At 46.2% G+C, this 144,179-nt stretch overlaps 1 protein-coding gene across 8 annotated transcripts; it reads left to right on the top strand.

Annotated features, from left to right (window-relative positions):
* Positions 1–40,957: 40,957 nt before the first annotated feature.
* MASP1 (mannan binding lectin serine peptidase 1) lies at positions 40,958–143,478 on the top strand. 8 transcript variants are annotated; one of them, XM_036754976.1, is made up of 17 exons: positions 40,998–41,218; positions 50,051–50,282; positions 80,088–80,265; positions 80,429–80,560; positions 84,754–84,950; positions 87,317–87,464; positions 91,915–92,033; positions 92,982–93,060; positions 104,640–104,777; positions 106,030–106,104; positions 120,955–121,089; positions 129,345–129,458; positions 131,668–131,853; positions 134,700–134,767; positions 136,660–136,759; positions 138,306–138,375; positions 143,157–143,478. In XM_036754976.1, exons 1-17 carry the CDS (start codon positions 41,214–41,216, stop codon positions 143,194–143,196), a joined length of 2,016 nt encoding a protein of 671 aa, XP_036610871.1. In that variant the 5' UTR covers positions 40,998–41,213; the 3' UTR covers positions 143,197–143,478. The 8 variants fall into 8 exon arrangements, with proteins under 8 accessions (XP_036610875.1, XP_036610871.1, XP_036610870.1 ...); XM_036754975.1 differs by lacking the exon at positions 143,157–143,478 and adding an exon at positions 139,753–141,325; XM_036754978.1 differs by lacking the exon at positions 138,306–138,375.
* Positions 143,479–144,179: the final 701 nt, after the last annotated feature.

Here is a 144,179-nt window from a genome sequence, read left to right as displayed (position 1 = left end):
AGGGCAGGAAGATGAAAAGAGGCCAATTTGTGCATCCATGCCAATGGAGCTCATATGTGCAGCTGGGTGATGAGATCTCATTAGCAAATTAAGCATCAGCTTGTTAAGGAATAAATATTGGATGATGATTGATCTTCAGTCAAAGGGAGAAAACAAATCTTTAATCAATGCCACTGTCTCCCTGCCTTTCCCAGCCCTGCCCCCAGTTGAAAGCAATTTTCATGAAACTATTAGGCAAGCATTCTTTTCAGCAGAATGGAACATTAGAAGGTATTCATTGGTTATTTCGATGTGGTGTTTATATTTTTCTACCTACATATTCTCAGAGAAGACAGAGAAATAGAGAGAGTCTGTCTTCAAAATACTAAATCATCAATTCTTCTTCCTCCTCCTTCTTCTTCATCTCAGTCTCTATCACTCTCTTTGTCTCTGTCTCTCTTCCTCTGTCTGTCTCTGTATGTCTATCTCTGCATCTCAGGTTCTATCTTTGTCTCTCTATTGTCTCTCTGTCTCTTTCTATGTCTCTCTCTCTCATCTCTGTTTCTCCCTTTTTATCTCTATGTGTGTCCCTGCCTTTCTCATTGTCTCTTTCTGTATGTCTCCCTCTGTCTATTTTTACTCTCTGTGGGTGTCTCTCTGTCTCTGTGTGTCTCTCTCTTTCTCTGTCTCTCTCTCTCTCTCTGTCTCTTTTCTATCTATCTATCTATCTATCTATCTATCTATCTATCTACCTCTTCTCTCTCTCTGCCCCAGTCTTCCTCGATCATTAGTCTACATAGCCTGATTCTTGAAGGGGATGATTTCTTTTCTTCCATAGAAATGGAGATTTTGAGAGACATAGTCCCAGCCCTATCAAGCTAAGACACCAGCACTAGGATGTATATGAAATTCCTATTTGTCTCCTTCCACAGCTTAATGCATTCTCAAACCGAGATGGTGAGAAAGGCTTCTACATGAATGTGATTCAGAGGTACTTCTGCATATATCCCAGGGAGATTTGATGAGAAAGCTCTGCATTTATTTCCAGGCAATTTCTGGTTATCCAGAATTGGAATTATTTGACTGGTGTATCATCTGCATAGTAAGCCCTTGATAAATGTTTGTTGTATTGGATAGAATTGGATCTAGTCCATTTGGCTTCCTCTTCTCCTACCTCAGGGCTTGTTCATCCCTCATCAGCCCTTCTCTGTGAGAGCAAACAGAAGTGAGGAACAATTCAAACTCAGATTATCAAGTCTGGCTCCTTGCTAGATTTCAGATCTAATCACATTACTCTACCCTTCAAAAATCTTAAGTGCTAGATTTAGCCCTAGAAGGGATCTCAGAGTGCATCTTGTGCAATCCTCTTTTTTACAGGTGAAGAAACTGAGACCAAAGAGAGGTTAAGCAGCTTTCACCAGCACATGTACATGTTTTCTCCCCAAGCACAATATAAGCTCTTGGAGGGCAAGAATCTTCATTTCTCGATTAGTATCCTCACCCCCTAGCAAAGTGCCTGGCACATAGTAATTCCTGAATAAATGCTAGCTGTTTAATTAATCAGCCCAAGATCATACCAGAGCTGTGTAACAGCAATGGGATTTGAACCTGGGTCCTCTGACTCTGAGACAAGAACTCTCTATTAAGCCATGGTCTTTGGCTCTTTGTTGCCACTAGAATCCCCAACAACCTTTCCTGAATGAGCTCCCTCCACCTCTCCCACGCGAGTACACAGAAAGCGTTCCACTCACTCCCCATCCACGATCCATCCCCGATATCTGTGTCCTTTCCTGGACTGTCCCTTCTTCTTGGAAGGCACCCCTTCCTCAGCTCCATCTAGAGAAGGCTTAGCTTTCTTCTGAAGACAGGTCAGGTACTGCCTTACTTATAACGTCACTTTTCCCTGCCTTCTCAGTTGTCAGCATTCTGTATTTCTTGAATTGACTTTGTATTAATTTGCATTTTGTGTTTACTAATCTTGTACATGTGTTCCTACAGCAAAATGTAGCCTTCTTGAGGACAAGAAGTGTTTTATTTTGGTCTTTGGATGTCTAATGCCTGGACACATGCCAACGTGTACTTAAGTACAAGTACTTAATGTTTGTTGTGACAAGTACATAGTAGGTGCTTAGTACATGTTGTCAACAAGTGCATAGTGGGTACTTAATGAATGTCAAACTGAATCAATAGCTAATAGATCTGATAAAAGATGGCAACAATAGGACCTCACATTTCTAGAGCACTTTGAGACTGGAAAAGTGATTTCCTCTCGAAGTCCAAGAACTTATGAACCCGGTGAGGTTGATAGTACAATGTTATTGTCCCAATTTTACAAAGAAAGAAACTGAGCTTCTGAGATCTCAGTGGTTTAGTTAGGATCAACTAGTCATCATCTGAATCAGGATTCTATCCTACCCCCCTGGCTGTAAGTCATTACTTGATCATATTGGGATTTGAAGCCAATGGCTAGAAATCAGTTTGGGGACTGATGGCATTCAGAGACCTCTGATGAGAGTAGAAATAGGACCAGGGACAGAGGACTTGATTCAAATGCAAATTTTGCTAATTACTATATTATCTTGGACAAATCACCATCTTCCCTGGGACCCAGTATCTTCATCTATAGAATAAGGTGATTAGAGAAGGTCATAGCTGGTAAGCATCAATTCTAAGTATTAGAAATTCCCAGAATATCAGGTATGGAGATGGAGACATAGATATCTAGATAGAGATAGTGATTTCTCCCTCTCTCTCTCTCTCTCTCTCTCTCTCTCTCTCTCTCTCTCTGTGTCTTTCTCTCTCTCTCTACATATATATATATATATATATATATATACACACATATACATACACATATACATATACATACACATATACATATACATACACACATACATATACATATACACATACATATACATATACACATACACATACATATACACATACACACACATATACATATACATATACATATACATATACATATACATATACATATACATATACATATACATATACATATACATATACATATACATATACATATACATATATGTCTATGTGTCTGATCTCATTGGCATGGTAACTCCCACCAATCCAGATCACAACTTATCTCCACCTGACTGTCTTAGGCCTGAATCTCAGAGACGTCGAGTAAATTTCCCAAGGTTCCACAGCTAGTAAGTATCTAAGGCAAGCCTTGAACCCTAGCTCCCATCCACTAGAACCCAGTATTGTTCTTAATTTCAGACTTACCTGTATTCAAATATAAGGAGAAAAGCCTATTTCAAAGCCCAATGCAGAGGATGTTTAGCTAGGTCCTGTTTCATTCTTAACTTTTTTGAGCATTTGGCCAAACTCCCAACCACAAATTCAGAATGAGATGAACACGGCCAGTCCTAAGTAAGCAGAGACAACACATTTGTGCCTTCTTGTCATCAGGTTGGAACATTGTTCACAAACGATTGTGGGTGAGGCAAGTCCATTTTGCCAGTCATATAATGTAAGTAGTAACTGTGTGCCAAGCACCATAGTAAGCTCTAGGGGTACAAATACAAAATGATCTGAAGGAGTTTACATTCTAATAAAGGAAGACAGCTTATGAAAAGGAGCCATGACCGGCAGGCGCCATTTTGGTCTGGGGAATCAGAGCAGTGAGGAGTGGAGCTATGGGATAACTGATAGACACAGTCTTCTCAGGAATAATTGTGTTAACTTGGTTATGGCTTCCAGAGGTAGAGGTGGGAAGACTGGGGATAGGAGAAGAAGGGAGAAAGGGGATATGGGTATTTGGATGTGGAAAAAATGGCAGGAGAGCAGCAGCCTTGGTTGTGGGTATGAGATGGGCCAGTTATGCAGGGCTCTCTCCAATCAGAAGCAAAGGGCTCCAGGCTGGGAGCCAGAAGACATAGCTCAAGCATGGCCACTGAGAGTTAACTCAAGAGGGATGAGACTCTCAGAAATGAAGTCTGGGTGATGCATGATAGATTCCAATGGAAAGGGAAATAAGGAGGTGTCTGGGTGCCTGCATAGAGAATTCATCACTGAAAGCAGATTTGAAGAGGACCTTTTCCATCGGTGATCTGTAGCAGACTGTACAACATCAACAAGATTTCAGAAAACACAAAGGGTAAGAGAAGGATCAGAAGGATAACTGACATTTCTGAAATATTTTAAAGTTCGCCAAACATTCTGTGTAGATTCTCATAGGCCTCACGAGTAACCCTCCTGTGAGACAGATCCTCCTGGTCTTATTTCTCCCATCTTGCAGATGAGGAAAAAGAGGTGCCTAGAAGCTAAATGGTTTGCCTCATTAATAAGTTTCAGAGACACCACTTGAACCCAAGTCTTCCTGGTTCCAAATCCAAGGCTCTATGTTTCATGCTATGCTGTTTCAACATGGAATAGAATGTACTAGAATGGAATGGAATGGAAAACCATTTAGTGAGGTCTGATTATGTACCAAACATTGTGCTAAACTCTGAAGATACAAAAGGATAAGCAAAATCAATTAATAAACATTTATCTAGCGCCTGTGTAGTGCCAGGCACTGTGCTAAGTTCTGGGGATTCAAAAAGAGGCAAAAGATAGTCCCTGCCCTCAAGGAGTTCACAATCTAATGGAGAAGATTATACATAGAGAGGGTTTGGCTGCAAGGTGGATGAAAAAGTCCATGGAGACTTGAGATGTTGCAGCAGGGAAGTGCTAAGTCCTAGGAAGCATTTCTGTGTTACTTCCCAACCTGACTAGTCCAAAAGTGCTGATTGTGAGCACAGTAAAGCTAGCAGTTTGGCTCTGCAGAAGGGAAAGGAAGGTAGCAGCTGAAGGTAATTAATAACCCTGTGGAGCAAGCACCCTGGCACACCCAGAACGGCCTACTAGCACAGGTTCTTTGATCTGCTTTCCTAAAGGAAAGACAGCTTCAAAGGGGTTAATAATCTTATTTTAAACATATATGTATATATATATATATACATATATATATGTATGTATGTATGTATATGTATATATATATATATATATATATATACACATAAGCAAAGAAGGTAAAGGTCATTCACTAGTTCAGGGGAAAGGTCAGCACCCTGAACATGGAGAAAATACAAGCAGAGAGAAATTAGCACAGAGATCCAATAGATGTGGCTCCAACTGTCTAAACAAAGTAATAGATACACAGTCACCAGATGAGGGAGCTCCAATGTCTGGGTTCACAAAGCCCAGGGGGCTCCTTAATAATGGCTACCCAGAGTCTGGTCTGGCCAGGTCACAAAGACCTCAGACAAACATTCTTCCCAAGAGTGAGCCCCAAAGCAAAATCTCACCTCAGAATATATATATACACTTTTGGCTAATAAGCTCAGAGCCAGAAGGCATCACAACCTTCTGTGAGTCAGTGACTAATTAGCTTAGTACCAAAAGGTGTGAAAGCCTTCCTGCAAGCAAGCCTCCCATTAAGCAAGCTTTCCCTTAGGCAAGTTCCTCCCCAATGGGCTCTATGTGACTTAGGATGTGTTATAGCTATGAACTGGGCCAGAGCTCAAAGCAGCAAGACATCCGTGGTTGAAATACCTGTGTACCTTTAGACCTGGGAACACGGATCCTGTTCAAAGGAAAAAAGGGAACACATGTGGTACTGTAGGCCTCTTAATGGACAGGTAAGATCTTCTATTCCATTAACCCTACAGGCACTGGCCTCTCTTCCATGACGATTCTGCTCTCAAGATAGATGGTAGACCTTAGCAGTCAGCCATAGGTTATCAGTGATGACCTTGGCAATAAATGACTTCAAGCCGTCATTAAGAACATCTAGAGTGAGAGGATGAGGCAGGCCGGCCATGCAGAGCAAGGATGCATAGAATGGAAGCTCTAGGAGGACAAGGCCTATTTTATTTCTGCGTCTATATCCTCAATGCCTAATGTTTGGCACATAGTAGGTGCTTAACAAATGCTTATTGAATGATTTAATGAATGAGAAATAGAAAATGAACAGGCCAAGTGGTAAATAGGCATAGCAAAAATAGCTTTAAAGGCCAGGAGATGTCCACCAGCATATTTGGTGGGTTCTTTAGGCTAGATTTTTGAAAAAATAAAACCATGGGATAGAAACCTTGGAGAGTTTGCAGTCTGTATAAAGGAAAGGAGTATCCAAATTGTTGAGATAATATAATAATCTAAAAAGACGAAGTGATTTGCCAGTATCCTACAACTAATACATGCCAGAAGCAGGATTTGAACCCAGGACTGAATGCATGACCAGCACTTTCTCCAGGCCACCATACTGTCTTTCTAGGGCAAATAAAGTGAGAGAAGTGGCATGTAGGAGACCTTGTCCAGGAACCCTTCAGCACTGGGTGGATGTTTGCCTAGCAGCCCATAGGATGACCCTCACTCTCTATTCTCCTACTCTGAATGCCACCAGCCCTTTGAGTGTGCTAGAGAACATTAATTAATTCTGTAGTGACTTGTCTAGTTTTCCATCATTTTACCAGTGTCAATCTTGTCTCCCCAAGAAGGCCACAGCGGCTCTCTGAGGACCAGGATCATGCATGTACCAGGCCCTGAGCACATAACTTGTGATTGAGTCTGAGCTTGAGAAGAGGGCCCGCCACAGCCTGGTATCCCAAGAAGCTGTGCCAAGTAGCCTGACTTCATGAGAATTGTCTCCAATAGTTTTCTATAGGGTGAAGTACATACAGTACAATGTCTGTCCATGTTTAATGAGGTATAAAGTTATCTAGTTCATTCAAACAAAGAAGAATCCTGCAAACAGCCCAACCTGTCCTTTGTGTGTCTTCTGGATACTCCAGGCATTAGGCTTTTGAGAGACGTTACAGATGATACTAGAGAGACAACATGTCTAGTGGAAAGAATGCTGGGAATAAAGAAGATCCAGGTTCAAATCCCACCCTTGGACATTTCTTGGCTGGTGACCCTGGATAAGGTGATAAATCTCGGCATGCCCTGACACCTCTCTGATCTTTATCTACTAAGTCATTTTTCCCATACTGCTTCCAGGACAGCCGGATCATGCTTCAACCCCACTTCACTTGGTCCAGGCAGAGGTAGCCAGGAAAGAGAAGTCACTGAAAACAGGCCTTTAACAAACAAACAGCCAGCTCTCCTGCTCTGGGCCTCCATCATTGTCTTGTCATCTCCCCACTGATTCGTGCTCTGCCCAGTCCCCTTGTCAGCTCCAGAGCCTCCATTTTCCTGATGTGCCTCAGCTTAGAGCTACAGGAGTGCCAGAGTCCCATAGCGTCCATTCCTGGGAAATTTGAACCTTCCATTTTCTTTAATACATTTGCAACATTGGGCCCTTTGGCTTCTTGCTAAGAGCCCTGCAAGCAATCATTCATCTTCATTTGTAGATAAGAGCCCAGACTCATCACTGCACAAAAGCAAGGCTTGTGAACAGAAACTGACTCTGGGTCTCCAATGTACCAAGAACACTGAGTCTACTGGAGCCATAAGGGAGCCCTGAAGCAGGCCTGGGACCCACAGCAAAGGCTCAGGAAAGGAAGGCTAACAAGTAGGAGGTAGTGAACAGCCTGCTCTGAAGAAGAGCTTCTAGTGCCATCTGGTGGCATTGGTAACTCATTGCACCTTCTGACCTACGCACAAATGGAGGTTTTGAAGGTTTGCTTCTACAACTTGTAGTAAGTAGTAGTCTGGGCAATGATAAGAGCCTTAGCTGATTCTGCCTGTAATTCCAGCCAATCAAACTACTTGGGAATACTAGTTCTGTCATCCAGATAAGCCCTCCCGATTTCTTGTCATCAGGAAATGTAATAAGCATTCCAGTACACCTTTATCCAAGTCATTGATAAACGGCATTAAACGGAACATTGCCAATGAAGGGAGCTCGGGGAGCAGCTAGCCCAAGCCCTTCACTTTACAGTTAAAACAATGAGGCTCAGAAGCAGATCTGAATTTAATTAGACTACATAATAGCTATGTAAGTACAGAAGGATAGGGCTTTCAAAGTAAAATCTGCTTGGATCAAGTTAGGGAACTGAAAAAAGTCTAGATCATGAGTTCGACCTAAGAGTTGGCTGGGTAGCTTGTGTCTTCTCCATGGTCAAAGATTGAATCCCTCTTATTTTCTGTCTCACAAATATGTGGTATTGGACAAAACAGGGATAGAGAGACCAGCTATGGATGCAGCATTGCCAAAACATTCCCACCAGTGAGAAAACACCTCATTGAATCACAACATCCCAAAGTCATAAGGAATGTCTAAGGTCATCTTGTCTAACCATGGCCAGAATGGGAATCTCCTTTACTATATACTAAATGAGTGGATATCCAATATGTTCTAAAGACCTTCAGTAAGGTGGCCACCTTTCCTCCCTGCTCCCAGAGGTGATCCATTCTGCTTTGAGAAAGTTCTAATTCTAACAAATTTCTTTTTCTTACCAAGACAAAACCTGACTCTCTTCGACTGCCACCCACTGATCTTTGTACTGTCTGGGTCTCCTGCTTGGGTCTCTTTCCTTTTTCAAATTACTGCCACATAATTATTTTAATATAGTCGTCCCCTTCTGTGTGCCCTTCTGCAGGCTAAACATCTCCAGTTCTTTTGGCTGATCTATTTATAGCATACTGTTTGGTCCCTTCACCATTCTAGTCACCATTCACTGCGTATACTTCAATTTGTCAGGTCCTTCCTAAAATTTGTCACCTTCTGACCAAAGCAAAATGAACTCAGACTATTGCCTCTTTTGTTCTAGACAGCATACTTCTCAATACAGGCTGAGATCACATTTGATTTTGGAACCACCATGATGGTGGTCAATAAACCCCCTTCCATAGCCTTGCCCCTCTCAACACTCAATACCCAATTATCAGAGAATAACAGAATGTCAGCATTGGATGGGACCTCGAGAGGTACCTAATAATCCCACTCTGGCTGACCAAGAATCTCTTCCCCAACATTTGTCCAGCATTCCAGCACAGGAGAAGCCCTTCCCAAATTGCTAGGAACATGTGAAGTTTTGTTTCCTTAGACAAATCTCCCTTTTTGCATCTTGCATCCCATGTCTCAGATAATCATGCCTCATCCACCTATGTCTTCTCTTCTTCAATCTCAACAACTCCACACTCTCTATGATAAGCTTTCCACTCCTCTCATCCCCCAATACAGGCATTGGAAGCATTCCTCCAATTCATGAGGCTAATGGCCTTTATTGTGAAAAAGGAAGTGAGATTAGTCTGGTTCTTTCAGATCACTGTTTCTCTTTCTAAATTTCCATAAACCTTCTATTTAATTTTATGTCACAGAACTTTCCCAGGAATCTAAAGCAAGTTTGCTGGTCTAATAGCTAAGGAATCTACCCCCTTCCATTGTTTGGAAGAGGGCAATGTTTTTGTTTTCCATTACATTCTTTTCAGACATCTGTCAGGTTACAAAGGGAGCTGAAAAGCTTCATCTAGCTAAATCATGTTTGGTACAATATTAGCATCTTACAATTCTCATAGGGTGTTTTCATCTTAATGAAGGACTCCTGGAGAAACAAAGCCTTAGCCCAAAGGCATGAATTGACACTAATTAGACTGTGTTGAGAGAGATCTATTATGTTCTGCCCAGTTCTGACCAGTCTGAAATATTGTGCTTTGTTCTCCATGCCGTGGTTTAGGAAAGACAATGGAAAGTTGAAGAACCTTTGGAGGGGGGTATCCAGCATAATGAAAAGCCTTCAAGTCAGGTCATGTTAGGGTCAGCTGGAAGAATAAGGGATGTTTAGTCTAGAGAAGATAAAACTGGGGGAGGGGGGAGGGAACATGAAAGCTAGCTTCACGTATTTGAAGAGATGTTTTACGAGAGGAAGATAAGATTTACTGGCCTTACTTGGAGAAATAACTCAACAGTGGGTGAAAGTCACAGAGAGGCAAATGTAGGCTTGGTATCAAGAAAAATGTCCAAACAATGAGGGCTATCCAAACATGGAATGGGCTGGCTAGCTGAGGAGTGCGTTTGCTCTACCAAGGGATCTTTGCTGGCTGGTCAACTGCTAACCACCTTGGGGGCACACCACATTTCAAAGGGCATTCTTGGTAGGGTAGAGGTGGGGCAAGATGACCTCTGAAGCCTCTGCCAATTCTGAAATTCTATGATTTGATAGTAAGCCCAGGCTGAGGCTGCTGATGGAACTGACCCAGGTTCAAAGCCAAGAATTCCAAACTTGGAGGATACCGGGATGGGGAGCAAACACACGCCAAGGACACATCCATCAAAGAGCAACCCATAGCTTCAGCAACTGGTGATTCTTCTTTGTTGCCCCAGACCACAGCCAACATGAGCTCTTTGGCTCTAGGACCCCTTGCTTCTCTGTAGCTCTTTGAGCCAAGACCTCATTTCCTGATCTCTCTCCTCCTCTTCCAGATGCCCTCAGAAGCCTGAAGAGTGTTGTACAACTTCCAAAGTGTGGGTGGGGTGAATTCCTATAGCATGACATAAAGAGGAGGAGTTTCCAAGGGATAATGGGCCACCACCATCATGGCTCTCCTTCCATTCCTCTGACTTGCACCAAGGACAGGTTACCCCATAAGCCACAGTTCCCAGCAAAGGCAGTCCACATGCCAGTCCCTTCTTTCTCTGGAAGAATCAGGATAGCTTTACTGGGAACAATCTGCTACCTGAGGGAGGAGACAGACAGATAGACACAGAGAAAAGGAAGGAAAAGGGGGAAGGAGAGAGGAATGAATAAAAGGGAGAGGAGAGAAGGAAAGAAAGAGAACAAGAACAAAAGAAAGAATGAAAGAAAGGAAGGAAGGAGGGAGGGAGGGAGGGAGGAAGGAAGGAAGAGGAAAGAAGGAAAGAAATTGAAAGAAAGAAAAAAGGAAGGAAGAAAAAGAAAGAGTAGAGAAGAAAAGAAAGCTAAAGAAAGAAAGAAGAGAGAAAGAGCAAGAGAGAAAGAAAGAAAGAAAGAAAGAAAGAAAGAAAGAAAGAAAAGCATCGCAGACGTCAAATAGTTCTTACACAACAGTAACATCTTGACTAGCCGCGTGTAAATAAACCAGGCCCATATGGAATAAATTTCCCCAAATGTACCCAGGAATTTAATAAGTCCAGGCTGGGGTGGGGGAAGGGAGGATCCTGCCACTCATCATTTAAAGCTATGGTAGAAAAGGAAACTCTTAAAAGCTATCATCCCCACCCCCAGTGCCTTCATCCCCTGAAACTGTCCCACTCTGGCCCATGTCATTGAATCCTCCACCAGCTTAGATCCCTGCTAATTTCCAAGGACAGAACAAATCAGATTTCCACATGGGATCAGGAAACTCACTAACCCTTCCCCACTCTTTGAATCCTAGTCACTTCAGGGGGAATCAAAGCCCACTGTCTCTTGAGTTCATAACTCTTTTTTCAAGAATTTCAGTTGAGTATCATTTCCCCAGAAGACCTCTGGAGAATGGCAGATGTTTCTGGAAAGAACAAACAGAACTGGACAGCGTAGATGGCAGGGAGCCTTCTGCCTTTCTCCTAGCCCAAATTTTTATGGAGAGGAGGAGAAAATAATGTTTCTCACACACACACACATACACACACACTACAAACTTTCTTCTCTCTGTCTCTCTCTGTGTCCCTCTCTGTGTCTCCCTGTCTCCCTGTCTCTCTCTCTCCACTCCCAGCCCCTCAGAGGTGCTCACAGGACTTTCCTTGTGTGGGAAGGAAGCTGGAGCATCAACAGGACTTGCCTATTTGGGGTTGAACAACATTCACTGAGCAGACCAAGTAAAGTCCTGTGAAGTGAAATCCCGGAGGTGGAGGGGAGAGGGAGTAGGGAGTAGAGTCTCGAGGGCATGTTAAAAATGCTGCTGCACCTACTGACAGTGGAAGTCCAAAAGCTGCTGGACAAAGGTATCTAGCATCTGCCCATCCTGAGCCCAGGAAATTGAAGGGCAGAAGCCTTGCCTCTCTCACCCCAACCCATTTTCCAGTTCATTCTGTAGGTTTTCCTTTACAGGAAGACCAGCATTGTCTGTAGGCAGAGTCAAGAGACCCTAAGGTAATTAATGATCCGTCCATTGCCAAATCTAATGACATTTTCTGAGTGCTAATTGGTGCTGAACTCTCTGAAGCATCTGACACTGTTGACAACTCTTCCTCCTGGATCATCTCATTTCTCTGAGTTAATTTCTCATGCTTCTCTTAGTTACCCAGCCATTCTTTCTACATCTCCTTTGCTGGCTCATTAGCTACATTAATGTGCCCCACCAGTGAGTGTACCCCAAGTCTCTGCCCTTGGCTCTGTCCTCTCTCTACCCTCTCTACCTCACTAACTCAAATGGGCTTAAATACCAAGTCTGAGCCGATGACTCACAAATCCCTAAATTCAGCCCCAGTCCCTGCCCTGCCCACAGGAATCCCCAGAAGTTGGTTGTATTCATCCAGTTTGGTAACGTTTTTATTGCTAGTAAGAGCACCAGAATCGAGTGAGATCTCTTGGTTCTAAGTCCAAAGTTGTTACTTACCCTTCACCAACCTTCCTTTCTAAAACAAAACAAAACATAAAACAAAGAGGGTTTGACAAAAACTAAAATAGTACAATCTAAAATCCCCTCAGATACTGAATTTAAGAGAGACAGAGCAAAAAGAAAGTGGTCACTGGGGCCTGCGTGGAGATGAGAAGGGTTTGCATGGGGTGGACAGAGAGGAGAGAGTGAGCCCCAGATCAGCTGGATCTCTTGTATAACACTTGCTTAGGACTGAGGAGCCCTGCCCTCCCCTGACACAGTGGCAAAACAGAAATACAGCCAATTCTATCCAACCCTGGCATGTTAGGCACTTAAAAGAGGAAGGAATTATTTTCTTACTGTCAACATCGAAATTCTCACCCGAATTAATGGCCAACACCAAGATTGTCAGAGACCAAGGGTTTGGCTGGTGTGCAGAGCTGTGCTTTTGGTTCAAGCTGCCAAAGAGTTAACATTTTCATCCTGTTCTGAATAAGATGTTGGGCATCAATGCAACCAATGTATTCTTGTTACTCATTCTACAACTATTGTGGAGCAAAACCATGGTTTTAAAAGAAATTTCGTTTAAGTTTCAAACATGCCCAGTAGCAAATATCTGTTTCATAAATAATTGTTGCTCCAAACTCAAAGTTGTTGCAGAAACATTGTGGTCCTTTTCCCCCACAGACTCCACTTAATGGAGCCATTGTCCCACTGTCATGAAACCTTGGAAAAACTTTTGATTTATTGCACAAGAACATGATGGGTTGGGCTTTTATTTTGAAACCACCAACTAAGGCACCAAAGCTAGATTCATATGAATGATTTTTGTCCCATTTGGGTTGGTAATAGCCAGGCACTGTAGAAAGACTATTAGAAAGCCATGGATCTAGAGTGTTAGGGTCAGATGCCTACCCAGAAGACACCTGTATTACCTGAAGGACTTTTTCCTGAGAGGCTTGTGTAGTTCTTAGAGTACTTATGGAATGATTACTCTGGAATAATTATGGGATGATTGTCTGGAGGGATAGGCTTTTTTTTACAGTTATACAGAAGGAACTAGACTTTAAGCTCAGGTCATAAGATGAAGACATTAGAAGACATTGATTTGTTTCAAGAACAAGAGCATAGTGACTCAGTTACTCATTAGACTCTCGTCCCCATTGGTCTCTCCTAAACCCAAAGACACTACAACAGTTAATATGAAAGTTCAATGGCCTTTCCAGGAGACAGAAAGGAAGAAGTGGCCAAAACCCACTGATCTTAGGATTTATCAAACATTGGAGAGACCTACATACTTCTGAAAGCATCAGCACCAACAGATATTGATAGGGGGCCCAATGCTTGGCATGGTGGAGCAAGCATCCTAGAGTATTCCATTATGTAATAGAATGGGTTTCACTAATAGGTTGCTTCTATCTTACATCATTAAATTCACTATCCAATTCCTCAGTATTTGAAGCTAATGGAAAGAAGCCATAATGCAGATGGAATTCTAACCCAGATCCAGAAATAGGTTGGTATTTACTAAGTATAAGGACGATCTTCCTTATACTTCCTTCCTCCCCCCACCCCGCCCGGCCCAGGAGTCATCTTCATGATATTTTCTTGTGTGTGTCATTCTCTTGTGTGCCAACCTCTACTTCCAATAGATGCTCCAGCTCCCTGGGCTCCCAACTGGTGAAATTCTCCATACCTAGATCATTGTCACTGCTGCCACCCACCCCAATCTGGCTCCCCACTTCTTGCTCTGGGGATAATCCAGCCAACAGATCAATGCTACCATTTCCAGAAAGGACATGTCAATCAACAGCCTTATCACTCCATTGCTCCATTTATCACTCCAGTGCAATATCCAGGTTCTAGAGCTGGATTCCCAAAGACCTGAGTTCAAATCCAGCCACAGATACTTAATAGACCCTAAGTCTCCTAAAATCTCTCAGCCTAAAACATCAATGAAAACAAAAGGAGTTAACATGTAAAGTTCTTTGCAAACCTTAAAAGTTTATATCAGTTGTTTTCCTTTCATTTTGTTGTGTCTTCTCTGACCAAGACAATTCTCCCTGGCTACTGCCATTCCCTATATGATCTGCCTTCACATATTAGGATGTAACTTCTTGAGAGCAGCTACAATCTTGCTTTTTATATTTACATCCCCAAAGTACTTGCAGTAAGTGCATAATACGTGCATTTTTCCTCACTCGGTCATTCACCATCCCATTTCCCCCATATTCCCCTGAATTTTCCTTTGCCAATGGAAACATTCTTTCTGGGTCCTGCCTCCCTAAAATCCTTCCCTCCTAGATAACCCATTTAGCACCCAGGATGATGGGAGAGCTGTCAGATGTGAGTAAAATGCTCCTTAGAGCAGAAATCTTCATTTTTCCCCTTTTGTAGTCCCCAGACTTCACACATCATCTTGCACCTAATAAGTAATTTATATGTATTTGTTGGTTTGGATGAAGGATTAGCTTTTTAATATATTATTTATTTTGGTACTTACCATTTTGTTGAGTGTTTCAAATAAACTGTTAGTTGAAATATGTTGCTTCAACCTTGCGCCCAGGTGTAATCTTATTAGCCAACTATTATAGATTTATGCATCTCTAGTTTTCCCATGTAAATCACTTACACTTTAAGAGTATTTGTTCTGTCAATACTCAACTGTCTAGGCTCTGGGAAGTGGGAACAGTCTTGCCACAAGCAAGAGCCTAGTCCCCTGTAGGGTAAGTTGGCAAGCCTATAGATCTGCTCCATAAAAAGAGTACTTAACAGAAGGGCTCTGAAAAGTCCCTGGGAAATCCCATAATTACATACCCATTGTCATGTTTGCCTAGGGACTGAACAGGCAGCCTCCTCCAGGTTCATGGCTTCATTAGCACCTCAGGGAAAGAGGGTCATGAACCAGCTGCTTCCTGAGCCTACAAAGAACCAGCAGTAAAGCTGTGTCTTGCTCCCTGGAAATATAGACCACCTTTCTTTGGCTCTGAGGGCCTCCAATATGTGTGTGTCTGTGTGTCTGTGTGTGTGTATCTGTGTCTGTGTGTCTGTTGTGTGGTGTGAGTGTGTGTGTGCACACATGCTCGCACATGAACCCACATAAACCCAGATGAAAAAAAGTCCTGTAGCATCCTGCCTTGGCTAAGAGTGGATTTTCAATTCACTTTAAGATACTGAATTGTAGTCATAATAAATCTGAGTGGGACCAGGCTCCTTCCTGCATAGCAGACAGACTTATATAACCAGGGGTCAAAACTTCCCATGGGAGAGTGGGGGCAGGGGAGAAGCGAGTGCTGGGCTCCACCTTGGGGACAGCACAAAGGTTTGGCTGATGCTCTCATCCAGAAACATGGAAAGATCTCCATGACCCATGCTCATCTGCCCAGGAGGTTGGTACCGATTCCTTACTTAAGGATCACAGTATCTGAGAAGAATATGTTAATGCATAAAGAAAATCCAAAACTGATGACCAAGGAAACTGTGGCTCCAAGACTCCCACAACAAATTCTCTATTTCCACCCAGACCAAGAAGGAGAGATTCTGCCGGCAGGGACTTCTTAGCATCTCTGAGGCCACCAGTGCTGAGGCTCCTTGCTGCTCCCTTCAAGGAGTCTCTTCCTGTGTCCTGACTTCCTTTTACTGCAGAAATGACCTTTCTGTATTCTCTGGTATCAAACTCACTTCCCATAAAACTCCTAAGTGCTACCTGAACCAAATTGAAATGTAATTGGGAATGTTTAACAAAATAAATACAAATAAAAGAAAATGCAGATGATGTTAGTTTGTGGTTTTCTAAGTCAATATTCAGCCTACAGGGATCTGTTTCTGTTTGAGGTTGGCACCACTGTCCTGCTTCACCCAATTAGACTAGTTTACCTGTTCCATGAAAGCTTCCCTTGGCTGCCACCAGCTCCTGATTTCAGAGGAACACAGGAGCATACACTTAAGCAGGCAGGGAACCACTGAGCCCAGGATTTCCAAACTGACTCCAGCCAAGCTTCAAGTTGTCCCATGGCCATCTTATTACTGGTTGCCTTTTCTCCTGACACAGAGACCAGGCTTTAGATGATTTAACCCTTTCACTTCTGGACCACCAGCCCTATGGTCCCACTGTCCCAACTGGTGAAGACTTCACATGACCATCTGCATCTAGGATGGCCCCACATGCTCCAAGTGATTCCCTGAACATCAGTTTGACCAGCTGCCTTATAATAGCCCCTCCACTATTCTCCAGACCTGGAACCACCAGGCAATTAGAAGTTTACTGTCCATCTCAATGGAGTTCATTGCAGTAAACATTTATTAAATTTTTATTTCTAACCTTCTGTACATGTGGTGACAGCAACAATGGAAGCTTTGAGAGCTCTCAGCCCAGAAACAATGATGGGGTTGGAAAACTTCTCAGAAAGACATTACAAGGGACCCTTTGCTAACACTGGGTACACCTGGTGCTGATTGGCAACTCTATTGCCCACATGCAGTTCTAGGTTGCAGATCCAGGGTGAAAATGAGCTCAGGAGGTCAGTCACAAGGGAGCAGGGCTGTAATGTTAATGAGGGGGGGAAGGGGGGGAGGGTAAGATCTTCCCCACCCATCAGTAGGCCTCATGTGGAGCCCATTAAGGTAAGCTTGCTTGCTTATAGGACAGCCACAAAAAAGCCTCAAAAAATACTAACTGGACCCAAGCCCAACAAGACTTCCTGGAAGAGTTAAAGAAAGAGATAAGAGTGGTAGAGGAAAAATCAAGAAAAGAAATGAGAGGGATGCAAAAAAAAATTATAAAAAGAGAATTAACAGCTTGGTGAAGGAGGCACAAAAATACTGAAGAAAATAACACCTTTAAAAAATGGAATCAGCCTAATGGTAGAATAGGCATAAAGATTCACTGAAGAAATGAACTCCTTAAAAAACATAATTGGCCAAATGGAAAAAGAGGTACAAAATCTCACTGAAGAAAATAAATCCTTAAAATTTAGAATTGAGCAAGTGCAAGCTGATGACTCCATGAAACATCAAGAAACAATAAAACAAAGTTAAAAGAATGAAAAATAGAATAAAATGTGAAATATCTCACTGGAAAAAAACAACTGACTTGGAAAACAGATCAAGGAGAGATAATTTTAAAATTATTGCACTACCTGGAAGCCATCATCAAAAAAAGAGTCGAGACATTATATTTCAAGAAATTATCACAGAAAACTGTTCTGCTATCCTAGAACCACGGGGTAAAACAGAAATTGAAAGAATCCACCAATCGCCTCCTAAAAGAAATCCCAAAATGAGAACTCCCAAGAATAATTATAGATAAATTCCAGAGTTCTCAGGTCAAAGAGAAAATACTTCAAGCAACCAAAAAGAAAAAAAAAAAAATAAAATATTGCAGAGCCACAACCAAGATCACACAAGATTTAGTGACGTCTACATTCAAGAATTCAAGGGCTTGGAATATGATACTACAGAAGGGAAAGAAGCTAGGATAGCAACGAAGAATCACCTACCCAAAAAAACTGAGCGTAATCTTTCAAGGAAAAAAATAGATATTTAATGAAATGGAGGAGAGAAGATTCTGGGAAGATGGTGGAGTAGGTCAGAAAATTCCCAGCTCTCAAGATTTTTCCCCACAAAAGAGTTAAAGTAGCACCTTAGGGTGAACAAAGTGTGGGTGGAGACAAAGAAGGACAGGGGCACAACCAGGCTCTTCCTGGGACAATTTGAGAAAAATCTCAGTACCGGGTTTGGTCCCCGCAAGGAGTAAACACCTCCAGGCTTTGTTCTGTTTTAACAACAAGCTGCAAGTCCTGGGGTTAGTTGGTCTGAGAGGCTGCCTCCGCCCCAGCTACTGGAACTTTTCACCGGGGATAGAGAGGGGAGTCGTGCATTTGAGCCCAGGAAGATTGAGGGAACCTCTGCTGATAAGGAACACCAGATCCAGCTGTGCTGCGAGGAGCAGTGGGGGCGAGAAGGAACCAGCACATGCCGGTGAGTGCCGAAGCAGTGGGGTAGAAAGCCCGTGGCTGTGGGCACTTGTAGAAGGTTGAAGTTTGGCTTTGGTTCCAGGCTAGAGAAGAAAACTAAAGATCAGGGGCAAGAGGCACCATTTCCCATACCCCAGGGCTAGAGGTGATTACAAAAATCAAGTTATTACCACAAAAATAAATTGCACAGGCAAAGGAGAAAGAATCCAACCATAGAAACCTATTACAGGAATAGAGAAGACCGGGGTTCATCTTCAGAGGAGGACAATTGAGTAAAGAAACCCCCAAAGTGCAATGTCAAATGGTCACTTGCCCAAAAAGAATTTATAGAAGATCTTAAAAAAGACTTTAAATATCAAATGACAGAGATGGAGGAAAAACCAAAAAGTAAAAATAAAAATAATCCAAGAAAAACAAGAAGATTATGAAAGGAAAGTCAACCAATTAGAAAAGGAGATCCAGAATCTCAAGGAGGAAAATGACACCTTGAAAACTAGAATTGGGCAGAGTGAAGCCAGTGAAATTATAAGAGATCCAGAAATAATTAAACAAAATGTGAATAATAAAAAATAGAAGAGAAAGTGAAACATCTCACAAGAAAAACACCAGATTTGGAGACTAGATCAAGAGAAAATATAAAAATAATTGGAGTAACTGAAAGTCAGGATCAAAAAAGAATCTTGATCCAATAATACAAGAAATAATGAAAGAAAATTGTCCAGAAGCATCAGAACAAGGCAGAGAAGTAGAAATATAGAAAATCCATCACATACCACTTAAAAGAGATGCTATGAGGAAAACTCACAGGAATATCATAGTCAGATTCCCAAAATCCCCAGATGAAGGGTAAAATATTAAAAGCATCAAGATTAAAACAATTTAAATATGATGGTGCCACAACTAGAATTACACAAGACCTAGCCCCAGAGACATCAAAGGACCTCAGGTCTTGGAACACAGTATATCTATATCGAAGAGCAAAAGGCCTGGGGCTCCAACCAAAAATACCCTTCAAATTTAAGTATTATCTTGAATGAAAAAATGGACATTTAACAAACCCTCAGACTTTCGAGATTTTGTTTAAAAAAATCCTCAACTTAATAGGAGATTCAACATACAAGAACCAAGAGAAACATAAGGTACATACCAAAAACTGACTATAAAGGATTCATAGTGACAGACTGTTTACCTTTTATATAACATAAAATGTCAAATGTATGTCTGAGATTCTTATTAATAATTGTTGAGCTCATAAGAAGGAGGAAGATAAACCTAACTATGATATGAATTTAAAAAGTAAAACCATTTAGACATATCTTTAAAAAGAGTAACTATTTTATACAAAAGAGATGCAAGAGGAAAAAAAGGATATAGAGGATTTAGATGGGGGAGGAAGTCTGGTAGTTCTGGTAACCTACTTTCATTGGGAATGGGTTTAAGAGGGGACAATACATATATGTATTTAGAAGAGTATAAAAGTCTTCTAAATTAGAAGAAATAAAATGGTAAGGGTATAGTGAGGGGTGAGAAGACAAGGGAGGGGTTAGGATAAGGGAGACATTTTTAGAGGGGAGAATGAAGGAATAGGTAAAGGGAGTTTAGATTAATTGGAATGGGAGAAAAGGGAGGGATACTTAGAGGAGGGAAGGCAAGTAATAGGAAGGTGGTGTAGCAGGTAGAAGTAAGGTAGAGGAGGCAAGAGGGCTAGGAAACAAAAGATGTACAAACATAAAAAAACAAAGATCTGGAGTAGAGTATGTTTGGGAAAGTATAAGTCTATATACGCATGTATGTATGTACGAGTGTATCTATATACCTGTATGTGTATGTATATATAAAGAAACATCTAAATTATGTCGTAGCCTTCTGCGGGGGGGGGGGTGGAGGGAGGGACAAAAGAACAAAGTTTAAAAGTGCACAGCACAGAACAAAAGAAAACACAAGGAAGCAAAGAAAAGATGGACAATTCTTAACACAAGGTGTATTATTTATCATACAGGCTTTCTTGAAATGAAAACTTATTGTTACATATTTTGAATCTTCTCCTATGTTCTGCTATGCACATGCCATGCTTTTTTCTCTCTTATTTCATATTAAAGTTTCAATATTTAAGTTTATGATATGTTTTTGTTTCTTTTCTCTATTTTGTATTTGCCTTCTGGTAAAATGAAATTAAAAACCATTTAAAAAAAGAAAAAAATGAAATGGAGGACTTTCAAGAATTCTTGATAAAAAGGACAGAATGGAATAGAAAAATTGACATTCAAACAGAAGACTCAAGAGAAGGATAAAAATGTACACATGAAAGAGTAATCATAAAAGATTCAATAAAGTCAAATTGTTTATATTTCTATATAGGAAGATGATGTCTATAACTCCTAAGAACTTAATCAGTATTAATCATTATTATTATTGAAAGGATTTTCAACAGAGGGCATGTGTGTGTTTGATTATGTTGGAATTATCTTCAAAAGTATGAAGGGAGTAGAAAAAGGGATACACTGGAAGAAGGAGGAAGGGAAAAGTAGAATGGGGGAAATTTCACACATAAAAGATGTTTACAAGAAAAACTTTTACAATGGAAGGGAAAATGGAGGCGGCAGGCAATGCTTCAACCTCTGTTACAGCCGAGTTAGAGCCGAGCCCTGCCCTCCTCGGACCTCCACGCCCAGGGGCCTGCTGAGGTAAACTCAGGCCTCTGAGATATGGGTGGAGCCAGGAGGAGGGGTCTCGCCTTTGTTGCCTCCCTAGCAATTCCAGGTCTTTGCCTGGACCTGCCTGAGCACATGGAACTTCCGGCTCTCTGTCTGGGCTTGCCAAAACACATGGAACTTCCGGTTCTTTGCCTGGACTGCCTGCCCACAGGGAAGAGAAGGGGAGGAGAGTAGGCAGAGTCGGGGTGGCGCTAGTATCCAGGTGTCTTGATTTTTACCTGTCCTTCACCCACATAACCAAAGAATGAACCTACGTCACTAAAGATATAAAAATGCTGCTTGCTGAAATAATAAACGGAGTCATTCACCATCTTTCGGCTCCCGCCCCATTCATTCTCCATGAGATCAGGCATTTTGCTAGGCAAAGGCCTGGGTCTTGGAGGGAACCCCGAGAAAGTTGCGAGGCCAGGGGCCTGCAACAAACCTCTCTCTTACCAAAACTGGTTCAAAGAAGAAAGACTATATATACATAGTTGTGAATAGAAATGTAACTTACCCAGCAGGGAAAGAAGAGGGGAAGAAAACAGGAGAAAGAAGGGCATGATAAAGGGGAGGTCAGAGTAAAGGAGGCAGTGGTAAGAAACAAAACAGGCTCTTGAGAAGGGAGAGAGAGGGGGGGGGAGAGAGAGAGAGAGAGAGAGAGGGAGAGAGAGAGAGAGAGAGAGAGAGAGAAAAGATAATGGAATGGGATGGAGGGAAAAAAACAGTAATCATAACTGTGAGTGTGAATGGGATGCACTCACCCTTAAAATGGAAGCAGAAATGTTGTTTGCAAGAGACACGCTTGAGACAGAAAGATATATGGAGTTAAAATAAAGGGCTGGAGCAGAATCTAATATGTTTCAAGTGAAGTTAAAAAAAAAAGACAGGGGTAGCACTCATGATCTCAAACAAAACAAAAGCAAAAATAGACCTAATTAAAAGAGATAATCAAGGAAACTACATTTCACTTAAAAAAAAGGCACCATAGACAATAAAGTAATATAAAAAATTTTGCTAAATTTCTCTTATAAAGATGTCATTTCTCAAATATATATCAAATATAGAACTGAGTCAGACTTATAAAAATAAAGAGCTATTTCCAATTGATAAATGGTCAAAGAATATGTACAGGCAGTTTTCAGAAGAAGAAATCAAAGCTATTTATAATCATATAAACATGCTTTAAATCACATTGATTAGAGAAATTAAAATTAAAAGAGCTCTACCACCTCACACCTATCAGGAATGACAAGTGTTGGAGGGAATGAGGGAAAAATAAGTAAAGTAACTAACTGTTGGTGGAGTTGGGAACTGTTCCAACCATTCTGGATGACAGTTTGGAACTACATCCAAAGGGCTATAAAACTGTGCATACCCTTTGACCCAGCAATGGCATTAATAGGTCTGTATCCCAAAGAAATCAAAGAAAAGGACCTATATGGATAAAAATATTAACAGTAGCTCTTTTGTGATGGCAAAGAATTGGAAATTGAGGGGATGTTCATCAATTGGGGAATAACTGAACAAGTTGTGGCATGTGATGGTGATGCTGTACTATTTTTCTAAAAGAAAGGACAAGATGGGTGGTTTCAGAAAAACATGGCAAGACCTCTATGAACCAGTTCCCTAGAAGACACTTTAGAGTCCACGGAGTCCAGCTGCCTCATTTTACAGGTGAGGAATCTGAGGGGAGTGGAGGTTAAGTGATATACCCAGAGTCACACATCTCCTAAGTGTCTGAAGTAGGATTTGAAGTAAGACCTCAGGTCTTCTGGACCTCAGATTCATCCAGCAACACCTCTGAGAGCCTTGTGTGTTCCTCAGCATGGTGTTCCTTTTTATGCTTTTGGTCCAATCCAGCCACTGTTCCTGACTTTATCTTCTTGGGTGCCATTTCTACTTCCTATTATAGCATAGAATGCTTATGATAACAACAATAGATAACGTTTCTAAAGTGCTTCCAAGTTTGCAAAGTGTTTACATATATTAACTCATCTGACCATCACCACAGCCTGGGGAGTTGGATGGCACTGTTATTACATATCATTATTATTTTACAGATGAGAAAACCGAGACCTAGGAAAATTAAGTAAACGTCTAAAGTCACACATATGTTGTGTTTGAGATGGGATTGGAACCCAGGTCTTCCTGATTCAAAGTCAAGTGTCCTATCCATTAGACCATGCTAGCTACTCTTCTGTCCACGCTACGTAGCTTAAAGGAGGTAGGTGTTTAATGAATTTCTGTTGCTATGTAGGGTCACGCAGCTAAAAATATCTAAGGTGCTATTTGAACCCAGGTCTTCTCAACCCCACGTTCAGTTTCCTATCCACACCTAGAGGCCGCTGTGGGGCACAGGGGGTAGTGTCAGACCTGAAGTCAAGAAGGCCTGAGTTCAAATCCAGCCTCAGATACTTATTACCTGTGTGACCCCAGGCAAGTCCCTTAACCTGTGCCTCAGTCAGCCCCCACCTCCCCAGTGGATTGTGAAGATGAAATAAGATCATATTTGCAAAGTGCTTTGCCTACTTTAAAGTGCTGTACAAATGCTAGCTATTATTATGACAACCAAATACCCCAAAATATCAAAGAATATGCTGGTTTGGCTTAGAGGATCTTGCCCAGTTCTTAGTAGGATTTATCGATCCTTTCATGCTCTGCAACCGCTCTTGGCATGTGCCTTCCCATGATCTTCCTGGTGATCTTACACTCACCATGAGTCCCACAAAGGTGACAGGGCCCAGAGGCTCATGAAACGATATTCCCAGTTGGCTTCAGGGGTGTGATGATAACAAATTCTCAAATTCATTTACCAGCTCCTACAAGGGGCCCCTGTGAGTCAGCCTTCTAATCGCCTGCATCTTCTTTAATTCTTCCAGTTTCACAAATAGAAAGAAGGCCAATGAACTTCCTAGGCCTCATAGGTTGTTCCAACTCATTAGTCACTGGACAAAGTTCTCATTTATAGAGGACCAAGAGTTGGTTCTACTATATGCAGGCTCATTCTGTAATGCTCACAGAAAAACTGGAAAAAAGTAATTGTTCCAATATCCATTACTGAAATCCATTCGATTGAGTCTTTGCATTTCAATAATATTATCAATAATTGATAACTGATATTATTGATTATATACACTACTATTTTATACAGTGCTTAGAAGAATACAAAACCAAAATGAATAGAGTTGTCCTTGGAGAAAGGAAGACCTGGGCTCAAGTCTGCCTAGCATACTTTGTCGATGTGACCATGAATAAGTGACTTCACGTCTCACTGCCTGCAGACAACTTTCTAATGGTCTAAGGCATTGGACCCAGGTCTTCTGACTCCAAATCTCTCCACCATACCACATTGTCTCTAATAATTGCTCTGTAAGTATTTTTGAGTGCTCCCTTGCTGGTCTCCTGAAATAGCGGATAGAGTTCTGGATGAGGAAGCATATAGACTTGAATTCAAATCTCACTTCTGACATTTGTTAGTCGTGTGACAATGGGCAAATCCCCTAGCCTCTCTGAGCTGCCCTTCTCTCCTCTGTAAAATGAGGATAATAATGCCAGGAGATGCCACCACGCTGTGAGTCTCTAACAAGGCAAAATTAGTCAACAATCAAGGTGCTACAGACAAGTCAGCTCTGGCTCTTCTTCCTGTATATGCTATGATGGTCATGTTTGCCTTCCATGCCAGCAGCAGCAATGGGTAAGGCTGGGGGTCCAAGAGCCCATCATTCGGTCCACATTTTCTATCAATGGAAAGTATCACCATGCAAAGTCTCCCTAAAATGCTATCACCAAGTCTGAGGAATGTGGTTTGTTTAGAGAAGTCATGCCTAGGGCCTGCATCAGTAGGTTTGCCACATCATAAGAAACAAATCAAGTCTGAGTCCTTGTCTGGGGCTGGGGCCAGAAGACAGAGAGGAAGCTTGAAGGATCCTGGATTCAAAGCTGGAAGGGAAACTTAGAAGTCATGAAGTCCAACACTTCATTTTACAGATGAGGAAACTGAGATCCAGACAAGGAAGTGATGGACCCAAGGTCATCTTTCCATTGCTCCATGCTCCACCTACTCTTTCCATTGCTCCAGGCTTCATCTCACTGCTTGGGGTTTTTGGTGAGCCATGTGCTTCCATCAGGACAAGAGTCAGAGGGGTTCTGAGACAGGAGTTGAGTTCTCTTCTGGAGTTAGGTTTCAGTCTTCTGAAGACTAGACCCTCCATCTCTCAGCTCCAGGCCTTTTCTCCAGCTGATCCTTATGCCTGGAATGGCACCTTCCTCCTCCACAAAGCCTTGCCCAACCCTTCTTAATTTCATTGCCTTCCCTCTGTACATTCCAATTTATCCTACAGAGCTTGTGTATATATATATGTGTGTGTGTGTGTGTGTGTGTGTGTGTGTGTGTGTGTGTACATATATAATTGTCGGCTTGTGTTCTCCACCATCAGATTGTGAGCTCCTTGACAGTAGACTCTTTTTGTGTCCCTAGCACTTAGCACAGTGCCTGGCATTTGTTGACACTTTATAAATGTTTATTGATTAATTAATTGGTAGAAGTGGCTTCTGGCATCTCCCCATCCTTGCTTCTCCCCCTGGGCTTCCCAACTCTTCTGTCTTTCCTTGTCTCAAGCAGGGTGGTCTGGACTGATTTCCACCTGTTGAGAAGAGCAATGGACCAACTAATGAGCATGTGCTGATAAAGTGCTTATCATAAATCCTGGGCACCAGGGATGCAAAGGCAAAAAATGCCCTCTGGGAGTTCATGTTCTAAAAAGAAGAGATAGCAAGTACACAGAATCATAAGGTGGAGGGGGGCAATTCCCTCCAGGTCCATGTGTTCATCCCTCTGCGAGTGGGTAGGACATGGCATTTGGCCTAAGCTTCGAAGCCAACTAGGAGTGACAACGGCCATCCTACGGAGCGTCTGGGAATAGGCCTGGGCTTGGACCATTTCTGGGGATACTGGCCAAGGTGTTGCCCATGGAATGCCAATCCTGGGCCCCATCTGCTTCTGAGGATGCATGTGCTCAGTGTTTCGAGATTTCTTGCTTTGGTACAACACAGAAATACTTGAGGGGTCCTTTAGTCCTTCCTCTCCCCTCACCTCTCAGTGGCTATGGAGGTGAGGAGGATATAGGGAGGAAGTTGTTTAAAAGCTGGGTCAAAGTGATATGGCCACTGAGCTAAAAGTTCACACACTCAGTAAACTTTAAAAAGAGTAACTCCAACCTGTGACTCTGTTTTCCAACATTCAAGAGAATGGGACAAATAATCCTCTCTCTCTCTCTCCCCCTCTTTTTCTCCCCCTCTCTCTCCCTCTCTCCCGCTCTCTCTCTCTCTCTCCCTCTCTCTCTCTCTCTGTCTCTCTCTCTCTCTCTGTCTCTCTCTCTCTCTCTGTCTCTCTCTCTCTCCCCCTCTGTCTCTCTCCCCTTCTCTTCCTCTCTTTCCTTCCCTTCCTCTCTCTTCCTTTCCTCCTTCCCTCCCCTTGCTCTCCTTACCTCTCCAATATCCAATATCCAAGGAAGGTTGGCAAGAGTGGTCCTCTCCCCCATTCCAGTAGAAATGGTCATTGTTTATGCATGGACACATAGAGTACAGTTTTACCTAGATGGCCTTAGGCTGGACCTTTGACTGCCTCTTCTGCTTTGTGTTTCTTTGTGATTCTTTGGTCACTTGAGCACAAGCTTCTTGGAGAAGATAACCACTAGCAGAGGGATGAGCCCAAGCCATAGTTTGGACCTAGAGGGAATAATTTAAACAGTGTGCAATTGAATCAAAGGCAAAAAGTTCATTCAATCATTTTGCAAAATGTTTCCTGCTTTGATGGTTTAAGTATCAATCTGACAAAGGTTAGAACATTAATTATAGATTACTGCTTCATGTTTACATTTTTTTTCTGTGCACATTCCTGGTTTTAGCATTTCTTTTGTATGGAGGGAGGAAATAAATAGCTGTCCTATATCTGATCTATAGTGTCCACTGAATGCCTTTATAGTCCCCTTTAAGGAGATTCTGGACTTGAGCCAAATCTTTTGCTTTAAATGATTCTCCCCAGGGCCTGGGGAGGGGTTATAAAGAGCCAGAGAATGGGGGGAAGAAACCTGACCTCTCTCTTCAGGCAACAGACTGTTCCAAGACTGATTCAGTCTACTGTGTATCAGGACAGAGGTCATGGCTCCCTTAGAGGGAGAGGGCAAACACCCTAGCCTCCCTAGGTACAGCAGCATTCTGCATTTTCACATAGGGGTTCTAAGAAGTTCCCAATTCTTCTGTATTTTCTCAGTCACCGCCTTTATTCTTCCTTTTCTTATTTACACTTCATCTCCTGTATTGATATCTTTATTAGACATATGGTTAAAATCTTCAAAATCTCTTTTTAAAATGATCAGTCCTCATGTTTTGGGAAGATCCTTTGTATTCAACAAACTTCGCAGGGGACTAAAAAAGTATCATATAAAGACCCAGAAGACTTGGCTTCAAAGACTGCTGCTGACATATACCAGCTGTGTTACTCTGTGGAAGCCACTGAATCCCTTTGAGCCTCAGTCTCCTCACCTGTAAACAGGACACAGCTTGAACTCCCTGCCCCAAGGAACAGTCACGAGAAAAGAGCTTGAAGTGCTCTGGTAATGTGGACTATTTGTTGCTTCCCGCAATGACTTTCTGATCTGCATGATGGATAGATGAAAAGGCTTTACTCCTTGTCTACAAAGGGTGAAAATTCAGTTGTCACCATCTAAGCACTGAAGAGCATCAGCGTTTTATTTTCAATAAAGAACACAATGGATGTTATTAGAGGGTGTAGCTTGAGGTTTTGGCCTAGCTTGTTGCTGGAAAATCTCATGCAGAATACCAATCTCAAAATGGAATAATGAAAACCAGGCATAGGCAGTCCTATGGAACATACAGTGAATAGAAGTCAGCTTAGGTCAGGAATCCAGACAAGAAAAGCAATGGGGAGATATGCAAAGAAAAGAATTAGCCCAAGAAATTAGGATGGACATGGGGCATAGGGTCCCAGAAAAGAGTGTTAATAGCAGACACATCTAATACTGAGACAAGGTTCAAGAGACCTGCTTAGATCAGTCAGACTCCTGAGTCATAGAAAGCTGCTTGGACTCTATCGTAGTGTGTTTGCCCAGTTATTGGCCATAGTAAGTGAAAATATTATGGCAATGTTGTGTTATAGTCCTAGGTCTCAGGCAGGAGAGGCTGGGAATTGACCCCAGAGTATAAACAACCCCAAGTTTTCAGGTAAGTAAAACTAGCTAGATGGAGATCTTCCAAGGATTCTTGGGGGGGAGGCAGTGAATAAGACGTGGAAATTGTGTGTAAATTATAATAGCCATCCCTCCACACACTTGATCAGAAAGTATCTTTAGCATTATATCATAAATAGAAGGAGATTACCTGGTCCAATTTGTGCGGACCTAAACAAGAATATTCTCTGTCTTCAAGAGCTCCAACAAGTCATCATCCAACCTTTGCTTAAAAATTCATGTTAGAAAGTCTGGGGCCAAGAGTGTGATTTACCAGCCTTTCTTGTCATCCCTCTTGTCTCTTTTTTCTCTATCCTCCTCCTACTCTTTCTTCTTCTTCTTCTTCTTCTTCTTCTTCTTCTTCTTCTTCTTCTTCTTCTTCTTCTTCTTCTTCTTCTTCTTCTTCTTCTTCTTCTTCTTCTTCTTCTTCTCCCCAATGAACATAAACTCCTAGAGAGGAAATACTTCCACTTTTTTCTTTATTTCCAGGACTGAACTCAATGTCAGGTTTACAGTGATTATTTCATGAATGCTTGTTGAGTGAGTGAATGAAATGTTTCTTGGGCTCACCAATCTTCATCTTTTTGTTTTGACACTCTCCTCACTGGGGCTCCCACATGCACATCCTGTTTCCACAGGACAACAGTTTTCAGTGGCTACCTTTAGAGATTCCAGATTTTTGCCAGGCGTAACAGAGCCAAAGGAGCAGGAATATCAGTGACAGACACTACAACTTTGTTCTTTGTTTCTTTCCAGTCATCAAGAAAAGGCATTTATTAAGTGCCACTTATTAAGTGCCAGGCACTGGACTAAACACCGGCGATAACAAAGAAAGGCAGAAGCCATTCCTATTCTCTAGGAACTCACAGACAACATGCTAACAACTATGTGCAGATAAGATATATAAAGGATAAATTGGAGATAATCTCAGAAGGAAGGCAATAGCATCAAGAGGGTCAGGAAAAGTTTTTTGTAGATGATTGGATTTTAGTGGGAACCCAAAAGAAGCCAGGGAAACCAGAGATGATAATGGAGATCATTCCAGGCATGGGAGATGGCCAGTAAAATACATGGAGTCAGGAGATGGAACATCCTATGGGAAGAACAGTGAGGAGGTGAGAGTCATAAGATCAGCAGTACTGTGGAGAAGAGCAAAATTTAAGGAAAATTGCAAAGGAAAGAAGCAAGGCAAGGAGACCAGTAAGAAGGCTATAACAATAGGCCAGGTACAATAGACTAGATGAGCACCTGTGGCAGGGGCAGGGGGGGGGGGGGGGGCAATGTCAGAGAGTGGGAAGGGATTGCAGGTGTTATGAAGGCAAAATCAACAGGCAACAGATTGGATATGGAGGGTGAGAGAGACACCTTCCAGTGATTTTAGCTATATCTCTGAGCTTCAAGGCAATTCGCATAACCTGGTATTTTATGGGAGGAGGTGGAGGAATGAGAGAGAGAAGGGAGAGTGAGAGGAGAAAGGTAAATAGCAAGAGGTGTGATTTTCCCTTGCCCCCAAACACACAGCAAGACATGTTGACCAAGTCTGGGGGCATGGTGAGTGAGCTGTGAGTCAGGGAAGAAGTGAACAGAACGTTATCACCTTGCCTCCGCCAGGAGAGAGCACCATAATCAGACCTCTGGTTGAGAAGGGGGATTCTCAAGGTCTTGACAGATGAGCAAGTGGCCTCTTCACATACCAGCAGGTGGGGCTGTAAGCTTGACTATCATTGGAGCGATGCATGTTGACTAATCCTGAGGTATGTCAGTCATCCTAGGATGTCTCATTCCAAAAGAGCTGTGATGTTTCCCTGAGGAATTGGCCAAAATAAGAAGCACTTGGCAGCAACAGAGATACAATATAGCCACAGCAGTGTCATTGCCAAATCTTGGCCAGACAAAGTGGCAAAGGGAATGGTTTCCGAATCACTGTGGGAGGCAAAGCAGAACAATGAGGCAGAGACATGATTTGGAGGAGTAAACCAGAACCTTGCCTTTCACTGGTACTGACTTCATGTGGACTGCATAGGACCTCAAGGAAGGTGGGACCTGCCAGAAGGAAGGGCTGCTGGACCAGCATCTCAAGGGACTGTGTATGCCACTGGTGGAAGGCTAGACTCACCAAAGGAGAAAGTTTTCTTGACAGTCGCCTGGCTTGGGGATGAGTCATTGTATAATCTTTGTTTTCTGTAATGGACTTATTCTCTACTTCATACCTTACTAACCTGATGCTGGCAGGGGAATTGAAGACACCCAACCAAGAGTGAAAAATGCACTGATGTCAGTCAGTCAATAAAATTATAAGCAGCTACTGCTTATAACGTGCTTGACAAGCACGTTGCCAAGTGCTAGAGATACAAAAAGACACAAAGGACAGTCCCTGCCCTCAAGGAGCTCACAATCTAATAGAGGAGACAACAAGCAAACAAACCTTTATAAACAAGCTATGTCTATAATAAATGGGAAATAATTAAAAGACAGAAGACATAGGTGTTAATAGAGGAATACCTCCCTGATAAAGCTTGGTTGTTGCTCTGTCCTCAGTTAACAAGCAGTTTACACAAGTTTCCATGCTCTTCACCCACCACCTGCTTCCATAATATTTGTATTTGTATCCCCAGCGCCCAGCACTCCTTAGTTTCATCTTTGTTCTCCCACAGCACAGTGGAGTTTCCAAAAGAAAAATTTCATTAATAATAAAAGGAAATAAGACACATTCTTATATGCTTACTGAACTAAGAATCTTCCATTTGCAGAACCCCTAGAAGCCCAAGATAGCCTTCCTGTAAACTTCTTAGGCTACAAGCCCCATCATGTGGCCTTTGGGACAGGATTTGATGTGGGTTTCTTCCCAAACTGTTCCCCACACCTCTGTGGCTCATGTTCCTCCAACCAGGCCATCTCCAGTCATCATGATCTATATCTTGACACTGGACCCAGATGGCTCCAGAGGAGAGAGTGAGGCTGGTGGTTTTGCACAGCTCTGCCTCACAAATCCAATTCACTTTCAAGTCATGAGATCACTTTCCTGATGTTATGGTCCTCTTTGAGAACAAGGGACAAACAACAACAGTCCTCCAACCATCAATAGCACTCCATGTTACTCTTCTCTCCCCCCCCTCCATTTAAACATTGGAGACTTTCCCCTGCTGCTGTAGATTAGCCCCAATGTATCGTGTATGTGGCTTCTTTGTGTATGGTTGCTTGCATTTTGTCCCTCTCTGAGGACAAAAGACTGGGAGTTCCTTGAGGGATTGTTTTGTGCCTTTCTTCATATCCCCAGAACATAGCACAGCGCCTAGCATGTTGTAGGCACTTAATAAATGCTTGTTGACTGACTGCTCTTGGTTCTGCTAGAGCCCTCACCTCTGTGCTTACAGCCCCCACAATATAGACTTGGCTTGGGGTAGAGAAGCTAAAAGAGGGGAGGGGCTGTGTCCCTTAAGTGCCACCAGGGATCAGAGCTGTGAAGGGGGAGCCTGTCCTACTTACTTCCTCCTCCAGTGCAGGGACATTGGGTCCTGAAGCCTCTACCCAGATTACTCCCCCCACCCACCCCCCATCCCAAAGGAACTTTTCCTAAGCCATAGGAGGACATTGTTTGCCTTTTGTGCTTTGGTCCCTGGCTCCAGAATTGTTGGCAATGCCTCTACCACAGCCATGGTAGCTTATCCAGTCATCACTACCACACACACCATACCACACCACCACACACATACACACACACACACACACACACACACACACACACATTAGAAAGAAAGCAGTTCCCACTTGGTGGCTCCCAGTGGGATAGAGAATAAATAAATATGAGTGGGAGGATTATGGGATCATAGATATTGAGTTAAAAGAGCATTTAAAGGCTGAGTCCAACTCCCTCGTTGTACAGATGAAGAACCCCATGCCCAAGGCCACATAGCGAATAATTATCTGGTGCAAGGATTTGAACTCGCATCATCCAGACCTACGTAACTACTACATCATTCTGTCCCTCAGAGTCTCTGAAAAAAAAAAACAGCAGTCCCAGGCTGTAAGCCTCTGTCAGTAATTCCTGCAGATTCCTGCCCTCTCCCCATTCCATCCCCCACTAAAATAGAGCAGAATAGGGGACAGGCAAGGCTCTTACCTTCTCCATTGCTAGACTCTCCCACTGAGTACAAAAGCTGTTAGTTGCCTCTTAAGATATTAAAGATAAGGGAGGGGTTTTTTTGCCCCAGAGAAACAACAAAAGAGGGGTTCATCTGCAAGTTAAGGAATGAGCGAAAGAAAAATCACTTTCTGATTTGGATTGAGAAAATCTTCAATGTAAAAGAAACGAGGATCAATACTTCCACAGAACTAGAAGTTGAAACCACAGCAGGAACCATTGAAGACATACCAAAAGATAAAGTAATTTGAGTAATAAACACATTGAGGAGATTCTGCAACAGCACAGAATGCAAGGGTTAAAAGAGCGATATACAAAAATGTCAGGTAGCAAAGACGGTCTTCTCTTTTTAATGGCAGAAGAAAGACAGAAGAAACATAGTTGAAAAAAGCCCATTTAAGCAACAGAGTTTATAAAGTGTCTACTAAATGCCAGGCTCTGTAGAAGGCACCAGGGATCCAAAGACAAATGCGAAACACTTAAGGAGAATAAAATCAAAGGACAAAGCCCGAGTGTCCCAGAACTCTAAAGATAATGATAATTTAGGATAAAGTAACTGACATGGAAGACATATCTGGAAATTCAGAGATTAGATTAATTGGAATCCCAGAGAATAAACATAAGAGATACAAATGACCCTGCATGAAAATAAATCACTGGGGGAAAACAATTCCCAGAATAGAAGAATAGGAAATGGGCTGGTGCGGGGGGGGGGGGGGGGGGGGGGGGGGGAGGGGGACACGTGGTGGATTCCATGGGTCCACCACAAGGAAAAACCCCAAACTCCAGTCTCCAGGCACATAATTACCATATCAAAAGATAAAGATAGACATTCTTTAAGATTCTTAAAGAGCCAAGAACATTTTTTTAAGGAAAGAATTAATGTACCCTAAAGTATGGATTAAAAGCTCCCTCTGCTGCCTCCACTGAAATCCAACCTGAATGTCTCATCAGGGTGTAGGTTGACCATGGGTTCTCATATTCCAAACCTGAAGCCATAGAAGGAAGCAATGAGTTGGAAAGATGTTGAGTGAGTCCCAGGGATTGACAGTCTGTCACCATAGAATCAGCTTCTAGGGTCTGGATTGTTTTGGACCTAGGAAATCTCAAAGACTGCCAACAAGAGATAAATGGGCTCAGGCTTAGAGAGTGTCTGAGGCAGAGGGGTCATTCTCAGGTCCCCAAAGTCCTTTGGCTTGAGTCCTTGACGTGTTTCCCTTAGGTGCAGTCTAGGCTTTTGTTTTTAATTTGTTTTCCCGTTGGGTTTTTTTGTAGACTTAAACTGCATCCAGTCTCTCCTGGACTCCTCATGCAGACACTGCCATCAGCTGTTCCATGGCTGCAGGGATGCTTCTAGGATGCCCATGGGAAGTTCAAACTCCTCTGAATCTTTGAACCTCACAAGGTCCTACTCCAACCTACTTAGGGTAGGGAGGAGAAAACTGTGGCACTCTCCTCCCACCCCCAATCCTCACCTCCCAGTGGTTCCTTCTAGGAGACTGACTGAAATGCTCTCTCCTAAGTCCTCAGCTCACTCAAATTACCAATTCCAACAAGCTGGATGGTTCAGAACCAAGTCCTTCAGTCAAAATACAAACAGATTTCCTGTTGCAACTAAGGAGATATGACCAGACTTTGTTCACATCTAGTATACAGTGTCCTTGATTAATTCCTAGATTCACATATTCTCACCTGGTTACAGTATCTTGACACCTACTTTGAATGAAAATAGGGTGTGAGTGATAGGATTGATTTACTCAATCACTCCCCCACCTTTATACTTCTTACCCCTTTTAATAATCAATCTCTAGTGTTTGATTATCCCTGTAGAAGTGAAAGCAGATGACTGGACAAAGAAGTCATCATCTAGCCTATAGATGAGGTCTCTTTATGTTGAACTATAGCAAATACTCAGACAAGAGGCACAGACCTCTTGCTGGAACTGTACTCAGTCTTTTCCAGAATTACAAAACCTAATGAGCTGCTAGCGAAGCTGTAGGCAGCTAGGTAACTCAGGATCTGGAGTTCAAATATAGCTTCAGACACCTATTACCTGTGTGACTTTGGGTAAGTCACTTAACCCCTGTCTGCCTCAGTTTCCTTAACTGTTAAAATGGGAATAATAATAATAATATCACCTACCTCCCAAGGTCATCATGAGGATTAAATGAAATAATGTTTGTAAAGTGTACTTGGCCTCGTACTTAGTAGGCACTATATAAAAATAAGCTATACTATTTGGAACTATGCCCAAAGGGCAATAAAACTATACATGCCCTTTGATCCAGCAATACCACTATTAGGTCTGTATCACAAAGAGATCATCAAAAAGAGAAAAGGACTCACATGTACAAAAATATTTATAGAAGCTCTTTTTGTGGTGGCCAGGAATTAGAAATTGAGGGGATGCCCATCAACTGGGGAATGACTGAACAAGTTATGGTATAGGAAGGTAATGGAATGCTATCATTCCATAAGAAATGATGAGCAGGCATATTTCAGAAAAAGCTGAAAAGACTTATATGAACTGACGCAAAGTGAAGTGAGCAAGACCAGAAGAACATTATATGCAGTAACAGCAATATCATATGATGGTCATCTAGCTATTCTGATCAAAACGACGAACTTATGATGAAAAATTCTATCCACCTCCAGAGAAAGAACTGATGAAAGCTGAAAGAATATCAAATCGTACTTTTTTTTAACTTTATTTTTCTTGGGGGTTTTGTTTGTCTGTGTTTACTTTGCACCATGGCTAATATGGAAATATGTTTTGCATAACTTCACATGTATAATCTATATCAAATTGCTTGGTTTCTCAAGGATGGGGAGAGGAGGAGGAGAGTCGGGATTTTGGAACTCAAAATTTTAAAAAATGAATGTGATTTTACATGTGATTCAAAATATTTAATGAAATAATATATTGGGGAAAATTAAATGAGAATACTGGAGAAAAAAATGAAATGAAATGAGACCTAAGGAAGAAAGAATTGGAAAGAAAATTAACAACTTGGAATTTAAAACCTTGCCCATGTAACACATGCCCTGAAAATTAAATAGACCAAATAGAAGCCAATAATTCCTTGAGACAATAAGAAGTACTAAAACAAAGTCATCTCTAGGGCAGAGGGGGGAGGAGGAGAAAAAAGAAATTTACATGATGATTTTGTTGTATATTTGAAAGGAATAGCAAGTTGTGCAAAGTGGATTTGCAGTTTCATGTACAATCATCTTTTTTATTATACTATATTATGAAAATCCTTGTTTTGTCCCCAAAGTCAAAAATAAAATTGAAAAAAACAAAGTCAAAAGATTGGAAAAGATACAAGAAAACAAAAACAACTGACAGGGAAACCAGATTAAGGAGAAAAAAAATTAAGAATCAATGGACTACATGCAAGCTATGACCAAAAAAAGATATAGACATCGTATTTCAAGAAATCTTAAAAGAAAACTGCTAAGGTCTCTTAAAAGTATAGAGCAAAGAAAAAATTCTGCAAGCAGCCAGAAAGAAAGAAGTCAAGACTGAGAAAAAATAGACAATGAAATAGAGGATTTTCAAGCATTCATGATGAAAATGCCAGAGCTGCATAGAAACTTGAAGTTTAAACACATGAATTAAGAGAAATATTTTAAAAAATAAATATAAAAATTAAGAAATAATAAATACAATTGAACAATCATCGGGGATTAAACAAGAATAAACTGCTTCCATTCAAATATGGGAAGATGATACATGTATCCCCCTTGAACTATATTATCATTAGGGATCATAAAGAGAGTCTAATTATACAGAAGGTCTGCTACTGATTCCATTATGTCTTTATGACCTTAAAAGAAGAATGAAAAAAAGAAATACACTGGGGGGAAGGGAAAGAAAAATTGAGGAAAATTATCCCCCACAATCAAGGTGTCCAAGTAGAAGTCTATACAAAAAACAGCTAGAGGAGCAGCTAAACCTCACTCTCATCTGAACTAGGCAAAGGAGGGAAGGACATGCAGGCACACACTCACAGAGTTGGATTCAGAAATACATTTTACTTAACAGGAAAACAGGAGGGAAGAAGAGAAGGGAGGATTAGAGAAAGGACAAATTAAGGGAGAGATCAATCCTAAGCAAAACAAACTCCAAGGATCTACAAAAATATTTACAACTTTTTTCAAAGTGGCAAAGAATAAGAATCTGAGGGAGCACCCATCAATGAGACAACAGCTAAACAAGTAATGGCATATAAATGAGATGGAATATAATTGTGCTGCAAAAAGTGGTGAAAAGGGATGGTTTCAGAGAAACCTGGGAAGACTTGTATGACTTGATTCAGAGTGAAGTCAGCAGAAGCAGGAGAATATACAGAGAGAAAGAGAGAGAGAGAGAGAGAGACAGAGAGAGAGACAGACAGAGAGAATGATATAGTAAAGACAAAAACTCTGCAAGATTGGGAATCTGATCAGTGTAAGGACCAACCACACTTTCAGAGGACTCACAACACAACATGCTGCTGCCCACCTCTTGATAGAGAGGTGAAGATCTCAGAGTACAAAATGAGACACACACATATGTATGTATATGTAAAACACACACACAAACACAGCTTTTGGACATGGCTAATGTAGAACTTGGTTTTGCTTGACTATACATATTTGTAAAAGCTGTTTTATTTTCCTTTCATTCTTGGAGGGGTAAGAGGAGAGAATTTTGCTGATTCAAAAAATTTTTAATTAAAAAATAGAAATGATTGTTGAATGGCTCACATGTGGTTTGTGCTAAGTAGCTTTTTAGGTCACTTCTTGCTATGTGACTCAGTGATTCTTTTCTTGGAGTTTCGTCTTGGATTACTTTCTCTGAAGACTCTGTAGGGAAACCACTGGATGCAGCTGGTTGATTGCTAATTTCCCATTTTCCCATAGGATACAGTGTAATTAAGTTAATGTCAGTATGGTAAAATCTGTCCACCCTTCCCCATGTCTTACTCACATCACATATTCTTTCTTTCTATGAATTATCAGGAAGATGTTTCTGTCATAAATGAAAATACTGGCACCAGATCCATGAAGAGCTAAATCAGAAGTAAGAAGTAACCCTGTGGGGTTGGCGAATTTTTTGTGTTTTCCCAACACAGATAAGAGAAGGAAAAAAACCATAGAAGGTATTCTAGTTCAATTACAGATCTCATTGGGTAGCCCCTGAAGCCCCCAAATTCTGTGATTCTAATCATATATGAAACTCAAAGCATGAATTTATCCTTTATCTCAAACAAACACACATGCAACCTCCTATGCAAGCATATTAAACTTTTTGTCTTCAAACTTTTTAAAATTTGAGTCTCTTTTAATGAATTTTTTCTAAACAAGAATTTTTCTGATTGACTCTGAGACATGATTGACAATAACAAGTAATGATGATGACAGAGGAATGCCAGAAGCATTGGGCAGCCAGGAATCCCTGGCTAACATTTAGAGACAGACTAAGGACCTGAAGGTACCACAGTGGAAACAATGCTGGATTTGGACCCAGGGACATAGGTTCAAAATATGTCTCTACCACTCACTGTCTGTGTGGCCTTGGGAAAACCACTTCATCTATATGCACCTGTTTACTTAACAACTGTAAAATGAAAGACTAGGATTACATGACTTTATATTATGTTAGCAGAATGTAAACTCCTTAAGGGCTAGGATTGTTTGGGGTGGGGAGTTGTCTTTGTATCCAAAGTGCCTTGCACAGTGCCTGGTAAGTAGTAGATGTTTGATAAATGCCTGGTTGATTGATTGGTTGGTTGGTTGGTTGGTTGGAGTTCTATTCCAATCTCCTCATTTTACATATAAAGGAACCAAGGCCCAGAAAGGACAAGCCATTTGCTCAGTCACACATGGAAGAAATCTCCACATCTATATTATGCTCCCCAGCGATCCTTATGACCATTCATGTACACGATGCATCCTGCCCTACTTTCAGCAATCTCTCTGGTTATGGCGTCATCAAGAGGAAAGAACCAGGATAGTGTCACAAAGGGAGACCCACCCACTGGGAAGCCATCTCATCCTCAGCCTGAGCCATGGGGACTTTGCTGTCGTGCAAACATCATCTGAGCCAGAGTAAGCCCCAGAAAAGCACATACCAGAGCTGCAATCCATTGGCAAGGCTTCTGTGGACCATAGTTCAAAAGCTTTCTATAGTATCTTGGCAGCCCCGTGAAGACACTGACGGAAAATGACACTCAGAGGCTTAATTTATATTTGACATTTTACGAGGAGAGGCTGGTGGCAGCCGGAGCTGTGCTCTCTGTTCTCTGCAGCTGACTCGGGAGCTGGCTGTGTGCACCTCCCTCCCGCGCTGAAGAAAAGCAAACTGCTGGGAGCGTGAAGTCAGCCAGCGTCTCCAATGGGCAGGACGCTGCATCCGCCAGCCCCGGCCAGACCAAGTTGTTCTCCTTCGTTTTTTAAAACCCTCATGTATTCCAAGGGAAATATACTCCATGTGTTCCTGATTCATTTGCGCTTAAATCATTAAAATGTTGTTCTGTGAGAGTCATTTGATGTCTGAGAAACCGAGTCTTTTAATGAGACTTTGAAAGCCCTTTGCTTTTTCCTTGAAACAGAAAGTCTCAGTTTGCCAAAAGAGTCCAAACTCCAGGCTCTTCTCTCATCTCTTCCATTTGTACCCACAAAGTGAGTGGGAACTGCTCCATCACACCCTGGCTGGCAAGACAGGCTATCGAAAATGTTGAGAGAGAGACCAACAGAGACACAGAGACAGAGACAGACAGAAATACAGAAACAGAGAGAGACAGAGACAGAGAGACAGAGACAGAGACAGCAGTACAGAGACAGAGGGACAGAGAGAGACAGGCAGAGACAGAGACATAGAGACAGAGTAAGGGAGGGGGAGTGAGGGAGAGACAGAGAGAGAGAGAGAGAGAGAGAGAGAGAGAGAGAGAGAGAGAGAAGAGAAGAGAAGCTGGAGAGGTAGAGTAATCTCCAGAAGGTTAGGGTACTATTGGCCCAAGTAAGACAGAGAACAATGCTGGCTTTGAAGTCAGTATCTGGGTTCAAAACCTGTCTCTGTCACAATCTTCCCAAGTCTCTTAACCACTCTGGTCCTCAATTTGCTCAATTTTAAAATGAAAGAGTATGATTAAATGATGTTGAAGGCATCTTCTGGCTCTAAATCCATGGTCCCCTGTGTTTTCCACTGGCACAAGGAGAGGAAGAACTAAGGACTTGGAGTCAGGAAGAACTTGCTTCACACACCACCTCTGTCACTAACTGTGTGATACCGAGTGAATGAAACTCTCCAAGCCTCAGTTTCCTCAACTGTCACATTGATTAATCAATCAACAAACATTAATTCAGTGACTACTATTAGCAGACTCCAGATAGTCAAAGACAAAACAAAACAGCTCCCACCTGGGGAGCTTCTGTTTCCACTGGGGGAGGCAATGGGAATGTATATTAGTGCGTTTAAAATAAAAAGCTGGGGAGGGGGGGTGCTAGCAGAAACAGGGGCAGTCAAAACATGTCTCACAGGCTGTTGTGACACTCAAATAAGATGGGATTTGTGAGGGGCTCTGCAGCCCCCAAAGCTCCAGATGTACGTGAGCTCTCACTCTGTCACCGGGTCTCCCAGTGCATGCAGTACCCAGGCCCTCACTCACTGTGCAGAGCTCTTCAAGCCAAAGTTGACACAGAGGGGGGAAAAGGTGAATCAGGAGTTCTGCCTGGATTCTAGGTCATGTTTTCCCAGATCCCTATAACCATATGGGCATGTACATTTTTCCAGACACACCCTAATGGAGTCTATGGGATTCACTGTGTTCTCTCCAGGGTGGATTAGTTGTTTGGACATTAGCACAATTCTCAAGGAAGTGGGTAAACAACCAAGAAGTTTTACTTTTAAGTAAGAAAGATCAACTGTGAAACAGAAGGGGCCTGTCCTGCCTGGAGTTCCTTTCCAAGGCTCCCATTCATAGGAAACCTGTAATTGTTGGCATCCTCACTGGAGAGGAGTCAAGCTAGGAACTCAATGTCTGGTCAGTGGTGCTTCCCATGTGAGCAGGGGAGAAATTTCTTCTCAATTTGCTCTGTCCTAATACATTGTGTTTTTCCTTTGGTCTATCTTATTATTGTTTTGCCTTGTCTTTGAGCACGTCCTGAGGGGGAGCAATTGTGGTCATCTGGAAAAGGAGAGAAAAAAATCACGGAGAACTAGAGAGGAGAGAAACCCAGAAACAAAGAGAGAAGATGCAGAAAAAAGACAGAGGGACAGAGGATAGAGAGGGGAGGCAGACAGTAAGAATAGAGGAGAGACAGAGAAGTGGAATGAGAGGTAGAGGAAGGCAGGCAAGAGAGGAGAGAAGAGGAAACGGAGGGGGAGGAGGAAGAGGAGGAGGGGGGAGGAGGAGGAGGAAAAGAAGGAGGAGGAGGAGGAGGAGGAGGAGAGAGAGAGAGAGAAGAGAGAGAGAGAGAGAGAGAGAGAGAGAGAGAGAGAGAGAGAGAGAGAGGAAAGAGAGAGGTCTGTTGCAGGCAGGAGAAGGCGTGACCTGAATGGAGAATGCCAGCCAACTCCCCAGACACACACAGGGCTCTCAGAACAAAGATAAGACAGAGAGTGGAGTCCAGGAGAGCCAGCCCCAGAACTGACACCAGGGAAGAGATCCTGCAAAAATAAGGCAGGGGGGTGGAATCCAAAACCCCCAAGAGCAGCCAAGGCAGGAACATGAGGTGAGTGCCAGGGGTCCCCAGAACTACTAGGGGCAGGGGATGACAGTCCCCTGTCCTCTCAGGGACAAGATCTCAGAGTGGCCAAGGCTGCCTGGAGGGGCCCCTCTGACCAGTCCCGTTCCAGCTCTCCAGCAAGTCTTTCAACACACCGAGCAGGCTGGCTGATCTCTCCCCATGTACTGGGCTGTCTGCTCTGTGCCTCTGCTGGAATGGTCAGTGTGTCTGGAGCTCAACCTGTTCCTTGGAAAGATGCAACTTTCCACTGGACACTTTTTCCGGGCTCCCACCTGGAAACCCCAAGCCTTCATTGAACCCCCCACCCCCACCACAGAGAGAGAGAGAGAGAGAGAGTCCTGCTAACTCTGAGTACTATCTTAATAAGAAGGTGCCTTCTTTTTTATCAGTTGGGATCTTTGCTGTACCTCCTTCTCTGAAATAAGCAGGCATTTGGCTCTCTCAATAGTGTGGGGGGGGGAGGGAGAGCAAGGGGAGGGGGCTGCTTCTTGCTCTGTGTGTGTGTGTGTGTGTGTGTGTGTGTGTGTGTTGGGTGTTTATTTGTTTGGAACAGAAAAGAAGTCCATTTCCCCGCTGCCAGGCTCTTGTGGTTTCCCAAGCCTTCAGAAGTTTGCCAGTTAAACCTCAATTTGGACAAATAAAACCTGTCACCATGGTACATACAGTCCCCTATAAGTTACTGCCTGGGCAACTGGCATCAGGCAAATGCAGTGAGCAGCTTTTAAATAGATGGTGCCCAGGGCAGGGGGTCAGAGCCCTAGGACCCTCAAGAAAGAGCAGAAACCTCCAGGCTGGTTCCCTGACCTTGTATTAAACCTGACATTTCCCCCTCTGCCCCTAGGCAGACCAGAGCACTCCCACTTAGGGGTGCTCCTAATAAGTCACACATCTCATAACGTAAGCACCCTCAGTATTTTTCTAATAACAGTTTTGGATGCTGTTTTAACAACCACCCCTAAGAAAAATTCCACAGATGCAGCAAATCCCCAAATATTCTCATCCCCTCCCCACCCCAACTGATTTTCCTTTCTGTTCAGAATGGCTTTAGAGGACAGTGGACTTGGAGATAGAAAGACCTTGGACTTGCTTGATTCCAGTCTCAATTTGGGCACTAACTGTGGGATTCCAGGCAAATCACTGCTCTCTGTTTCAGTTTCCTTATTGGTAAAATGATGGTCAAAGGTTCAGAGCCAAAAGGAACCTCAGAAATTGCCTAGTTCAGTTCCTCTCACTTTATAAATGAAGAAACTGAGACCCAGCAAAGCAACTTGTCCAACAACACAATTAGGACCTAGATTTATATTTGGAAGAGACTGGCCCAACTTCCTTTCTTTACAGAGAAAGAAACTGAGGCACAGAAAGCACAAGTGACTGACACAAAGTCATAATGACGAAGTCTGGATTTGAACTCTGATTCTGGTTAAATGTTCTTTGTGGACTTCCTACTTCCCTGGTCATGGCTGTGGCAACTCTCTCACAGGGTTAGGGGGTTCTCATGATTTAATCACTGCAGAGCACTTTGCAATCTTAAATCATTGAGAGCTATTACTCACAAAGAGAGTCTATGGGGACAGAAAGCCAAGCTCAGAGTCAGGAAGAACAGGGTTCAAATCCCACCTTTGGACACATGTAGGCTAACTGTCCTTGGAGATAAAATCATGTAATTTCTCAATGCTCACCTAGACAACTAAGACTGTAAATTGTAGAGATGTCACCAACCTGTGGTGGTAGAAAGAATTTTTTCACCAGAAGTTCCCCATCCTAATGAATTGAGAAATCTGTTCCAAGTATTTGGTATATAATATATTTAATTTCTACTGTATTTGGGTCAGTCAGCTCTTCATTCACTGTGGATAAGTTAAGCATGGACAGAGATTCATCATCATCTCACATTCGAGAGCACTTTTTAAAAAAAAATGTCATTGACATTTGGACCTCCCAGTGAGACAACTCCCTCTATCAATGCAGGTCAGGACTTGTTTTCAGCTTAAAATCACAGAGGTTGGTTCAATTGAAACCCATTTAGATTTATGAAGAACTTTCCTCGCCATAGTTTACAGATGGTGATACTAAGGCTTAGAGCCTCACAACCAAGAGCTCAAGCTAGAAGGAGGCTCAGAGTCTGTCTGATCCAATGCCTCCAGTTTATAGTTGAGGAGACTGAAGCCCAGAGAGTGAGCTCAAAGGTGAAGCAAGGTTCCCAACCCCAGCTGTCATCTCACTTTTCACTTTTTGTTGCTGCTGGGCATTCTCTCTCACTGTCCCCTATGCCTGGATGCTCTCTCTCCTCCTCTCTGACTGCTGACCTCCCTGGCTTCCTCCCAACTAAAATCACGCTTTCTGCAGGAAATCTTCCCTAACCCTATTAATTCCAGTGCCTTCTTTCAGTTAATTGTTTTTCCTATATATCTCATCTCCAGCTTATCTTTTATACATTTGTCCGCATGTTATCTCCCCAGTCAGATCATAAGCTTCTTGAGGGTAGGGACTGTCTTTTGCCTCTTTTTGTATCTTTTGCTTAGCACAGTGACTGGCACATAGTAGGTGCTTGACAAATGTTTATTGATTGATTTGTTGCCTCTAAATTACCCTGTTTGTGCTAGTAGCTGTAACAGAGGCAGGATCTGAACCTAGATCTCTCCTGATTCTAGGTTCAGAAGTCCTGCCCCAAGCACTGGGATACCTCACTTGGAGGCAGCAACACTTCGGCTCAGGGTACTAAGGACTGAGGAGAATTATGCCCCTTAGGTTAATTCAGCTTTTCTAGCTTTGGCCCCAATGGAATCTCAAAGGGGAGCCATAAGTCTGACCCTCTCTAGTCTTTTCTATTGGATGAATCTATTTTGATATGTAAAAGTAAATGAAATCTAAGAACCTCAAAGGCAAGGACTATTTTTGGTTTTGGTTTTTGTCTTTGTAGCCCAAGAGACTAGCAATGTGCCCTGTATATAGTGGGTGCTTAATAAGTGCTTACTAACTTGATCTGACTTGATTGTAATGAATACTGGTCTACATGAAGTCAGAACAAAATCAAATGAAAAGCACAATACTCCTGATGGAAGGTCTATCCACAAGCCAACCAATTAGGTGGCCCAGCAGGGCACTCCCTGGATTTTCTTGCAAAGCCACCTACCTATCCTGCCCTCAGGGAGACAAGAGTGGCCCTGGTGAGTTACATTCACCTTCTGCAATCACATAGCATCCCACCTGAACCCTCTGAACAGCCCAGCAAAGCCCACAGAAAGGATGTGGCAGCTCTGGCTTCGTGGCTTATACACAGAGCAGGTTACCTGTGAGGTAATACTGCAACTAGGTGACACAAGGAATAGAGTACTGACCTGAGGCTCAGGAAGGTGTGAGTTCAAATCCTGTCTCAGATATCTGCTAGCTGCGTGATCCTGGGCAAACTCACTTTACCACTGTCTGCCTCAGTTTCCCCATCGGTAAAATAGGAATAATAACAGCATGTAACCTACTGAGTTGTTGTAAGGATAAAACGAGATAATATTTGTAATGTGCTTTGCAAACCTTCAAGTGTTATGAGAATGCTAGTTGTTATTATTAATTACCTTGGGCAAGTCACTTAAGCATTCTGAGCCTCATTTCCTCATCAACAAAACAGAACTAGGGAGGAGCGTGACCTAAGGAACTAAGGGCTGACCTTGGAGACATTAAGACCTGGATTTGATCACTACCTCTGACACTCATTGGGCAAGTCACATTCTCTCTGGGCTGTGGGTTATCCTCTGAGACTCTAAGTGGCAGAGCTGCAGTGGTAGAGGACCTTTTCACACCAGGAGTTTCCCATACAGAAGAAATCACTGGTCTGGACAATTTTTCTTTTTAAAATGGGAATTATAGGAGCACCAGCTTCTACCTGAGGCTTTTCCAGGTCCCTGCCGTTACTATCCCTTCCCCTCCAAGTTTATCTTGCATCTGCTTTATATGGATCATGCCTATACCTGTAGAAGTACATATTATATCCTCTGTTAGCATGGAAGCTCCTTGAGAGGAGGGACTCTTTCATTTTTGTCTTGTAGCCCTAGCACAATGCCTGGCATACAGTAGGCATTTAATAAATGTTTGTTGGTTAATAAATTATTTGCAATATTATCATGTGAAAAAATCAAAGGGCTACTGTTAGCTGCATTTTCCAGGTAAGGAAACTGAAGTTAAGTGACTGAGAGAAAGTGCTACAAATGTAAGTGTAGTTAGTATAAGAATGAAGCCCAGGTTTTTCTGACCTCCCTTTCCTTTGCTAATGGCTGATCTGCCCTTCTTTGGGAATAAGGTGGAAGGGATTTTCTACTTCACCTCACCTCCCCAATTCATCACAGAGCCATGCCTTCTCTTCTGATGGAAGAAGATGGTGTCCTGGGTATCAGAACTGTGACCATCAGGGTTGTGCCCTTATCTCCCTCTCCAAAGACTCTGGTTGGGTTTTCTCTTTTGCTAATAGAGAGCAGCTACTGGAGGCTGGAGAAGCAATGTCTTGACCAATGAGCCAAGACATTTGAAGACAGGGAAAAGGCTGGTGGTGAATTAATGTTAGCATTTACAATCCTCAGTTTGCAGCTTAAAGCAATATTCAAAGTGTACAAAATGACTTGTACTTTATACGAGGGGACATTGACTTAGAACCTTTAAAACCATTATGAGGATGTAGAGCTGGGGGGAAGGGAGGAGAGAAACAGTGTCATGTAAATCAATGTCTTCCTGACCACTCCACCAAATGGGCTGGGGAAACCAAAGTCCTGATGATGTGACTTGGGAAAAGAGCAATGGAGAAAGCAGACCAGGGGCATGCTACTGAAGGCAAGACCAATCCTTGAGACAAACCAGTGTGTAGGACAGATAATGAGGAAGGAGGTGGTGTTGAAAACTCATCTGTAAAGATGCTCCCCATTATGGATCATCAGAGGCAATGTGGCATAATAGGTAGTACTCTGTCCATGAAGACCTGGGTTCAAATCCCATCTCTGACACTTACTGATAGTGTGATCCTGGGCAAGTCACTTAAAATCTCTGTTTCATCATCTGTAAAATGTACCTCACAAAGTTGTCGAGAGCCTCAAATAAGATACTGTACATAAAGTGCCTTGCAAACTTGAAAAGGCTATATGTTATCATCACAGGGTCCAAATACTAAGTTTTTCTAAGGGGATAGGGGAGTAGCACCAGAATGTTGCTCATGACATGAGCAAGAGGTTGAGATATTGCCCTCGGAGCCACAACTTAAAGGTTCTAGATATAGCCAAACATGCTTGGTGACCTTGGACATGTAGCTTCCTTCCTCTGTTCCTCCAGGATCCTCACTCAAAAAATGTGCTCTAGAGTGTTGATATTCTATGATCTTATTAGGGATTGTGGTTCAAGAGCTGGAAGGGACCTCAGAGGCCAACTAATCTAGCTCCCTCATTTTCCAGAGCAGAGTCACACGGGTAAGAACAGGAAGGATTTGGATCCAAGTCATTGCTCTTTCTAACATATCATGTTACCTCTCCTGGAGACTACTTTGTTAGTTAAATGACTCCTTTTTCACCTTCTCCCCAAAAAATCAATTCCAAAAATATTTATTAAGCACTTACTGTATGCAATGCACTGTGGTAGGATTGGGGATACAATGCAAAAAGCAAAATTTGTCATCTTCAAGGAGCTTCTATTCTCCTGAAAGATATAATATGGATGCAAATAAATAAAATGCAAAGTAATAAAAAAGCAACTTAATTTTGAAATCTTTACAACTTTTAATTTTTTTCCAAAATCAGACACTAAGGCAATTCGACTACAGTTTTTCTCTTTTTTACATCTTTTTTAAATTGTTTTCCTCCCTTCCTCCCACCCCTCCTCTACATGTAGAGAAAGCAAGAAATATGATATCCATTATACATGTGAAGTCATGCAAAACACATTTCCATATTAACCATGTTACACAGGGGAAAGCTCCAAGCTGCACTCAGACTTCATTAGTTCTTCCTCTGGAGGTCGATAGCATTTTTCATCAGGAGTCCTTTGAAACTGTTCTGGATCATTGCACTGATCAAAGTAGTCAAGTCTTTTGCAAGTAATTACAATGTTGTTGTTAATGTGTACAATGTTCTCCTGGTTCTGCTCACTTCACTCTGTATCAACTCATTCAAGTCTTCCCAGGTTTTTCTGAGATCTGCCTGCCCATCATTTCTTACAGAACAACAAAATTCCATCACAATCATATACCACAAGTTGTTCAGCCATTCCCCAATTGAGGGGTATCCCCCTAATTCCAATCCTTTGCCACTACAACAAGTACTTCTATAAATATTTTTATAGATACAGGGCCTTTTCCCTTTTCTTTGATCTCTTTGGGATATAGACCTAAGAGTGGTATTGTGGGGTCAAAGGGTATACACAGTTTTATCTCCCTTCAGGTCTAGTTCCAAATTATTTGCCAGAATGGCAGGACCAGTTCACAACTCTACCAACACTGCATTGATGTACTATTTTTCCACATCCCCTCCGGCATGTCATTTTCCTTTTCTTTCATGTTAGCCCGTATAGTAGGCGTGAGGTGGTACTTCAGGGTTGTTTTAATTTGTATTTCTCTAATCAGTAGTGATTTAGAACATTTTTTCATATGACTATAGATAGCTTTGATTTCTTCTGAGAACTGCCTGTTCAAATCCTTTGAACATTTATCAACTGTTGTTGTTCATGCATTTTTTCAGTCCTGTCTGACTCTTCATGACCCCATTTGGGGTTTTCTTGGCAGAGACACTGGAGGGGTTTGCCATTTCCTTCTCCAGCTCATTTTACAGATAAGGAAACTGAGACAAACAGAGATAAGTGACTTGCGCAGGGTCACACAGCTAGTAAGTGTCAGAGGCTTGAACTTAGGAATGAATCCATCAGACTCCAGGGCCAATATTCTGTCCACTTCGTAACCTCACTGCCATTGGGGAATGGTAAAAAAAAAAAAAACCAATTTAAGATGGATAAACCTGTAGGGGGGCAGGAAACATCCAGAAAGTTCTAGTAGAAGAAATAACATCTGAATTGTGTTTTGATGAAAGTCAGAGATTCTGAGGAAAGAAATGAGGAAGAATTTACTTCCAGACATGTAGAGCAGTCTTTTCAGAGGCAGAGAAGAAGAAAAGTCAAAATGGTGGCCTTTTGGTGGACACCCAGAAATATTTGCTCTCAGTGAAGAGCTGAGCTAGAAATGGAAAACAGGGGCCCCTTCCCCTCAGCCTTTGGACTAGTGGGCAGAGCTCTTAAAGCACTATCCCCCAGGATGAAAAGCCTCTGTTGTAGGGACCTCACAAAGTCATACCTTCAGAGCTGGCAAGGCCAAACCCAGCCCAAACAGAATCCCTTCTACAGTGCCCCCAGTGGCAGGCCATCCAGCCTTTGTCGGAAAACCTCTACGTCTTGATATCAGCCAGGATCCACCCAACACAGCCCAGCCCACTGTGGGCTGCCCTAATTAGGAACAAGTTTTTCCCTGACATCCAGCTGAAATCTGGCCTTTTGCAACTTCTACTAATTGCTCCTAGTGCTCTCCTCTGTGGACAAGCGGAACTAAGCTGATCCCTCTTCCTTCTAATAGCCTTTCAAATACTTGAAGATATCTGGCATATCCCCTCTAAGAGGCAGCCCACTACAAAACACACACACACACACACACACACACACACACACACACTCACACCCACAGACACACACACATGCACACACACACTTCCCTGGGTCAGGATTAACTCAGGACAATCCAATGGTTCAGGATCATGACTAGTTAACATTTAGCAAAAAAGAAACTTGTTTCACAACATCATGGAAAGGCTCTCCAGTCAGGATCCTGCATTGGTTCAGGCAGAAGCAGCTCTCCACACCTCAGAGTTTTCCTTGGTCCTCTCCTGGTCAGAAAGTTGTGCCAAGTCTTCACATGCTGGGCTTTTATTCAGAGTTACCAGGAAACTTCATCAGTGGTTCAAGCTTTAATTCCCTGGACCAATTAAGAAGATATCCTTGCCTTTTAAGGAAAAACTAGCCTAGCTTGTGTGCAGTAGGTGTTGCTCCTACCCTTACATACCCTTACATACTCACATACACAGAATCCAGGAAGTATCACAACTCAAAAGTCTTAGGTTCCTTTGAATTGTCATATTTTCAAAATACCATGAAACTAAGCAGACCCCAAACCCAGACAAGACTAACAGAAACATCTCTAGGATGGGTAGGGAAAACCATCATGGCAGGATGGGACCACGAAAGGAGAGCAGAGGCTTGGAGTCCAGGCCCACCACTGCCCAAGTCACTCAACATCTCATGGCCTCATCATGCTCAGCTGGGGAAGACAACACTGGTTCTCCCGACATCATTGGCTGTTTTATTTTTAACTGTCTTTTGTGACTTCCTTGGTAGAGGGTGGTTCCAGTGAGGAATCCCTTTTCAACGTAGTTCAGCCCCTGCTCTACAACTCATCGCTTTAGAGAATTGCCAAGGGTGCTGAAAGGGTGCCTGACTTGTCCAAAGTCACACAGTCAATATTCATCTATCCCATCCCAGGACTTAAACTCCACTCTTCCTGCTTCTAGGGCTGGCTACACTACATTGCCTCTTGGCTTCATAGGGTTTGGACAAAAGCATATCACAAATCACCAATGTGAGATTTTATTATTATTTTCTGGAGGGAGAGCAGTAACGACGCCAAAAACAAAACAACCCTCTAGCCTCCCCCTGAAGGTCAAACTGAGGGCTCCATCTTCTTTATTAGTCTTCCAGGCACAGGTGTCCTTGGAAAGCTGCCTGACCCTCTGTCGTCCCCTCCCTGTCTTTCAGGGCCTTCCTGCTGTGCTGCTCCCTGTACGTGTGTCTACTGAGAGTATCTGCCAACATTGTGGAGCTGAATGATATGTTTGGGGAGATTCAGTCCCCCAATTTCCCTGATTCCTACCCCAGCGACTCCGAAGTAACCTGGAACATCACAGTGCCAGAGGGATTTAGGATCAAGCTGTACTTCATGCATTTTGACCTGGAATCCTCCTACCTCTGTGAATATGACTATGTGAAGGTGAGATGCCACCCTGACTGCCTGCCTATCTTAGACCAAGGCCTAACCAAAGTTGGGGGTGGGCTGGAGAGGAGTTCTTTCTTCTATGGTCTCCTTTGGCATTTCAGCTTCTCAATTCGCATCCATTAACCTCCTCTCAAGGTCTTTTTTTTACATCTTGTTTTTCCAAGGACTTAGGTCTGTTGTCCATAAGCAGTGACTAAACTAGACATCTTTTCCCTCTTGCTTTAGAATATCCTCTTAGCCTTGAACAGGTGACATATTTATTCAAATCCCCATGCTAATGACCAATGTGACCTTCATCATAAAATAAGGTCATAGATTTAGAGCTTTGGAGAGAAGCTTTCTAGCAATACCTACTGCCTTTATTACCTTGACAAGAGTAGTCTTTTTATGCAGGTCTCCCCTGGATGTGCACCAGAAAATTACTACAGAGAAGGGAGTTCTGTGGCCTACAATTTAAGTCTGATCAGGTGGTTATTACCTGGATAAACAAATGTTGATGGTGAGATCTATATAAACAAAGAGAGACAGAGAAAGAGAGACAGAGAGAGACAGACAGACAGACACAGAGAGACAGACAGAGACAGAGAGACAGAGACAGAGAAAGAAAGACAGAGACAGAGAAAGAGAGACAGAGACAAAGAAGAAGAGATAGAAATGGAGAGAAACAGAGAGAGACAGGAAGAGAGAAGAGACAGAGAGAGAGAGAGAGAGAGAGAGAGAGAGAGAGAGAGAGAGAGAAAGTCCCTGTAGCCATATAAAGCCCTCTACACATTTCATGTTCTTCAAGGTTCTCATTCATTCAATCACTCATTTCTTCATTTATTGAACCCCTCTTATGACCAGAGCACTAAGCTGGGACACAGAAGTGGATAAGACATGGTTGGAGCATTCAAGGAATATCAATAGGGCAAATAAACTACTACCTGTAATACCTAGCAGACGCATACTGAGTCCAGTGGGGGTTTTGAGGAGGCAGAAGTCCGGGGAGGCTTTATGAAGGACCTTAAATTCCAGGGGAAAGATGCCAGTGGGTTGCTTGGTGTTGTGGTAGATTGCGTATTGAGGCAACCTTCACCTTGATTGGAGCCCAACAAATTGTTGAATCATAAATACTATCTTTGGGATTTGGGCAATATTTTTCCACATAAACAAAGGCAGTTACCTTTCCAGTTTAGCCCACAAAAGCATTTAAACCCATCATGTGCAGCTGGACTTTCCACTAACATCCTTTTTTTTTATTGTGGTAGCGTGGGAATGGGGACAGGTAAAGACCATACCTATTGAGACCAAGATCTGGCAGGTCCTGCCAAGGTGGAAAGGGTAAAGGGAATAAGCATTTATTAAGCACCTACTATGTGCCAGGTGCTGTGCTCAGTGCTTCACAATATTATCTCAGATCCTCATAGCAACCCTGTGAGGAAGTCACTGGTATGGACCTCATTTCACAGATGAAGAAACTGGTGCAAACAGACATTAAATGACTTGTGCAAGTCCCACAGCCAGAAAGTGTCTGAGGCTAGATTTGAGTTCACATCTTCTGAACTCCAGGCCCAGTGTTTTATCCACTGAACCACCTCAATGTCCAGCTGGAAAGACCTAAAAGGACGGCCCAAAGGTTTCTGTTGCCTAAGAACAAGCCAACTGAAATGTCTTGGCGCCCAACTATCTCCTCTTCTGTCCCCCTCTTCCCCTAGCCTGCTTAGGTATGTAGTCCATGCTCCCTTCAAACCTCCCTTGCAAAACTCCCATTTGCTCAATAGCGTGTCTCTTGTCAAGGGTCAGAGGGAAAGCAAACAGACTAAAAAAATTACACAATGTATGGATAACTGACTGTGCATTGACCTTCCCAGGGGTACCAGGGGTATTTGCCTTATGGAAAGATAATTCTGCTTAAACCAAATGAATTGGAGGAGAGAAAGACAGAGACAGAGACAGATGAGACAGAGAGACAAAAACAGATACATGAGACAGAGGCACAGAGAGACAGAAACAGAAAGACAGAGACAGAGACAGACAAGACAGAAAGAGAGACAGAGACACAGACACAGAGAGACAGAAACAGAGAGACAGAGACAGAAAGAGAGATTTGGATTTTTTAGGTGGAAAAATCCACTACCTTCCTGCCACAGAGTCAGCCTTCAAACCCACTCTCAAGACATTCTAGGTTGTTTTGGCTTTTCCAGTCTTTTTCTATTTGAATCTTTGGATTCTTTAAGGGTGAGGGGCTGACTAGAGGACCTCTCCCAACTCTATTTTGTTCAGCCAATGGCAAAAGATACAGGGTGTGTGGATCTTTGTTGGTTCTGGACCACCTGGCCAAAACAAAAACCTTACTTTCAGAGAGCTTATGATGGAATCTCTACAATTTGTTGGCAGAAAGGTGCCAGTGTATTTCCCAGTTTCTATTTCTGGGTGAGAATGAAGACCAATCCAACTATTAGGGCTTGTAGGAAAATACTGATGATTAACCAGTGGATTTTTCAGTGAGGGCCAGACAAGCAAAATTCTGGGAAGCAAGTTGTGCTTATTCCAATGGACTTTGAACGAGATTATTGAATCCCAAGCTGAGGGGAAAACTACAAATGTGATGAATTCCATCCCTTTGAATTCAGACACAATTAGGTTGCAATAACCCCAGCCACACAGATTCCTTTTCTTTTACTTAAGTTTTCTTCAAAGTAAACCTTGTTTTGATTTGGTATCGTTTGCTTTTAGGCTCCCCAACATCATGAGACAGAGAGAGAGAATGTATTAAGCATTTACCCCATTGCTGGCACTGTGCTAAGTCCTGGAAATACAAATAGAAGCACCCAAGTATAAATCTTTACTTTTAACCGTATGAAATTTCATCTTATTAGACTAAACTTATTAGATTGAAGAGGTAAATTTAAGATTAAGGTCAGGAACACCTTCCTAACAATTAGACTGCTCCCAAAGTGACATGGGCTGCCTCGGTGGGACAGGCAGAGATTGTGACCACTTGACAAGTCTTTAATGCCAGAGAATTGTGAATCACTGTGAGGTGTTCCCCCTCTCCCCTCTCCTACCTCAGTAGGCTTTGGGACTAATGTACTACTTCCTTCCTCTTCCTGACATTATCTTGTATTTAACCTGTTTTATACATTGTCTCTGCCCCGTGGAATTAGAGGCAGGGAATGTTCTCCTTTTGCCTTTGTGTTCCTAGCCTTAGCCCAAGACCTGAGGGTTGATCAAGTTTTAAGATAAGTTTCTGGGATTTGAGCTGTGCTCATTCTGATGGACTTTGAAATGAAAGATTAAATCCCTTGTCAAGAGAGAAACCAAAGAGAACATGATCCTCATCCCCTTGAATTCAATCAATGCTATGTGATAACAACCTCACATGAGAGGAGAGGTTTTTAGTCCATTTCTAAAGTTTTCTTAAAAGGATGCCTTCTCATCATCATCTGTATAACTCCAACATGAAGAGTGAGCCTGAAATCCAGAGAGTTATCAGTTACTCTCTCGTGGTTGACAGTTTCTTCCTTATTTGCTCTACCAGGTTTGTGGCCATATGTAAGCCTTCATATGTAATGGGGTTCCCCCAGTAAGAAGTCTTCAAGCAAAGGCTGGATGGCCATTTGAAGATACTATACAGGGGATTGGGGGTGTGGAGCATTATTCAGGTACAGACTACATGCCCTCTGAGATTCCTTCCCATTTGGAGACTCTAATAGGGTAATGTAAGTCATTATGAAAAAATTACCTCCCTGGTGCTAACAAACCATTCATTCTCCATATGTGTCAAGCACCTACTGGTAGACTGATTGGACTGGACTAGACTGGTATTTGTAGGACTGGTGCAGATTAGAGAAAAATAGATTCATTTTTGATTTTGTGTCCCCAGCACCTAGCAAAGTATCTGGCACATAGTGTGGAATTAATAAGTATTTGTTTATTGATTGATTGATTGATGAATGGATTGCATTAGGTGACATGGAAAACAACTCTATCTTTCCATAATAGATCCCTTTCTATAGGGGTTAAACATTGGACTTGGGTTAAGAAGACCTGGGTTTTAGTCCTGCCTAATAAGAAGCTCAGTTTTTCCACTTATCAACTAGGTGGCTATTGGCAAGTCTTTGAACCACTCTGACCCTCAGTGTCCTCACCTGTAAAGCAAGGAAAGCACTCCTCAGACTGAGTGTATAGTGACCAGCTTTGTACAGTGACTGGCATACCAGCCTTGGAATCAGGAAGACCTGGTTTCAAACCTAACCAACAGATATTAGCTGTGAGACTCTGGACAGATGGAGGCAACTCTCTAAGATTATAAGGAGCTGAACAAGTTCTAGTCTGAGTGGGTGAAGGGAGTTTCCTCACTGAGAGTTCCCTACACCAATGAAATCACATGTCTGAATCAAAATACATCTAGAGCTTTGCAGTATCCAAATTCAGAAGGTTATTGTGGACAAGCATGCTAGATTGAGAGGTGGAAAGGAGCCCAGAAGCCATTGGGCCCAATCCCCTCATTTTACAAATATAGAAACTGAGGCACAAAGAGGTTGAATAATTTGCCCAGGGTTGCACAGTTGTAGCCAAGTCTGACATGGGATTTGAACACAGGTTTTCCATCTCTAACTCCAACTATCCACTATTCCATGCTACTTCCTTGAAACAATTTTGTTGTCATACTAATGGTGGAAAATTCCTACAGACAAACCTCTTCCTTTTTATCCCTTCCTCAAGCCAAACATATAAAGAACTCCACCCACCCAATGCTCTATGGACTTTGTAAATGGTGAAGCCCAGAGTGAGTATTCCTAGTGTCACTGTCAGAGCGAGAGAGCCCTCAGCTCACCTGTGTGGCCATTCCTATGTTCTCAGAATGAGCAGCACCATACACTCCTTCCCTCCCTTCCCTTGGTCCCCCACCATGCTGGGAGCAGTAGCTGAATCTGCCTTTGTCCATTCTCTCCAGTCACTTGTAAATGTCCTCAAGGGTAGGCTCAGGGTCTTCAGCCTCTCTTGTTCTCTTCCATGGTGGGGACCCTCGAGCTCAGCACACAGGGAAATGTGAATGAGAAGAGTTCATCTGAATTTTCCCACCTGTTTCTTTCACGTAAAATAGTCTTCTCTGGTGAGAAGTGCTGTCTCATCAACTGGAGGTCAGCCTTCTACACAGGACACTCCAACCAGCCCAGAGCCTGGTGCAATCTGAGTGCAAATGTAACCTCAGTCAGGGGTTCTTGTAACCCCTCTCCCTCACCAAAAGCTACTGGAAGCAGGGAGCAGGATGTGGAAATTTCAAACAGCATAGGGGAAAAAAAGATTGGCCTTTGAACAGAACATCATCCTTGTCTTATTCAATGAATGTGTGTTGGGATTTGGGTGGGGGTGGGACGCCGCTTAGGGCTGGGTGGAGGGTGGGGCAGGGACTACAGCTTTCCGGGTATAACGCTTTTCCGGGTATATCGCTGGGCGGTGCCGGCTTAGGATGAAGCCCGTCCATATAAGGCAATGTTATAGCTCTCGCCACTGGATTGGCTGCAATAGGTTATATAATGTACGGGGATAGGGGAAGTGAGTCAGAGTCGAGCAGTCGCCGTGGAAGATGTACCAATAAAGACCGTGAGCGAGATCCTCTGGCGTTCTGTCTGGTGAATTCCGGTCTGGGTGGAGGCCAGGCCGGCCGGTGACGACCGAAGGCTCGGTGTAGGAGCAGAAGAGGTCCCCCGGGGAGGACTGCCCGCGACCCCCGGCCCAGGAAGAGGCCTAGGGGGAACGCGGCAGGTTGGCGCCCGCACAGGGACCGGCCTAGGACGGCTGGACCGTTGCAGAGTTCCGGAAGAGCCCCGGTGATAGGGGGGACTAGCCTGACTAGGGCGGACCAGACAGCTTCTCCGTGCAGGTAACGGGGGAAAGGCCCGGAGATGGGGCAAGCGCGCAGCCTCCCTTTGCTGCGGCCAGAGGATCGGGACTTATTAACTTTACAGGTCAGAACTGCTTTGTCTAAACGGGGGTTGTCCGCCTCCACGGAGCAGCTAAAGCGGCTCGTGGAAAAGTTGCTGGTGGTGGCTCCGTGGCTCATACACTCGGGGTTTCAGCCGGACCGTTTTCCGGTCTTACAGCAGCAAATGCTGTCTTATCAAAAACAGTGCCCGGGTTTTCTTCTTCCGGAGGACTTTGGCTTGATGGCCGCCATTAAGGGGTTGCTCGACCCCAGGCCTCCTCCGGACACCAGCACGGCAGAGACTCAGACGGAGACCCGGCCGCTCGGTGGGGGCCCGGGAGGGGAGACTGATCTGACTGAGGTGGTGGTAACTGGGCCAAGGCCCGCGGCCTCTGCTCCCCCGTTGTACCCTTGGGAGGATATGCAGGAGGCGGGAAATGAGCGGCCTCAGGCGGAACATACAGGACAATGGCCCCTTTTAGAGACGAAAAGACTAGTCTCGGAGAACTGCTACCACGCTTCAGGCGCAGTTCGACTTTTTGGAGCGGTGGGCGCACCCAGCAAAGATGGCGCCGGTTTCCGGCCGAGGGAGGAGTCGCGGGCGGTTCCCTCCTGCGGGGAAGGGGAGGCGCGAGGGAGGGGTGGTGTGCCAGAGGGCCGCCCACTGCCCCGCCCTCCAGAACAGGAACGCAGATCTACTTCCTCTTTTCCCCACTCTGACGGCGAAAGCGAAAGCCGCTATGAGCGGCTCAGCCCGGGGGATAGATCAGCCATGTGCCCGACACCTGGACTTCGCCTGCTCTGGGGGTTCCTCATCGTTCACCGGGAGCGGCGGTTCTCTCTTGGGAGAAAGAGGGAAAAAATTGGACCTTGACTCCTCAGACTGTTCCCCCCCAGGACGTTTGCGTCCAACCCCCTTTCTTCTGGCTCTTCATCAACGCATCTCTCTCCGACCCCCCTTCTCAACTGTTCAAAGGTTGAATGTTACCTCTCCCCTTGCTGGAATGGCTCCTTTGCGCCGACTGCGGTGGTGGTCCGCGCCCCCGAATTCGTCCCCATCCCTCTGTCCTCTCAGAATCCGGCTGCGCCCCCCCGTTCCCCGTTACCGCCAGGGAGGAGAAAACAGCGTAAGCCGCGGGCGGTGGGGGTGATTCTCCTCGTGGTGGGACTCCTTATCAGCTCTCGCCTCCCTTGGCCTTACCGCGACGGCCATGGCTGGCTCTGCGGTCACGGCCGAGGCCCTCAACAACGCCACCGCCCAGACAGCGCAGGCCCTGCAGACTGTGGAGACATCCCTCCTCCATCTTCGGGGAGGACTGCTCACCCTGAACACGCGCCTCGATCTGGTCGTGGAGCGGTTGGACTCCTTTGTAGATCACTCTTGTCGTCGTCGCGTGGGCGAAGGCCTCTGTGTGACGAATGCCCCTTATTCTAACTCCTCTATCGCGGCCGAGCTCAGCCGCAACCTTTCCCGGGCCCTGACCGGGACCTGGGATGAGGATTTTTGGGACACGCTGCACAACCTTCGGCGGGAGTACCAGGCCATCAATGGCACTAGGGTCTCCCCATGGGTCCCGCCCAACCTCTCCTCCTGGTGGCCTTCTTGGCTTTCAGGTCCGTGGTTCTCCTGGTGGCCCTACCTGGCTGCTGCGGCGGCCTTCCTCGCCCTGCTTATTGCGGTCCGCGTTCTTTGCGCCCGCATCTCCCTGCTTTCTCGCCGCCAGCGGGTTGGTTACCGCGCCCTGCGGGCCGTAGGTGTGGGGGAGGACCCCTCAGGTTGGTTGGATCTTGATTCCGCTTTATGAGCACTGCCCTATGTTTCCCCTTCTTCCTTTTAATTTTAGTTTAAGGGGTGAATTGTTGGGATTTGGGTGGGGGTGGGACGCCGCTTAGGGCTGGGTGGAGGGTGGGGCAGGGACTACAGCTTTCCGGGTATAACGCTTTTCCGGGTATATCGCTGGGCGGTGCCGGCTTAGGATGAAGCCCGTCCATATAAGGCAATGTTATAGCTCTCGCCACTGGATTGGCTGCAATAGGTTATATAATGTACGGGGATAGGGGAAGTGAGTCAGAGTCGAGCAGTCGCCGTGGAAGATGTACCAATAAAGACCGTGAGCGAGATCCTCTGGCGTTCTGTCTGGTGAATTCCGGTCTGGGTGGAGGCCAGGCCGGCCGGTGACGACCGAAGGCTCGGTGTAGGAGCAGAAGAGGTCCCCCGGGGAGGACTGCCCGCGACCCCCGGCCCAGGAAGAGGCCTAGGGGGAACGCGGCAAATGTGGAGCTAAACACTTGGAGCAAAAAAAGACAATGTAAAGGAGGGATGGCAGAGGCTCTCCTTTCTGTCCTGATACACTGGGTGGGTGAAGCTCTTTCTGCCTTTGGTTCGAATAAAGGAGAAAAGGGAAGATGTTTGTCTGTCTGTAGGAGCTGTCAGCATGACAACAAAATTATTTCCAAAAAGTAGAAAATATTTTCTAGGCCTAGGCTCATGCACAAGTTCAATGCAGTATCTAGGTCAAGGTTGCAGTCTATAAGTGATGAGTAACCTGTAGGGCCTGGGGAAGGCAGAACTGAGTGGGGATAACTAATATTAAGGACTGACTGTCCTGGAACTGCTTTAAGATTTGCCAAAGGCTTTACACACAGTCTCTCACTTGAGTCCTGCAACTACCCTGAGGGATGAGTAAACTAAGACAAAGAGATTTGGTAAAGTGACTTCTCCCCATTTATACAGCTAGTAAATGTCTGGGGTTGGATTCAAATTCAAGTCCTCATGCCTCCAAGGTCTTCTCTATTCACTTCTTATCTATTAAATTCAAACCTAGATGGCTACAGACTTTGGCTCCCAAGGAGAGTTGGCCACATCTATCGACGAGTTCTAGCCATGAGTCGATCCAATAGCTAACACAGGAACTAGGAGCTGGACCAGACGGAAAGCCGAGGTGGGGCACATAGAGGTGGGGTCAAAAATCCAGTGGAGTTCCTGCATTTCCATTTGAGTCCCTAACCCTTGAGTCACTCACCCTACTAGACAGTGTGTGGTGATAACGGGGTGCATGGTGGGCACTCCTTAGTGGGTAAGAGCTGAATTAAATAACCACAGAGATCCCTTCAACCCTAAGATTCTACCCTTTTGTGGCTTGAGTCTCAGGTCTGACCCTTGTTAGGGTTATGTGACTTTGAAATCACTTAACTTCATGGGACCTGTTGCCTCATTTTTGAAACAGGGGTTATGGTATCTACACTTACGGAGATATTCAGCTGTCCTCCTATTACAACGTGAGGTCAACAGGGACTGTCTTGCTTTTCTACTTATGCCCCCAGTACTTAGCTCATAAAGTAGTATTTAATGAATGCTTTTTCATTCATTCATTCATTCACTCAAATAGGGTAATACAGATAGATAGATATAGATAGATAGAGATATAGATAGACAGCTAGATAGATAGATGAACAGATAGAGAGGGAGAGAGAGATGTCAAAGTTCTCCATAAAGTGCTGTACAATTATGATGTGACATTATGATGTGGGACTGATAAATATTAGTGCACTTCCTTCTACCATCGTTCAAGGCTCAGCTCAGCCGGCACTTCTGCCCAGTTCTCCTCAACCCCCCAGCTCCTACCGTAACCACTTAAAGTGTTTTCCCCATCCTCAGATTTCCCCAGGGCACATTTTCTCCACCTCTCTTGCACCCCCTTCCCTACCTTGTGTCATACTTTTCATACATTCAGACCATGAGCTTCTTCAAGCAAGGAACTGTCACTGTTACCATGAGAGGTAGTGTGGTTCAGTGAGTAGCATAGGGTTCTAGACTTGGAGTCTGGAAGACTTGTCCCAGCTCTGCCACTTAGCACTGTGCCCTGGGCATCTCATAACCTCTCTGGGCTTCGGTTTTTTCATCTGTAAAATAGGGCAGTTGGACTCTTGTGAGGCACCTTCCAGTTTGAGATCTATAAGCCAATGATCTTTGTATCCCTGAGCTCAGCAGCGTCCTGCACATAGAAGTCACTTAGTAAAAATCCATTGGCTGAGCTTGTTGAGAGCAGGGACTGGGCTGTGTTGTTTTGTTGTTGTTGGGTTGGGTTGGGTTTTGTTTTCAGTTTTCCCCTTCTTTCAATCCCCACCACCCCGTCCCCGCCCTTAGCCCATAGAAGGTTAGGGTTAGAGTCAGCTTAAAAACTCTTTGTTGGCTTGACTTGAATTGGATTCGATTAGCCTGGGAGAGCAGGGACTTAGCATAATTTATGCCTAACTGCGAGTTTCTTTCTGGTGGTGTTTTTATTTGTCTGTTTCTTCCTGGAATTAATTCAAGCTGTGCTGTCACATGAAAGAGGGATTAGCTTGTTCTGTTTGGTCCCAGAAGTAGGACTAGGAGGACTGTGTGAAAGTGGTGGAGAAGCAAACCTGGGCTGGAAGTCAGGAAAAACTTCCTGACAATGAGGTCTGTCCTGGAGTGGAATGGACCTTGAGAGCTGGTGGACAAGCTGCTGTTGGGAGTCTGTAAGCGAAGGCTGGACTACCACTCACCACCAGTGATGCAGACGCAATTTGTGTCTAGGTACAGGTCAGAGTTCTGGCACCTTTGCTCCCTTCCTGCTCCAAGATTCAGTGAGGGTGGGACTCTCAAGCTATTTCAAACCAAGAAACTCTTTCTCACCAATTATCACCCTGCTCAAAATGTGAGAGGAAGACAAAAACGCTGAGGATGAGAGTGCTTTAAACCTTTTAGGAAAGCCGATAAAAAACATTGCTGTCATCAGCTGCATCTTGTAGCAGGAAAAGCCTTGGTGACAGAGCCCTGGGCAGAGGGAGACATTGGGGGATGGCCCTCCTGTCCTCATTCTGTGGGCCAGATATGTCAAGGATGTGATGGGCCAATGATGGACCCATGTCCTCTCCCTCCTGCCAGAATACTTTCAAGAAAGTAGGAGAAGGGGCACAGCGGCTGAGCTTGGAAGGAAAAGAAAGATTTCCACAGCCAGAGATGAAGAAGCATTTCATTCCAGGCATGAGAGATAGCCTGGATAAATTCATGGAACTAGGAGATGGAAAGTCAAGTTTAGGTAACAGTCCAGTCATGCACTTTGGCTGAAACACAGACCATATGAAGGAGAGTCTGGTGAAAGGAGGCCCAGTGGGTAACTGGGAACCAGTGTGTATAGAGTTATAAATGCTGAGTAGTGGAGTTTTCATGTTATCTGATATCAAAGTCCACTCATCAAATAATTTTTGAGCCCAATGTGGTTCTAGGCTCTAAAAATGCCAAAATAGAAGATGCTATAGTTCCTCCCCTCAAGGAACTTACATGGGATCCTGGATTTATAGTGAGAACTCCAACCCCCTTATTTCACAGATGAGGAAACTGAGGTACAGAGAAATTCAGTGACCCCAAGGGTCACACAGGAAGTTCCTGAGGCACCTTTTCCTGACTATGAGCCCAGCATCCTGCTCACTAGACCCACCTCACGTGAGGTGGCATCTCACATGTGCCCAGATGTGAATGAAGAAGTAATTATTATATACTTACTATATGGGAGGAAGAGAGAGATGGGGGCAAAAAGAAAGTCAGTTAAAGTGCCATGGACATGAAGGAGCCAGGGAGGTTTTGTGAACAAAGGATCAGGGTTGACCTAGATGGTCAACATGACATCATCCTTGTGCATAGCTGTGGGGGGAGTGGGGGGAGAGGAGGGGCTGGTTGAATCAAGTCAAATTAAAGGGCTGTTCCAATAGCCCAGGCATGAGGTGATGAGGGTCTGCCCTTAGGTGGTGGACATGTGCCAGAGAGGTTGGGTAGGGATTTGGGGAGCCCTGAATGCCCCTTTCAGGCCTGTGATTTTCCTGGCCATTAGCCACAAGCCAGCCATAGGGGAGAGATCTGGGGCTGGAGAGTCAAGCCCAGTTTCCTTCCACAGTATCCTTTTGGTATCAAGGCTGACTCCTACTGCAGTGGTTTGGACAAGCCTTGGTGCTGCTCTGGGTAGCCTCTGACCCAGGCCATGGAACAGGCCAGGCTCGCAGGGGCAGCAGGGATACCCCCTCCCCACCCCATGTACACATTTGCTCCACAGGAAGCCCCACTTGGCAAGAGCAATGGCACAGCTGAGGATGGCGTGCTCCTTAGCTCTGCCCAGTCAGGTCCAGCCACACGGATGGCCCACGTGCTGGGACATTTGGCCACTGAGCAGCACGGTCCATGACCATTCCTCCATGTCATCACCCCGCTAAGATTAGTGATTCTGAGAGGGTGTGGGTTGGCTGCCATCACTGTCATCACCAAATATCCTAACCAACAGCAGACTCTCAGAGTCACAGAATCTCAAAGCTGGTGAGGAGCTTGGGGAGCTCTAGGTCAACCGTTACCTGATCACCTAAACTCTACTTGAAGACCACCAGTCTATGTCTCTAACAGTCTCTACTCGTTAGGAAATGCTTCCTCACATCTAGCCTAAATCTTTCTCTTTGGAATTGAGGATGATAGAGTTAGAGCTAGGATGAACGAACAGAGGCTCAGAGAGGTGCATAGCTTTGTTTGGAGCCACACAGCTCGTGAGTGCTCAAGACGGGCTTCAAACCCAAGTCTTCCTGGGTCCCAACGCGGTGCTCCTGCACAAAGCCATGCTCCTCCTCTTTCTGACCCCTGGGACCAGGCAGAATAAGTCTGCTACGAACATTACCAAATTTCCTCCCACAGAGTCATTCCTTCCCTGGGCTCCAGGGGCACTTCAGCTCTGACTCCTCCCCCTGCCCCTCCTGGGCAGGCTCCGAGGGGGACTCTAGGGCCCATGGGCCCCAAAAGGGGAGCTCTCAGCTTGCCTTCATTTATCAGAGCCAGGGCGATGATGGCTCCAATGACAGTGAGCACCAAGAGTTTGAAAAAGTGCAGGACCCCAGGCCCAGCTCAAGCTCAATGTTCTTGCTTTGTTCAAATGCCTTCTGTGGTCTGTGGCCTGGTTTCCTTCAGGCTTCAGCTCCCTGAGCCCAGGCACATATGCAGGCCAGGAGTGGCCTCCTCAGCGCACAGGGGACAGCCCAGAGGGCTGTAGGACTCAGCAGGACCTCTTTGCTGGAGGATTCTCCTGTGAGGGGGCACTTGCTAACGGGGCCAGATGAGAAGCATTGCCACCACCACCCCAGGAGATGGAGGAAAGAAGCAAATGGGGCTGCCAGTCTTCCCTTCCCTCTCCCAGTCTGATGCCTGATACTCTCCTCTCCTCCTGGGCTTGCAGGAAGCTCCCAGGGACATTCTCAGACACTTCGCCTCCCTTCTCCAAGGTTCAGTCTGCCACCAAGAGTCTATCCATAAGCTGGTCCCCAAGCCCCCCTCATTGGCTTTTTCTCCCCCTGTTCCCCTTCACACACCCTACATTCAGCTGGGGAAGTCAATAGACCTATAACACTCCGTTTGCTTTCCTATCTCAGAATACATTATTCCTCCTGCTTCCTAGGCCTTTGAATGCCAGCCCAGGAACTCAACAGTTCCACTTTAGCTTAGACTCATTTAATTAGGCAGTAGGGAGCCATCAAAACTTTTAAGGCAAAGGTGAAAACATGATTAAAGTTATCCTCAGCTTCCTGCTCTTTCTAGCTCATTTATTTGTCAAAAGGCAACATGACAGATGAGAGAGACAGAGACAGAGACAGAGAGACACAGAGACAGAGAGAGACAGAGACAGAGAGAGAGAGATGGAGAGATGCAGAGGTAGATGCATGGATGCATGGATGGATGGATGGATGGATGGATGGATGGATGGATGGATGGATGGATAGAGAAAGAGAGAGAAATTATATATGTCTCTGTATTATATATATATATGTATGTATGTATGTATGTATGTATTTATATAGGTATGTATGTGTGTACACACAAACACAGCTTACAAGATACTCCAGGTTCTGTGCTAAGACTGAGGATTCCAACCCCAGCAGACTTCCAGACTAGGAAGTCCTTGCCTAGAAGTTTCCTATATTCCAATGGAGGATGTCACCACATGACGGGACCTGGAAGGGGAGGCACATGCAGAAGGGGTGGGCTGGGAGGCCGCATGGGCCCAGGTAAACCACGGCCAAAGTCCACCCATGGGAGCCTCAGAGTCAGAGGCCCCATAGGCAGTGAGGAGGCAGGTATATGGGGATCAGCCCAGGGAGAGAAGGAGGAGCAGGCCAGCCTGGGGTCGACCTCTGAAGGGCCATCTTTGATTCTCAGCCTCAGTACTTGCTAACTTTCTGATTCTGGCCAAGTCATTTCACCAACTTGGGCTTCATTTTCTCCATCTCTAAGACAGGAGCGATGGCGCCATGGGTCCGAGTTCCAGTCCACTGAGATAGGAATATGATTCTTGCACCAGCTCTGTGGATGGAGCTTTTTCTGTTCTATCCTTCGACTCTTATTGCCCTTTGCTATCTGTGACTTCACAGACAATAACAGAGTAAGGCAGGTCAGCTTTTGTTCTTATTCCCATCTTACGAACAAAGAAACTGAGACTCAAAGAGGCTAAGGGGGTTGAGAGGTAGCCAATGTATAGAGGACCTGAAGTCCCTAACCCTCATCCTCATTTGCTATTCACTAGCTGTTCGACCCTGGTAGAGTCACTTACTGCCTCTGAGACTCAGTTTCCTCATCTGTAAATAGCTGCGCTGCCTAGTTCACAGGGTCCTCATGAGGGCTGTGCTGTTTGAACATGACCTGCTCTTGTTTGCCCAAAGTCATCCTACAGTTAGTACAAAGCTGAGTCTACGTCCTGGATTTCAGACTTTCCACAAAGTCACCTCCAATCAGCTGTGCTCAGCCTAAGCTGCCTGTTCACCAAAGACCAGGCAGGACCTCTGGGCTGCCTCTGGAAGCAGCAGCGTGGGCAGCAACAGCAGTGATGATAAGACCCTTATGGGCCAGAGGCACAGGAGCAGCAGTGATGAGAGGACCCTTATGGGCCAGAGGCACAAGAGCAGCAATGATAAGAGGCCCCTTATGGGCCAGAGGCACAGGGGCAGCCATGATCAACTCCTACAGGAAAAGGGAAAAGAAAATGGTTTTGAAAATTCCAAGATAAGTAATAGATTTTCCCATAAATTAGATTTATGTCCTCAAGGGTTCAAAGAGTGAAAATCATGGCAGGAGAAGGTGAAGACAAAGCAGGAAACCCAGCACCAACTGCACCCTGAGACACAAGCACATGCGCGCACATGCACGCACACACACACGCACATTCACTCATACACATGCACACACACATTCACACACATGCACATGCACATACATACATTCAGACATGTTATAGGAGCTTGATGTGTGCAGCACAAAGAGGGGTGTTTGGGCGAGGCTTGTGTGTGTGTGTGTGCGCGCGCGCGCGCACGTACCAGTTCATTCTGTATCCAATGTCTGATTTTGAAGAGTCTCTTCATTTTTGTGTGAGAAGTGTAGCCTGCAGGGTAACCATGGGATCTCAAAGTGCTGGAAGGAAAGGAGGGAGGGAAGATTGATCCTGTGGTAGGGATCATGTAGGGACACCCCCAGGGTTCAGCTTGGATATTGGGATCACAGGCGCTGACCACTCCAGCACCCAAGGGCAGGTACAACGTCTATGGGGTCTGTTTCCTCCACGCCCAGTTTCCTGCAAAGCATGCACTCAAGGAGGATAACTGACCAAAGGCAAGCTTGGTCATTTTTTTATTAATAATGATTATGGATGAAATTTCGATAACCCCTTAAGATTTTTTAAGTTTTTACATTTATTATCTCATCTGGTTCTCATAACTCTGTGAGGTAAGCATGGAAGGTAGTACTAGCTATCTCTTTTACAGATGAAGTGATAGGATAAATGACTTGCCTGGGGTCACACAGCAAGGAAAATTCAGAAACAGGAATGAAAACAAGGTCTCCCTTACCCCAAAGCTGGCAGACTTTCTAGTTCACCATACTGGCCTCTTGATTTAGTAAAAGCGCTGGTGGATCCCAGTGTGCTTTAGTTCTGTAAATTTCAATGAGGGAGCTGAACGGTGAGACTAGACAGAAAACTTAGGGAATAAGACAATTATCAGAAGAGCTGCAGACTTTGGTTTAGCATTGATTTAGTTTCTACAGTTTGCAAAGTACTTTCCCCCCAGCAAGACTGTGGAGTGACTAGTGTAGACGTTGCCATAGCCCTCCCTTTTACAGACAAGAAAACAGAGTTAGGATGATCTAAGTCCTCAGCCTGGCCTCAATGACAGAAATGCCCCTAATTTGCTGGGGGGAGGGAGTAACCTGGTGCAAACTCTTCACCTTCCCAGCTTCGGTTTCTGTATTTATAAAAATAGAGGGATAGACTAAATGCTAAGATCCTTTGCAACTCTAAGTATCCATGAATCTATGACTCAAATCAAAATCCAGTATTTATTAAGCTCCAGTGGTGTGCCTACTGTGCTAGACAAAGGAGTCACAAAGATATTTTAAAACCCACAAGAGAGAGACACACAGTCGCATTATACAGGGGTACAACGGTGTAAAAGGACAAATTGACATAATTACTTTTTTTTTTACTTATGCAATAAACATGATAGCTTTTACACTAAGAAATCTTCGAACATTCAATATGTCCTCCTTTCCTGCAATCATTTGTTTTACATGACTTGACAGAATGACACAGAAATACTTAATCACTTATCATGAAAACCCATTTTTATCACATTGAATATTAAGTCCACTTTTCTAAGTCTGGTATGAATGATTCAGTAGGGTTGAAATAAAGTAAGTTCCCAAACAATTGAACCATGTTTCTCTACATCTCTTGGATAAATTTCTTAACCTTCTCTGACATATGGCATGGTCATGCTACAGTATTTTCTCACTCTTTTGGAATTTCTATAATTCCGGAAAAATACTGCTTCTCAGAAGAGCAATCCATTTATGGGACACAATTGCTAAGCCAAAGGAAGTAGAACATCCCCAAAACATTTTTTGAGGAGCTGGATGTTTTACAATCTAAGAAAGACGCACTTTCAACCTCATCTGGACTTTTTCTGACAATGGTTTATATTTAGACTTGAATGAAGAATTCTCTTTTTCAAATATTCAGTATTCCAGTCTTTGTATTGTCTTCTAATCCATGACAAATATTTTTCTTCACATCAATCCTATTTTTATATTGGTCTTACTGCTGTTCCAACCTCAAGAAGCCTATGTCACACTTCAGAGAAATGACAGCCACTCTCTGTCCCTTTGAAGGTCTTTGTCTGTTTCCTGAGAATTTCTTTAGCTCTTCTGGACACAAAGTTTATCAGTTCTTGGTAGTGCTTTTCATTTCTGACCATCATCTCCTTTGCACTTCAGTTCAATTGATTCTGTTTCTAGGGACATTGAAATGATCATTAAAATACTGGACTTCCCCACCCAACAGCCACTGCAACATCTTTTCTAACCACTGAAGTATGCTCTTTTAAGAAGGACAGCTTCTGCACATTTCCTTAAATTAATATTTATTCCTCAAAATCAAAGAATTAAAAACACAACAAAAGAGAGCAAAGAAAGATGTGGGTCTGGTGCAAAATCTGGGACTCAAATGATAGAAAACTAAGAGTGCAATTCCTTTTCATTTGGTCAAGCTCAGACATTCTGTATCAGCCTCCTATGAATCGAAACACACATGCATGACCATTGCTGTCACAATATGAAACCACATTTAGCTGATTGTTTGCCCCAAGTAATTCATAAGACAGCTAGGTGATACAGTAGCTAGAGATCTGGATGTGGAGTCAGGATGACTGGAGTCCAACTCCTGTTCCAAATGCTTGCTAGCTATATGACCTTGGGCAAGTCATTTAACCTCTGTCTGCATCAGTTTCTTCATCTGTATAATGGGGATTATAATTAGCACCTACTTCCCAGCACTGTTGTAAGGTTCAAATGAGACAATATTTGCAAAGTCTTTTGCAAATTAAAGCAAACTGATGGATCAATTTTCAGTGTGAGCATTTACATCTCAGAAATCCAAAAAAGCTACAGATGAGAGCTTGACAGGAGTTTTGATGGTGACCTAGACTTAAGAAAGTGATGGTAAAATGTTAATAATGCAGATTAAGTTTTTGTGGGGACGTTCACCAGCCATCTCTTCAATGATCCGTTAGGGCTTTCTCAGGAATCACAGCCGATCATAATCATTACAAAGGATCTATCTGCTCTGGGGCCAAGTTGGGTCTTTGTAGTTTCACAACATTCACTTTAATCTTTTTGAGTTTTTTGTTCTTTCCACTTAAATCATTGCTGTCATTTCATCTGTTGTTCTCTGGAGTCTGCTTACATCTCCTGCATTAGAGCATGTAGGTCTTCCCACGCTTCTCCGCATTCATCACATGTATCATGTCTCACGGTACGGTCATATTCCATGAGATTCATGGACACTAATTTGTTTAGCCATTCCCCAGTTGAGGGGAATCTACTCTGTTCCCAATTCTTTGCTGTCACAAAAGTGCTGCTATAAATATTTTGGTGTGTTTGGGACCTTTCTTGTTGTCAGTGACCTCAGAAATAGGATTGGGTCAAAGGGTATGGACATTTAGCTATTTTGCTTATGTAATTACAAATCCTTTCTTAAAATGGTTGTAATAATTGATAGGTACACCAACAATGCATTCGTGTACCTGTCTTTCCACGACCCTTCCAACAATAACTATTTCCTCCGTTTATCAAAAAACAAACCATTATTAACACAAGTCAGAGACTGAATCTTTTCTATATAAAAAGAAAGAACTGTTGAACAGGTTCTAGGGCTGTATCATATGGGATAATGCAGATTCTACTTAAGTATGTCATGCTCTTTTGGACAGCTGGTTGTTAAGTATTTGCCAGCATGTGGCTGGTTTCGCAGTAAAATCTGAGGAAGGAGAGATTATAGGATCACAGATTAAGGGTATGGAACGGACCTCAGAGATGATCACATTCATCTCCATCATTTTACAAATGAGGAAACTGAGTCAATAGAGGATGAGTGATTTGCTCCAGGTCACACAAGTGGAAAGTTACAGAGCTGAGACCCAGAATCCCGTGGTTCCAAATCAGTGCTCTAGATTCTTTCTGACAGTAACATTCAATGAGTCTAAGTTCCTAGAGTAGCCTCAGCTGTGGAGCCAGGCTTCCTTCCCCAATAGAGCTGGAAATTACCAGTCATTTCTTGCCCCTCTCCCTCCCTTGTTTTGCCCAGCTCCCCAAATCATTTATAAGCATCAAGGCACCTGGTTATGCTTCCCCCTCCCTGGTCATCTCTCCTCCTTCCAAAAGAGGAATGACCCTGAAAATGAGTTCCATGCTCCCCCCATTCCCCTACCCTGCCCCGGGAAGCTCAGCATCCCCGTCTTGATCTAATTTTCCTTGCCTACCAATTCCTGGGCTATTCCCCTCCCTACTTTGGCCAGCCGCCGGAGCCCTGTGCTGCCCACATCTCTCTACTGCCAGGGAGGGGATTTGCATGTGAATGCGACTTCCCTCTTTCCCTGAAAGAGAGATGGGGAGAGGAGCAAACAGCTTCCTCCCCGGTGTCCCACAATTCCAGCCCAGGCTATTCACCGTGGCAAGGGAGCTGGAAGGGGAAATCTCCCAGGACTCCTCCCCATTCCTCTTTCCCAGACATCCCCCTCCAAGCCCCTGTTTGGAATAAAGGGCCAAGCCTGTGCCCCCCACCTGCAGGATGTCCCTGTCTGCGGATTCCCAGGACTCAGGCCCTTTCTTCTCCTCTCTTGCATTTGTACTCTGAGTCTAACCCTTTCTTGTCCCCCTGCCTCCCCACCCGGGGTGCATCCTGGCAGCCACCACTTTCCCAGCCTCCCAGGGACCTGCCAGCTGCTGCTCTGTCCCACCCATTATTTTTGGCCTTTGGCCATGATATAGGAACAATACCCTCCTTGTGTCTAGCGCCTTCTTCAATTTGGTCCTGGTACTTATTACCAGACACAACCTCACATAGGCTGGGAGTATGGAGACATCAGTGCTGGTCCCAGCTTGGCCACTGACCCACCGAGGGGCTTTAACCTGCTTCCTTCTGGGTCCCAGCCACTTTCGTCATCTGTAAAATGATGCTCTCTGAGGTTTCGTACAGCTAAAGGCTGATGATGCTATGACCACGATGTCAATTAACCTCATCTGGAAAATGGAGATAATATTAACCAGAAACCTACTTCGCAAGGTTCTTGTGAGATGCGAATGAAACAATGACCGCTGAATGGCTTTCTAAGTTTTAAAACCAATATGATCCATGAAACTGATGTTCGCACCTGGGACAGCATGGTCAACAAACTGGGGTCATCTCCTGGGCCCATGGAGTCAATCACGGCTACCCCTGCCAGGCCTAAAGCATAGTCGGAGACATTGGGAAAGACAGTAAGAGAGTAAGAGAAGTCCAAGAGAGAGAAAAAGCAACAGACATCAGGTCACAGGCCTGGGAGACAGGAATCCTGGGGCAGTAGGGGTCCCAGCCCTGCCCCTGACGAGCTGTGTGACTTTGGATGAGTTGCAAAGCCTCTCCAGGCCTTGGCATCTTCACTAGTGACGTCACCCACCGATGATCATGGCAGCAGGCATTTCCGTGTGGTTGGGCCACAGAATATCCCCAAGGGTATCTCGGGACCCACCCTGAGTCACAGGTCACCTACCCCCGGTGTAGAATTTGTCCCAAGAGGAGAAAAACTTCCTAAGAGCGCTGGGAGAGGGAAACGGGCATCGATCGCTTACTTTTTCAGAAGGGAAAACCGAGACAAAGAGCAGTGAGTTATTTCGTCTCATCGCCACTATTTAGCGGGACTCGATTTTTTTAATTCCACAGTCCTCTTATCCACCCGTGCCTCCCCTTGTCTTCATTCGAGAGCTGAAGACAATGAGTAGGAAGAAAGATCAAAAATATTGAGGAGGGAAATCCTGCTTCAGTCCTAAAATCATAGGATCCTATGAGCTGGAAAGGATCTCAGAGCTAGCCCACCCACCCCCTTTCAGAGATGTGGAAAATGAGTGCCGTAAAGGTTGAGTTTGAATAATAGGACCATAGAGTCAGGGACTGGAAGGAGTGGGGGTCGGGGGGTGATCTAATCCAACCCTACCTCGTATCCCCTCATAGGGAAGGGCTCCTTTGGGGTGTGAATAGTGGTGTGATGGTAAATGTTTAACAACTGGCTTTCCAAAAACAAAGATTAATTGACATTATTAGCATTTTCTCTGCCTCTTTCTTAAGTCTAGACAATCAACAAAACAATAAACCAAGCCTCAATGTGTACCATTTGCCAATTTCTAAGGTATAAGTGCTCACCCTGATCATTTAACAATCCACTTGCCATTGGAGCTGACTCCAAGATGTGGGGGTCCCCCTAGGCCTGGGGAGCTACTAGCCCTATCAACACCCAAGGATTGGCCAAGTTCATTGGGGAGAGATGTGTCACCAGAGGCTGGTGCTGAGGGGTTTGGCTCCAGCCACTCATAACGATGCTCCGCCCAGGCATGGTGGAGTTTCCATCTACGTCAATGGAAAGAATCCTGGTGCCAAGGATGCCAGGGGTCCTTGCAGAACTGTAGAGCTATCAGGTTAAGAACTAATGCCCAAAGAAAATAGCGCACACTTTTTCTTGATGGAGCCCCTCTTTGGCCTGACATACATCTAGAAAATTTCAGCTGAAACGAAATAACCCTAATAACTAGTAAAAATGTTTATTCACATTTATAGGAACTTTTTTATTTATAAGTCTCATGGGGGGGTAGAATGAAATTAATAAGGAGAATAAATTTCCTCTGGGATTTGGAGCCATCCATCAGTGCTCTGTGCTCAGCTGAATGAATGAAAGAAGGAAGGAATGAAACAAGCACTTACTGACTCATACTAGGCACTGTATTGACATTTACTCAGCACCTACTGTGTGCAAGGAACTCTAGCTACAAGGACCCCCCAAAAACTCTTAAAGACTTCACATGTTCCTAGGGGATGCCCCCATCCACAGAGAAGAAAACAGAATGGAAAGCAGTTTCAAACAAGGCAATCTGCCTTCCCCCCGGCCAAGAAGCTGTCTGACTGTGACACAGCCGTCAGTCAGCCTGGTATCAATGCAAAGAGACAGAGAAAAAGAGAGGGAGAAAGAAAGAAACAGACAGAAAAAGAGAGAGGGAAGGAAGGGAGGGAAGAAAGGAGAGAGGAAGGTGGAAGGAAGGAAGGAAGGAAGGAAGGAAGGAAGGAAGGAAGGAAGGAAGGAAGGAAGGAAGGAAGGAAAACATGTATATTACTTTGTCTCAGGGACTGTTCCTTAACAGCTAGGGATACAAAGAAGAGCAAAGAGGACAGACACCAGTCCCTGCCTTCATTCTTGGGGGGGGGGGGGGTAAGATACCACTTACAGAGTACTCAGTGGAAAGTGGGAGTGAGAAGGTGCAGGAAGCCAGGCTTGGGGGTGGTCAGGCAGTGCCGAAGTAGCCCTTCCCCACCCCGCCCTCTCTCCCTCTTCCCCATTTCTTTCCTGGTTCCACGCCTGACCCCTCTTGACAATGCCCAGCCACCAGACAGAGTTTTCAAGTGTAGCCCACAGACACCAGGGTAAATGCCCTATTACCCTCTGAGAAAGGCAGTTCTGTGAGCAAGATGCCAGTCACTGGCTGACATCTGATAAAATTGAAGTGGGGGAACCCCATCCCAGTGTGGGTCCAGCTAGGGAGGGATCCCGAAGGCACAGAGTAGGAGTACATCAGAGATACCCTCCCCTGTGACACCTGGAAGGTGTTGAGCCAGCAGCAAGCTCACACTGAAGTTGTGATTCCTCACTCACACTGCCTAACGAAAACACAAAGTATGCAGTCCTTAAAACCACTTGTCTGCTCTGCTGGGAAAGGAGATGGGAGGGCTCCCTGGGGGAAAGGAAATAAGAAGCACCTCCCTGCACAAATATAAAACAGGCAGGATCTTACTGAATTAACCCCTGGGTGCCTGCCTCAATCGGACTGTGAAGTACTTTGGGGATCCGATGGGAACAGCCCAGAGAAAGGGTTTGTGGCTCCAGGAAGCCGATAAGCAGAGCACTGGGGTGTGGTCTGGGAGGAGGCTGTCCTTTTGAGTCCCTGGGGGAGATGCGTGCTGCTGCTGCCAACATTAAGATGCTTTCAAGAGAAGTGGATTGTTACAATTCAACGACTCTCAAAGTGTGGTCCAGCGATCCTGGAGGGTCCGTCCACAAGAACTTTTTAGGAGGTCAGAGCTATTTTCACAATAATACATAGATGTTTAATATACAGTAACTATCAATAGAAACCACATAAATCACTGAGTAAATCATTTCCTTCTCTGACTCAGTTTTCTCATCTGTAAAATGAGGGGGTTGGGCCATCTGACCTCAAAGGCCCTTCAAGTTCTAAAGCCACAATCCTGCGATCCTATGATCTTAGCTTTCTAAGCTTCAGCTTCTTCTCTCATAAAATGACAATGATGATTTAAAAAACAGCAGCAACAAGCCTGCATCTCCCTGGACCATGGTAAGGACCAATGAGATAATGGATGCAAAGCATTCACAGACATGATGTTACAGCTGTTGTTGCCACCACCCCAACCCTCAAGCCTTCCTAACTTCTCCATCACTGACAAGGGCATCTCCATTCTCCTGGTCATCAGGCTGGCAAACTTGGTGGCATCTTCAATTTCTTACCCTCCTGGACCCCATCCCCTCCTCCCACGCCCAGTCACTTGCCAAACCTCGCCATCTCTCCTTCTGTCACACCTCTTCTCTCCGCTTCATTACCCCTTCTCTCCATGCACACATCCACCATCCTCCCTCTCCTGGACAATTGCAATAGCCTCCTCCCTGGTCTATCTGCCTCAAGTCTTTCCCAGCTCAAATCTATCCTCCACTCGGCTGCAAAATGATTTTCCTAAAACACAGGCTGAAGGTGTCTTCCTCCACCACCACCTCATTTAATAAACCTCCGTGGCAACCTATGACCTCTAGGAACATGTCTATAATCTTCTGCTTTGTATTTAAAGGGTTTTACAAACTGATCTCTCACTATTTTTCCAGTTTTCAATTCAGTTCAATAAATATTTCATGTACTTTCCGCCCTCCGTCATTGTTGATTTCAGTCTTGTCCAACCCTTCATTATCCCATTTGGAGTTTTCTTGGCAAAGATACTGGAGTAGTTTGCCATTTCCTCCTCCAGCTCATTTTACAGGTGAAGAAACTGAGGCACACAGGGTGAAGTGACTTGCCCATCTCCCCCTGTAGGACTTTGCACCAACTCTTGCCTTATCAGGGATGCTCTGACCCCTCACTCTCACCTCATAGATTCCTGGACTTTTTTAAAGACTCAATTCAAAATACCATCTTCTGTAGGAGACCACCCCCTACCCTGGTATATAATTTGCATGAGCCTTCTATTTGCATGTGGTCACCTCCATTAGAATGTAAGCCCCTTGAGGGCTGGCCTTTCTTTGTATCCCCTGCATTTAGCACACTGCTTGGCATATAGAGAGCATGTTTAATAAATGCTTGTTGACTGATTGGTGTGTTGGCTATTATTATCTCAGGACAGGGACAGTTCCTTCAGCATCTTCAGCATCCCCCTCTGACATTACCATGCCCAGGACAGGGCAAGGCATTGATACCAGGCTGACCCAGCTGTGTCAGAAACAGCCGGACAGGCTCTTGGGAGAGAAGGCTGAATTGAAAGCGTGAATCCAGGCACTGACTGGCCCAGGAGAATGAGGTCATTGGACAAACGTTCAGTGAGAGTTATGGTAGCAAAAGCAGGAAGTGAAGGGGGGCAGCCCGCAGAGCTCAGGGGAGCCCCTCGGGGGTTTACTGGAGAGAGTTCCACTTTCACGTTTGACGCTGCCCGGCCTGAGGAAGCTTCTCTAGTGAAAATGTTGACTCAATGACCCCTGAGGCAAACTCTCCAAACAAGGAGTCAGAATTTGATTACCAGGCTGCTCTGGGATTGTAAATGATCTGAGGGAAAGTATACACTTCACGGAAGAGGCAGCAGGGCCTGACGGGGCCAGCAACCTCTTTGTTTATGTGACTGCCAGAGGCCCAGCCCTGTTCCATGTCCTCACTGGGATCAGGCCCATGGGAGGGAGATAAGACTTCCAGGACCTCTCTAGCCTGGCCGGTGCCTTTCCCAAAAGGAAGCCACATACCTCTGGGCATGTGGATAGTCCACTGTGCAAGAGGGATGTCCAGGCCCACCATGCCCTTCCACCAGGCAGAGACTCCTATTGACATTATCTCTTCAGCCTTTAAGAGTCAAAATCATGCAGGTTTCCACCAGATTGCCTATCTGCCCTAATGGAGTAATACTACCAGCCAGTACAAGATGGCACCCAGTCTACCCCTTCCCCTTAACTAGGGCTTCATCTCCCATACTTGTGCCTGGCAATATCACTGGGACAAATGTCCTGAATGACATCCACAGTCACTCAGAGGAGATTAACCTGATTAATCACACAAGACAATCCAAGTGGATGACGAGTCCTCTTTTTCAGACTGACGGGGACTCTCGGAGCAGGAGGCAGCTGCAGATTACACATCTTTACAAACACACCATTGACTGACAGGTGCAGAGTACAAGATCCTGGTGGGTTTCTTGTTCATTGACCATGAAACAACATTTGATTCAAGGGAGCAGAATTTAACCTTAAAGGTTCTACTCCACCAGGGTGTTTCTTATGCATGTCAGATATGCCATTCCTGGTATGAGAGGGACCTCAAAGGCCATCTAGGCCAGGGAAACTGAGGCCCAGAGAGGTCATTAGATCCCACCTCTAGATCTGGAAGGACCTCAGAGGTCATCTAGTCCAACATCCTTATTTCAGAGTTGAGAAAACAAATTTTGAAGGTTCTATGTGTTGTAAGTGATGAAGTCAGGATTTAAACCAGTTCTTCTGTGTTATTTCCAACTTCTCAAGGGCGGGGACTGTTTACTGGAGTGTTTGGAACACAGTAGGCATCTAATAAATACTTATTGACTCAGTGAGAGTAAATCACATGATTCCTTGACAGGTATAACAAATGGTAACTATGGCTGATGAGCCTCTTATTAATTACTTCAAACTCTTAAGGAGAAAAAAAAAGGTTTGAAGGTTTTGTTTAACTTGCTCTAGATACATAGCTTAGGATCAGATCATGTCCCTTGATCCCCTGAGGTTGCGGGATATGTGTTCACCTTGGTTATGGAGAAGATCCAGCACAGAGTCCGGACTGCAGGAGAATCCCCCAAAAGGGGAGGCTCTCAAGAAGCTCCTCTTGTAGATGGAGCTCCACATCCCTCTCTCTCCTCTCCCTCTCTTCCTCTCCTCTCCACCTCTCTCCCCAGTCTAATTTGGGGAAGGAGGTTGGATTGTTTTTAAACACTGTTTTGCCTTGCCAAGAACCCCTAATGAAGACCTAACAACTGTCACTTAAATAAACAAAACATACCATTGTGTTGAAAGAAGTGTCCAAACAAGCCTAGCTGGCTAATTTACTGGTGGTCGATGGGCACTCACAGGGCCTGTATTAAGATTTCAGCTGCAGCCCTTGCCTGGGGCAGACATGAAGTCACAACAGTTGGGTGGGTCAGTCAATGGGGTCAGTGGATATCAGCTGAGTGCCCAGCATTCTATAAGAGCACGGGCTTGGAAGTCAAAGGACCTGGATTGAAATCCCCAGTTCCACCGCTTAATGTGATGATAAGTCATTTCATTTCTCTGAGCCTTGGTTTTCTCACCTGTAAAATGAGAGTGTGGCTTGGATGGGCTCTCTACAGGCCCTTCTAGCTCCAGGCCTGTGATTCTATGAGCCTGCTCCCCAGCAATGATGTGGGGGCAATCCCATGTTCTTGGAGGGGATGACAGCAGAGGGCAAGCCTTGACAGGTCCTACCTGACTGGAAGGCTGAAACCTTGTGCACTCAGGGATGGCCTCAGAGGTTCAGCCCAAGAAGGTTGGCTGCCAGCTCATGGACTTCTCAGCCACAGCAAGACCTGAAACTGTAACCAAAAGAGTGCCATGGAATGAATGTTCTTACCTAGTGGGTCTCAGCACTTTGAGGCCATTATCCTGGCAAGCACCAAGCACCACCAGAGCAGCCCCCCCTGGGACATTCTGCCCACATGTACCACCTGCTCAGGAGCATCCACAAAGGACAATCTCTGTTTCATGGACGGTCCCTAACTGACCATCAGTGTCCCCATGGCTTCCTCTTTGAGAATCCCAGAGCAGTTATTGGATGTTCCCATGGACAGACTTAAAACACAGGTCACATCACTGGTGGCAGACTAATCTATTATGATACAGACAGTCAAGAAAGGTGAGCACATATGGAAGACACCTGGGGTGTGATTACACAGCCGGGAGGCTGGCCTCACCTTACAAGGTACTTTGCAAGCCTTAAAAACCCATATCAAGGCTAGCTGGCGTTATCAAGTAAACAGATCATTAGTCTGATCCCACCAATGAGCTGTGTGGCCTTGAGAAGCCACTTTCTTTAACAGAGTCTTTTCTATAAAGCAGGGAGGTTGGCCAGCTCCCTCCTGACCCCAGAGTCCCTGCTCTGAGCTCTCTCCCTTCTAGCTTTCAGCTACAGCGTTCTGTGAGGCTGATCATCCAGGCAATTCTGGCCTGAGTTAAGCAAACAGAACTGAGCCCTGTGCCCACAAGAAGGCACTCAGGAGACAGCCTGTGTTGGCTTGGATAGTTCCTGTACCATCCTGAGCCTCTTCCATAAATCGCTGGGCTGGACCAAGAGATTTCTAAGCAGCTCTAAATCCTGAGATGCTCCCACTTCAAACATGTCAGACTTGGCCTTGGTTTCTTGGAAAGGCAAATCAAGGCAGCTGGATTCACTCCTGTGTGCCCCCAGGGTTTGTTTATTCTGCTCAGCTGAAGCCTGAGCTAATGATTTATAGAGCCCTCTGATCTCACGCAGAGCCCTTCTGGCTGCTCTTAAGGAGGTACATCCATCTGTCAAGGGCAGGTTTCCACCCTCAGCCTGTAACACATATACGCAGAAAAACTATTTCTATACAGACCTACCGGGTAAGGATCCTGATTTCTCTGTTTCTGTAAGGACACCACCATTTTCCCAGTCCCTCAAACCTGAATCTGCGGAATCACCCTGGACCCTCTTTCTCCCTCACACCACTTCCCGCCCCATATCCAATCAGAAGCCAAGCCTTATCAATTCTGCCACCGTAGCATCTCCCCCTTTGTCTACCACACAGCCACCGTCTGGGTTCAGACCCTCATCACCGCATGCCTGAACTACAAAGAACCTCCTAAGGGGTCTCCCATCTCAAGCCTCTCCCCATCTTTCCCATACGCAGCCATCAGAACAACATTCCTAAAGCATGGGCATGATAATGTCACTTTCCTGCCTGGTCAGGTAGCTTCCCTGTCTTCCTATGGACATCAAATCGTAGCTCTTTAACAATCTGGATTCAGTCTATGAGGCCTACTCACGAATCCCTTGATGCAGTCAAACTGCCCTCTGCTGTTCCCTGCACATGACATCCCATCTCCCCCCCTCTGCAACTTTGCCCAGGCTGTGCCCCGTTCTTGGAACACCTCCTTTCTTTCCTCATTCAAGGCTCAGCTTGGGTCACTTCCAACATGAGATATTTCCTTGTTCCTTCAGGTGTTGGTGCTTCCCACCCCATTCCTTCACATATATTGCATATCTACTTATCTGTGTAAGTGCCTGTGTCTGCCTCAGTAGAAAGTCAACTACCTGAAGGTAGGGACTCTTGTTTTTGTCTTATAACCCCAGTAACTAGCCTAGCACATAGTAGGCACTTAGTAAAATTGTACTGTGTTGGACTGAATGGAATAGTAGCAGGTCCTTTGCTTTTGCAGACTGCCTGTTTAAAAAGACCACTTTCCTATAAAACTGTGAACACTTCCCTTGCATGAGAATCCCATCTCTGAGGGCAATACTTAGGGCTAGCACTTAAATACCCTTTTAAGGTTCGAAAAGTGCTTCGTCCAAGTTATTCTACTAGGATCAGGGAGGGGGGTTGTATTACTGTCTCCATTTTACAGATGAGGAAAATGAAATACAAGTGACATGCTCAGGGTCACACATCTAGTGTCTGGAGCATGATCTGAGCCCTGGTCTTACTAACTCCAAGCCCAAACTCTAGACACTAAACCACCCAGCCATCTGCTCCTCTTTTGTGGAACAATGAGCAGCCTCCTTCGCAGCCTCAGTCACCCTACAATGCTGCCAGCAGCCTGAATAGACCCATTCCCAGAATTCTAACAACCCAGACTCTTCTCTCCATCCCAAGCCACATCCCTAGCCACATGACACAGGCAATGGACAAACACTAGTCCTTAGGTTAGGAATGCTTAATTCAGGCTTTAAGGGATGACAGCCCCTAGACCATTTACCGTAACTCTGAGACTCAGTTTCATCATCTGTAAAACAGATCTAATAATATTCCGTGTAGTCGTAGGACCGTTGTGAGAACCTAATGAGTTAATGGGTGTAATGTGCCTTGCAAACATTAAAGGATTTAGGCTGAAATGTCAGATGGTGCTGGCGGCTTTCCTCAACCTCCCAGAGCTTCTGTTTCTTCACCTTTCTCATGATTCATTCCATTGGTTATAATTCTTCGTTACAATTGTACTATTATGTAAATAAGTTCAATGTGAAGGTAAATAGAGAACCTACATTGGAATACATGCCATCTTTGGGGGGGGGGGTTGGGGAGGAGTGGGAGAGAAAATTTGGAACCCCAAAATTTGTGGAACTGAGTGTTGTAAACTAAAAACAAAAAATTAATTTAAAAAAAGTCTATAGCCATCCTCACACAAGCAACCTCCCAGAGCAGCTGAAGGGAAGTGTTCCATAGCCATGAAGGGTTCCTATCCGCGTCTGGGGTCTAGGCTGACCTGATCTTTTTGTCCTGCCTCTCCTATAGGTAGAAGCCGAGGACCAGGTGCTGGCTCTTTTCTGTGGGAGGGAGACCACCGACACGGAACAAGCCCCTGGCCAGCAAGTGGTCCTCTCCCCAGGTGCCTTCATGGCCCTCACCTTCCGATCAGATTTCTCCAATGAGGAACGCTTCACTGGCTTTGACGCCCATTACATGGCGGTGGGTAAGTTGAGGCATAGGGGCTGTTTGATTTCTTGAAGCTGCCTCATTCCCTCCCCCCTCCTCTTAGGGTACAGGGTGTTTGTGGAGGCTGGTCACCTCTATCTGCTTTACTGCCCTCCACTTTCCCCTCTTCAGCAGCTAATGCACCCCCTCAATCCCCCCAGATGTGGACGAGTGTACAGAAAAGAGTGATGAGGAGCTCGCCTGTGATCACTACTGCCATAACTACATTGGAGGCTATTACTGCTCCTGCCGCATTGGCTACATTCTCCATACAGACAACAGGACCTGCCGAGGTAAGAGAGACCGGCAGCTTTGCGCCCCCAACTTAGAAGATTCCATTGGGAGCAGCCACCCCTGAATCTGACCTAACGACACAGTCCTATAGGACTGGACAGGATGAGGGGGACGGGTGGAATCCCCGGTGCTAGCATGCAGAAGGTGCACAATAAATGCTTCATTCATCTATCTATCATTAGCCATTACATTCAATTCTTTCAGTGATACTTCCACTTACTGGTCACCAGACAAGGCTGGGTCTCACATTTAGAAGACCAGCTGTAAATGTTGATGGATGATCTAAGAGCTAAGTAATTCTTAGAAGACTCTCTCCCCTTTTCTATCCCACTGACACCATCATTGCCAAAGCAGAAGAGGGGAGGGGTCCTTCCTCATTTTAGAGATGAGGAAACAGGCTCAGCAAAAGCTTCCTGATTTGGTTGAGGTTGAAAATGTGTAGGGAATAGCCATGAGATAAGGACCCTTAGAGTCTGATTCCAGCCTCCCTCCTTTCCAGACTGATTTCCCATCACTCCCTCTTACACGAGTTATGTTCCAGATGAAATGGTCTAATTACTGCCACTCTCAGCGAGTGAAAGCTCCATCTCCCCACTCTGAGCCTTTGCCCAGCCTATATCCCAGTCCTGACATAATCTCATGTCTGAAGTGGGATTTGAACCTTGGTCTTCCTCATGCACCCAGATCCATGCTCTATCTGTTCCTCAAGATGGGCCACCTTCTCCTTGCTCAGGCTGTTTCCTCATCTGTAAAATGAGGTCTTGGACTGGATAAATTCTAAAGTCCTTTCTAGCTCTAATGACCCATGACCCTTGGATTCTATTCATTCATTTATTCAACAGTTATGGAGCACCTACTATGTGCCAGGTACTATGCTAGATTCCAAACAGCTCTCAGTGCTGAGCTCAAAAATATTACATATCTCCCACATAGGAAGTGAATGGGGAAAGACCACAACACCTAGACCAGGCTTTGGAAGAAAAAAATACTGAACTCTTAGGGAGGGGAGGTGGAATGTTTCCAGGGACTAAATGTAGGGTTACCTTGTGTTTGAGGGTGTCCTGACCCAGTCACTACTACCAGGCAAAATTTAATGAATAAGAGTGTATTAGCAAATAGGTGACATACAAGATAAAGGCTTGGGCTAGGAAGTGAAGACCTGAGTTCAAATCTTGCCTCATGCGTTTCATAGCTGTGCAACCTTGGAAAAGGCACTGAACCTCTCTCAGCCTCAGTTTTTTTCCTCTGTAAAATGGAGAATAATAACAGCTCCAACCTCACACCATGACGGTCAAATGAGATAGCATATGTAAAGTACTGGGGAACCTCTGTAGTGCTACATAAACTCCCACCATTATTGTCGTTGGTCCTCTGAGAACCACTAGAAGGCAGCTCCAGAGTTGAGCGTCCCTGCATTCCTGTCTACTGGCCATGCCTCCCCTCTTGTGCCTGGAAAGGGAGTTCTTGAGGGCAGAGAAGGTCTTTGCCCTTTTTGTGTGTCCCTGGTGCTCAGCTCCTCTTTTCCCTGCACCATGACACCTTCTCCATCTCCTTCTCCTTGACCTTTCTGCAGAATGACTAGAATGACTGGCTCATTCTAGATTCTTTCACCTCCCTAGGTTTTTCTGAAATGGTGCTCTCCCAGATCTCCTCCTACCTCTCTGACTTCTCCTCAGTCTCCTATGCTGGATCTTCACCCATGATTCCCTCGGTCACTGAGTTACTGAGTAGCTAAGTTCTGCCCTGGGTCTTCTCTTTCTTGATGAGCTCATCAGCTCCCATTGGCTCACCTCTCACGTCCACACAGATGATTCCTAGATCTACATATTTAGCTTTAGTTTCTCTCCTGAGAACTGGTGCATATTTCAAACTGGAAGCCTGAGAAAGCTGGCAAATTTCTCTCAGTCTCAGTTTCTCCATCTGCAAAATGGACATAACAGTGCCACCTACTTATTCTGAGCATCAGATGAGATAGCACATGTAAGGTGCTTTGCAAACCTTAAAGCTCTCTGTAAATGTTAGCTATGTTGTCCACTCCCCCAGATAGAATGTAAGCACCTTGAGGGCAGGGGCTGTTTAGTTTTTGTCTCTGTAGCACAATACTCAAGATGCAGTAAGCACTTGATAAAGGATCATCGAGAAATCCATCTCAATCCCCTGGCACCAAAATACTGCATTTTGTCCATCAGAAGGGTAGGACTGCTCCACTTGGGTGCCAATAGATACCTATCCCAAGATACAGATGGGTGCCTTCTAGTGAGTCCCTCCTCTGAACTTGGCAGGCGACACTCACTACTACAAGCTCACTCACAGAGGTGGAGGAAGGCACAGGTCCCTGGGGAATCCACTGGCCACCCAGGTACAAGTCTCTCAAGTAATAGAGCACATAGCCAACTTTCTCTTGGACAGACAGAACCTCCAGTGCCAGCTGGAGGCCTAGCATTGCCCACTGGCAAAGGCACAGACCAGGCAGCCCCTTGCCAAGCACTGGGGTGGCCAAGGAGCCCCCAGGGATTGCTCAAGAGGGAAAGCAGCAGCAAGAAGAGGAAACATGAGTGAGCTCACCAGCAGGACTTAGGGAGGGTTAACCAAGGAAACCACAGCTTTGCTTATAGCTACAGGACTAAACAAAGCCTTTGCTCAGCTCCCCAGCTTTCTCTAATTATGTTTGGAGTGAGGAGTTAGAAAATGCAGCAGGCACGTTCATGAGTAGGTATCTTCTCAAAGTCTTGGGGGGAGTTGTCCTTTAATTCAGCAAACATTTTTGGAATACCTGTTATTTTTACCCACCATGCCAAGCACTGAGCCCCCAAAGGAAGATTCCAGTCTAGAGAGAGACACAGTTGGACAGAGAACAGAAGGTGCCACCAAACAGTCTGTAATTATCTGACAAGAAGCACAAAGTCTGCGTTATGAGTTCAGATGAGAAAGATGATGAACGAGGTGGTCTGGGCAGGCTGCATGGAGGAGGAGAGACTCTTTTGACTTTCAATTGAGGAACTTGATCTCGGGAATATGGTAGTGCAAGGGTTCCTGGCCAAGAGAGAAAGCTCTAAAAATGCTGTCAAATCCCCTCCAGATTCTCTGGATTTGGAGGTAGAGACCCTGGGTTCAGATCCCATCTTTACCCTTTGCCAGCCATGTGACTTTGGGCAAGTCCCTTCATCTCCATGGGCTTACTTTCCTCATCTGTAAACTGAAGGAGTGGACTACATGGCCTCTGAGATCCCTTCCAGCCCCAGATCTGGGATCCTCAACTGACCGACTGACCTTGAGAACCGTATATACTCATACACAGAAGCACCCAGGTGGTGCCACAGTGGATAGTGAGCCAGACCTGGAGTCAGAAAGCCCTAAGTTAAAATAAAGCCTTGGGTATTTAATAGTTGTGTGACCCCGAATCAGTCACTTAACCTCTGTCTGCCTCAGTTTCTTCATCTATAAAATGGAGATAATAGCACCTACCTCCCCAGGGTTGCTGAGGATTAAATGAGATAATGTAATGTAGAAAGTGCTTTGCAAAACTTTATACATACACACATATGTGTGTATATGTATATATGTATGTATATATGTGTGTGTATGTATATATATATAAACCCTAGGTGCTAAATACTCAGCATGTTGTATCTCATTTCCCCATTGGATTCTAAGCTTCCCTAGGGTAGGGACCTTGTTTGTAAATGGATCTTCCTCGGTGCCTCTAATGCTTCATGGGTTTTTAGTGTCTTCAGTGGAGCATCTGTTCTGCACACACTCAGTCCAACAAACCCCTACAAAGCTCTTCCTGGCCCCCAGCCAAGTGCTGAGAGTGAAGACAAAAATGAGTCGCAAGCCCCTCCCTCACAAGCTTCAGTTTTCCTGTGCGTATAGAAGCTGTCAAACAGATCAGTATAGATTCTATCCCACCTCCAATACTTCCTGAGTGATCTTGGCAAAGTGGGCCTAGCCTGTCCCTGCCCTGCCTACCCAAAGAGTCCTTGGGAGCCCTAGGTGAGATGATGAACATGAAAGTCTTTTGGACTCCGTAAAGCTCTGCTCAGATGTCAGATACACTCTTCTTTTTCTATCTCCTAGTCGTCCACATACCAAGGAAGTTGCCAGTGGGCCTGGGGGGATGGGAGGGACTGGAGCTACTGGGGCCTGTCTTATGTGCTGTGTGGCTCATGTGTATGTGGTTGTGTTTGAACAGTGGAGTGCAGTGATAACCTCTTCACCCAGAGGACCGGTGTGATCACTAGCGCTGACTTCCCGGGGCCATACCCCAAGAGCTCCGATTGTCTCTACAGAATTGAACTGGAAGATGGTTTTGTCATCACTCTCCAGTTTGAGGAAAGCTTTGATGTCGAAGACCACCCCGAAGTGTCCTGCCCCTATGATTACATCAAGGTAAGAATGACTGAGAGAAGGGGACAGAGCCATGCACCTGGGAATGGAGGGTCAGGCAAGACAAAGGGGAAGCAGCCTGGACCTGGAGGTGAGTCCCAGGTTAACCAGGACTAGCTGTGTGACCTTGGGCAAGTCACATCCCTTCCGATAGGTCTGTGATATCAGCCTAGGGTTCAGGGTCCTGTGATGGATGTCCGTAAGAGCTAGTTAAGCCTGCTTTGGGGAAATCCTGTTCTGTGGACACAGATATGGATCTCATCCCTGCCAGATCCACTGTGGGTCTGGGCTCTCCTATTAAAGGCTCACAGATTTAAACCTGCAAGGGACCTTAAAGACCATCTAGTCAGTCAGTCAATAAATATTTATTAAGTAACTACTATGTGCCAGATCTTGTACAAATAAAACCAAAGACAGCCTCTGCCCTCAAGGACCTTATGCTCTAATGGGGGAAGACAATATGCAAAAAGAAGCTGAGAAGGGGGAGGGGAGGTACCTGGTGTGGGGGCATGATAGAGAATTCCAGAGAAGTCCAAAAGCCATGTAGCTGTGCTGGGCCTCCTCTTTCAAAAGAGGCCCTGGAGCCCATGGCCCTCCCCTCCATTCGGAGGGTCCAATCAGAGGGGCAGAGAAGACTGATGAGAGGTGAGGACCAAAACCGATTCAGTCTTCCAGGATTATGAAACTCCATTGATGAGTTCCCTGGAGCAGGAAGGAATGAGGGAAAGCCCCAGAGAAGTCCTAAAGCAGTCCAATGCTCTCATTTTACAGATGAGGAAACAAAGGCCAGGAGAAGTAAAAGGACTTCCCCATGAGGAGTTAATAAGTGACACTGACCAAGACCTTGGTCACAAAGGGAATGGGACCATAAAAATATAGCTCATGGAAACCCATCGCCATCCCTGGGCAAAGGCCTGTGAGCCCATGCCCTGGGTGCTTGCTGCAATGCCCTCATGTCTAATGGATTGCTGATTTCCACACCATTATTTTCCCAGTGCAGTCACCTTATGAGAGAGGACAGTTAAGTTCTAGGTCCAATGTCCTTCTGGGAATCTGTGGCCAATACACAGCTGGCACCACTGCATTCCTTGTTGACCTGAGAAACTCTACATTTTAACTAAATGTCTCATTTCCTTCTGAAAATGGATACTGAAATATGACCCATTCTTTGGGCAGGACAAGGAAGGGTGTCAGGAGTCTTGTGATGTGCACAGAGAGGGCATTATGGTACAGCAGAAAGAGCTCTGTCTCCAGAATTAGAGGACCTGGGATCACACCCTGGCTCTGTCACTACCTGTGTGACCTTGGATGAGTCATCTAACTTCTCTGGGCCTCGGTTTTCTAATATGTAAAATGAGAGGGGTGGGCTTGGTGCTTGCTGAGGTCCCATTCTGCTCAAAATGTCTGATTCTGGCACAGAAAGCAGAATGGCCTGGCCAAGGAATCCTGGGAAAATCTGTTGGGAGCCTGGGTTTGGCAAGCACGGGCTTAATGGACAAGCCTGACTTGAAACTATGGCATCCACATGCCTCGAGGGGGTTTAGGAAGGAATGAGCTCTTCGGACTAGCTGTTTCTCTGCTCATCTGTCATCTGCCCAGACACAGCTTCATGGCCTCCCTTTTCCCTCCCTGAAACTGAAACACAAGCCCATCTTTTAGGGGTCTAGATGGAACCAAATGGTGGCAAGGAAGGCTGGCCTTCATAGATGGAAAGCACTCTCCTGCTCAAATATCTTTCCTGGCTCTCTATTGCCTCTGGAATAAAGTACAAGCTCCTCAGCTTGGCTCTTAAAGCCTTTCTCAGACTGGCTCCTGCTCCCCCTTTCAGACTTCCTTCACTTCATTCTGTTTTGCTCACTCTCCAAGTCAGCCGAGCTGACTACTGGGTGCTCTCTAAACTCCCCATTGCATCCCCTGCTTCTTTCTGCCCTTCGTCCAGGCTGAGCTCCTGCCTGGAATGCACTCCCTCCTTGCCTGCATCTTTTAGAATCCTCGGCTGCCTTCCAGGCTTCATCTTGGTGCTGGGGAAGCCTCTATTGATCTCCCTCTCCTCCCCAGACCCTGGTGTGGGTTTTCTCTCCCTCTTCAAATTAGCTTGCTCCTACTTCTCTGCCTAGATATGGTAAAGCCCACCACCACCACCACCCCCTTGAGGTCAGGGATTTTTGAGTATCTAGCCGTGTGTCCCTGCACCGAGCACACTGCTCACACGTAGGAGGTACAAGTACAGGGATGCCTGTCAAATCCATCAGATGAAGGAATCCAGAGCCCAACCCCCCTCAACCTGAGAGAGGAAGAGAAGGGTTCTAGGCATGGTACAAGCCCCCTTGTAATCTTGCCCCCCCTTTTCTCTCTTTGTCCCCGGGCAGATTAAGGCTGGGCAGAAAGAGTTTGGCCCTTACTGTGGAGAGAAATCCCCAGGGCGCATCGACACCCAGAGCAACAGCGTCCAGATTCTGTTCCACAGTGACAACTCAGGGGAGAATGGAGGCTGGAGGCTTTCCTACACATCCACAGGTAATGAGGCCCTTCTCTTCCCTCTCAGAGCCTTGGGAGCAGAGAGCCTATGGGGGCTCAAGGACACGATACCTGCCTTCTAATCCCAGCTCTGCCTCTTGCTGGGTGGGAGACCCCCAAGACCTTTCAAGGGCCTATTACTTTTCCTATTATGGCTAAGGGGACCTGCATCTTCCCAGTCCCCCAGGCTCACAACTCGAGCCTCACTATTTCTCACCACCCCATAACTAATCTGTTGCCAATTCTGATTAACTTAATCTTCCTAAAATCTCCCCAGTCTGCCCCCTTCTGTCCTCTGGCAGCCATCCCTGGTGCAGGTCCTCATGACCTCATGACTGAATTATTCAAATGTCCCGTTGGAAGGTCTGCCTGCCTGCCTACATGCCTACCTCTCTCCCCATTCCAATCCACTCTCCATTCAGCCTCCAAAGGGATTTTCATAAAGTCAAATTTGATAGTCCTGCTAAAAAAACTCCAATGTCTCCTCAACTCTTCCAGGACCAACTATAAAATCCTCTGTTTGACATTCAAAGCCCTTCATAATCTATCCTCTCACCTTTCCTTTCTTCTTACACCTGAGATTGCATTCTTGCATGCACACGCACTCGCGCCCACACACACACACACAACACACACACACACACACACACACACACACACACACACACTCCAATGCAGTGCCACTGGCCCCCATGCTATTCCTGAAACAAGTCACTCCATCTCCAGGCTCCAGGCTCTGGGCATTCTCTCTGACTGTCTCTCATACCTGGAATGCTCTCCTTCCACATCTCTGTCTCTTGGCTTCCTTTAAGTCCTGGCTAAAATCCCACCTTCTACTGAAATCCTTTCCCAGTCCCTCTTAACTCTAATGCCTTCCCTCTGGTTATTTCTTTGTTATCTATTTTATGACTTGTTTGTAATAGTTATTTGCACATTGTCTCACACATTTGATTGTGAGTCCTCAAGAGCAGGAATTTCTTTGGTTTTTCTATCTCCAGCAATTAGCAGGGTTCCTGGCACATAGCAGCTGCTTAATCAATGGTTATTAACTGATTGACTGACCTTGGGAAAGTTACTTTCCCTTTCTGTGTCCCAGTTTCCTCTTGTGCAAAATGAGTAAACTAAATCCCATTATCTTTGAGGTCTTTTCTAAGCTCCAATATTCCATGATTTCACAGAGTTCCACCCTACTACAATCCTGTGGATAAGGATGTGTTTCACTCTGAGAATTTACACAATTATTGGCCGTCTTAGATCATAAACCCCAACCCCTGGGGCTGGAATGGGTTGGGATGTCATGGGAATGGATGGCCTAGCAAACTTCACCTCATTTCCCAGCTTCCAAAAACCGGCTTCATGCTGGCTAAAACCTGGAAAGAACCACCCGTTCCAGGGCAGTCTGAGTCATTCACTCAGGTACGGAGCTACTCTACAGAGAAGAGGGTAGAGAGACATGAGAAAGTCTAGCCTTTTCTGCCTTGTTTCCAGATTCCAGTGTCAATCTTAATTCAATTCAACAATTTGTTAAACATTTTGTCTGTACCAGATGGTGGTGGTGGTAGTGGTGGTGGTGGTGGCGGTGGTGGCGGTGGCGGTGGTGGCGGTGGTGGTGGCGGTGATGGTGGTGGTGGTGATGATGGTGGTGGTGGTGGTGGTGGTGGCAGTGGCGGTGGTGGTGGTGGTGGTGGCGGTGGCGGTGGTGGTGGTGGTGGTGGTGGTGGCGGTGGTGGTGGTGGTGGTGGTGATGGTGGTGGCGGTGGTGGTGGTGGCGGTGGTGGTGGCGGTGGTGGTGGTGGTGGTGGCGGTGGTGGCGGTGGCGGCGGTGGTGGTGGCGGTGGCGGCGGTGGTGGTGGCGGTGGTGGTGGTGGTGGTGGTGGTGGTGGCGGTGGCGGTGGTGGTGGTGGTGGTGGCGGTGGCGGTGGTGGTGGTGGTGGTGGTGGCGGCGGTGGTGGTGGTGGTGGCGGCGGTGGCGGCGGTGGCGGTGGTGGCGGTGGCGGCGGTGGTGGTGGTGGTGGTGATGGTGGTGGTGGTGGTGGTGGTGGCGGTGGTGGTGGCGGTGGTGGTGGTGGTGGTGGCGGTGGTGGCGGTGGCGGCGGTGGTGGTGGCGGTGGCGGCGGTGGTGGTGGCGGTGGTGGTGGTGGTGGTGGTGGTGGTGGCGGTGGCGGTGGTGGTGGTGGTGGTGGCGGTGGCGGTGGTGGTGGTGGTGGTGGTGGTGGCGGTGGTGGTGATGGTGGCGGTGGCGGCGGTGGTGGTGGTGGTGGTGGTGGTGGTGATGGTGGTGGTGGTGATGATGGTGGTGGTGGTGGTGGTAGTGATAACTCTGTGCCAAGTAAGCAAGCCCTGGAAACACCAGGATAAAAATGGAAAAAAGTATTTCTTTTGAATTATCTTGTATCCGTTCATCAATCCATCAACGAGTATCTATTATGTAATCACTTTTTGTCAGGCACTCTTCCAGGTATTGGGCATGCAAAGTTAAAAATGAAAGAGTCCCTACTCTTATGAAGGTTATATTCTATCAGAGGAAAGTAAAATGTAGCTAGAACATTAAATAACAAACATATGCAAGGCAAATTCCAAGAGAAAGGCAAAGGTGCAACATAAACGACCGTTTACTTCCCACCTGTATGCCCCATCTGCCTCCATTGAAGCCAGAGTCACATATAGGTATTTTCTAATTTAAAAACTCCCCGGAGATTGTTATAGGACACTAAAATGTAGGGGAGGGGGAGACTCTTGCTGTGCTCATCAATGTCACTAGCTAGCTGTCAAGTTAGGGATGGTTTTGATCGATTATGATACCAGGGACACTGGCGACTGTCCTAGTGCTGATGGACAGCTCAGCCAGCCAGCAACAAAGGTGCCACACAAACTGGCATCTTCCTCTCCTTCTTGCAGTCACTACTAATGCAACACAAGAAGAAGGCTCCAGGTAAGGGTCTTCAGGTGCAGAGAACCTCTGGCTCAAGTCTCTGTATAGGAGTAGAGCAGTGATGGACATTTCCCCCAGCAGTCACGGGTATCTCCCAAAACTCTGTCTTTGGTCTTTTCTTCTCCCTTAACACACTCTTTCTCGGTGATTTCATCAGCTCCCATGGGTTCAATTACCATTTCTATGCAGGTGACTCTCAGACCTGTACAGCACATCCTAATCTCTCTTCTGAGCTCCGCTCCCATATCACCAGCCATGAGCTGGGCATCTCCACCTAGATGGCCCATAGGCACCTTAACCTCAACATGTTAAAGACAGAACTCATTATCTTCCTTGCACCCAACAACCTTTCCTTTCTTCCAGAGTCATCTGTATGTAACAAAAACAATATCTGTACTCAGATCTTCTTGACTATGGGGCTGACCCACTAACCATTACACTACACTGCCTATCAGACTATTTGTCTACTTTTATGTTTAAAGAATGTGTGTATCCCTTCCAAGAGAATGTAAATGCCTTAAGTGCAGGAACTCTTTTTTTGTTTTTTTATTTGTCTCCCAAGCACCTAGCATAGAATCTAGCACATAATAAGACTGTACATAGATGCCTTTAAAACTGAATTGGATCAAAATGAAATAAAATCAAATTCTCAAAAGATGCCTAAGTGTCACTCTCATCACCTCCTGGGTGTTATGGTTGAAAATTTCAAATTGAGCCTGTGACATGCGGGAATGAAGTAAATCCTCAGCTCCCAATGACCCAATATCATTATATCACTGGTTATTGTGACCTGGGGTCTATCTATGGGTAAGAGTCAGCGCAAGCTAGTTTAACCCACTATAGGTGGTTAGCTGCAGACCATGCTTCACATCCTATCCAGGGATCTACCAAGATCCCATTGGCTACCCGACCATGGACATCTTACTATCTCCCCTAGAACTACTCAAACTCTCTCCCCACCTCTTCCATCTTTTGCTCTTACTCTGGACAGTATAGTTAAATCAATACTGCCATTGCTATTAGAAAGAGCATGCAAATCTACTTTCTCATGGATCTACTCACCATCCCGATGACTCTCCAGACTGGCCACCCCTCCCTTATTCATATGGTATTCCTCTACTAGAATGTAAGCTCCTTGAGAAGAGGGACTAACTCATTTTTGTGTTTGTGTCCCCAGACCTTAGCATAGTGTCTGGACATATTTGGAGCTTAATAAATACTTTTCATTTATTCATTCCAGGTCCCTTGCCTCCTGGCCACCATTCCTCTACATATGTCGTATCCCTCTATAAAATACAAGTTCCTTGATGGCTGGGACAGAATCATCTTTGTATTTGTATCCACAGCCTCCAGCACAATGTCTAACACAAACTAGACACTTAATAAATGCTTTTTCATTCATTCACTCAGTCATTCATAGAAACTGACAACTCCCACGATGTCCATATATAGTTTTTCACTGGCTAGACTCTTCATTTTTCTCTAACTCATCACTTCTGCCTCTCTGCCCACCACCAGGGAACCCATGCCCCGTCTTGCAGCCCCCTGTCAATGGGAAACTCGATCCTTCACAGGCTAAATATACCTTCAAAGACCAAGTACTCATCAGCTGTGACACTGGCTACAAAGTAATCAAGGTATGGGACCTCCTACCTGGCTGGAGGGATGGACATGGATGGTCTCCAGAATCATATTTGGTAGATATGACCACAGTTGAGAGATAGGGATTCTACAATCATCCAAACACCTTTATTAGGTAGGATTGAAAAAGTACCATGATACCAAGCCACGGAGCCAAGAATTGAAGAGTAGTTGGCCATAGCCACTCCCTTGTCAACTTTCCATGAGAGTCCAAGGTGTGGGCATTCTTCCCAGGTCACCTAATGTCAGGGTAGAGGCTTAGTCCCCACCTGTTTCCAAGTCATTAAGTGTTTAATGTATGGCTTTGTATTAAATGATTCTGTAAATCCATGGTTTAGTGTGCTGCAGGGAAGTGCCTCCATTTCCCCTGAAGTCTAGTAAAGCAATGGGAAGACCACTAGATTTGGAGTCAAGTTGATCTGGGTTCAAATTCTATTTCTGACACTTACTAGTTGTATGGCCTTGAACAAGTCACAACCTCTCTGACCTTCAGTTTCTTCCTCTATAAAGTGAGAGGGTTGGACTAGATGAATTCTAGAGTCTCCTCCACATCAGAGTCCTTGATCCTCCACTTCTGTTCACCCATCTGAATCCTGGAATTTGTTCCTTCTTTTGGAAGATTTCCTTTGAGCTCCATGGCTTGAACATCCTCAAATAAAGCTCATAAAGACCATGAGATCATAGAGTATAATAGAAGTTAGAGTCATCAAATCCAACCCTCTTATTTTACAGATGAGGGAAATGAGGCCCAGAAAGGGTGACTTACCCAAGGTCACACAACTAGTAGGTGCCTGAAGCAGGATATGAACCCCCTGATTCCAGGTTCAGAACTCTACCCCTGATACCACACTGTCCCTCAAGGGAGGGTTTGAGGTCAACCTAAGTTATCTATGACATTCACTTTGCCCCCACCCCATTTATGTTCTCTCCACTACCACCGCCAGGACAACCTAGAGATGGACACATTCCAGATCGAGTGTCTGAAAGATGGAACGTGGAGTAACAAGATCCCCACCTGTAAAAGTAAGCAAAGCTCCCCATGTGTCTCATGCTTTTGCTCTGTGTAGAGAATCCCTGTCTGTAAGGGAATAGCTAGCCTTGCCTAGAGGAAGGTAGGAAGTGCTCCTGGAACCCAAGCCAGCCAGGGGACCATGAACTCAGAATGCTCTTCTGGCCTCTGGTGCCCAGGCCAGTGGCCTCAGGTGCTAAGCTGGTCCCTGGCTCAGAGTCTTTGCTTTAGCCAGCTCTGTCTAAATAGTGACCAGTGCAGGGCAAGGAGGGCTCCTTCATCCAGAGTGGCCAGGGAGAAGCGCCCTGAAAAGGAGAAAGGGTGAGTAGGCTGATAAGTGCCAGCCCTAGGATCATGGAAAGTCTTTCTGGGCCAGGGCTTTAGGACAACCTCCATATATTCTTCTCTTGGTTTTTTGTTACTATACCTTTAAAATATACTTTAAAGTGACAGTATGAAATTGCCAACCCCAAAAGGCCCCTTACCCATTTCCCAATTATCACTTTGTGCCAGCACTTGGATTGCTCGGCTCAACACTGTTTGGGGTGAGATGCTTCCAAAGTCATATCCAAAGCTGAGACCCTGGAAGACCTGAGATCTGGTCCCTTTTTGAATGACCAGCTTCATGACTTTGGACAAGTCGTTCCTTCTCTCTGAGTCTCAGCACACTTCCCCATGCAGGCAGGCAGGCTGGGGTTGGCAAATTTTGGTACAGATGCTTTTTGGCAGTTCCAGAGGCAGGGGTAGAGGTGATATTCCTCTCCCTGCCATGGATGGCTCTTTTCTCTCTTTCTGTCTCGTGTTCCCCATCTCCCCACTTTTACCTTCTCTCCTGATCCCTTTATTTTCCTTCCTCTTCTTCCTTTTTCCTCCCCCTGTTTATTCTTTAAGACAACCCACAGTGCCCACAAGCACTACTTTGCCAACTAGTGGTTCAATCAATCCTTCAATTAACAGGCATTGTGAACCAGGCTCTGTGCAACGATCCCTACCCTCAAGGAACTTATATTCTATCGGGGATGGGGGGAATATGTATTCTCTATATACATATATTTGTATATATGAGTATATGTGTGTATATAAATGTCCATATATACATATATACCTATATGTGGGTGTGTATATATATATATATATATATATAAAATACAAATTATATGTACATAAAGTTATACATATATTTAATACTAGTTATATAGCCCCCATGTGGTTTGGAGAGAAAAGGTCCCAGCAGCATCAGGAATAGCCTAATGTTAAAGGTAGTGTTTGAACTGAGTTTTGAACAAAGCCAAATGGAGGTGAGGAGGGAGCACGGGCCAGACATGAGTGTAAGCAAAAGGGTTTGCTGTTCCTTAGTGAAGACTTTTCCCATAGGCAGACAGAAGGAATTAAAGAAATGTTGCTCACCCTTCCTTTCTCCACACAAATATCACTTTGTGCCAGCGCTTGGATTGCTCAGCTCAACACTGCTTGGGGTGACATGCCTCTGAGGGCACATCCAAAGCTGAGAGAGACCCTGGGAGACCGGAGAGCTGGTCACTTTTCAAATGACCAGCTTCGTGACTTTGGACAAGCTGTTCCTTCTGTCTGAGTCTCAGGAACCTTATTTTTACCTTGAGAAGTTTGAACTGGATTGTCTCTGAGCTCCCACCCAACTCTCCAGTAACATTTAGTAAAGGGGGGATTCTAGTAAAGTCCCTAGCTTTGGAGCTGCTTTGAACCACCAACTTATTATTTATTTATTTACTTACTTACTTACTTTACTTATTTATTTATTTATCTATCTATCTATCTATTTATTTATTTATTTGTTTAGTATATTTAGTTTTCAGCATTGATTTTCACAGGAGTTTGAATTACAAATTTTCTCCCCATTTCTACCCTCCCCCCCCCACTCCAAGATGGCGTACATTCTGGTTGCCCTGTTCCCCAGTCAGCCCTCCCTTCTGTCACCCCACTCCCCTCCCATCCCCTTTTCCCTTCCTTTCTTGTAGGGCAAGATAAATTTCTATGCCCCATTGCCTGTGTATCTTATTTTCTAGTTACATGCAAAAACTTTTTTTTTTGTTTTTGAACCACCAACTTTTTAAAAAACTATAGCTGTCTTCCCAAGATGAAGGAAGCTTCAAAAGTTGTCTGTTGCATCTAATAAGTTGGTTCAGAGCATCAAAGAATAATTAGATCTGTTTAAAAAGAAACAATCTTTAGTCTTTTCTACACCATCATGTCATGTAAAAGCTAAAAAAAAATCAAAGACCTTTGTTGGCATTAATTCTTATGTATGTATAGCCAAAGTAGACATCTGTGGTTCCTTCTTCCCATGTTCTTTCTCCCCAAGCACTACAAAATAGAAAGATACCAACCTAGCATCAAATGTAGTCAAGCCCAAGGCCATTAGGAATAAATATGACTGATTTAGAGAAATACCTTGTACTAAAAGAATGTGACTCTTTCCCGATGAAATCTAGTAAGGAATGTTGAGAGACATGGCTTTCACTCCTTAGTGCATTTAGAGTAATGTAATCAGGAGCACATTACTTTATTAGGCCTGTAATTTCTTTCACGTGGACACACCCTCCACTGGTATAGATAGCAAGCTTTCCACACTTTCCCATCCTATGACTCTTGTACTTGTTCTCCCTCAAATCATCTAGCAAGGATCTACTCAACATGCTACATACATGTAGTATTCTGTGGTTTTGGAACATCTCTGGTATCTTGAAGCTGTCTTATCTATTGTCTTCCCTTCTAGCTAGGTGACCAGCCCGTCACCTCTTCTGGTCACCAGAGTCTTTTATCATTTCATTCACTCCACTTCTCACATGTAAATTGCCATTGGTATCATGATGCAATCTCCTGAGTTGTGCCACTCAGCTTTCCATGGCCCGTAGGGTCTTTGTCATTTGAATCCTCCCAAGATCATGGGGTTCTTAGACTTGCAGCTGGAAAGCATCGCCAGGAAAATGCTGATCTTCGAGAAATGGGCTTCAACAGCAGCATGAAGCCTGGGATGTTGAAAGCATGACACCATTTCCCAAGTGGAATTTGACCCAAACCTCCCCATTTTACTGGGTCCAGTATGGGAACCCATCTCACTCACTAGCTGAATGATTGTGGTCCATTCACTGGTACTCAAGTTCGTCATCTTTAGAATGGAGATAATGACACTTAATATCTACCTCACAGAGTTCTCATGTGAGGAAACCATCCTTCCAGCTCCTGCTTCAAAATAGAGGAGAGAATTGGAGTCCTTTAGCCATCTCAGAAAATTCTGCCTTCGGAGAACTCACAGGGACTTGGACTGATGTCTTCCCGAATCCATATCTAGTGCTCTATTTGGTAAATCATGTTGTGCAAGGGAGCTCCCATTGAGGAAATTCCCTCTACCAAAGCAGATCAGCAACTGATCTACAACTTAGAGTGTTGCCTGGGGCACTAAAAAGCTAAGGGACTTACCCAAGACCACATAGCCAGCATATGTCAGAGACTTGAACTATTTGAACTCAGGTAGTTCAGACTCCCAGGATGGCCCTCTGCCTACTCTGCCACGATGTTTCTTCTCTTTGAACATAGTAGGTTCTTAACTGAACAAGGCTGAACTGAGGTGAAGTAAAGGGAAGCAAATCTGACCAACTGAAGAAAATCAACTAGCAAAGTCTATCTGTTCCTTCTTAGGTTTTCTCTAAGGATGCTTTAGGTGAATGTATGTGCCATTTTCAAGATGTTTTAGAAATAAGAAAGTAGGCACATGATTTGGTAGTCACACATCTTCCTAGTCATGATGACATGGCAGTCACACATCTTCCTAGTCATGATGACATGGCAGTCACACATCTTCCTAGTCATGATGACATGGCAGTCACACATCTTCCTAGTCATGGTGACATGGCAGTCACACATCTTCCTAGTCGTGGTGATCTGGCAGTCACACATCATCCTAGTCATGGTGACATGGTAGTCACACATCTTCCTAGTCATGGTGACATGGCAGTCACACATCTTCCTAGTTATGGTGACATGGCAGTCACACATCTTCCTTCCTAGTTATGGTGACATGGCAGTCACACATCTTCCTAGTCATGGTGACATGGTAGTCACACATCTTCCTAGTCATGGTGACATGGCAGTCACACATCTTCCTAGTTATGGTGACATGGCAGTCACACATCTTCCTTCCTAGTTATGGTGACATGGCAGTCACACATCTTCCTTCCTAGTTATGGTGACATGGCAGTCACACATCTTCCTAGTCATGGTGACATGGCAGTCACATATCTTCCTTCCTAGTTATGGTGATGTGGCAGTCACACATCTTCCTAGTCATGATGACATGGTAGTCACACATCTTCCTAGTCATGATGACATGGCAGTCACACATCTTCCTAGTTACGGTGACATGGCAGTCACACATCTTCCTAGTCATGATGACATGGCAGTCACACATCTTCCTAGTCATGATGACATGGCAGTCACACATCTTCCTAGTCATGGTGACATGGCAGTCACACATCTTCCTAGTCGTGGTGATCTGGCAGTCACACATCATCCTAGTCATGGTGACATGGTAGTCACACATCTTCCTAGTCATGGTGACATGGCAGTCACACATCTTCCTAGTTATGGTGACATGGCAGTCACACATCTTCCTTCCTAGTTATGGTGACATGGCAGTCACACATCTTCCTAGTCATGGTGACATGGTAGTCACACATCTTCCTAGTCATGGTGACATGGTAGTCACACATCTTCCTAGTTATGGTGACATGGCAGTCACACATCTTCCTAGTTATGGTGACATGGCAGTCACACATCTTCCTTCCTAGTTATGGTGACATGGCAGTCACACATCTTCCTAGTCATGGTGACATGGCAGTCACATATCTTCCTTCCTAGTTATGGTGATGTGGCAGTCACACATCTTCCTAGTCATGATGACATGGTAGTCACACATCTTCCTAGTCATGGTGACATGGCAGTCACACATCTTCCTAGTCCTGGTGACATGGCAGTCACACATCTTCCTTCCTAGTCATGGTGACATGGCAGTCACACATCTTCCTCTAGGAAATGGTTCCAAAAAGTCCATGCCTTTGTCTTGGCCCATTGCATGTTTGTTTGAGCAGGATGAGCTGGAGCTGCTATCACATCACATGTCTTTAGCATTTCTTCTGATTTAGGGATGCCCCTTTTATCTCTGTTCTCATTGGCTGGTGATCTGATATAGCCAGCACTCAGGCGATCCCGAGGTTGCTGCTTCCTTTCTGTGAAGGTAGAGTCAAGATACATTTTTATGGATTCATTCAGTGCTCCCTAGCTCCACCACCTTCATATTCTCTTCTTGACGAAAGTATTGTTGATGCGCATGAAGGATACACCTCTCCAGTGTGCAAATCTTTAATCACTTTCATTTCTGGACCCAACCATATCTTCCATTAGTTTTCTTTGCCCTCCCTGTGCCTGTTTCCACATGGAAGTAGCCAATTATCAAAGAATGAGTTCTCACAAATGCCAGGACCACAGTCAAGGTCTTTGTAGACATTTTGTACATCTGTCTCCTCTGCCACAAATCCCCACCCTTAAACTGTTTGTCTTCAGGATAGTCTGCTCTATAAAGCTTACGGTAAGCACAGCAAAGTAAGATGAGCCAAAGTCCCCTGACATAACATCTCTTGTAGCTTTGGGGAACATGTTTCAAACAAAGCCAGTATCTTCTTATTCATCCACTGGAGGAAAAACTGAATTGTTCTTCCACTGAAATTCTATTTTTGACACAGAGTGTATCTTTTAGTATGAGGCACAACGGGCAAAAGTATTATATTTCAATTTAATACAATTGAATTCTATGAGCATTTTGTAGCATTATTAAGCTTGTATTGGTGGTAGAGGGGAAGGCAAAGACCTGGCATGATATAATCCAAAGACATGAGTCCGATGCTCCAGACGCAAAGGTTGGCAGACAAGAGATTTAGAAGAGACAGAAACAGAATCAGGGAGAGAATTCAAGAAAGAAAGACAGTTATAGGCACATGGATAAAGGAGGGGGGAGTTGGAGAGGGACAGAAAGAGACAGAGATGGGGAGAGCTCCTGCTTCAAAATAGAGGAGAGAATTGGAGTCCTTTAGTCATCTCAGAAAATTCTGCCTTTGGAGAGCTCACAGTCTATTGATTGAAAATCCTGCCCCCATGAGGAAACAATAAGGAAGCCTACCCCCAAAACCTGACTAACCCCTCGACCTGTTACTTGTTGGGTAAGGCTGCTGAGCACCCTATTTTGGACTTGGATATTTTGGCTTGGATAATCCTTTAGGGCTAGGATGTGGGTGTTTATTTTTTCTTTTCCATTTTAATTTGCATGTGATAAGGCTGGGGGCTACCTGGTACAGTTCTAAGCTTGGAGTCAGATCAAATCCTGCTTCTGCTACTAACTGTGTGGTCTTGGACCCTTAACAGCTCTAGGTGTGAGGGGGTTGAACTAAGTGGCCTCTGAGGTCCTTCCAGCTCTAGGTCTGCGGCCCCATGACCTCCGAGCAAAAGGGCACCATGTGGGTTGGAGTTTGCCATTCAATACCTCAGAGAGTAGAACAATCAAAAACACATTGCCAATGAATGTGCCTGGGCTTTGTCAAATATACATAAATATTGAGCCCCCTCACCCCAGTATTTGTTGGTAGTGGCTCCCAGGCTGCAGGACCCAGAGATGTCCTTGGTATACTATCATACCCTGAAGTCTGGTCTGGTGGAAAGGTTCTGGGCATGAGGCCATGTTCTGATTCTATCTTTGTGACTCTGTGCAAGTCAGCCTGATTGATGTATAGTAGAAGAATCCTTGTCCCTGTAGCCAGAGAGTCGAGTTCAAGGGTCAATGGGCTCCTCTGACCAGTCCCTTAACCTCCTTCATCCTCGGTCTCCTCATCTATAAAATGAAGAGGTTGCACTAGATGCCTCTGAGGTCCTTTATATCTCTAGAGCTACGATGTCACTGTACCATTGTACCTCAGTCTCCCTATCTGTAAAATGAGGTCAATACCCTTTACTTATATATCCTACTTTGCAGAGTTGCTGCACAGAAAGTGCTTTTAAAGCACAAAACATCCAGAAATATGAATCCTCTAGTTCTGAAAAATACAGGAACATTTTTCCCAAGTGTACATGATTCCTTCACAGCATTCTGTGCATCATAAGTTCAGAACATATGAGCTGTAGGCACCACATATTTAGCACAATGAGCCAGACATTGTGGAGTGCACAGAGAGCTGGCTTCAGGGTCAGGTCCTGCCCAGGCACTGGCTGGGTGACCCTGGCTATCTACCAGTTGTAAAGCAAGTACTGGATGAGTGGATGGATTGCCTTCACTGGGAGTCCCCTGGCCAATGAAGTGACATGTCCAAAATTCACAATGATCAAGCAAAGCCCACCACCCACAGCTGCCCTTCTCTCATGCTACTTTATCAACCCTGCACACCTTCACCAGTCTGGGTGAAAAGATTCCTATCTTTCCTGCATGAGCTACTCCTGCTTTGCCCAGTAATCTCTCTTTCTCTTCTTTTCTCTTCTCTCTCTCCCTCTCCCCTCTCTCTTGTGGCTTCTTCCCTGGCTCCTCCCCATCCCTTCTTGTCCTTCACCATGGGTGCAGAGCCTGAAAATGGAACAGAAAGTGGACTCCCTACAGAAGAGGAGACCGAGTGACCAGCAGGACCCACGTGGCACTGTGTTCCTGAGAAGGATCAGCCACTCCAGGACCTCCTGAGACCTCCCTGGGCTTCTGCAGATCAGTATGAATGGATCTCCATGGGCAGTGGATGCATCTAATCCAGCCCTGAGTCCTTCATGGGCTGCTCCAGACACACGGCTGAATTCTTTGCCAATTTATTTCAAGTGTTCCATCCCTTACCCTGCTCATTCTCTGACTGAAAATCAGTGAATTGGGTTCTCAGCAATGCAGAGCAGCTTGAACCTCCTTCCAAGCACAAACTGAATCTGAGATCCAGAGATAAATGACTCTTAATCTGCAGCTAAGGGAGGCCAGAATGGGGGTCGTGGTAGACTCGTGAGCTCCATGGAGTCATCGGTGTGATTTAGGCAAAGCTCGTTTATGCTTAATTGTTTTCACTATTTAACTTGGCTGTTCAGTCCTTCTAGAAGAGGGGTGGTCTTAGGGTACTCAAACTAAGTAGCTTCTTGTGGGGAATGACTTGAGGGGCTCTCAACAGGCCTTCTTGCACACCTGTCACCATTAGAGATTCACTCCTTTGGGGTTTGGAAGCTTTTCTGTCTCCAATGAGAGATACCTCTGCAACCCATGATAATGCAGCAACCGTGAAATGATATGACCAGATGGCATCTTGCAGCTCTCTGAACAGAAAGTATCTCTCTTCATTGGTGGCGCTCTGAGTGGAAGGTCCAGCGTCTTGTCAGGTTATAGAGATGGGCCCCAATCCTCCATTTATACCCTCAAGATCTTTCCCAGTTCAGACCTAGTCCAGAGAGGTGTCCGAATATGGCCGTGGTACCAGAGGGCACTTTGGGGAGAGTAGGAATGGTGACTTTGCCAGACCTCATTTAGGGATCACTGGGGGTGGGGACCAAAGAAGTTGGCCCACATTCTGATGATCCTCTTCTCTAACTAAGCCCACCTGAGACTCCACATCTAGAGGAAGTAACCAGCAGATAGAAGAAACGTGGTTCAGGAACAGATAAGCCATGAGGGAAGGAAAAGAATTAGGAATAAACCGTAGGCATTGAGAGAGAGAGAGAGAGAGAGAGACAGCTGTGGTCTTGGGAGTAAAAGAGAAGGACTTAAGAGAGACAGGGAAACTGAGGAAATTCAAAAGTGAAGACTACTCTCAGCCCAACAGTATAAAAGTGAAGGAAGGGGAAGGTACAAAGTCATGAATGCTGCCAGCCATGGGATGCTATGATGTGTCAGGATGCACAGCAGAAGAAACCCATCTGGCCCAGTCAGAGGGGTGAAGAAAAAGTCTTAGCTACAAACTCTTTCCAAGAGTATTATGGAAATCTGGGCTCACAAAAGAGGAGGCTGAATTAGAATGCAGAAAAGACAGAAAAGAGATAAAAACTGATCTAATCACATGTAGATGGAGAAAGGGGAAGGCTGTATAGAGTTTTAAAATAAATAAATGTCTTCACCTCCCATTGACCCCAGAGTCTGTCTCCATTAATATGTCTTGGGGTATTTTTTCATGTATCGGATCATCTAATCCAATGACAAGAGACTGGTCTAAAGAACCATGGGATCTCCTCCCCTTAACCATCCTTGGCTCAGATTGGTGGGAGGGTTGGGGTGGGGGAGTAGGAGGAGCTGAGAAAAATTTGTAGTGAGATAATTATCTAATCAGCTAACAACATGGGGGTGAGAGGGAGAATTCACAATGCCAGAATATAGTCTAGGGTTGTGGGTGAATATTCTCTATCCATTACCAAAAAGAGAGCAGATTAAGTTCTGAATGAGAAAGGCCATTTAAAGCTCTTAGCAAAAATCCAATTCCCTAAAATTAAATACAGCAAAGCTTTAGAAGTTTGTGCATATATGTTATGAGTCAAGAATTGGCCAATGTCCAACATTAGCCAGATAGCATACAACGTCAAATAGCTAATGTCATGTATCAGGCCAGAGGACCTTGCTAATGTGTACTCTGCAATGTAATGGAAATACAATAAAATCCCATCTTAGCGAATAGCATTAAGATCATTTGGCCAAGTCAACCTTGAAAGCTGTAATCATATTACCTAAAGTACATTTACAACGTAAATTAGTTCTTTCCTGTGTTTCCATTCATATTCCACAATGCCCAGCCCCTCCACAAACATTTCCAGCCCTTTGGGCTGATGATTCTAGACATTATGGCATTTGCTGCATGTTAGCTATGACATGTCCACGTGAATGCATGTCAGTGGAATCCATTGAGTCCTACAGGACTCTACCAGCTCAGAACCTGAAATTAATGAGAGTAAAACCGAAGAGGAAGAGAAGGTTCTCCAGAGGTACAGGAAGATGCCACCAATTCCAGGAAGGAGGGCTTTTACAAGAGTATGGGATAACAGAGCACAATTTCCCAGACCTAAACTTTTGAGAGATGAGTTTCCCTTTTGCACTCTCTCTGTGCAAATGATGCTGAGAATGTCACCCTTTGAATGAAAGGTGTTGCTCTTTTGCAGGAAAATGGGTAGTACCTCAAGTTTTAGTACTGCTAAGAGGCAGGCTGGAGATGTAGGGTCCTGCACCATGAAATGGGCTGGAAGCCATCTGGTCTGGGCAGGTGAAAGAGTGAGTAAAAACCACAGAGATGGGACTTCTGAAGGTGACTCTCTCTTCCCTTGGCTCTCTGGGGGATTGAGATGACTCAGTTCTTCCAGAAATCTCAAAAAAGGGAGAAGGTGATGGGGGAACCCAGTGTTAGTGAGCCTCCGCTAGCTGAATGCCAGGGTCTGATCCCAGCACAACATGTTGAGGTAGAGGAGAGAACAGGGACTCCCAAAGAAAAGAAGAGTCTGCGAATGTATGAAATACAAAATGATGAACCTGTGAAATATCGTCACAACCACCTGCGAGGGATCCATAATTGGGTTTTGTTGGACTTGGATTCTGTTGTATAGACGATTGCTTGAAATAAGTCACCCACCACCCAAGTATAAGAGAACTCCGTTGTGGAGTTTTCTGTCGTAATGGTGAATATTGCAAAACCTCATGGCATTGAGAGAATGAAAAGATTGAGGTTTTTCTGGCCTACTTGGACCAAAAAAGCCCAAGATGGGTTCTAGGGTAGTCTTGTGTACACATCTAAACTTCAAGCCCCAATACACAGTTTAGCAGGGACATAGGTCCCTACTCTACCCACCCTTCCAGCCCCAGGAAATGGCCCCACCATACACCGGGATGGGGTCTCATGGGGATTTTAGGGAGTTTGGGCCATCTGTGATATCAAAAGTTGGATTCTAAGGAGTCAGGAAGAAGCAAGGAACATGGGTCCAGACTCAGGGGCTTTCTAGAAATGAGGCACAAGCCCTTGAAACAAGGGGTAAAAGAAGGCCCTCTGATGCTGACACGGGAAGCCTTTGCCTCCTGCATCCCCCAAGGTTTCAGGCAGAACAAACTGCTCATTGCATAAAAGTAGGGGCTTCTCCCTCACCCCTGCCATTATGTTCCAAGCCAGAGTAACCACCAGGGCTCAGTTCCAAAAGCCACCAACCACCTGAAAGGAGACAAGGAAGTATCAGGATTTCTTCCAATGCTTCCTCCTGCCTGGGCCAAGATGTGTAATCACAGGGGTGCTGACTAGAATTAGATTTTGGAGGCTCCTATCCTAGACTCTTACTGGTTCTGAAGTTGAGTGGAAGAACGTCCTGGAGTGGGGGGGGGGGTGGGTAGGTGTAGCCAGATGTTGCCCCAAGAGTCCCTGTTCTGATGCCTAAGGCAGGCGGAACGTTGGGGGGATTTATTTCAGGGATGTGACTATGGGACCCAGAGATGGGCGCATTTGAGGGGGAGGGGTCAACTGCCCTCCCCAACGGGCTCACTCCAGCAATGGGCAGCGAGGATGGGAGCAGTCCCAAGGCTGATTTTTTTCTCTCTCAGTTGTAGACTGCAGCACCCCAGCGGAGCTGGAGCACGGGCTTGTCACCTTCGCCACCAAGAACAACGCCACCACCTTCAAATCCGAGGTCCGCTACTCCTGCCAGCAGCCCTATTACAAGCTGTTTCCCAACATCACAGGTGAGACCTCCCCTCCGGCACACTTCTGAGGGTGGGGGGAGATGGGGACCAGCATTCCAATGCAACTCATTCTCTGTGGAGACTCCCAGGCTGAAAACCCCAGGACCAGAAATAGATTCCAGTAAGATGTAACCCCAAGGCTCTTCACTGGCCTGTTTGGGAAAGTGACTTCACTGGTTAAAGGCGCTCCTGGGTGAGGAGGCTCCCTCCACCAACACTGGGGAACATTTTTTCTCCGCCCCCCTCTAGTCTTAATCCTAGAGACAGGTGTAGAAACTCCCCAAGGTTGCACAGAGAGTTCTGGGTCAGGAGAGGGTCTTGAACCCAGCTTTGTTCTAGCTTAGTGTCTAGCTGCTTCTCACTGCTCTCCAGGATGATTCGAAAATGGGACGTTGGGTCCCGGGCAGCAGCTCTCCTTGGGGGTTGTTGAATCAGTTCCGGAACGAACAGTGTAGGGGAGGAGCAAGGGCTGCCCCCGGACACCCGGCTCAGACCCCTTTGGAATACTGTAGCCTTCTGGGCACCGCCTTGAGAAAAAGCACTATGCAGAGGAAGAGACTCAGAGAGGGACTGGAATGGAGGAGAGACCTGGAAAAGGGACGACTTGTGGACATACGTCAGCTGTCCGAGCTCGTGGGGAGGGGTGGTGTCACTCTTCTTTTGTCCAGCCCCAGCAGCAGCGGGGAGGTCAATTGCAGCCAGACCCAACAAGGAGAGCTAGCCCTTAGTGGAAGGAGATCTTTTCTGTGGAGTGACTGCCTTTCCCTGGAAAGTTGTAGTATCTAAATGCCCCCTTTTTGAGCATATTGTAGCTGAAATTCGTGCTCCTGAGTGGGTCAGGTAATAATAACAGCTACAGTTCATATAGCAGTGTAAAGGCCATGAAGTGCTTTAAATATCGTCTCACTGGATAATTATTGTTATAGGGCTTATGATGGCAAAGGTCCTGAGTTCAAATCCTGCCTCCGACATTCACTAGCCCTGTAGCTTCTCCTCTGGGCTTCTGCCTCCTTGTCTGCAAAGCTGGCTCAGAGGACTGACCTCTAAGGACCTCAAGGCTCTAAAGCTGGGATGCCCCTGTCTCTGTCATAGAGTCCATCTGTCCATCTGTCCAACTGTCTCTCTGCTTCGTTCTCCACTTTCTTTTTTCTCTCTCTCCCCTCTTCTCTCCTTGCCTTTATTTCCCTCTCTCTGCCCCATCTCTGTCTCTCTCTGTCTCTCTTTACTCATCTATTATTTTGGCTCTTTCTAGGCACGTACACCTGTGAGACCCAAGGCATCTGGATGAACAGAGAGCTGGGGAGAAAACTGCCCACTTGTCTACCAGGTACCTCACTAGGAAAGCTAGACTGGGTGGGCTAGGTTTGGCTGGGCTGGGCTGGGCTAGGCTAGGCTGAGCAGGGCTGGGCTGGACTAGACTGGGCTGGGCTATACGATGTTTGTATTGGGCCTTACTGGGCTGGGCCTCCTTAGCTATATTGAGCTAGGCTGAGCTGGCCTGGACTGGGCTTAGCTAGGGTGGGCTGGGCTAGGCTGGGCTAGGCTGAGCTGGGCTGAGCTGGGCTGGGCTGGGCTGAGCTGGGCTGGGCCAAGTTGGGCTAGATTGTGCTGGACTATACTATGTTTATATTGGCCCTTACTGGGCTGGGCATCCTTAGCTGTATTGATCTGGGTTGGGTTGGGCTGGGCTGGGCTGGGCTGAACTGGGCTGGGCTGGTCTGAGCTGGGCCGAGTTGGGCTAGACTGGGCTGGACTATACTATATTTATATTGAACCTTAGCAGGGTGGGCCTCCTTAGCTGTACTGAGCTGGGCTGAGCTAAGCTAGGCTGGGCTGGACTGTATTTAGTCACTGGGCTAAGCTGGGCCAGGCTGCTCGAAGCATCCTCCCCACAGAGGCCCCAAGACCTCTGCATTGAGTGAGCTCAGGAAACACTCATCACGTGCCTAGGGACTCTGATGATTTGCTTCAGTGATATCAGCTTCCAGGACAAAAGCAGCCAAGCCTCCCATCTTCCCTCCCTGAGCTCTGCTGCTCACTGTCCAGATGCCAAAGGAAGGCTCCTCCCTCCCATCCTCCTGTTCTTCTTCCTCTGCCATCTGACAGCAGACCTGCCCTTGACGCAGCCCTGCCACAGGCTCCCCCTCTCTTGTGCCAAAAGGCTGCTATCCTAGGACACTGACTCTGGTTAGAATGGTCACTGCTGGAAGGACCAGTCCCCATCCAGAGGGACAGTGCCAGCCTTGGTGGTTGGCTGTCCCCTGAGAGCTTCCAGGCCCTTCCTGTGAGCCTCTTGTCCACACTCTCTGCAGTGCCCTAGAGTGGAGTGAAGGCTAGACCCAGAATCGGGAAGACCTGAGTTTAAATCCTGCCTCAGATACTCACTGGCTGTGTGGCCCACATCCCTGGCCCCATTTATAAAATGAGGTCCCTCACAGGTCTAAATCTAGTATTCGGCCATCTCTTGGCCCATCCTGAGGGAGATGAGGTGGCCAGACCCCCCGGACCCTCTACCTTGCACCCTGGCCATGTGGGAGCTTGTCCTGCCCCACTGGGGAGGGTGCCTGGCCCGGGGCAGGGCAGGGAAAGGCGGGGAGCCCCACGCTGTCTCCCAGGATCTTCTAGGCCTCTGACCGTGCCTCAATTCAATGCAATTTTTACCTTAGCACCTGTTATCCTCCGAGCAGCGGCAGAGAATGAAGCACCAGGCCTCAAAATCAGGAAGCCCTGGGTTCAGGTCCTGCCTCAGACACTTACTAGCTGTTGTGTAACCCTGGGCAAATCACTTAAATGTCTCCATACTTAAGGCTTAAGTCTCCAAGACTCAGGCGCATGGGGAATGCCCACCTGCATTGGTGAAGGGAGAGTCCTCACCCAGGACTTCCCTAGACCAATGAAAGCACAGGCCCCCAGCCCTGCCCCTGTATTCTAAGGATCCACATCCTCAGCTATTCAAAAGAGTCAAGGATGGAAAGTTACTCAGTGTCCCAACTCAAGGATGTTATCATTTCAGCCCAATCTAAAGAGAAGAGCCTTGGTTTGAGCAGTTCTCTAGGCAACTGGGGGCGCCATAGTGCACAGAGCACTGGCCTGGCATCAGGAAGACCTGAGTTCCAATCCAGCCTCAGACACTTACCAGCTGTGTGATCCTCAGTTTCCTGATCTGTAAAGTGGGGATAATTATAGCACCCACCTCTCAAAGATAATAACTGGAAAGCATATAGCACAGTACCTGTCCCACAGTGACCCTCACATAAATGTTAGCCATAATTATTAATTATTATGATGACCTTAGTTTTCTACTCCCTGGACTTATAAGATGTAAAAGCTGAGAGACTGCAGAGAGCTCATCTGAGCTGTGCGTTTCACAGGAGAGAGAACTCAGGCTGAGGTTCAGTAAGCTGTCCAAAGTTGTACAGGAAGTGTCAGCATCTGGATTCGAACTCCAGTTCTCGATCTTTCCACAAATGCATGTGATGCAAAGTAGAATATGGGGAAAGGAGAATTAAACTTGCAGCCGGGAGATCAGGGAAGGCTTCATGGAGGAGGGGGTACCCAAGCCAAGCCTCAAAGAATTTTAACAGGGAGAGGTTAGGAGGAAGAATGATCTGGGCATGATAGAAGGGGGGTGGGGGTGGGGAAGTTAATATTGATGTTACTGTTAATGCATTGAGGCTGGGGAGGTCAGGATGGGCCTGGGGAAGGTGCCATTTTGGCGGCCCAGGGCAGCTAGACCAGACTGTACTTCAACCATTGGACAGTGGATCAGGCCTGAAAGATTCATGGGACCAGGTGGCAGAAGGCATTTCTATCCAGGTATTTGTTAGAAAGATGCTCCTGGGGTCCCTTCCAGCTCAGAGACCCTGTGCCAGAGTAAGGATGGCTGCTTATTCTAAATCAATGAGAAAGTCTCCTGTTTCAGCTAAGCTAGAGGAGTGAAGTCATATTGGTCATTTCTTATTTAAAAAAAAAATTTCTTCAGACCAACGGGATCAGGGAATCAGCATCTCAGAGCTGGACGTGGCCTCAGAGGTCAGTTAGCCCAAACTACCTCTGAACAGGAAGTCAAGTCAAATCAACAAGTATTTATTAAGCACCTACTGTGTGCTTGGTGCTGCGCTAAGCTCCGGGGATACCAAGAAAGGCCCAAACAGCCCCCTCCCACTGGAAGTATCTCATAAAGAATCTCACCAAAGTCAGAACACCTGGGTGGAGGACAGTGAGCCCGGCACCTCCCTTGTCCTGGATTCAGCCTCTCAAGATGGTACTTCCTTGAGACGCCTCATGCCTCTTAGCACCTATGTCATGGTCATGCTTCTCCACCCTGGGGCCGAGATTCCCTGAGCTCCACTTTCTACCATGAGAGCTGTTTGCCTCCAGGCTCTCGATGAGTCACCCAGAGAGGATGGGAGAAGGGCTGGGCCCAGACCTCTGGCCACTGCTTGGCCAGCTCAGCCCTGCTCCATGCCCAGACTTCAGCCACTGGCCAGGCCTGCCTTCCTTCAGGAAGCTAATCCAGCTCCTCTCTGCTTTTCCCAAACAGCTTCTGGGTGGAGCTCTGTGTCATCCCCCAGGGAGCCCTGACCCTGGCCCTCCAGGGCCCACAGCCAGTCCGAACCAGAGCCCCCTTTTCTTCATTCTCCTCTCCTTCAAAAGCAGCATGGGCTAGGCACTGGGGATGCCCAGGCAAGCCTTGCCCTCAAAAACTTGGCATTCTATCAGGAGTAAATAACATGCACAATTAAGTGAGTGCTAATGTATACAAAGTATTATGGGAGGAGCCGAATGGCCATCGGGAGAGGCTTCCTGTGGGAAGTGTTCTTGGGCCCAGTTTTAAAGGGAGCTGGAGATTCTGAAGCAAGAGTAGGGAGGGAGAGCGTACGGGGCCCCACCCCAGGTGGGAACCAGGGCCCTGTGTAGAGGGGCCTCTCAGCACCCAGAGGGCGGGCAAAGGTGGAACAAAGGCTCCCTTCTCTGCAGAGCACACAGAACCCCACTGTGGCTGGTGCTAGTAGGACAACAGGCTGGTGGGTCTTTCTCCATGTGCCTCATCTGCTTTCAGGCCTAGAACTGACCATTATTCTTATCTCAGGCCTCTCCTTTCCCATCTCAAAATCTCATAGATGCAGGAGGCATCAGAGGCCAGCATGCCCAACCCAAACGTGAACAAAAGCCCCTCTCTCTACCATGTATCTGCTTTGGCTTGAAGATCTCCAACAATGGGGAAAGCCCCACCCTCGCCCACATGCCAAGGTTACCCATTCCTCTCCAGAGCAGCCCAGGTTGTGCAGGAACTTTTCCTGATCTCACGCCCAAATCATGTCCTTTGTAGCTCCTTCCCAGGGCTCCTGGTTCTCCTCTCTGGCATCAAACAGGGCACAGTTAATCTCCCTTCCACATGACATGAACCCAATCAATCAATTGATCACTAGGGAGGGTAGAAGGATGGGAGGGGGTAACTGGCCTTGGCTGGAAGGCTCCCCAAGATCACTCCTCTCAGTCCAGAGGCTGCCTGTTGAACACCCAGGGAGGCCTGGCCTTTCTTAAAGAATCCCAGATCACAGCCTTCCAGGCCTTAAGAGTGCCCGGAGCTCTCTCCTTGGGGAGACCCACTGCCCTTTGAGCAGCGCCATAAGGAATGTATGCTCCTGGAGAGCAAATGGGTTGTGTGCATGGGGGGTTCAGGAGGCCCACACATGGGGCTCAACTGCTGAGTAAGAAGAAGGGCACCCCAGGGCACCCAGAGGGTTCTAAGCTGCTCTAGGCCGGACTTGTGCTGGAGAGGTGGGGGCTAGGTGCAGCAGGGATCAGTGAGCATTTTGGTTCGAGACTGTGAGGGATCATGGACATAATGGATTCTAAAAGTGCAGAAGCCATGCCATCGGTTCATTTGAGCAGGGAGGAGCCCAGGGCACCAAGGGCAAGGGGGTGGGGCTGAGGTTTGAAGTACACCTAGTATGGTGTGGTCAGCACTCTCTAGATTTTGGCTTCCTGAGGTAATTGTCCTTCCTTAGTTATGTCCCTGACACATGTAGGTTGAGAGTAAAATTGAGGTCATGGAAAAGATTCACTCAACTCATTGTTTTTGGGTCTAGTGTCCTTAGTGTGGAAGAGGGAGAAAAGAGGCCATTTTCTCCAACCCCCTTCATGGCTGGCCAGTACTCACTCCCAGGGGCACAGAGGGGAGCTCGCCAGAGCCAGCCCCCTCACCCGGGAAGAATGAATCAGAGCAAAAGCAAGAACTACCTGGAGCTTCAGGGACAGACTATTACGGGGAGTTATTGAGCTGGCTGGGCTGCCAGTAATGCAGCATCTAGGTGGCAGCAGACTGGGACTCTGGCCTCAGACACCCACTAGCTGTGTGACCCTGGGCAAGTCAGTTAACTTGGTCTGCTTTAGTTTTCTCATCTATAAAATGGGAATAAATAAATAACAATAATAACCCCTGCCTCTCGGAGTTGTTGTGAGGATCAGAGATAACGTATGAAAAGTGCTTTGCAAACCTTCGAGTGCTATAATAACTGCGCATATTACTGTCACTACTGTTATTATTATTAAGTATGGGCTAGAGATCAGAGCCTGTAGCTGGAAGTCAGGACCCAGGCCACTAACCTCCCTACTCTAGGGCAGGTGTCTGCCTCTCTCTGGGCCGCCCGAGGAGCACACCCAGCTCCTGCCACATCTTCAGAGACAGAATCATAAAATTCAATTCAACAGAACCTGCATTTATTAAGCCTCTACTGTGTGCTATGCACCAGGGCTACAAAGACAAAAATGAGGGGACCAAGTCCACCACCGTCACCTTATGGACAAAGAAGATGGCAGCCAGATTGATGGAGTGCTTTCTCCACACTGTGAGGATGAGGCATACTAGTGCTGGCAGGCCCTTGCCTGGACAAACACTAGGCATCCCCAGGGCCTCCAGGATGATGTAATTATCCAAGGAGCCACCATTTAATCAACCGATCAACAAGCCTTTCGAAGTGCTTTTGAGACACAGTGGGTAGAGTTGGTTTTGGAGCTGAGAAGACCCCAGTTCAGGTCTGGCCTCTGACACAGACTGACTGAATGACCCTGGGTGAGTTGCTTAGCCTCCAGGTAGCCCAGGAAGCATTCTGAGACCGGACATGCCAACCCATACTCCTAGAGAAAGTTTCCTCAGTACCTAATGGAATAATAGGCTTAGCCCCCATCCTCATACTTCAGGCACTGGGCTAGGTACCAGGGATCTGAAGACAAAAGGAGAATAATAATAGCAAGTGCATTTATGTGACACCTGAGGTTTGCAAAGCACTCTACATATGTCATCTCATTGGCTCCTCGCAACAACCTTGGGAGGGAGATGCTGTTCTTATCCCCATTTCACAGATGAAGGAATGGAGTTTTGTCCAGGGTCACAAATCTAGCAAGTACCTGAGGCAGGACTGGAACTCATGCCTTTCAGGTTTTGCTCACAGCTCCGTCTAATCTATACACATAAAAGAAGATAGAAAACATACAAAATAAATATGCCAATTTTGCAGGAGAGGAGCCCACAGCTCCTGGGGCAAGAAAAGACCCATTAGGGGGTGGTGTTTGAAGTGAGCTTGGAAGGATGCCCAGGACCCTGAAAGGTGGAGGTGAGGTGGAGATGTATTCCAGGCAGGGGGAACCACCAGGAGCCTGGAAAATGCAAGGTCACTATGGAAAAAGAAGGCCAGTGTGGCTGGATTGCTGGGGACAGAAAAGAGAAGACTATATAACAGCCTAGAAAGGTAGGTTGGGCCCAGATGGGGAAGGGCTTTGAATGCCAAGCCTCATGTGGTGTAAGACAGCACTGAAGGGCAAACCTAGGTCTGCGAGGGAGGAAAAGGCGAGGCGTGCCAGCCAAACATCCATCCGTGTTCACCTCAGACCCAGCCAAGTGTGGCTTTGACCACATCAGATGCTCAGCACCCAATAACTCCTGGTGAATGATCAGCACCAGACTGCTGGAGGATGAATCCCATGCTCTGTGGGCTGTCCTGTAACTGGGGAGGGAGCAGAGACAGCCTCCAGGTCCCCAAGGCTGGAGGCCTCCAGCGAAGGCCAGCAAACATGTGGCTGGGGTGCTGGTGACAGAAGCCCCCCACTGGGCATCAAAAATGTGTTTCTGGGACATTGTTGGCACTGAGGAAGAGAGCAGCTGAAACCCATTAGCTCTGGAAATGGTTTTCCATTCCAAGCTTCCAGAAAAAAAATTCCGAGGCTTTTTAATCTGTGAAGAAATCCAAAGGGAATCAGAAGGCCCAGGTGTGAGGGAGGGACAGGCCATTGGCACTTTGGGAGATGGAGCCCACAGGTTTGACACCTGAATGGGATGCTAGGAGGACAGTGGCTTGCCAAGGACTCACCATCGAGCCCCGAACCCCAGGACTTGGACAAGGGGACGAGTTGTTTGAGTTTCTTTCTCATCAGCTGGGGCCATTTGGAAGACCATCCCACTCTGGGAAGGGGACCAGGTGCCAGGACGTCAGCTGGGGCATGTGCATGTTGGGGCTTTCCTCGGTGGAGCAGAATTTGCTAAGAGCCTTCCTCCCCAAAAGGTACTGCGGGGCTCCAGGGAGCAATGATGGATGGCTCGCAAAAGGACCCAGGCATCATTGCTATTAGATTATGCCACCTCCCCCTGCCCTGGACATTGAGTGTAGCACCCACATCAGCCCACCAAGAAGGCCGTTCCACAGCTCAGCATGCCTTTCCCCAATAAGACACATTTCACTGGCTGACTGCATCTATATTAACAGGAGACTCCACTCTCCCACCTTCACAATCACAAGCATGCTCTCTAAAACCTGGCAAGCTTCTGTGTCTGGCCACCAGGTGTCTCTGTCAAGACTCCTTAGTTATTTTTCTCATCCAATAGGAGATGCCCCTTTCATAGAATACTGCTCCATGTTCTCTGCTTTAAGCATGCCCCGCTAATCAGGGACCCAGCAGACCCAAACTAACAGATGCACGCAAGCATGGGTTAGCTAGCGTAGGATCACCAAGTTGGATGGCATGGTCTGTACCAGGGATGGAGACTACTGGACCAGAAGCCCTGAGCTCATTGGGGCTAGCTAGATAGTGTCCTCCTCTCTGTTTCAACTTCACCTATGTACACAAAGAAGCCCCAGGCTGGCTAGCCTTCCTCACACTTTGGAATGATGAAAAACCTGTGTCAGCAGTCACCTCCAGCTCATGTTTTCTGGACTTAGCTAATATCCCCTTGGCCAAAATATAAACGGGATTAGGAAATGGCCTGTCAAATAGCTGTGGGCAGCCCAAGGGAGATCAGCTGCCCAGGACAATCTGGAAGGCCTGGCTTTTGTTGGGAAGGAGGAAGCTTCCCAAGGATAGAAAAAAATCTGAAGTTGGAACAGAAAACGCAGTATTTTATGTTGGGTCTTTTTTTCACCAAGTTTTTAAGTTAAGAAATGATTTTTGTTGTTGTTGTTTTAAAGTTAACAAGAATGCATTTCTGTGAATGTGAGGCTACTTTGTCCAATTTCAGTTTGAGGGAGTGAGCTCTGGACTTGAAGTCAGGAATGGCCTGGGCTTGAGTCCCTCCAGCACTCACATGAGCCAACCACTTCCCTGTGCCTCACTTTCATCATTTGTAAAATGAAGATTTTATTCATACCTACTTCTTGGTCTGTTTCTTGGTTAACCTTAAAGGACTAGATAAATGTCAGCTATTATATGCCATTTATGAAACCCGATCTCCATGATCAGGTGAACCACATCTCCATGTTAAAATTATTCAGAGCTTTCCCAGGCTCCACCAGGGGAATATAAGGCCCTAGCAGGCTGGAAGGGCCTTCAGTACAGGCTCAGCTCCAGACCAAGTATCTGTCACCTGAGAATCAGCCTAGCTAAATTTAGACACACAAAGCAGCTGAATTTTGAGGGCTATGGACCCATGACAATCTACAATCTGGGTTCTGCAATCTCACACCAGTGAGATCCCAAGTAGCAAGTTCAAAGTGTGTAGTATATATATCCAATCAAAATTTGTTCTTGGGATTATCATTATTCACTTCAATGTTGGAGGGCATGGGAGGGGAAGGGAGTTTGGCTTTTTAATTTTTAATTTCTGTAAATGCTTCCCATGAAGGCAGTTAGGTCAACTACGAGGCCACTCTCTTTCAATTTAATTTGGAGTCACATGCAGCATTTATTAAGCATTTCATATATACAAGGAAAGAGGCAAGTTCAAGTCCTATCCTTACTCTGACCTGTGCCAACTGTGTGACCTGAGCAAGTCATCCTCTTAGTGCCCCAGGCAATTCTAAAAAGCCTATTAAGATCAGAGTATTGCCCTTCTGCATTGATAAAAGCAATTTCCTTACTGGGAGTACTCTACACCAATAAACTGGCCTTTATTGAGCACTTACTACCTGCCAGACACCAATTCTGAACCAAAAAATATGCAAGGCCAAGGCACTGTGCCCAAAAAGAAAAATTAAACAGGCCCTGGCTTCAAGGGGCATATACTCTACTCGATCTAAAAAATCTCCCTGAGATAAGAAATGACTCAAGTTAATCCAACCCAAAGTTAGGGAAGACATAAGTAGCCCCAAATGAGTGTGTCACTGAGAGATTGATCCCAGATGTAGCATATGCTCAGAACCCCCCCCCCCCCCCGGGGGTATGGGAAGTGTGTGGTTTGGCATCATCCACTGGCCTGGAATTCCAGACTCACAGAGACATCACTGGATGGAACCTGAGAGATCAATGAGTAGCCACCGATGAGGAAACTGAGGCCTGCCTTCTAAAATGAGGGGCCTGGCCTAGATGACCTCTAACATCCCTATGGTCCTATGACTTCCCCAAAGTCACACAGATGTACAAGGCAAACCCAGGACTCAACCTGCCTCCAAGGCCCCCTCTATTTCCAGCACATAAAGATACACACTGCCCCACCCACATTTCTGCAACTCCTTGATCTGAGGCAGTGAAAAAAAAATGGCCAATAATTTCTCATTTATGCTCCTGAGAATGGGAGGAAGCAGAGAAATGGGAGAGGGAAATTGTATTCCCTCATTGACAGATGGAGAAGCTGAGGCACCAAGAAAAGGGAGAGAAGAACCTCTGGCGTCTAGGATTAGCATCCAAGAGCCCTGCTACTCTTGCTAATGCTCCTTGCCAAAGATCACTTTTCCTGCATTTGGATTAAGTCAGAATCAGTTCAATATCATTTATTAAGCACCTACTATGTGTCAGACAGTGAGCTAGGTACTTAGGATACAAAGAAAGGCAAAAAGTGATCCCTGCCCTTGAGCTCACAGTCTAAGGGAGGAGAGAGCACACACATGCTAGGCACATACAGGATGTTTACAGCCTAGTAAGGAAGATGCCCCCTGGGGGGAAGGCTTGGAAAGAGAGAGAGAGAGGTGCAGAATGCCGAGCTTGAAATCCTTGGTCCCATTGCCCTGTGAGCCATGGTCCTCTGACCCCACCCCAAAGATGGCAGTTCTGAAAAACCAGGTGCCCTCCCCCATTCCCCCAGGGACTGCGAGGTCACTACCCTATTATTCAACCTAATTCAGTGCGATGCCATTGAATTCGATTCAGAAAGCATTTATTAAACACTTGCTGTGTGCTCAGCACTGTGCTAGGCTTTCTGTATACAAAGACAAAATGAATCTATCTCTGCACTCTGGAGGAGGGCTCAAAATAAAATCTGAAGGAAATGCTTTTAAAAGGAAAAAGGGGTGGTTTAGAGATCATCAAGACCCCCGCTCCATTGCTCCCTCCCCTTTCTCAATGTTCCATTGGCTTGGGTACCTATCCCTTTATTGATAGAGGAGAGGACTTGAGAGCAGAAAGGGAGAGGGCCGACGAAGGCTGAGCGAACCCTCAGGGTGGCATAATCTATGGACGGTGTGGCATCGCTCTGCTCCGCGCTCCCTGACTGCTTTTGGTGATCTGGTTTCTTTGTGTCTCTCGCTTCCCCTTCTCTCCCCTGCTGCAGTGTGTGGTCAGCCCTCCCACTCCCTGCCCGCGCTGGTCAAGAGGATCATCGGGGGCCGGAACGCCGAGCCAGGCTTCTTCCCCTGGCAGGCTCTGATTGTGGTGGAGGACACTTCCCGGGTACCCAACGACAAGTGGTTTGGGAGCGGAGCCCTCCTCTCGGAGTCCTGGGTCCTGACGGCAGCCCACGTGCTGCGCTCCCAGCGAAGGGACAACACCGTCATCCCAGTCTCTAAGGAGCACGTCACTGTCTACTTGGGCCTGCACGATGTTCGGGACAAGTCGGGTGCGGTCAACCGCAGCGCAAGCCGTGTGCTCCTGCACCCCGACTTTGACATCCGAAACTATAATAACGACATTGCCCTGGTCCAGCTGAGGGAGCCCGTGCCACTGGGGCCCCACATCATGCCGGTCTGCTTGCCCGGGCCGGAGCCCGAGGGGCCACTGCCCAACACGCTGGGCCTGGTGGCTGGCTGGGGCATCTCCAACCCCAACGTCACCGTGGACGAGGTCATCAGCAGCGGCATGCGCACCCTGTCGGACATCCTGCAGTACGTGAAGCTGCCCGTGGTCCTGCACGCAGAATGTAAGGCAAGTTACGAGTCCCGATCCGGCAACTACAGCGTCACAGAAAACATGTTCTGTGCAGGATACTATGAAGGAGGCAAAGACACCTGCCTGGGGGACAGCGGAGGAGCCTTTGTCATCCAGGACCCTCTGAGCCAGCGCTGGGTGGCCCAGGGGCTCGTGTCGTGGGGCGGCCCCGAAGAGTGTGGCAGCAAGCAGGTGTATGGCGTCTACACCAAAGTCTCCAACTACGTGGACTGGGTGTGGTCCCAGCTGGGCTCCCCTCAGGGCCAGGTGGAGGTGGAAATGGAGGCAGAGCGGTGAAGCCCTCTCCTAGCCTTTCAGTGGTCCTAGCTGCTCCTGGGAAGTCTTCTGTCCTCTCCCCATTTGGTTCCCTGAGCAAGACAAGCTGGTGTGCCCCCACCACATCACTCCATGCCCTTAGCAGCTGGGCTTCCTCTGCTGGGGTGGAATCTCAAGAGTGCCCACCTTCCTCTAACACATGGGATCTCTCAGATGCCCAAGAGTTCAGGGGCCCTCACTAGATCCACTGCCTTGGCAAACCCATTCTGGGGCTTGGGTCATCCTTGCCCTGAAGGGCTCCTGCGGTCCTCCAGTGCCCGTAGGTCAACTTTCCCTCTGTTCCACCATCTAGTGGTTCTTTAGGTTCCAAGCCACTTGGTAGAACACAGGGAGAAGAGCAAAAGCCTAGATTTCCCAAGACACCGATTTAGAGTGGTTCAGAACCCACCGAAGGAAGTTAGAAGCCCCCACCTTCCCTTGGCCTTATGCCCCCAGGTAGCCACTTGCCCATGAATAGCCAGATGGAACTCAGAGTCAGGACCCAGGCTGAATAAGATGTCTCCAGTTCACTCCTCTCCTAAGCCACCCCCCAAGCTGCCCTGAGGTTCAAGATCACAGGCACAGCCCTTCATGGACATTTCTAAACAGAAACTTCAATATCCTCAGGCAGTGCCAAGATAAGACTAGCATCCAGGGCCTGAGAGGCCCGTCTAGCACAATTTCACCCCAAGCTTGCATCAACTACAAGCAGATATGGGAAAAGCTAACTCCGACCAATGGAGGATGCACGTGGCACCATCTCTGATGCTTCCTCTGGCTCTTGTTCACCAGATGCCAAGGTTCTCCTGTTCCTCAGGGCCTGGCAGCACCCTCCACCTCCTGCGCCTGCCTCCTGCCAACACACTCCTGTGAGGTGATAGACTGCGCTCTGGTCCTTCTAGTGCCCTTGCTTCTGACCATCTGTGGGACCTTCAACAAGCCTCTTGACCACATCATCTACAAAACGTGAGGTTTGGACCAGAAGACCTACTTTGGAGGTGGCTCCCAGAGCCCAAGTGGGCTCTGACTCTCATGCCCCACTGGGCTCTCACACTCCCCACCAAAGTGCCAACCTCTGATCTCCACCAAGAGCAATGACCAGCCCAGCCATCTTACCAGGGGAGGATGGATGTTCAGAACCATCCCCTCCCTTCTGAGGGCTCTAAGGACCTTAGGTCAAGGCATGCTCCCTCCCAGCATCTCTGCTCAGGCTTCCCATTTCTCGTTGGTCCTTCTGACCTTGGTCTCAATCCTTTCCAGGAGTCTAGAGATCCAGACTGTCCAGTGAGCTCTCACCTTGGGAAGGGGTTGGGGGTCCCTCTGCACTACCCTGCTCATGCCCCCTGCCAGAGAATTCGGGCAGAGACCATAGGCTCCAGGAGGCTCCCATAAAATCAGCAGGAAAACACCTTTCTGACCTTCCAAGCGTGACAAGTGCCCAACTCTTCTATTTGCCTGGGCTGAAGGTTCCACACATTTTATATTCCACAGCATAAGCTTCACTAGGTCTGCGAGGTACTTCGGCTCCCACTGCCCTCCTTTCCTTGGGGACTGAGTTGGGAATAAAGTCTCTCTGAATAGAAATGGGGCAGGTAGCAGTTCTATTCTAGGACCCTGCTTTCTGATGCTGTGATGCGCCTTTTCACTCATTGGATCACAGATGGAGATCTGGAAGGGTCCTCACAAGTCATTGGGGCCAACTCTTTCATTTTACAGATGGAGAAACTGAGGCATGTCCCAGTTCAGTGACTTGCCTAAGGTCTCAGCTAGGAAGTGACAGGGCCAGGATTCCAACTCCGGACATAGGACTAAGCTGAGCCTTCTTTCCACTTCCCCCCACCAGGAGACAAATTCCCACACATTGCCCAGGAGTAGAGCAGGGAGCAAGTGGCATGATAAGAGTTGGAATCCTGACTCAGCCACTTGGTACCTGTGTAATCCAGGACAAGTCCTTTCCCCTCTCTGGCCTTGGTTTCCTCATCTGTAAAAGGAGGGAATTGGACTCTTCTGTCTCTCTCTCCTCGTAGAGGGAGGCAGCATAAGGCAGGGGCTAGACACTCCCCACAGGTATGGTCAGCAGAGCCTCTTCAGGTTGGGATAGAGTCAGGGGGTTGAGACACATCTATGTAGCCTGGACTGTGGTTCTGCAGTCCTAGACCATCACTGACTCAGCCCCGTCCAAGCCAACTTCATTGCTGAATAGGGAGCCAAAGGATGACAGAGGGCTGCTTGTGGGCTCCACTCCAACCGAGGGCCGCTTTGGATTGCTATTCCACAGCCCTCCACAGCTTCTTCCATTCATCAAGACTTAGCTGCAAAACCAGCCCGGGCCAGGGAGGGAAGTAGATGAAGATTGTCTTCTGCTGCCCCCCAAACTTGTCTCTCCATCCTTTTCAGGCTTTCAGAGTCCTCTTCTCTCCTTTCTGGTCCCTCAATACTTCCTGCCCATCTCCTCCCTTCTATCAAGATCTGCATGCTGGAAAGGTCCTGGTAGTAACTATTTACCCCTTAGTGTGAACAGGAGTCAGAGAGGAGGGCTCTTTGGGAACCTCTCTTGATGAATGAAAGGCTTTGTCCCTTGCTGATATTCATATCATCCTGGAGGTATGAGTGGGGAGAAAAGGAAGGGCTGGAAAATAGAGCTTCCTTTATCAGTAACACTGGCTCTACTGCACTGCTCAGGTTGGCGGTGTGCTGGGCAGGGGGTCTTTCTAGCCTAGTGGCCAGCCCCAGATCAGGTCTACAGGTAATAGCTCCCCACTTACACCCTGCTACATTAAATGGCCATGAACTTGGGACATACTCAGGAGTCATGTCATCAGCTCCAGACACTCCTCCAGGGTCTTGATTTCTGATGGGCAGCATCTCTTGGGGTGGCACCCGAAGTTCAAACTATTAGAGGGGAACAGAAGTCAGGTTTGGTGAGCATGGGACAGAAGGAGAAGAATCCAGGAGTGGATGGTCACCTGGGGAGCGACTCCAGCCCTCAGCCATGGCAGTCAGACCTAAGTGTTTTGCACTGAATCCTAATGGAATTAACTTTTCAAGGCAGAAGATGGTGGGAGGAGGACTGGTAGTTTGTTGGTTGAAATGATCTTCCCTACAAGGTGTTGGGGTACTACCTCCTCATGGGAAGAGGAGGGAGATCCTGCGGGGAAAGGAATATAGTTCTTAGAGGCTACAGGTCAGCAGTAGGGGTGGCTGACAGGTGGGAGGGGACCCTTCTCAGGATATGGCTCTCACACCCGAGGCCCCCACAACCTCACTCTGTTCCTCCCTCCCCTGGCTGCAGTGTGTGGGATCCCCAAGTTCTCCAGACAGCTGCTGGCCAGGATAGTCAACGGGCACTCGGCACAGAGGGGGACCTCCCCATGGATTGCCATGCTGTTCAAGAATGGGCGGCCTTTCTGTGGAGGTGCCCTTCTAGGTAAGGAGCCGGGGGAGGTGGTAACTTGATCCTGGGGCTACTAAACAGATTACATTAAGTCTTGATCTGACTTGGACACGGTTGGAGGCTCATTACATGGCATTATAACAACTCTGAGAAAGTCCCCGACACTCCAAAAAACCATCCCTCCATCAACTGTCACCTTGTTCCAAATTCATTCAATTCAGCAATTTTTGATCAAACATTACTATGTGCCTGATGCTGGGGATCCAAAGATGAAACACAGACAGAACCTGCCATTCTCCCAAGGGATGCTATATGTAAATTAATGAGTAAATGCAAATAAGGGAGGGAAGAGCAATAACAAAACAGGAAGGTCTGGAAGGTTTCATGTCGGAGGGGGCACCCCAGGAGACTTAGAGGAAGCCAAAAGCCTCAGTTTCTTTATCTGCAAAATCAAGGGGGTTGACTAGACATCATTATATCAGACTAGATAGACCTTCAAGGTCCTTTCTAGCTCTAAATCTAAATGAGGCCTATTGATGTGAGCCAATATCCTTTGGTCTCACTATTCCAGTTAGCTGGGAAGTGCGGTGGGTAGAACACTGGGCCTGGAGTTCAAATCTAGCCTCAAACACTTCCTAGCAGTGTGATCCTGGGCAAGTCACTGAACCCTGTTTGCCTCCGTTTTCTCAACTGTGAAATAGGGATTGTAGAGTTGTTGTGAGGATCAGATGAGAGAGTTCACAGTAGGTGCTATGTAAATGCCTCCTCCTTCCCAGGGTCAGACCAGCAGGTGTCCTGAGGGCCTAGAGGTTTTCCTTCTCTAATGTTGTTGGCTCAAACCCCCACTGGAGACCAACATACACACACACACACATGCACACACACGTGCACACACAAGTACACACGCACACATACCCCCTGTGAGGTACCAGTGACTTGCGGATGACTCCCACTGAACATCAATTAGCTTTTAGGAAGGGCCAGGAAGGGCCCATTTCCTGAGTAGTCTTCTCTGCCACCTCAGTATCATGGGTGAGCAGGCTGAGACTGAGCTCATTCCTATACAGCCCTGGTCCCACCTCCTTCCAGCCCAGGAGAGCTGGGTCCTGAGGCTTAATCCTGAAGCTCACCCCTGGCTTCTCAGGGAATCTGTGCCAGTCTGGCTGCAAAACCAGCCTGCTGGGACGTCAGGATCCTGACCTCCTCCTCCCCTGACCTTTCACAAGGTCATAGCCCCCAATCCTTTCACTGACAACTCAAAAAGAACACAGAAGAACAGAATCATGGCAGCTCTCCTGGAAGCAGATCCCCTAGCCTCCTCCCGACGGGGGGACAGGCCCTGGTACACTATCAATCTATGGGAGGATGTAGCCCATCCCTGGGCCTCTGTGGCCTCAACCTCCAATAAAATAAGGGAGCTGGATTAGAATCCCTCAGAGGTCCCTTGCAAGAGAGAGAGGGCAAGGAGAAAAGCCTGTTGTGCATCCCCTAAATGAAAGATGAACTACATACAGAGCTGGCCCTGAAGCAGTGACACATGGCCCTCAGACCCCAAGATGGTGGAATTGGAGATGCAACAGTATCGCCAAAAACCTTCCTCTCCCACCGAGGCACAGTGTGGCGGCTGGCTTGCCAAGGCCAGGCCAGCAGGGCAAGGGCTCCAGCAGCACCTCCCTGGTTGGCCAGGCCTGAAGGACAGGATCAGTGACAGGCTGTGTGTCCCAAGGACCAAATGGAGAAGGGCTCATCACCACTTGGGCCACGGAGCTCCCCAATCTGCTGACTTGGAGAGGAGCTGGGATCTGCACTGGGGGGAGGAAACACCCAGCTTCATACAATCAGAGACACCCCCCCACCCCACAATGCCAAACAGCCAAATGAATTAAGACCTGGGATCCCAGCTCCAGAGCAGAAAGGGACCAGCCTTGTGGCTTGGCTTGATCATAGACCGTGGCATCCCAGACCCCGAGCTGCAAAGGACCCCAAAATCCACTTAGTACACCCCTCTTGTTCCACAGAAGGGGAAACTCAGGCTAACGGGGGAAGAGGGGAGAGAGGGAATCAGCATTCTTGTTACACCTAATTATGGAGCAGGCACTGTGCCAAGTGCTTCCTAAACCCCTTATCTCATTGGGTCCTCACAGTAATCCTTCAAGGTAAGTGCAATCGGTGGAAACTGAGGCAAACAGCAGTTTAAGTGACCTGTTCAGAGTCATGCAGCTAGTAAGTGTGTGATGCCAGATTTGAACTCAGGTCTCATTCCAAGTCCAGCACAATAATAATGATTATGATTATTAATAATAGTTAATATTTATTTATATAGTGCTTACAGGGTACTAGGCACTGTGCTGACTGCTTTACAATTATTATCTAATCATCCTTACAATACCCTTGGGAGGAAAGGTACTACTATTATCCTATTGTATAAATAAAGAAACTGAGGCAGAGAGTTCAGGGTCAAACAGCCTATGAGTGCCTGAGGCCAGATTTGAACCTGTGTCTCTCTGACTCCAGGCCCGAGGCTCCACCCACTGCCCTACCAGCTGCTTCTAATGGGAGAAAAAACATGCAGCCAAGCCGGATACGGGATAAATGGGCTACGGCATCCCAGGGCAGGCATTAGCATTAGAGCACCCAGGTCAGGCTTTCTGCTGAAGATGGGATTTGGGCTGAGACTCAGTGGTGTTAAGCCCTGTGAGTCAGAAGGCAGAGATGAGGGAGGAGAGTGCTCCAGGTGTGGAGGACAGCCAGGAGAAACCGCCAGAGTCAGGAGGCAGGCAACCTGCTCAGAGGACAGCCAGGAGAGAAGGCTGGACAGAGCAGACCTCGAGGAGAGGAAGGCCAAGGAAGCTGGGAGGGCAGGAGGCAGCTGGAGATTCAGGGCTTTGAAGGCCAAAGGGAGGACCTGAGAGTGGGTCCTGAAGGTGACAGGAGCCCCTGGAGCTAAGGACATGGTCAGACCCGAGAGTTAGGCAGACACTCGGCAGCTGAGTGGAGGCCAGACTGTGAGGCTTTCCTGGTCTGACCCCCTCAGCGGCCTAGGCTCCTAATCTCAGCTGAAACCCAATTGAATTTAATATTACCTTCAATTATTCAAAAACCTGATTCTGAGAAGGGGCCCACAGGCTTTGCCAGGCTGCCCAAGGTGCCCACATATGACTCACAATCAGAGCCCCTGCCTGGAGGGTCAGAGAAAGTGGCCAATCAGCAGGACATCTACACCAACAGTGGCCCAGGTCTAAATAAGGAGGATGAGGAGGGTGAGGAAGGAGATCTGAGAGCAGCAGCTTTGGACCACAGAGATTATTAAGAAAGCAGGCCCTACTGGGCTCCCAGTGCTGGGGACATGTCTCCGTTGGAGGCAGTACAGGAAGGGCCTGGCATCCTCACACCTACAGCCCATATCTTGCCAGCCACACCGCTACTGAGGTCTAAGGGGGATGTCTCCAAATCATGTTCCCATTGTCTTACGGGACAAATGACCCGAATGAACCAGCAACTTAAGTAAGTACCTGCTTGGGCACAGAAGTGGCCAAGCAAAGGCACTCCCTGCCCTCAAGAGCTTATATTCTAATGACAAGATCACAGGAGAATGATGCCTGGGGCAGAAGTCACAGGGATGGTGGGTGAGCCCCTGGGGAGCAGGCTAACTCCCTCCTGCAAGGGACAGTGGCTACTCTGATCTGACCCTGGTCCCCACATTGGAGGGGGAGCAGAGGGATCAAGGCAGCTGAAAAGAAGGTGACCAGGAGTCAGGAGGAAAGTGAAGCCGGGATGGGGCCTACCTGTGATGGCCAGCCAGGTGAGGCCTCACTACGGTGAGTGGGGTCCTAAGCAAACCCCCCAGGATGCCGGGCAGCTGGCCCAGGGGTGGGGTGGGAGTGGGGAAGAGTTCCAGGAGAAAATGGGAAAAAAAAATTGAGGTAGGGGAAAAACTGCTGAATTTAAAATTTTAAGTCTTACCTTCAAGAAGCAGCAGCTCACTGAACTTGGAATCAGGAAGGTCCGAGTTCAAATCCTCACTCACATCCTTACTGGGCAAGTCACCTAAGGGCTCTGTGACTCTGTGTCTTCACCAATAAAACAAGAGAGTTGAAGTAGACAATCCCTCAATACTAAATCCTAAAATCCCACGATACTTATCTCTCCCAAGCAGGCAGTTAGCACACAGAGATGCTTCAGAAATAGGATGATGAGATCATAAGGACTTTGGAAGTCATCTGCCCATTCTATAAATTAAGAAAATGAAGCCCACAGTGGCTATGTGACTGGTCCAAGGTTGTCGATGTGGCAAGTGACAGAGCCCTGGCACCAGACTCTTTCCCCTAAATCAGGAAGCTCCCACAATAAGTTTTGAGCATACAAACATGCCCCACCCACCCTCTGCAGCCCAGGCAGTATTGCATACACCTGGACTCCTCCCTGCCTTGATGAGCACTTAGGACTTCAGCCTATCAATGTGTTTTAAGCCCCAAAATAGCCAAATTAGCTTGGGAAGTTAATGCATGGACCTATCCAAAGGAGATATGATTTTCACCGGAGACAAAATCCTCAGCTAAAGGAACGAGCGTCTAATGATAGAATTTTATATACAATCAGCTGGTCAAGTCTGTGCGGAAGAGGGGTCTTGGGAAGGCCATGAGGCCTTCTCAGTCCCTGAAATCTCGCCCCGTCAGCTATGTAGTGGCACTTTCTCTGCTACCCACAGAGATGCCCAGGCCTGGCTGAGGATTCCCAGATATATCTTGTCTCTAATAAATGAAAGTGCTCTGGTACCCCTCACCCACCCAGCTGAAAGGCGTCCTCTCCTGGCTCACAGTTTTCCCATGGGCAGTGTAACAGAATGTGAAGGGCTCCCCATGGAACCTTACAGTGTATCCTGACAAGGTCCCTTGTGGCTCTCCCAGAGGCGCTGGCAGATATTGTGCCAAGGGCAAGTGTCAGCACCCAATGCTGTAGCAACAATTCAGCTACTAGCTGCTGTGGTGGTGTAGGAACCAACAAAACTAGCAACAAGAGCTGCCAGCACAGATTCTTTTGATCTGCTTTACTAAGGAAAGCAACGTTAAGGGTTAACAATCTCACTTTATTTAACACCAAATATCACTCACTTAGCTCAGGAGGAAAAGCCAGCAACCTGAGCTTAAGAGCAAATACAAATCACAAACATACACAATATAAACAGACTAAATCACAGTCCATACTTACCAGGAAAGCATCAACATCTGGGTTTATGAGCCGGGGAGCTCTTAAAGTGGCTGCCCAGAGTCCCACACCACTTTTCCAGGGACTGAGAGCCACGAAAGTCTAAGGCCAACCTTGGATCTTATATGCCCGTATCAGGGCTCAAAGGATTCACATCTAATCAGCAAAAGGATTTTGGCCTGGGGTTTAGCACCTAGTTAGCAAAAGGGTGTGTGCCTGGAGCTTTGTACCTAACAAGACTCAATCAAAGACACTTAATTAATTTAGCATTCTAAAACAGTAAGAAAGTCCCACCTTAATTACCAATACAGATGTCCAGATCTAGCACAGAGTCTAGCAGTTCCTAATCCATGGTTCTTTTAACTCCTTTCTTTGTTGTGCCCCAGGTCAGATGTCCTGCCCGCACCACCCTAGGTATGCCTCCAGATTCTTTCCCACATGTTTACAGACAAGAGCAAGGGGTCTGGAGTCAGGAAGCTAAAATCTAGCCTCAAAGTCACTTAATTTCTGTTTGCCTCAGTAAATAGAGGTAAAATAGATTATAACAGCACCTCCCAATTAGGGTTTTGTGAGGACCAAATGAGATTGTTTTTGTAAAAAGCTTAGCATGGTGCCTGGCACATAGTAGGTGTTTCATAACCTTCCTTCTTGAGCAGGAAGGAGAGAAAAAAGCCCAGTCAGCCCCTCTCCGACTTGGCACAATCAGGTGCTGAGGCAGGCAGGTCAGATTGGGGCAGCCCAGATAGGGATTCAGATGGCTCTGGGCCAACGAGGGAGTGCCCAAAGGCTAGTTAGCTCCCCCACACTTAGAGATCATTTCCCTCAGTAATAAATGCAGACTATAAGTCCATGCATCTTCATCCAGGCTGTCTCTGAGAGCCTGGGAGCATGGGTCAGAATGAGCCGATCCAGTTCCTGATTCAGGTTCCCTTTGGCCAGGCTCCATCTTCTCCACCCAGACACAGCTGAGCTGGGGGGCTCCCGACAAGTGGGGCTTCCTCTGGCAAGATCTTCTGTGGCCCATGTGGTGCCATGTGCACCAGGCTTTGGGTATAACGAAGACCATCCTCCCAGTGCCCCTCCTCTGGGGCCCATTGCCAAGTCTGAAGCTTGGACGCTGGACCCAGGATGTCCTTCAGTGTGAGTGAGTGAGTGAGAGCCGAGCCGCCCAAGGAGAAAGAAGGTGGCCATTGGGATGCATCTCGTTCATCAGTCATGCCCAATTATTAAGCTCCTCCTGTGTACAGGGTGCTGGGAAGACAAACACAGAGAATGAAACAATCCCTGTTCTCAGTAAGCTCATGCTCTATCAGGGAAGATAAGTACATTTATCAATTGATACAGAATGAATGTAAAGAGAATAAATCCACAAGAACGTGGAAGGAAGGATGCTAGCAACTGAGAGGATCAGGACAGGCTTCATGCAGAAGGAAGATTCTGGGAGGCAGAGGTGAGGAGTGAGTGTGCTCCAGGCATGCGGTACTGCCAATGCAAAGGCCTGGGGATGGGAGAGGGGAGTATCATGAGTGAGGAGGGACAGAGGGAAGGCAGGTTTGGCTGAATCAAAGACGACAGGAAAGAGAGTAATATTAAATAGAGTTGGAAAGTTGGGTGGGGGCCAGGTCCTGAAGGAGGTGGGGGTTAGAGACAGTTTGGTCCCATGTGGAAGATGATTGCTTAATACCAGGAAAGGAGGGGAAAGGTGGGACAGATTGTTAGCACAGGAGTAGTAGTGGGTGGCAGATGCACAGTAAGGCTTCTAGTCTCCACGGGGCAGTAAAGAGGGGGCTGGTCAGCTGGGCCTGGGTCTACCTGGGGCCAGAGGGGCAGGGCAGCAGAGTGGGAGGTTGTCCCCATTGGGCAGACTTGGCCAGCTACAAGGTGAGACTCAGACCCACGAGAAGCACACAAGGTTCAGAAAGAACAAGGACAATAGTAGCCAACATTTAGATAGCACTTTCAAGTCTGCGAAGCACTTGGCTTGGGCATTCTGGGCATCTTCAGGCCCATCTATAGGAGAAGAAATGGAGGGTCATTGGAGTTGTGACCTGCCTGTGGTTCCCCCATTGCCGCTTGTGGGGACATCACGGCTTCCTTCGCCAAGCACGCTGCTCCACCCAGCAGTGCGTGGAAGCTCTGAATGCCTCTGGCAGGGTGCTGGCTTTCCCATGGAGTCCATGGAGGCCCACCCCTGGAGGGAGGCAACCCCAGGAACAGAGGGTGGTGTCAGGGTGGTTCTTCCCCAGCGGACGTTCTGCACTCCCGGACTGCTTGGTGTCTGCCCTGGGGGGAGCGTCAGGTTCCTGAAGGAAGAGGCAGGCGGTGACCCGGATAAAGTAGATGTGCCCTCCACCCCCAGACCCTTTAGGGGAAAGGAGACAGGAAAATAAGCCAAAACAGCCGAAGACAGACTTGATAGCCCATCTGTTTGGCCCACTCCATGTACCTCCATCTCCACCCTCCAGGCCTTTGCCTGGTTGCTGTCCTCCATGCCTGAAGGAGTCTCCACCTCCTTCATCACCACTGGCTACAGAATCTGAACCTTTCTTGATCCTGCCCAGCTGCCAGGGCCTGTCCCTCCCTTCCTCATTCCTGTCTCTTAACCTGTCCTATTTCTTCTGAATAAGGGATTACCCTCCAGAGCCAGACTCATCATGGGTCCCACCCTGGCAGGTCTCCTTTTCAAACGAAGGGTGGGCAGAATCTGACCTGAGAAGTCCTGGAAGAGACAGGAATCCAGAGGGGCAGGAAGTGGCACTGGCTTTTATTACTTGACTTACCTTTCCTGAAGTCTGGCTGGGAGATGAGGCTCCCAGGCCATTCTTAGCTGCCCTCAGCTCCTGGACAGTGGTGGCCTGAATCACACTCCATGGCCTCCTCTGGGCACTAGGGCCTGTGGGTAACAGGACCAGTGGGATGAATTGATGGAGAAAATCAGAGGCTTCATCACTATTGGGGAGAGCTAGGGGCCAGGAGGCTGCTGGAGAAACACAGGACACAACTAGGTCAGAGTAGGCCATGTCCTCATCATCCCCAGGAGCCCTCAACACACCGAGTGTATGCTGGGTACTTCTGTTCTCCAGGAAACAGGTGGATTGTGACAGCTGCTCACTGCCTGCACAGGACCCTAGAATCTGAGTACTCCCCTTTAACCAGCTCTGACTACCTCTCTGTCTCTGAATTCAAAGTTATCCTGGGTGAGTAAGATACAACCTGACTGCAGGTGGTGGGTGGCCAAAAGCATGATTGGCCACTGATAAAATCAATCAGTCATTACTCTTACAATGAGATTTAATTATATATTCATTATATTATTATTAATTGTACCATGATTATATTTATATTATTAATCAATATCTGTTAACTTCATAAGGTGGTTATGAGCTCAAATGAGATCATGTGTGTATTGAGTGACTGCTGCATACCCAGCCCATTCTGTATAGAATGTCCCTTGCACTCATAAGCCTATGGCCTAACTGCAGAGAAAGAAAAATCTATAATCTGGGACACAGGGGGAAAAGCCATGGCTTCAGAATCGGAGAATCTGGGTTCAGGTACAACCTTTGCTGCTTAATTAACACCCACATCCCATTGGAGAAGTCACACAATCCCTGGCCATCATGCTCCTCATCTGCAGAGTGAGTTAGGCTAGGGGATCCCTCCGGTGATTCTCAGGTCTCTTGCAACCCTAAATCTCAGATGATCTTTAAACCCCTGGGAGGTGATAACATTTTCTGAGGAAGAGAAGAGGACCCCAGACGGTGCTTTGAAGTGCAGGCATATCTTGGAGATATTTCAGGTTTGATTCCAGACCCACTGCCATGGAGAGACTATCACAATAAAGCAAGTCACATGAATTGTTTGGCTTCTCAATGCACATAAAAGTTATGTTTACATGATACTGTAGTCTTTCAAGTGTACAGTAGTATTACATTTTAAAAAATGCACATACCTTGATTTTAGAATACTTTATTGCTAAAAAATGCTAACCATCATCTGAGCCTTCAGTGAATCATCATCTTTTTGCTGGTGGAGGATCCTGCCTCAATGACGATGGCTGCTGACTGATCAGGTGGTGGTTGCTGAAGGTCTTAAAATAGGACAACAATGAAGTTTGCCCCAACCATTGACTCCTCTTTTCACTGGAACACTTAGAGGCCATTATAAGGTTATTAATTGGCCTAACTTCAATATCGCTGTGTCTCAGGGACACAGGGAGGCCTGCAGACAGGGAAAGAGATAGGGAAAGGCCAGTTGGTGGATCAGACAGAACACACATAGCATTTATTGATTCACCGTCTTATATGGGTACGATTTGCCCCCAAAACAATTCCAATAGTGATGTCAAAGATCATGGACCACAGATCACCATAAAAGATATAGTAGTAAGGATGATGATGAAAAAGTTTGAAATATTGTGAGAATTGCCAAAATGTAATAGAGAGGCATGAAGTGAGTATGTGCTGTTGGGAAAATGGCACAGGATTGCCACCCACCTTCAGTTTGTAGGAAATGCAATGTTTGCAAAGCATAATAAAATGGGGTGTGCCCGCATATCCTTCCACTGGACTAGGGGACTGGATGTGACTGATGGCCTAGCAAAGGAGACTGATAAGGTGTAAAGCATTACCCCTCCCACGAGAATTGACAAATTATGGTGGAAAGAATTCTAGGTTTGCAGTCAGAGAGGCTGGCTTCTTTACTCCTGCTGGCAAGTTACTTCTGTCTTGGGCTCGGTTTCCTCATCTATAGAGTGAGAGAATTGGACTAAGCTGATCAGCGAGCATTTATTAGGTGCCTGTGCTGACGCTGGGGAGACAAAGCCTTGTATAAACAGCTCTTGCCCTCAAAGCTTACATTCTACTGGGTGAAGCTGCATGTTCTTGAGTTCTCTTCCAGCCTTCAGTCCTATGAGACTGGAATTTCTATTTCCAGGTAAAGTCTCTTTCAACTCCAAATACTATGAACCTATAATTTTTTAGTTTAACAGAAAGTAAAGCCGTCACAACCAAACATTAATGGTGGAATTTCAGACATCAGCAAGCCAGTAGGGGAAATCTGTTGTGCAGTGGAAAAGACCTTCTCAGCACCGTTCCATGCCTAAGAGTAGGTGGAGCATGTCATTGCCAGCCCTACTTTTTCATCTTGGGCTGTGGCTTACTCCTTCTGTGTCTGAGACTCTTTAAAGGAAAATGATAGAAACCTGTCTTCACCACCAACTGATCAAGCCCCTTCTGTCTCCTGACCCCACGTTCTCCATGTTCCTCAGTCATGACAGGTCTCTGGTGGATGTGGAGACAGGACAGACATGACAACATCACACAGAAGTCACACCAGCCCTCCAGGAACAGAAGGCCTTCTCCAGATGAACGTGTCACTTCCTTCTCTTTCCTTCTTTCCATGCAGGCAAGCACAGGACGCATATGATGGATGACACGGAGCAGCAGCTCCAAGCAAAGAATATAATCTTCCATCCATCCTACAAGGCCTCCACATTCGAGAATGACCTCGCTCTAATTGAGCTTCTGGGAGAGCCAAAGCTCAATGACTATGTGATGCCCATCTGCCTCCCAGAGGGTCCCCCACAGCAAGGTACCCATTCATGGGAGGGAATTCCCCAAGCCCCACTTCATCGCCCTGATGTTCTCCATCTTTGAGTGAGGCTCCTACTCTACTATACCTAGAAGTAATTGGGTTGAGGGGGCTCCTGCCGTAGGGCATCATCAGGCTCCCTGCACTGATAGGCAGCATGACCCAGAGACTGGGTCCCAGGGAGGGCCTTGGCCTGGTTTACCCCCCAGGTCCTCATTGCCTTCATTCCACCCAGAGATGTTGGAATGGATGCCTGAGATCTTCTCTGAAAGCCTTTGGGCCTTTGGTCATACTGAGTCTGAAAGAACAGAAGAGCTGAAATCTTGGCAGATCAAAGCTTTGCTGCAGACCTAGCATATCTAGATTTTAGCAAAGTCCTGCACAAATGCCCTCATGCTTTTCCTTGCTGACCAGATGGTGGTGGAGGTTGGGGGGATATGAGCTGAATGATACCACAAATGGATTAAGAAGTTATTGAATGACCCTTCCAAATGAGGGTCACACCCAAATGAGGGTCTGAACCCCTTGGAGTTCAGAGAGATATCTCCTGGGAAGGGGTTCCTCCCCTTTTCTGTGTCCAGGATCCCCTTTGGCAGTCTGGGGAAACTGATGGACCACTTCTCAGAATAGTGTTAAATACACACGAAAAAATTTAAAAGGTTGAAAAGGAAACCAATTATTTTGAAAAGCAATTATAAAAAAATATTAAGTTCACTGAATACAGGTTAGAAAACTTTGTCAAGGACATCTGTCTTTAGTTGGGTGTGGTTCATTTTTCTATTCGTGGCTTAAATGAAAATGTAGAAAGCATTCTTGTCAAATTTCCAGATGGTACAAAGATGAGAACAGCTAACAAGTGGGCTAATGGTGCCAGGATCCAAGGAGATCTTGACAGTCTGACAACAGCTTGAATCTAATGAGACAAAATTTAACATGGAAAAAATGGAAAGTTCTGTATTTTGATTTTTAAAATCATCTTCACAGACACAGGATAGAGAAAGAGTGACTGGATAGGACAGGGATGGAGCTGGTAGCATCTCACAGGGAGGTTTAGCCAATGGAAGAGACAACATACAGAGGGAAGCAAAGTGTGAGAACTGGCCTCTAGCTCTTAGAGGATTGTTCTGTGGCAGAGGGAGGGGCTGGTGTGGGGCAGAGGCTGTCAGCCTTGTGCTTCTTGGCTCTAGAGGGCAGAATCAGGATCAAAGGCTGGGGGAGGGGGTGAAAAAGAGAGAGATTCAGGCTGGATGTCTGAAAAAGCCTCCCACCAATGAGCCGCCCCAAAGTGGCCCGGGGGGACCCATGAGATATTGGGTTCCCTCCCCAGAGGACCTCAAGCATGCACTGGGTCACACTGTTGGTAGAGATACTGTGGAGGGGACTCTTGTTCAAACTAGATGCCTTGCCCCAGATACTGTCATAATTCAAGGTTCTGAGAGTCAGTGAAAAGCAATGGAGTATTTGAGTAGACAGATTATTAGACTGTAAGATCCTTGAGGGCAGGGCTGTCTTTTGCCTTTTATTTATCCCCAACACTTAGCACAGTGCCTGGCACATAGTAGGAACTTAGTAAATGTTATTGAATTAAATTGATAGAGTACCTTGAGCTGAGAGACAAGTCCCTCCCCACCCAGGATGTCCAGTTTATAGAGATATAGAATCCTATAACATGAATGGTTTTTCAAGATCTCATCAAGTCTCGTGCTATGACATCTTGCTGCCAGCAATATTATCGCTCTAGATTATTAAAGAAGAAGTACCTCATGTATCAAAATGCTTATAAGATGGGGCAGGATTTGGCAGTAGGGAAATTTCCTCCATTTCCTCTGGAATTTCACTATGTACTTATCCAAGGCACCCTCCAAACACTTTGGGCCACCATTTAATGGTTATGGACAGAGGTTGTTTTCCAATAAGATAATTCTATGAAATGTTTTGTACTTTTAAATCACTGTACAAATGTGATGATGATAATGACATAACTTATTATCCTATGGCATGTTCTCAAGTTCTACCACCATCCTCATCATGCTCTCTATATGATCTATACCTTGCCCATATGCCTTCTTAAAATGTGGCACCCAAGACTGGATACCATGCTCCAGAGAATTCTGACCAGGGAAGATTATAGAGACCTTCCTCTGACCTCTCTCTCCTTGCTGGTGATTGCGTCTTTCTTAGTGCTGCCTCAGGTCACTCGAGTTTTTGTGGCTGCCACATCACTCTGATGATGTGTATTGAGCTCTGCATCCCTAAAATGCCCCAGCCCTTTTGAATGAAGTGCTATCTGGCCGAGCCTGCCTTGCGTTATACCCACAAAAGTGGTTTTCCAAACCAAGTTGGCATCTGGGGGCCACAGGGGCCGATGGGCTGTATTTGGACCCAATGCCCCTGAGTTTGACTCCAAGATTTGCTCCTTCATACCTTTGTGGTGCAAAGCATGCCAACTTTTCTGAGTTGATTTTGTAAAATAACAGTTGGTTCAATTCTAAGTCTATGGACCTATGATTATATATTGATCTCAGATAAATGGCATCTTATTCCATTCCTTCCAGTGTTCTAGGCTGTCGAGAGCTTTGTGTGAACCCTGACCCCGTCACTCAGTTTAAGCTCTCCCTCCCAGCTCTATGTCACTTGCAGACTTGATAAACAGTGACTTCATCCAGGTCATAAATTTAAATGAAGTTCAATAGCACGAGGCCGATCACTCACTGACTCCTGGGGAACTCCACCAGAGACCTTCCAATGCTATGCTTTTTCCTTCAGGAAGGGAATTTGTCCATCCCTCACAGGAGTGAATGAGAGTTAATAGTTTCCATGTTCACATCATCTTCTCCCACTTCCAGGTACCATGGTTCTCGTGAGTGGCTGGGGAAAGCAGATCTGGAATAGAATCCCAGAGTCTCTGATGGAGGTGATCTCCAACTTCTCCCATGCTCAGAAGGATACCTGTGTGATAGCCAACATTCCTGCATTGGAGCTTTTCTAAGGAGAGGAGGGGGAAGGGAATGAGGAAGCAGCACACAAAGAAGAATTGGAGGAGAGGGAATCATGGGAAATCTGATCTTCCTTCCCATTGGATTTAGCTACAAAGCCCATTGGAACATCGAACCTTAGTCAACATGAGCCCTCAAGGGATGCCCTTGTCTCTGGTGACTTGGGAAACTACTCCAGGAACCGGGGGCTGAGATCTCTAGCTATTAGCCTTGCCCATCAGTAAACAAATACAGGTCCCCTGTGGATGGCAAACCAAGTAAAAGGCCAGTAAGGTCTTTGGAGAATCCTCAGGGACCCCGTTCATTATAGCCATGGCTTGACTCATTGGCCTTAAAGAAGCCATGAAATGAGTAAAATGACCTATGGAAGGAAGCGCAGGAGTGTAGCCTTGAGAAGAAAAGACAAAGGAGACATGAGAGTTGTCTGTTTCTCAGTCATTCCTTCATGGACCATAGCATGCCGGGTCCTTCTCTTCTCCAGTATCTCTCAAAGTCTGTCCAAGTTCATATTTGTTGTTTCCATGACACTATCAGGAGCCAAGATGGTGAAGTAAGCATGAGCATGACGTTATCTAACCATCTCACCCTCCGGCATCCCCCTCTTCCTTTTGCCTTCAATCTTTCCCAACATCAGGGTCTTTTCCAAGGAGTCCTATCTTCTCATTATGTGGCCAGAGTAGTTCAGCTTCAGCATTTGACCTTCCAGTGAATAGCCTGAATTAATTAAGTATTGACTTAGGTGTCTAACTCTTCATGACCCCATGTGGGTTTTCTTGGTGAAGATACTTGGGTGGCTCGCCATTTCCTTCTCCAGCTTGCTTTAGAGACAACCAAGGGAAATAGAGCTAAGTGACTAGCCCAGGGTCACAAAGCTAGTAAGTATCTGAGTCTGAATTTGAACTCGTGTTCCTGACTCCAGGCCAGCACTCTATCCACCACACCCCTTAGCTGCCCCCTGATGCTTGTCTACAAATACTTAAAGGTCAGTAATGTGGAAGAAGAATTCAATTTGTCGCTCTTAGATCTAGAGGGTCAGTGCCTTAGAGAACCAAATTTAGTCTTGATGTCAAGGGAGGGGGAGGAAAGTCTCAAGAATTAGAGCTATCCCAAAGAGGAGAGAGGTGGTGTGCTGTGGCCGTGGAAGTCAAGAAGACCTGGGTTCAAATTCAAGTCTCACTTCTGACCCATCCTAGTTGTGTGACCCTGGGCAAGTGACAGTCCCAGAAGTGCCTGTCCAAGACAGAAATTACACAGAAGATGCTGACCTGCATTGGGAGAGAGTGTTTCCTCTATCCATGAGTTCCTTTTCCCAAAGAAATAAATGGTCTTGATAGGGAGATACTGAGTTTACCATCACTAGAGGTCTTTATGAGGATGTTGGATGATTACTGGTCAGGAATGATGTAAAGGGGAGTCCTGTCCAGTCACATATTAGACTGGATCCTTCCAAGGTCCTCTTCTCTCTGAGAGTCTGTGACCCTGTGCTGGCAGGTACACACACACACACACACACACACACACACACACACACACACACACACGCTTTGCTAATAATTCAGCATCTCTGAAACATCACATTTTTGCAACAATCTTTGTCATCATTTCTCAAAGCTCCTTCACAGAGACTCTTCTTCTCACTGCACCTAGTGGAAGCCATGGCTCATCTGGTTCCATGAATCAATCAATAAATTAATTAACAGCAATACCAGAACAAGAATCCCTTAAACAACCAGTGGTCATGCAGTCTTAAGCTCTCCAGATTGGGGAAAGGCCCTTCCCCTAATTTAACAACAAAATGCCTCTGTTGCAGATTGAAGTGCCCATAGTCAACCATGAGGCTTGCCGGGAAGCATATGCCGAAATTAATCTGAAAGTCACCAGTGACATGGTTTGCGCTGGAGAAAGGGATGGTGAGTCCATCCCCAGCCTAGTCTGGCCAAGAGGTTGGGAGGGTGGGGGCTGAGCCCTTCCTAGGTCTTGAGGCTCCAGGGTGAGGAGAACATGGAGCAGAGCAGGCTCATGGAGTCATCGGGAGAGGGTGTGCCTAAAACATTGTTCATGGGTGACCAGGGCATGGTAGTAGGGGGCAGATTCGATTTGTAAAGGAGAAGCAGGAAAGGGGAGGTCTCCCTTTACTGAAAGGTATTATACTTGAAATCAGAAAGAGCTGGATTTGAATCCCACCTCCATCACTTACTACCTTTGGGACTTCCCTCAGCCTGTGTTTGCCTACCCATAAAGTAGGGATCATAATAATATTCTTAGTGTTTCTGGGAGGTTCAGAGGAGGTCATGTTAGCAAAGTAGCTGGCAAGCTTTTATGCAGCCAAGTGGCACAGTGGTTGGAGTGCTGAGCCTGGAATCAGGAAGATCTGAGTTCAAATCCAGCTTCTGACATTTGCCAGTTGTGTGACTCTGGACAAGACACTAGCCTCTCAGTTTCCTCATCTGTAAAGTGGGGACAATAATAATACTATATACTTCCTCAGGCTGGTGTTAGGATAAAATGAGATAATATTTGTACCTTAAAGTGCTATTCAGTGCTAGTGACAGTGATGACTGACAGTGATGGTGATGATGACAGTGATGGTGATGAAAAACATTCAACAGAGATGTGTTTGGGGGGATGATGAGAAGGAAAAGCAATGAGCACACTTCTGGGTAAGAAAAGCAGAGGCAGTGTGAGTCAAGGGAAAGAAGACAGGCTATGGTATGAAAAGACCATGGTTCAAATCTTGCCTTTAATGTTTCCCACCTGTGTGACCTTAGGCAACTCACTTGATTCCCTACATCTCAGTTCCTTTATCTCCATATTTGTTAAAAAGGATTCTCTCTCCCTCCCTCTCTCTCTCCTTCCCTGTCTCCCTCCCTCTCTCCTTCTCTCTGTCTCTCTCTGTCTCCCTCCCTCTCTCTCCTTCCCTCTCTCCCTCCCTCTCTCCCTCTCTCTGTCTCTCTCTCTCTCTCTGTCTCTCTCTCTCTCTCTCTCTCTCTCTCTCTCTCTGTCTCTCTCTCTCCTCTCTCTCTCTCTCTCTCTCTCTCTCTCTGTCTGTCTCTCTCTGTCTCTCTGTCTCTCTCTCTGTCTCTCTCTCTCTCTCTCTCTCTCTCTCTCTCTCTCTCTCTCTCCCTCTCTCTCTCTCTCTCTCTCTCCCTATCCCTCTCTCTCTCCCTCTCCCTCTCTCTCTTTCTGTTTCTAGACCCAATTCTGTCAAGCTGGCCATATGGCCTTGAATGCTTCCCTTCTCTGAGGCTCAGAGTCCTGTTCACTAAAATGGGAGGACTGGACTAGATGGTCTTTATGGTCCTTTCCGGGTCTGTGATTTAAAGGAGGGTGTCATGCCCTCACCTGGCTCCCTGAAATTGTGTCTCAGAGATTCAGACTCACATAGAAACAGAGATGAGAGGGACTAGTTAATGTGCAGAAGCACCTTCATGGCTCCTATCTCTTTTGCTCCCTTAGGAGGGAAAGATGCTTGTGGTGGGGATTCTGGAGGCCCTATGGTGACCCGCAATGAGGAGCAATCCCACTGGTACTTGGTGGGCACCGTGTCCTGGGGGGATGGATGTGGCAAGAAAGACAGTTACGGCGTGTACTCCAACATCCACAAAAACCAAGCCTGGATTCAGAAAGTCACTGGAGTTCAGAATTAGACCCCTGCCTGTGGGCAGCAGTGAAGCAAGGGGCACTAGGGGCTGCTTGCCTGACCTCAGGTTGCCCCACCGCCCTGTCCATTCCCTCCCTGGAAGAAGCCATAATAGACTGGGCAATGTTTGCCCCCTGCCTCAGCGGCTGACCAAGGCCAACAGTGATTCCAGCTGTATGATGGCTTCGTCAGTGTGTCCTTCTTTGTCCCTTTCTCCCCAACCCCACTTATGTGCAGTAAGACACAGCAGCAGCCAACATCAATGCTTTAAAAAGGAAAAAAGTCAGTGGGATTTGGCATCCCAGGATTAAGAATCCTTTCTCTAATCTTATCTGTCTATGCCAAATAGCCCACAATCAGCCAATTAAATGTAATTCAAGAAATGTAATTCAATACGTCCTGCATATCCGAGACTTTCTAGATGCCAGAGACACAAAGGCAAAGCTTCTGCCCTCAGAAGCTCACCTGCTGGCCATGCAAGATTGTCCTGGATGGAAATCATACCAAGCATCTGAGTAGCAACTCAAGGACTGTGGCTCCCAATCCTGGCTTTGCCTGACCTGGACACATGTCCTCAGAACCAGCTGACTTACTCCTCTGTGCCTCATGAACCATTCCTGTAAAGGGGAATGCTGCCACCTACCTCAGTCAGGTCACCAAACATCAAATGCTCACTGTATTAGCCAGCCACACCAGATGCCCACAGGAGGGCATTGCTGACACAATGTTTGTGAAACACACAATGATAGTCAAATGTTCCAACTCGTTGTTCCCTCTATAACACAGGCTTCTCCAGAAGGGAGGAGATTTAATCTTCTAGGACCAGACTATGATGGGAAATGACCCTAAGATGCAACAAGTTCCCCTGACCCTGAGGATTGGAAGCACTTGGGACCTACCAAGAGTTGTAGAGTTCACTTCAGAGCAGAGGAACCAGGTTCCAATCCGAGTTCTGCCTCTTCTAGCTCATGTTGCCTTGCAAAAGTCACTAAACACCCTTCAGGCCTCAGTTTCCTCATCTGTAAAATGAGTGTTTTGGATCAAAATTGCTTTGAGTCATCTCCAGTTCTCCCAAGACTTTCTGACACCTCTGTTTCAGGCGTTCACTCTCTTCTCCAGTCAGGGATTCCATACCTCTCTACTCGCTGGATTTTCTATCAATATGGGCTCAGCCCGCCTGGTCTCCATGCTTTATTTTGTCCTGCATGGTCCTAAAAGGTCCATCTTGGGAATATTGCCTTTCCCTCCTCTTTCTTTCCCTAGGAGCTCCCATCATTCTCTGGCATGGATTTGGAATATTCTTGGATTTCAGAACAATTGAGATGTAAGGACAAAGGACCTGTGACCAAGGAAGACCAAGGAGGGTGCAGAGCAGGATGACCTGAGGAGGCTGTTTCCCCACTGGAGCTCCCTAAATACATGGAATCTCCAGTCTAGGCACACAATTCTCCAAACCATCATGCATCGCTCTACTGTTGACATCACTACTTTTTCTCTCTGGTCTGGAAGTCTCAAGAGAGGACCAGCTCTGAAGGAGGCTGAGCTGGGTTCCTGGCCCTTGCAAACCAGGTGTATGAAAACTCAGAATTTCACAGCTCCACCCCACCTCATTTCTGGCTGGCTGTCAGAGGGGCTGGCTCTTTTGCATCTCCCAGAGCCCCAGACTCATCTTCTGATCTGGGCTTGTCACCAACTTCTTCCAGAGGCCTGACTGCAATTCACTCAGGCACAGTCCTCCAAAGTGGGACTGGACATGAAATTGACTCAGGGACCATTCCTGAATCTCCTCCCCAGTGGCTGGGATGTGGTTCAACTCTATCCCTACCTCTTCTCTGGGGCGTGGCCTGGCCTGCCTGTGGGAACATTTACTCTTTGAGCACAGGCCCATAGTCAAGACCAAACAATGTAATGTAGCAAAGGCACTTTGTAACCCAGAAAGCCCCACAAAAATGTGAGCGATCCAATTTTTGGCACGCCTCTTAGCTCATGGCTGGAGGATAAACAGCAAATGTTAGAAGCAAAAATGGTCAGAAGTGAGTTCAACAGTAACAGAGATCGGGTGCTTTCTGACTGCTCTAAATAAAATTGTGCTTGAGTCCATGCTCCCCAAGCTTGTTCGATTTTTTCCTTCTGAGAAATCCTCACTTCACTCACTTCTGGCTAATTAGGGTTTTATTGTATCAATGAAGGTTTGCGTGTATAGTCGAAAGATTCAAACCCAGAGGACCTGGGTTCCAACAGCCCCTTGGATACTTACTATTTGTGTGACCACAGGCGAGTCCCTTAGAGTCCCTGAGCCACCATATTTTTGTCTGTTGACAGAGGCATTGGAGGGCAGTGGAAAGCAGACTTGGCTCGTAGAAGGAAGACCTGAGGGCTAATTTTTGTTTGGCTGCTTGCTACCCGAGTGACCTCAAGCAAGTCACTGCCCTTCCCTGGCCTCAGTTTCCTGGTCTGGAAATGGAATGGGTTGATCCGTTGACCTCTGAAGTGCCTTCCATCTCTGCATCTACAATCCTAGAACACCTAAAAGATAGAACTCACTGCACTCACCTGCAGTCACCTTCCGCCATAGTGGAATGGAAACCAGTAGGAACAATGAGTTATTGTGCTAAATGACTGTAAATGCTGATAGAGAGATCAGAAGAGTTTGCCTAACAGAAGAACAGTATGCTACAGAAGGATCCCTTTGGGGCAAGAGTTCCTAACCCAGAGTCCTTGAAAAAATTTCAGAGGGTCCATGAATTTGAGTCCAAAGAAATGTCCATCTTTATTTTCACTGACCTTTGATTCCTCTGAAGACCCAAGTATTTTATTTTCTGCATTTAATAACATGATAGGGGCTGGGTGGGGGAAGGGTGCTGATGTCCATAGGCTTGTGCAGACTGACTGTCCAAGGAGGCCATGACATGAGGAAGGGTTAGAAGCCCTACTTTGGGCTAGGGATTGCATTCAAATGCTACTAAAGTCTTTTCTAGTTCTCAGATACTATGATCTCCCAAGAGTTCCCTTGGGCTTGACTAAAGCATTCCATCAGTCATCTTCCTCCGTTGGATAGTAGGAAAAGTGCTGGTCCTGGAATCAGGAGAGACCAGAGTTCAAGTCTTGCTGCTGACACTTACTGACCAGGAGCCTTTAGCCTCTCCATGCCTCAGTCTTTCCATCTGCTAAATGGGAATCATAATATTAGGGATACGTACTTAAATTCACAGTGTCGAGGTGAGGGTCTCATGAGACAAAGCTTTAAGTGCCATACGGATGCCAGCAACAGTCTACCTCCGCCCCCCATGTATGGAGGTATGGCGACGTCTATACCAGAAGCTGACAAGTCTGTTCATGAACATCTGCCCCCAGCCCTGGAGAGACACCCCTCCCCTGGACCCTGGACCACCTCAAGAGGTCTAACTCTCTCCTGGCTCTGAAGAGTCAGTGTCCCCTCGTCAGCAATATGCTTCCTTCCTTCCTTCCTCACACACACACACACACACACACACACACACACACACACACACACATCAGACCTCAGCAGGGGACTCCTGAAAAAGTCACCAATCCCTGGTCCAGATATGGATGGTTTCCAGGAAAAAACAAAGTCACTGCTGATAAGGCTGAACTTCAGAGAAGAAGCCGGGCTGATCAGTCGAGGGTTGGCCTGGAAGCAGAATGGGGGAAAGGAATTGGGGGAGGGAGAAATGAAGCTCCAAACATGCAGAAGCTCCCAGTTCTCAAGTTCTGCCTTGACCCTCCAGTTCCAGGGCTCTGGCTCCATGGAGGAAGCTTCTGAGTTCCCTGAAATTGTTCTGGTTTTTTTTAAATGGAGAAAAACAAATTCTTGGCAGAGACTCCCTGTGTCTGGTTTGTTTGTTGTGTGGTGTGTGTGTGTGTGTGTGTGTGTGTGTGTGTGTATGTGTGTGTGTGTGTGTTTAAGAAGATAAAGACAATGTCATTGGGAACCAAAGGAACATGCTGGGTTCCCAGCACTAAGTTTCTGGTCACAGGAGAGTAACAGGAAGATAGAGGCAAGGCCATATGCCCAGAAACCAAAACAGCAGGAAAATAGCAAGCCTCTGCCAGCCCTTCCAGCTGAGGCCTCAGCACCCAGCAGCTGGGCCCTGGCTTCGGGAAGGCCAGCACCCCCTTCCCCAGCCCCTCACTGTCAGGGTTTTTTATTTCTCTCTCACGCCCCCTTTCTCCTCCTCTCTGCCTTTCTTCCTTTCTCTCTCTCCTTCTCCTTCCTTTCCTAAGCTTCCAGTCAGCCAAGGCCAACCAGAATGCTGCTGGCTTCCAGAGGTCACAGGTTCCCAAGAGAGACCATGGTGGCTGAAAGTATCAGGACTCCATGTTCTCAAACCCAGAGGCACCGAGAAGCCAAGGCAAAGAGGTGGGAGGCTGCCACCCAGGCCTCTCTGGAAGATCACCATTGGGAAGCCACCAGCTTAACCCCATGATCCAGAAACACCCCAGCATCCCTGAGGCTGGCTGCCCACTCGTGGCTCAGACAGATATCATTCATCTGCATCTCTCTTCAGAGACAGGGTTTGGTTCATTTGGACAACTCACATTCAGCTCACTCACCACATCCTGCAAAGGGACCCAAAACCCTCCCCCAGCAGCTCTCAAAAGCAGCTCCTTCTTGTCCCCTTCTGACTTCCTATGTTCTAATTTAGGTCTGATGCCCAGATCCCACCAAGGAGCCTCCTCGAATGACTTGTCCAGTGGCCTGTAAAATGAGCTCCATCGTCCAGATGATGGAACAGGGTGGAACAGGGAAGAGGCGTCTTTGAACTCAGAAGTGAGGAGAGCAACGATCTTGGCCCAAACAGGCACTTAGAAGACTTGGGGTCCAGTTTGGGCACATCCTGGCCCCGTGACCGTGGGCAAATCCATGAATTTCCCTGGGCCTGTTTCCCCTTCTCTGCCCACAGATGGAATGAGAGCCTGGATGCATGGAATTAAATAGGGAGCCCATATCAACAGTAAAAATTACCACTAGGCCTCTGGAATCTTTGATAGCAAATGAATGTTTATTGGCGGGGGTGGGGGGGGTCTGCTGCAGGCTGCATCACACAGAGTCACAAGTATGCGCTTTATGTACTGTAAATACTCAGTTACCTCTTCATCCAGAGAGATTCTGTCTGTGCTGCAGACAGCTCCATTCCAAAGACATGTGAGAATTCAATGCTGTCAGAGCCTTGAACAATGTTGAAAGTCCAGCTGATCTTTTGTGCCCTCTCCTCCCCCACCCTTGGTCATTCATTGACCCAATGCCACCCCCAAGTGTCCCAGGCTCCAAAATTATATCTCCTCTCTTGGGTTTCTTCAGCAATCAGATGGAGGCAATTCATACTAAAGTATGAAGGTCTGATGGGTTTAAGCTATTCTTCCCAGAGAGCAGGCAGCTGCAGAGATCTCAGCAGATTCCTGAGGCCTTAGCAGGAGCAGGCATCACAGGAGCTCACCAGAGATCTTCATTTCAGCTGCCCTGCCCATCATCCACAGGCCCTCAGATCCCAAAAGATTCCCGGACCAAGAGGAGCTTGGTTCAAGGTCTTCCCCTTAACAGCATTAGCCCCGATTGCCTGTTTCTACAGGTGCTCCACAGCTCCTTTGGGTTGGATGTTGACCCGCCCCCTCCCCAGCCCTACCCCTGAAATAACCCAGATCCTTGCTCCCATCTCAAAGCCACTTGG

The sequence above is a fragment of the Trichosurus vulpecula genome, chromosome 4 (genome assembly GCF_011100635.1).
Source record: "Trichosurus vulpecula isolate mTriVul1 chromosome 4, mTriVul1.pri, whole genome shotgun sequence".
Classification (NCBI taxonomy): Eukaryota; Metazoa; Chordata; class Mammalia; order Diprotodontia; family Phalangeridae; genus Trichosurus; species Trichosurus vulpecula.
This window is presented reverse-complemented; position numbering and strand designations above follow the sequence as displayed.

Bases quoted from the DNA above. Each gene is read 5' to 3' on its own strand.
- MASP1 (XM_036754972.1), top strand. The intron at 92,034-92,981 runs GTATGGGACCTC...TACCACCGCCAG, and splicing joins CTGGCTACAAAGTAATCAAG to GACAACCTAGAGATGGACAC. The intron at 104,778-106,029 runs GTGAGACCTCCC...GGCTCTTTCTAG, and splicing joins GCTGTTTCCCAACATCACAG to GCACGTACACCTGTGAGACC.